This window comes from Bufo gargarizans, chromosome 10, assembly GCF_014858855.1.
Source record: "Bufo gargarizans isolate SCDJY-AF-19 chromosome 10, ASM1485885v1, whole genome shotgun sequence".
Classification (NCBI taxonomy): domain Eukaryota; kingdom Metazoa; phylum Chordata; class Amphibia; order Anura; family Bufonidae; genus Bufo; species Bufo gargarizans.
This window is the reverse complement of record NC_058089.1, coordinates 111,816,516-111,960,694: the sequence shown is the minus strand read 5'-3', so window position 1 is coordinate 111,960,694 and position 144,179 is coordinate 111,816,516. Positions and strand designations below refer to the sequence as shown.

At 45.8% G+C, this 144,179-nt stretch overlaps 2 protein-coding genes across 3 annotated transcripts; one reads left to right on the top strand and one right to left on the bottom strand.

The window, feature by feature from the left end:
• Positions 1–31,668: 31,668 nt before the first annotated feature.
• Positions 31,669–95,751, top strand: LOC122920150 (fatty acyl-CoA hydrolase precursor, medium chain-like). Of its 2 annotated transcripts, XM_044269373.1 has the most exons (14): positions 31,669–31,877; positions 38,597–38,725; positions 49,478–49,682; positions 50,081–50,219; positions 50,891–51,024; positions 55,268–55,421; positions 72,999–73,112; positions 77,233–77,328; positions 77,709–77,849; positions 78,440–78,514; positions 78,594–78,741; positions 88,610–88,759; positions 95,301–95,373; positions 95,468–95,751. In XM_044269373.1, exons 2-14 carry the CDS (start codon positions 38,665–38,667, stop codon positions 95,652–95,654), a joined length of 1,677 nt encoding a protein of 558 aa, XP_044125308.1. In that variant the 5' UTR covers positions 31,669–31,877; positions 38,597–38,664; the 3' UTR covers positions 95,655–95,751. The 2 variants fall into 2 exon arrangements, with proteins under 2 accessions (XP_044125308.1, XP_044125309.1); XM_044269374.1 differs by lacking the exons at positions 31,669–31,877; positions 49,478–49,682 and having other exon boundaries at positions 38,606–38,725.
• Positions 95,752–107,566: 11,815 nt separating this feature from the next.
• Positions 107,567–126,464, bottom strand: LOC122920098 (fatty acyl-CoA hydrolase precursor, medium chain-like). Its single transcript, XM_044269307.1, has 13 exons — positions 126,404–126,464; positions 125,393–125,597; positions 123,572–123,704; positions 123,135–123,268; positions 121,893–122,046; positions 119,188–119,301; positions 118,494–118,589; positions 117,994–118,134; positions 117,171–117,248; positions 116,928–117,075; positions 115,658–115,807; positions 107,853–107,925; positions 107,567–107,774 (listed from the first exon to the last, which is right to left on the bottom strand). The coding sequence occupies exons 1-13, from the start codon at positions 126,462–126,464 to the stop codon at positions 107,642–107,644; spliced, it is 1,620 nt and encodes a 539-aa protein (XP_044125242.1). The 3' UTR covers positions 107,567–107,641.
• Positions 126,465–144,179: the final 17,715 nt, after the last annotated feature.

Below are 144,179 nucleotides of genomic sequence, written 5' to 3'. Positions count from 1 at the left end.
TCTGGAAGGCATTGACGGCAGAGGGAATGTCTTTCATGACCAGGTCCTGGCTACTCAATACAACAAGTCTCTTGGATTCAGCATCCATATCAGCCACATTTACTGGTTCAGCAGAACTATCTTCCATCTTCTCTGCCTCGGCCGGCACTATGGCACCAGCATTTCCGGCTTAGACTTCTTGGCATCTTTCAGAGGACTCTCCTCGTCAGGTTTCTCATTTTCCTTTGATTAAGGCAACCTGTCATCTTGAGAAGCTCTTGCCTCTAACCCTTCAAGCTTAGTCCTCATTTATTCCACCTGCTGCTCGAGAGCACGCTTAGACTTCTCAAACTCATAGACGTTCTTCCCGACGTCCTCCTTTGAGCTCATGAGATCCTCCATCTCCACTCTAAGTTGCTTGTTCAGCCTCTATAATTCATCTCGAGACCCAGTTCAAGGGCCCTAGCCAGAGAGAGGGCCTTGGTCTCCTTCTCCCTAGCATCGGCTGACATAGGAGTACCCATGTTCCCTTATGGCAACCCTGTGGGAGTTCCACTCAGGTACTCTTCAATCCCTTTGTTGGTCTCTACTGTAGTTCTTTTTGTTTTTCTGGAGACTTTACTCTTCTCCTGGATATCAGTCAGTATACCGTTTAGTTCACTCATCACTTTCTGGGTCTCCTCCTTTGACTCCTCTGAAACCTTCATTTGCTCTGTGAGGACAGCTAGTCCCTTCTCTAGCGTAACTAGGGACCGTGTAGAGAGAGAGAAAGCATCCTCATGTTTGCAGCTGTACTGATATGTCAGGTCACCTTCCACTGCCTGGGTATGGGTCTCAGACACTATGCTGACTTCCCCCAACTGAACTCTCATCTTGTCAGGTACAACTGACGTCTGGTCACTACTAGTAACCACCTTAATTTCACAGGACCTTGACATGGCAGCCTCACTTTCTAAGTTGCTATCAGTCACAGCACATACCTCACATATACCACTCATGTCATTATTAATCCTGACTTCTAGAGGCACACATGAGCTAATCCCCAACCACAGCCTGCAAAGGAAAAGGGATGTCATCATCATTATATATTGTCATTATTCCTTTCAATAACTTTACACTTTCACTTTGCACCATTGTTTTCAATGTGCAGCTCCCTTACATTATCATTTAAAGGGACAGGTACAAGTTCTGCAGGAGTTTCGTCACTTTCTTCAGAAGTGTCTCCATTCCTCTACAACTCCCAGAATAAGGGGAAATCAAGGCCCAACATTACATCATGCCTCAGCGCATTTGCAACACCAAGTCCCAGTTCCCACTGGAGTCTCACACTCAGTGAGAGCCACCTGATAGTACTTACTGTCCACATGATTGTCCCGCACATAGTCCCCAGCTACCAAGCTGGCATGTACCAGGCTCACCTGGACACTGCACAGTAACACTTCTCCTGTCCTGTATACTGGGATTAATCCTCAGTGTGCAGGAGCCAGTGGACGGGTGTGGTTGTGTCTGGAGGAGCTCCTGCTAATTGCTGACAGACTTCCAGGGATTTTTCCATCTATCCCAGCCCAGGCCCTGCCTCTCTCTCCCCAGGGAGGTGGTGGGGTCCTGGGCTATGAAGCGACTCAAGACCCAGGATCCTGCTTCCCGGGGTAGGCCGGCGGGAGGTAGGGGAGGTGAGCTACCGGCCTCAGTTCCATCTTCCGCCCCGGGGGTCAGAAGATCCAGCAGGAGTCGTGGTGCAGCGGCCCCTGCAGCCCCCGGAGGTGAAGCCGTGTCCATCGCCGGCGGTTCCAGGAGGGCGGACAGTAGCCCTCCAAGAGGTACGCGGAGTGCTCCTGGGGATGGGCCGGTTCCGGTTGAGGCTGACTGGGGCAACATGAAGCCCCAGGAACTAATCGCCGTTTACAGCTCCCGGATCGCGGCCTACCTCCGGGAGTACGAGGAGGCGAATAGGACCCTCAGGATGGTGAGGGAGAAACTAAGGCTTGAGAGGGGGAAGGTGTATAAAGCAGCCAGAAAAAAACAAGCCGGAAATATCGAGAAAAGTAAAAGGCTTAAAAGAAATTGTTAAAGAGCTGCAAGAAAGAATGGGGGCCATTCTGGAAAACAGTGGCCCCTTTAAGGAGAAGCTTATGAATAACAAAAGGTTTAATGAAATGGCTGGAAGCCGTGAGCAGCAAGAAGATGACTCCTCTAGTGAGGAGGAAGAGTCGGACATGGGGGGGCAACCTGCGGAAACTGGCATCACCACAGAGCAGGTGTGCCTGCCCCCCACTAGTTCCGATGAGGAAATAGACTTCAGTGAGAGCAGCGGAGTTGGGGGGCAGCTTATGGCCGAAATACGCCACCTGGAGTCCCCCAAAATTTGTGAGGACATTTGTTTTGGTGATGAATTACCTGAAGATGAGCCGATGGGAAAGAGGAGAAAGACTAAGACATTAAAGCCAGAGGTGAGGTATGTCTATGTGACCCACCCTGCGTGCCCGGGGCCAGCTGAAAAGCCAGCTCAGGGCACGAACCCCACCATCCTCCCTGGCCCGGTCTCTGCTGTGGGAGCGGTGCGTAGGAGTGGGGAGACAGACGTGGCAAAGATGGTGCAGGACGCCGTCCCTGTTTGCGGTAACAGGGGCGGTGAGGAGAAGCAGGAGGGGCCAGACAAGAAGGCTCCCGGGGCGAGTGGCGAGGGGGGCATGGTTGGTGGTCGGGTGGCTCCGCCCGCCTCTGCCGGGGCACTGGACAAGTGCCGGATGGAGGTGCGGCGGGGCGATGTGGCTGCCACTGCCCCCCTTGCAGAGGTCGTTGCCGGGATCCCTGTCCTGGGGTCTGCGTCCTCTACCCCGGTCTGCTTCGCCGCTCCCGTGCGCCCTGCAGTCCCCCCTGTCGGTTTTGGCATGGCGGTGGGGGCCGGGGGTGGTGGGGGTGGCTGTGGGTGGAGGGGGTACGGTCGCGGGTACAGCGGTGTCCCGATCTGGAGTTGCAGGGGGAGGGTGTGAGGTGGCTGCCTCCGCCCCTCCCAAGTTGTGTGCCCAAGTCCTTGCCGGGGTTCCAGTCTCCTCTGCCCTGGTCTGCTCTGCTTCGGTCCCTTCCGCTGGTATTGTTGTGGCGGCGGGGAGTGGAGGCGCAGTGGGAGTGGTCAGGGGTGGAGGGGGTGGGGCTTCGGATATCCACAAAGGGGCTCAGAGCAGCGTGTGTGTAGGCAGAGAGGGAGGGGGCGGTCCTGGTGCGAGTGTGGTGCGCACCGCCCCTCCTTCCTGTGCTGTCCGTCAAGTGGATAAGGCCGGCGTGGCTGGGACCAGTGGTTCTACAGCCCGCCGGCCTGAAAAAAACAGGAAAGACTGTTAACAATGTGTCCAGCAAGGAAATGATGGACAAAACAAATAAAGTGACCTCTGTCCCCTCTGGCCCAGCAGTGTGTGTGGGGGGAGGGGAGAGTGCGGTAGTGGCCACTGAAAAAGTGGTCACTTGTGTGAATACGGTTTATGTTAGTGGTGTTGCCCCGGGCCCTGATGGAGGGGTGAATATTGGAGGTCGGCTGGCCACTGTACAAGTGGCCGGTGCGCCTCATGTGGCCCCTTCAGAGGGGTCTGGAGTGACACCTGCTGTAGATAGGTCTGGGGGGAGTGGGGGTGGGCCCGGTCCGGCTGCCCCTCCTGCGTCGGTTACGCCTGGCAGAAGTTATGCTGGTGTGGTCGCCGGCGCAGGGGGGGAGGGGCGGTCCCCATTGTCCTCCCCATTACCAATGTCTGGTGACGGTAACTTGCAGCGGCAACTTCTAGAGGCTCTTAGGAGAGGGGAGAATTCCATTACAGTAGGGGGGCAGCAGGTGGATCTATCCTTCTGGATAGACAGGCATGGCTTGCGTGCCTTCCGAGAGCAAGGCGGGGGCGAGACCACCTGGTCCTCACCCACAACCGGCCCTGGGTCAGCCAGACGGAATGTTGTCTGTCTGAAATGGAGAGGCAATGAAGCGTGCCCTACCAGGAAGAGGATGGCAGAGCTTCTCTTTCAGATGGGCATCAGGGCATGTGACATCTTTGCCCTGATACATCCGTATCGCACCCGGGAGTTTGATGTCAGTTTTGCCCGGCCAGAGGGTCTTGAACTTTTCTGGTCTGGGTATGAGCTGGCAAAAGACCAGCCGGACTGGCAGGGGTTTTTTGTGCAAGCGATAACCCGCCAGAATGAGGTCAAGAAAGTGACCGTTCTGACCCGTAATGAGTCACTTTCTTGTGTTGACATCTTGACCTGGTTGAGCAGGTACGGGGACGTCCAGGGTCTTCCTAGCAAGAACCTGGATGAGTTTGGCATCTGGTCGGGTGCCTGAACGTTTCAGATTAAGTTGAAACATTCAGGGGGGTCGGTTTCCCACATACCGTCATCTGCTTTCCTTGGTCGGGATAGGATCATGGTGTTCTACAGGGGGCAGCCTAAGCTGTGTTACAAGTGCGGCAGCCCTTCGCACTTCAGCGCCAGCGCGGGGGTGAAGGCCATCTAGCTGCATCTTGTGGGCAGATTAGATGCAACCTGTGTGGTGAGCTAGGGCACCCGTTCAGTCGTTGCCCTCGCTCTGTCGCCAACGTGGCTCGTGCACGCGCAGAGGCGAGCCGGGAGGCCCCCACTGCCGAGGCGAGTGCTGGCGAAGGCGACAGGGCAGTGGGGTCGATGAAGAGAAAAGAAAGCCCGTCCCAGCAGAGACGGAGGGAGAGGCGTCAAATGGAGAGGGGGCAGGTGGAACCCCCTCCTGGGGTGATGCCTGTGCCCTCCCAAGAGAATGCCTCTCCTATAGCTGAGACCCTGGGGGATATCGAGGTGAATGAGGAACTCAGGAGACTAGACCGTTCCGAGGTGACTCTGTCCTCTTGCTACGAGAGTGCAACAGAGGAGAGTGAGACAGAGTCTAAAAGAACAAGAAGGAAACGTCTGACCAAAAAAAGATCTAGCCCGACTAGAGTGCCTGTGGAAGGCAAAGCCAGCTCCCCCCTGGACCTCTCTAATCCTGACTCTCTTCCCCTGGATCTTTCCAACCGGTACCTCACCTTGGATGAGATCTCTTCTTCCGGGGAGGAGGTTGAAGGTGGGGAGCCGGAGGGGCAAGAGAAGGAGCCTCTGGAAGGGCCCGCGCCTCCCTCCGGTGAGGATGCAAGGTCCTCGGGAGGTGGGGCGGGTCCAGACGCTGGTAATGGGAATGACAAGGGTGGTGCGAAGGGGGAGGCGGTGGTGACTAATGAGATGGACACCACTGTCTCTCTCAAAAGAGATCGTGCCACCTTAGGGGGGAGCCCCAAGAGGGGTAAGAAAAAGAACAAGAAGGGGAAGGGAAGGAAGAAGGCCGTCTAACTTAATCACTCTGTATGGCGGCACTCACTCCGTTGACGCTGGCGACCATTAATGTCGCCAGTATTAAATCGGATGCGGCTAGGTTTGCAGCCTTTGATTTTCTCAGCCGGGTTGAAGCTGACATTTTATTTTTGCAAGAGACCAGGCTGCCAGATTTGGTGGCTGTGTATAAAGCAAAAAAGGAGTGGAGGCGTGGTCCATCATATTGGTCTCTTGCGGCTGAGCCGTATAGCGGAGTGGCGGTTCTTTTTACCGCACCAGTAGAAAGCCGACGAGTGATCGAGTTAGAAATGGGGAGGTGTTTGATTTTAGATGTCCTCGTGAAGGGTCAAGAGCTTCGCCTGATAAACATCTATGGTCCCCAAACCAGGTGGGATCGGAAGCGTCTCTTTATGAGGATCAAACCTTTCCTTTTTACGAGTCGGCAGGTGGTCTTTGGCGGGGACTTTAATACAGTCACAAGGTCCCAAGACCGGGGAGGCGCCAGAAACCGGCTGGCTTATGATAGCCTCAGGTCTCTGGACAGGTACCGCTTGTATCAGGGTCTGAGGAGGAAACTCGAACAACTGGTCTCGACTGGAGGTAGCCGAGAGGATATCTCCAGGGTGAAATCTTTGCTTAAGAGGTGCCAGTACAATAGGCACACATCTTTGGTTTTTGAGAGGGATTTCGGGAAGTACCGCTCGCCCGACCCTTACAGAAACTGTAAGATGTCAGTGAAAAGTAAGTTGGTGACGGGACTGGTCGATGGTACGGGATCTCTGGATAGGTACAGATCAGGGATCTTGGTAATCGTCAAGTCCTTCTACTCGTGCCTCTTGAGGAAGAAGGATCTGAATCGGGACAGGATTTCGGCTTTCCTGGCTGAAACCATCCCCGAGTCCAGAGTAGACCTCTCTCTTGGCGTTTTGATAGAAGAAATCAAAGAAGAGGAAGTCAGCCTGGCGATCGAAGGGCTTGCCCTAAAGAAGTCGCCAGGCCCGGATGGCTTAACATCCGAGTTTTATAAGACCTTTAAGGACTCGTTGGTTCCCCTCTTGACTAAGGTATTCAATGAGTGCCTTTCCTCGGGTGCTCTGCCGAAGTCAATGAGGAGGTCAGCTCTGATCCTTATATCAAAGGGTAAAGATCCGAGCCGTATTGAGAATTGGCGTCCCATAGCGCTTCTCAATACGGACAGAAAGATCCTGGCCAAGATACTGTTTAAACGGTTGGTGCAGTTTGCGCCCCGTCTCCTTTCGGAGACCCAACATTGCTCAGTTCCAGGCCGAAGCACGTTTAGTGCTGTGCTCGGTGTCCGAGAGGCAGTGGAGCAGAGTAGGGCGGGTAACTGGAAGGGGTACATGCTGGCTTTAGATCAGGCAAAGGCTTTTGATCGGGTTGACCACGAGTACCTCTGGGCAGTCCTTCTGAAATATGGCCTGCCGGGGGGGGGTTTGTCGATTGGTTAAAGATCTTGTATGCAGGGGCAGAGAGTTTCCCGCTGGTGAACGGTTGGTCTGGCAGCCCTTTTGAGGTCGGGTCTGGAGTCCGCCAGGGTTGTCCATTGAGCCCGCTCTTATACGTGTTTGCGATTGATCCTTTTATTAGGAGGATTGATCGAGGACCGTTGGCGGGAGTCAGGATGAGTCTGGAGGAGCCGGAAGCCACTCTGAGGGTGTTGGCGTATGCCGATGATGTCACTGTTTTCGTGTCCTCGGGAGGGGAGGCGGAATTCGTGATGTCGGAGGTAGAACGCTACTCGGAAGTCTCCGGGTCCGTGATTAACCGGGATAAGTGTGAGAGTCTCTGGCTGGGAGGGGGTGATCCATCTTTCGGTCTTACGGACACCCTCCCAGAGCCCCAGTCGTCAGCCAAAGTCCTAGGCGTTCAATTCGGCAATGGGGATTATCCCACCCAAAATTGGGACAGCAGGCTCACGATCGCCGCTCAGAAGGTTGACCAGTGGAAGGGTTGGTCTTTGACCAGGGAAAGCGTGAACCTGATCAAGACTTACCTTCTCCCTTTGCTTATCTATTTGGCCAGTGTATGTGTCTTGCCAGAACCTCTCTGGACTCGGGTTTACAGTCTGTTCTTTCAACTGTTATGGGGGAATAGGCTGAACCTAGTCAAGAGAGAGGTGACATACCATACGAGGAGATTAGGGGGGTTGGATATGGTCAACCCAGTGGTGTTCCTCGTGAACACCTTTGTTAAGATCAACCTGGCAAACCTCTGGAAAGAGAGGGCTCCTCCGTGGGTAGTCTCTTGCAGGGGTTGGTTTCGGCCTTTCTTCCAGGAGTGGGAGACAGGAGGGCAAGTGAAGGATTTGCGTACACCTCACGGATATCTTCCGGCTTATGTCACCCCGATTCTGAAGGTGATCCGCCGGTGGGGTTTGGGAGTGAGGGAAATCAAGCATCCATTGGCTGGCCTAGGCTAGCCAACCTCTCCTATGCGGAATGGGCTTATGGAGCATTCAAAGGTTTGGGAAGAAGGGACCCATGCACAGCTTTTGTAGTTAGCATAGTGGTCAGGTACTTCACATGGAACGCACGGTGTTTAGTTTCAACCCAGCAGAAAGTCCTCCCTGTGGAAGAAGTGTGTAGGAACATTCTAGGTGACCTGGCGAAGGTTCGCTCTCTTGAGTGCGAGAAGGTGGGTACGGATGGGGTCTCTTACCTCTGGAGAGGCTTCACCTTTGATGTGCCTTAGCTTCAGTAGCACTTTTCCTGGTGTTGGGCTGAGGCTTTCACATTAGGTTTTTGTTTTGTATTTAAGATGAGTTTTTGAAGAAAGGTTTGCAAATGACTGAACTTGGGTCTTCGGGGGGATTTTAATATTGGTTTGTATAGATTGATATGGTTGTTATAAGATGTATATATTGTATGATAGGGTAAGTGGGGTGTAGTTAGGTTGGGTGGGATGGGGTGGCCATATTTATTTATTTATTTATTTTCGTGTGGGGAGGCCTGCATCCAGCCCTGGACTATGCGGACATAGGAGGACATGAGGCGAGGGGCTGGGTGTGGGTGGTGGAGGAAGGGCTGGCCTCAAGGAGGGACAAGAGGCGGAGGTTGGCCCTGGGTGAAGGTGATGGGATAGATAGATTGGTAGGGTTAGTATAGGTTTGTTTGTTTGTTCTCATATATGTGTGTGTATAACAAAAAAAAAAACATATATATAAAAATACAAAAAATATATATATATATTTCCAAAAAAATTTTTTGTTATTTGATATTTTTAGTATGATTATTTATTGTGACAAGTTGTCATTTTTTTTTTCTGTTAGAAACAATTTGTATAAATTTGTATATAGTCGGGGTTCAGCCGGATCGGATGTTTACGTTAGGCTAGGTTTCATTTTCTCTTTTTAGTAGGTATGAATGAGATAGTATGCATGGAGCTGGGCCAGTAGGGTAAGTGTATATAGTGTATACCTTGTTTTATATCTTATTTGGAAATTTTATGGCAAAGTTTTTGTATTTTTGTATAAAATTAAAGAGTTCCTCAGTATCTGCTCTTATTCTGTATATATGGACACTGCACAGTACCACTTCTGCTGTATACTGGGTGTAATTCTCAGTATCTGCTCTTATTCTGTATATATGGACAATGCACAGTACCACTTCTCCTGTCCTGTATACTGGGTGTAATTCTCAGTATCTGCTCTTATTCTGTATATATGGACACTGCACAGTACCACTTCTCCTGTCCTGTATACTGGGTGTAATTCTCAGTATGTGCTCTTATTCTGTATATATGGACACTGCGGTCCAGCTCACCCCAAACCATCTCGATTGGGTTTAGGTCCGGTGACTGTGGAGGCCAGGTCATCTGGCGCAGCGCCCCATCACTCTCCTTCATGGTCAAATAGCCCTTACACAGCCTGGAGGTGTGTTTTGGGGTCATTGTCCTGTGGAAAAATAAATGATGGTCCAACTAAACGCAAACCGGATGGAATAGCATGTCTGTGGTAGCCATGCTGGTTCAGTATGCCTTCAATTTTGAATAAATCCCCAACAGTGTCACCAGCAAAGCACCCCCACACCGTCACACCTCCTCCTCCATGCTTCACGGTGGGAACCAGGCATGTAGAGTCCATCCGTTCTCCTTTTCTGCGTCGCACAAAGACATGGTGGTTGGAACCAAAGATCTCAAATTTGGACTCATCATACCAAAGCACAGATTTCCACTGGTCTAATGTCCATTCCTTGTGTTCTTTAGCCCAAACAAGTCTCTTCTGCTTGTTGCCTGTCCTTAGCAGTGGTTTCCTAGCAGATATTCTACCATGAAGGCTGATTCACACAGTCTCCTCTTAACAGTTGTTCTAGAGATGTGTCTGCTGCTAGAACTCTGTGTGGCATTGACCTGGTCTCTAATCTGAGCTGCTGTTAACCTGAGATTTCTGAGGCTGGTGACTCGGATGAACTTATCCGCAGCAGCAGAGGTGACTCTTGGTCTTCCTTTCCTGGGGCGGTCCGCATGTGAGCCAGTTTCTTTGTGGCGCTTGATGGTTTTTGTGACTGCACTTGGGGACACTTTCAAAGTTTTCCCAATTTTTCGGACTGACTGACAGCTGTGTATCCACCTGACTTCTCCACAACGCAACTGATGGTCCCAACCCCATTTATAAGGCAAGAAATCCCACTTATTAAACCTGACAGGGCACACCTGTGACGTGAAAACCATTTCAGGTGACTACCTCTTGAAGCTCATCAAGAGAATGCCAAGAGTGTGCAAAGCAGTAATCAAAGCAAAAGGTGGCTACTTTGAAGAACCTAGAATATGACGTATTTTCAGTTGTTTCACACTTTTTTGTTATGTATATAATTCCACATGTGTTAATTCATAGTTTTGATGCCTTCAGTGTGAATCTATAATTTTTATAGTCATGAAAATAAAGAAAACTTTTTGAATGAGACGGTGTGTCCAAACTTTTGGTCTGTACTGTATATATATATGGACACTGCACAGTACCACTTCTCCTGTCTTGTATACCGGGTGTAATCCTCAGTATCTGCTCTTATTCTGTATATTTGGACACTGCACAGTACCACTTCTGCTGTCCTCTGTAATCTTCAGTATCTGCTCTTATTCTGTACATAGACATTGTACAGTACCACAAGCTTGATTTAGGTTTCAGTAAGTTCACAAGGTTCACTTACTTTAATAAAAATAGCTGGGGTCTTGCTTTTTCCAGCAGAGCACTGGAAGATGATCTGGCAGCTGTAACTGTAACCCTCTCAGCTGGTAATGGAATCACCAACAGTCCAGAAGGATAACCGTAACAGCCTAATGCACCAGAAATATTCACAAAAATATAACTTAAAAATAAAAATAAACTCTTTGGCCAGTTCAAATGCTCAGACGTACAGTAATTGCACTAAAGAAAATGTCTGTGATACAGAGGAAAACTAAGCATTTTTGGGATGTGGTTTCTAATTTAGATTTTGCATATGACTAACGAAGACATCGTGTTAAACCCATGTAGCCCTATTTGGTGGGGGGGGGGGGGGAGTAATATCCCTCCCACAACAGACTCTGGCACTGACCTATGTGTATAATAGGACCTAGAGCCTTCGCTGAATGGAAGAGTGGGAACATAAGTTAAGTATATCAGTGCCTCCACCCAGGTTAGAGCCTCTGTATTACAGGGAGGATCTCTTCCTGGGACTTACATATGAAGTATAGTTAGCAGCCTTAACAAGGATTACTGCACTAATCTCACAGTCTGAAGAATACATATAGATACCACACAAGGTTATAACAGTAACTTTATAAGGGTAAGAATGATAATAGTACATACATGCAGTATACTGAGGACGCAGCAGTATTGCAATAACCAGAGATCCTGCAACAATCTTAAGTTATATACCCGGGTATATATACAGTCCTGATCAAAAGTTTAAGACCACTTGAAAAATGGCAAAAAATCATATTTTACATTGTTGGATCTTAACAAGGTTCCAAGTAGAGCTTCAACATGCAACAAGAAGAAATGGCAGTGAGACAAAACATTTTTTGAGCATTCAATTAATTGAAAATAACGATTAAACTGAAACAGGCTGTTTTTCAGCTGATCCGAATTTTAGGACCACATGCCTTTAACCTCTTCAGTACACCTGATGTACCAGTACGGCATGTTGTCCTGGTACTTAAAGGCACGTGTATTTCCAATCACCGCCGCCGCCGGGCGTTGATTGGAACCTGGTACTTGGCACCTTGGCTAAATGCGGCAATTCAGACCTGCGGTTTACGGCGGCGATCGAGGTGCCATCAGGTCCCCATGCGGTTGTAGGGGGGACCCGAAGGCATGGAAGGCAGCGCGATGCCTAAGGAAGGCATCGTGCTGCCTTCCGTTGACGAGCCTTTGAGATCCAGCCCCCTGGAACTCACAGACCGGAAGCTGTATGAGTAATACTCACTGTATTACTCATACAGCCAATGCATTCCAATACAGAAGTATTGGAATGCATTGTAAAGGGATTAGACCCCCAAAAGTTCAAGTCCCAAAGTGGGACAAAAAATAAAGTGAAAAAAAAAGTTTTTAAGTTTCAAGTAAAAATAAAAAATAAATCATTTTCCCCAAATAAAGTTAAAAAGAATATGTAAAAAATAGGGGGGGTGAAAGTATAAATATTAGGTATCGCCACGTCCATATCGACCGGCTCTTTAAACATATCACATGACCTAACCCCTCAGATGAACACCGTAAAAAATAAAAACTGTGCTAAATAAACCATTTTTTGTCACCTCACATCACAAAAAGTGTAATAGCAAGTGATCAAAAAGTCAATACACACCCCAAAATAGTGCCAATGAAACCGTCGTCTCATCCCGCAAAAATCATACCCTACCCAAGGTAATCGCCCAAAAACTGGAATTATGGCTCTCAGACTATGGAAACACTCAAACATGATTTTTTTTGTTTCAAAAAAGAAATCATTGTGTAAAACTTAAAAAAAAAAAAAAAAAAGTATACATATTAGGTATCGCCGCGTCCATGACAACCTGGTCTATAAAAATACCACATGATCTAACCTGTCAGATGAATGTTGTGAATAACAAAAAATATAAACGGTGCCAAAACAGCTATTTCTTGTTACCTTGGCTCACAAAAAGTGTAATATAGAGCAACCAAAAATCATATGTACCCTAAACTAGTACCAACAAAACTTCCACCCTATCTGGTAGTTTTTAAAATTGGGTCACTTTTTTGGAGTTTCTACTCTAGGGGTGCATCAGTGGGGCTTCAAATGGGACATGGTGTAAAAAAACCAAAAACAGTCCAGCAAAATTTACGACCACATATGGGGTGTTTCTGTAAACTACAGAATCAGGGCCGTAAATATTGAGTTTTGTTTGGCTGGTAACCATTGCTTTGTTACTGGAAAAAATCAATTAAAATGGAAAATTTGCCCAAAAAAGTGAAATTCTGAAATTTAATCTCAATTTGCCAATAACTCTTGTGGAACACCTGCAGGATTTCTGGATAACTCCCAATCCCAGCATCTCCTCAATTTCCTTTTTCATGTCAGTTCTTACCTGGTCCGAGACCTGATAAGACCACTGTCTGATTGGGGGATGTGTGCCTGTGTCCACGTAGTGGGTCGTGAGGTGGGTCTTCCCTGGCCTGCTGGAGAAGGTGCTAGCATATTTCGCAAGCACCTCCCAGAGCTGGCTGCTCTGAGTAGGTGAAAGACCAGCCCCGGCCTCCCTAGGGTCCTCAATTATGGGCAAAGGATTTAGCGGGGCCTGGGACACATCGCCTGTCTTGCCGACACGCTGACAGTTGTCACAAGACCGACAGTACCGCGCTACGTCTGAGCTTATACCAGGCCAGTAGACGTTATACAACAGACGGGACCTGGTACTTTTAACCCCTAGGTGACCAGCCAAAGGGATCTTGTGCGCCACACGCAGCAATTGTCCTCGGTATTGGGTAGGGACAATTATCCGCCTGTAGGCCAGATCACTTCCACCCCCACCTGGGAGTACCGCTTCCTGGTACAACCCACCATTCTCCCAGAAGATCTTGTGCGTAGCCCCCTCTGCAGGGTGGCTCTCAGCGGCACTTCTGAGTTGTACCAGGCTGGGGTCGCTCCGCAACGCCTGTTCAAAAGCGGTTCCCCAGGAGTCAGAAACTGTCCCGTGGCAAACGTGGACAGAGGTCTGGGGCCTGCAGCTGACAGGTCCGTGGGGTCAGAACAGGCCAGAGCAATGGCTCCTACCTGCTCTGACCCGAACGGCCGGACAGTTGTTGCTTTCGAAGCACTGCGGGTGACCAACAGAACAGACCCATCATTACACACGACATTTGCAATAGGTTCACCATCATTACCCACAGATACATTGCAAGTATTACCACATTCAGTGTCCTGGTTCCCTGAATCAATACATACTTTCCCAATTACCTGTGGGCCCTCTGCTGCAAATGTCTCCGAATCTCCCTCCTCCAGAGATTCCCTCCCACACAAGTCAGCCTCCCCCACCTGTACATTCCCCCAGGATACCTGACGCCCACTCAGGTGCCCTGGAAGTCCCAGAAGTCCAGAGAAGTCCTGTGTTGTACCAGGCAGCACATAGCATGCCTGCATTCTGCCCAGATCAGTTCCGAGCAGGACAATCGTGGGTATGTCGGCCTTGACACCCACCTCCCTCATTCCACTCCCGACACCCCAGTCCAAATAAACACGAGCCAGGGGTACCTTGGGGAGCGGCCCTCCAACGCCAGTGTGCGAGAGGGTTCTTCCTGGAATGAGGTCCTTTTTGTCCACCATCTCTGGACGAACTAAGGTTACCTGGGCTCTAGAGTCCAACAGTCCAGTGGTGCATCAGTTACCCACGGTAACGACTTGCATATTGTCTGCTGGGCGCTGGATCTCCTTCCCGACGAGGAAAACTCTGGGCGGCTTGCGGACAGGTGTGCTGGCTGAGTTGCTGGTGGGCCTGCCAGTTGATGATTGTGGACTTCCCTTTTGCTCTGGGCACTCACAGCTGAGGTGACCCGGCTTGTGGCACCGGTAGCAGGTCCGGATCTCCGCAAAGGCTGGCTTGGCTCCGTCAGGTCGCTGGGTAGGCCTCTGGAAGGGTCGCTGGAAGGGCCGTGAGGAGAAAACAGGGGAAGGGTTTCCTCCCAGATGTGACAAAGCATCCTTAGAGGCCTGAGTGCTGGGCATAGCGAGGAATTCATCAGCTAACTCGGCCGCCTCCCGCGCACTCTTTGGCATGTGCTCACAGACATACTTTTGCACATCAGGGGGGCAATTGGCGACAAACTGTTCCCGGACCATCAGATCAGCCAGGGACTGCTTGGTGTCCTGGGTGATGGAATCAGACCACTGTTTGAAGATGGTCTGCAATTTGCCAAGATAGTCCATAAATGTATCCTCGGGCCCTCTCCTCAGGGACTGGAATTTCAAACGGTAAGTCTCTGGGGTAAGCATGTACTTGGCTAGGATAGCATTTTTGATGGCCTTGTAACTGGCCCGCTCTGCAAAGGGTAGTCCAACAAGGGCCTCTATGGCTTTTCCCTTCAGTGCAGACATAAGGTGTCCCGCCCACTGAGGCTCTGGCACTTGGTACTGATGGCATGCGGTCTCAAAAGCATGCAGGAAGATGTCAATGTCTCCGTCTCCATCACAGGGAGTTTTGGCTTGACCACCAGGGATGGTCCTGTGGAAGCAGCAGCCCGGTCCGGCCTTAGAAGCTGTAATTGGGCCATTGCCAGTTCATGAGGTTGGTCAGCCTCACGTTCCACCCGACGCGCCTCCATCAGCCCGAAGATACAAGTCCAGGTTAGAGTGAAGTAGCTGGTCCATAACACTTGGGGGTGGCATAGAAACAGAGCTATGCTCGGCTGGAGAACTGCAAGGCTCAGCAGGATTTCTGTTTCCCAGTTCATCATCCTTTGCCTGGGAGGGGTTATCCAACTCAGTGGCATCTAAGTTTCCTCCATTCAATAACTCCTGGGCCTTCAGCATACCTCGGGTTTGAGGGCCCTGTGGTGCTCTAATTGTTGCCAAATTAAAGAAAGGAAAGAAAAACAAAGAGAGGGGTTGGGGAACACTTCCAGCTGCCATGTATGTACAAACAAAAAATGCACTGTGTCTCTTTCTTAAAAAACGGTTAGGTTTTTTCAGTGTGAGGCTAATCGCTTAACCCACACACTGATGCTCTAAGCAAGCTGCAATCCCACTTAGCTGCCACCAATTCTGTCACGATCTCTGCTTCTGATGTGTAAATTGAGCAGGCTGCAAGGAAGGGCCAACTAGCATGTGTTTAACTTTCATGGTTCCAAGGTGGGCAGGAGACGCATGGGCTGGGGTTTGTCCTTAGAAGATGTCCGAGGTGTGAGGTGATCTCAGCAGGGGGTGATTAGAGTCTGTGGTCTCCAATGGTCTACAGGAACGACCATATATGGACGTCCTGTTCCCTGATTAGACGTGGTTAATTTTTTCTAAACTGACAGTAATTTTTTTTTAATAAGATCCGGATGGGGACGTGACATCGCGTCACAGTTTCTATTATGCAAGCCTCACAAAGTGACTTCAGGCGGGAACTGGTCCCTAAAAATTGTTTTTTGAAAATTTCTGAAAAATTTCAAGATTTGCATCTAAACTTCTAAGCCTTGTAACATCCCCAAAAAATATAATATAATTCCCAAAATGATCCAAACATGAAGTAGACATATGGGGAATGTAAAGTAATAACTATTTTTCGAGGTATTACTATGTATTATAGAAGTAGAGAAATTGAAAAATTTGAATTTTTTTTTGGTAAATTTGGTATTTTTTTATAAATAAAAATACATTTTTTTAATTTCATTTTACCAGTGTCATGAAGTACAATATGTGACGAAAAAATGGCCTGGATAAGTCAAAGCGTTTTAAAGTTATCACCACTTAAAGTGACACTGGTCAGATTTGCAAAAAATGGCCTGGTCCTTAAGGTAAAATGTGTCCTAAAGGGGTTAAAAGGCCAAATCTGTGCAAAGATGTGCATTCATTGTCATTTTCTGTCAGGTAGTCACACGTTGTGATGGCAAAGGCAGAAAAACTCCCTTTTTGAACGTGGTCGGGTTGTTGAACTGCATAAGCAGGGTCTCTCATAGCGCGCCATCGCTGCTGAGGTGGGACGCAGTAAGACAGTAATTTGGAATTTCTTAAATGATCCTGAGGGTTATGGAACAAAAAAGTCAAGTGGAAGACCCAAAAAAATGTCATAAGCACTGAGCCGGAGGATCCAATTGGCTGTCCGTCAAGAGCCCCATAACCATCAGACGGCATCTGAGACTGAAGGGCTTCAAAAACAAAAAACGTCTTCAAAGACCTCGTCTCCTTGAACGCCACAGAACTGCTCTTTGGACTTTGCAAGACAGCACCAAACATGGGACATTCAAAGGTGGAAAAAAGTTTTATTCTCTGATGAGAAAAAATGTAACCTAGATGGTCCTGATGGTTTCCAACATTACTGGCATGACAGGCAGATCCCACCTAAGATGTTTTCTACGCGACAGATTGGAGGGGGCGCTATAATGGTCTGGAGTGCTTTTTCCTTCAGTGGAACAATGGAGCTTCAGGAAGTGCAGGGGTGTCAAACGGCCGCTGGCTATGTCCAGATGTTGCAGAGAGCATTTCTCATGACTGAGGGCCCTCGTCTGTGTGGTAACGACTGGGTTTTTCAACAGGACAACACTACAGTACACAATGCCCGCAGGACATAGGACTTCTTTCAGGAGAATAACATCACTCTTTTGGCCCATCCTGCGTGTTTCCCTGATCTAAATCCAATTGAGAACCTTTGGGGATGGATGGCAAGGGAAGTTTACAAAAATGGACAACAGTTCCAGACAGTAGATGGCCTTCGTGCGGCCGTCTTCACCACATGGAGAAATGTTCCCACTCACCTCATGGAAATGCTTGCATCAAGCATGCCGAAACAAATTTTTGAAGTGATAAACAATAACGGTGGAGCTACTCATTACTGAGTTCATGTTTGGAAGTGGGATTTCTGTTTTGGGGGGGTTTAGTTTTTTTTGGAGGTGTGGTCCTAAACGTTTGAGCAGCTGAAAAACAGACTGTTTCAGTTTATTCGTTGTTTTCAATAAATTGAATGCTCAAAAAATGTTTTGTCTCATTCCCATTTCTTCTTGTTGCATGTTGAAGCTCTATTTGGAACCTTGTTAAGATCCAGCCATGCTAAATATGATTTTTTGCCATTTTTCAAGTGGTCTTAAACTTTTGATCAGGACTGTGTGTATATATATATATATATATATATATATACACACAAAGAGTCCTGTGCACAATACCTTCAGACAACAGAAGAGATGATCCAGGTGCAGGGCCCCTGTGGAGGACTGTAGATCCAGGACTCTTTCAGATGACAGCCAGCCGATCAGAAGACGAGGACGATGAAAGGATTTCTTCCAAGCAGCAAACAGGGCAGCAGCAACAGTAGTAGATGCAGGCTTGACTACCCTAACACTGAGTCCTTAACTTGCCAACTAATCTACCAGTGCAACCGGGCCTCTAACTATCTAGTCTGCCATCGGAAGCCTAACCTATAATTACCTTGAAGTATATACTGATCCCTAACTACAATCACTAGCTAGATTCTGTGAATATATAAGTAACACAGAGCAAAACTACCGGCTCTGTGTGAGGGAGATAAAGAGGAGCAGGTGGCGATCTATTCTTATGCACTCCAGCCTCACGAGCTGATCTTACGGATATAGATACTCGAAGCTCTGCTTATCTATTCCTCCTAGTTATAAAGATTACACATGCCACTTGTCTTCGATTTCTGGAGACATAAGATGTCTCCTTCCTGCAGCTCTGTCCCTCATGGCTCTGACTCACTGTGTTTACAAAACAAACCTTGTACTGAATCTCTGGGGTTTCTGAAGCAAAGCAGCAGGGGCAAAGAGGCTAAATACACTACATCTCTCTCAGCAGTATTGGGGCAGTTCCCTACACTCTCCCTTTGGTGAACTCTTTACATCCCGTCAAAGACAACATAAAGTCATGATATACAGTCAACATTACCAATGAAAATATCAATATGGTTGCTTTTGCATTTACAGAGGCACAACAGATCGGTATACATGCTAACAGGAGCGAAACTTGGTAACATATTGACCAAAGTAAACAATGTACCCACTAAAGCGGGATATAAATGAGGCTGAGCAGTAAATCTGGGGTCCCCCAAACTATCATATGTCAGAATAGGCGGGGGGGGGGGGGGGTGTCTGAATCTCTCTCCTCTCCGTACTTCTCTCTGAGGTAAACTAGTATGTCGAGGCCCTAAACTAGGGTTTGTTTGCTGTGTGAAGTGATGGTGCTGGTGGCATGGGAGAGCTAGATTTCTGCTCATCTGTAAACACCGATTTAGGCACGAATTCTGGAGGATTCATGGAACTCCCTGAAGAAGAAGATATTGGTGAGCTAGGAACTTCAGGAGCCACAGTCCAATCACTCTCAATAGTATCAGAAAGGTCAGGTGGAGTATTGGCCAAGGACTGGGGAGAATTGCAGGCTGAACAATCATTGCAGATAACTGTGCCATCAATCTGAGGTATAGGCAATAAATGATTTCTATGCCAAATTCTGATCCTCCTGTCCCGTCCTTTTATCTTGTAGACTGGTATGCCAGTCAGTTGATCCACCACTGTAAATACTTCACTCCACCATCGATCGCCCAGCTTATGTTTTGCAGATGCTCCCAAATTCCGTAGCAGAACACGGTCACCAGGGATCAATTCTCGGTATCTTACCCGAAGATCAAATCTTCTTTTATTTCCTTCATTCACTTTGGCTGCATTCTCCTCAGCCAGCTGATGAGCACTCTTAAGCGTTACTTTCCAACCTTGCCACATATTGGTAATGATTTTGATGACTGATACCATCGGTGGAGACCCCCAACAAGATGTCAATAGGTAGCCTAGGCTCTCTTCCAAACATCAGAAAATATAGGTGAATATCCTGTGCTCTCGTGCCTTGTACTATTATAGGCATGCACCATAGCTTCCACTTTTCGACTCCAGGAATGCTTATCGTCAATTCGTAAAGTACCAAGCATATCAAGCAAAGTCCTGTTAAATCTTTCAGGAAGGGTATCTCCCTTCGTATCGTAAGGCGTTATCCGGCTTTTGCGGATGTTCAACAACTGAAGCAACTCTTTGATCAGGTTACTCTCAAAATCCCGGCCTTGATCAGAATGCAACCGATGTGGTAGGCCATAATGGATGAAATACTTTTCCCAAAGCACTCTTGCAACGGTAACTGCTTTTTGATCCTTAGTTAGGAAGGCTTGAGCGTATCGTGTAAAATGGTCAGTCACCACCAATACATTTCCAAATCCTCTGGAATCGTTGTCAATACAGAGGAAGTCTATGCAGACAAGATCCATAGGGCCAAAACTCTTCAGGTGTCCCATATGGGCTGCCCGAACAGGCATAGTCTTCCTCTGCAAACATCTGCAACAGCACTTACACAGGCAAGTCACAGTATCTCTCATTTTGGGCCAGTAGAATTGGTCTTGTATTAGGCTATAAGTCTTCTCAGGTCCAAAATGACCATGATAATCATGCAGACTTCGGAAAATCATTTTCTGAAAGCAACTTGGGATAACTAACTGGCGCCTTCCAGGGTGATCATGATACAACACCACATGATAAAGTAAGCCCTTGTCTATTTCAAACTTCTCCCAGTCTTGTAGACATTGACTGCACTCAGATGGTAGAGATGTCTTTAACATTTCTTTATCTTGAGAACTCACTGCTTGATAAAGAGGTCCAAGTAAAGGATCGGTCTTTTGACTCCAGATCAACTCTCAAAGGATCCTAAAGAGGCAGGGTATGCAAACATATCTGGTACAGCTTCGGGACCTCCTCCAAAAGAGTCAATAAGTTGAGTTTAAGAAAAAGGTACTCGGTCTTCAGCTACAGCAGCCATGGCACACTAAGCTCCTACTCCGGGACTTGGTACTTCTTCCCATTCATCCACTGCTTCTGGACTAGGTAAGCAGCCGTCTTGATAGAGCATCTGCCCAATGTTCGTAGGCCCTGGTTTATACTTGAGTGTGAATTGGTAGTTGGATAAAGCTGCCAACCAGCGGTGTCCTGTAGCCTCAAGTTTAGCGATTGTCAAGACGTATGTCAGTGGATTGTTATCTGTTCTTACTTTAAATGTGGCTCCATATAAGTAGTCATGTAATTTATCAACAATGGCCCACTTGAGGGCCAAAAACTCCAATTTATGCACTGGATAATTTTTCTCGCTGGGGGAAATGACTTCGACTTATGAAAGCTATGGGTTGTAACCCAGCTGGATATTCTCGGTGCAGTACGCCACCTAATCCTTCAAGGCTGGCATCTACATGTTGTAAATATGGCTTCTGTGCATCAGAATAGGCCAGAACAGGAGCTTCTGTCAATTTCTCCTTCAAAACTTAAAAGCTTCTTCACAAGCCGAAGTCCACTATTTCCAAACAGGCTTTTGGAGAAACCTTTCTTCTTTCCCGGATCTCCTGCATCACTTTTCAATAGGTCAAGGAGGGCTCAAGCAATTTTTGAATATCCTTCCACAAATCGTCGATAAAATAAACAGAACCCCAAGAAGGATTGCAATTCCGTAATATTTTGCGGTCGGGGCCAATTCACCATAGCTTTAATCTTATCAGGATCAGTAGCAACTCCTTCCGCAGAAACAATATGACCTACATAGGTGACCGAGATCTACAAAACTTGCATTTGTCAACCGACACCTTCAGTCCCTCTTCTTTTAAACGTTGAATTACTCTCATGATTCGTTCTTCATGTTCTTCCAACATCTTTCCAAACACAATAATGTCATCAAGATATACAAAACATTCCCGAGGCACTAAATCACCTAACACTCTTTCCATCAGCCTCTGGAACGTTGCTGGCACGCCTCTTATACCTTGCAGCATGTGAGTGAACTGATAGAAACCCAAGGGGCATATGAAGGCTGTCTTTTCCTGATCCTCAGATGCCATTGGGATTTGATAGTATCCAGATCTTAGGTCCAACACTGTGAACCAACAGTTCCGATTTAGAGCTCCCAAAGCTTCTTCAATTCTTGGCAGTGTATACTGATCAGGTAGGGTTCTTCGGTTCAGAGTTCTGTAATCCACACATAGGCGAATTGCTCCAGATGTTTTCCTTACCCCACAATAGGTGAGGCATAGGGACTTTTACTATCCACGATGATCCCTTGATCTTTCATTTGCTGTAGAGTTTGTCTTAACTTATCAACATCCTTTGGAGCAACTCCCTGTGGTCGATCCCGGAAGGGAGTAGAATCAGTCAATCGGAAAGTGTGTTGAGCACTCTTAGCACAACCTACATCTGCCCCATCAATGGAGAATACTTCTAATAATTCTGACAACTTCTGTGTCAATTGCTGATTCCATGCCTCTGGTAAATGTGGATCACTCAAATCAAGATTGAGATTAGGGATTGCATCTCCGATTTGAATCCTGCACACTTCTGCATATGGATTTACTCCATGCACAGGGTAGCAGCGGGCCACATTCTGGTATGGTCCAATTACGATCGGGTGCGGTGAACAATTCCTCACTGTCACACGCGTGGATAACTCCACTTTATTCCTCCAGTCCTTTTTCTCCGGGATCACCATCCAGCCATTTTGGTTAATCCGTTCGTCAGGGGTTTCCATAATAACATAACTCCCCCCTTCAAGCAAGTCGGGAGCAATGCTGGAGGCTACTCTCAGAACTCTCTCTCCGTCAGCAGGAACTTCTACGTTTCTCTCAGCCAAATGATATACTGTTCCATGTCGATAGCCAGCAGACAGGGTATCACAGAGTTCTCGGAGATCAGGAGATATATTCACCGGCCAAACTGCACGGTTCCAACTCCTCCAAGAAACTTTTGAAAAGCATTATGCACTGCGGAACAATTAGTGCCAAGAATCACAGGAGCTGCACTGGAATCACCTGTGTCAGGACAGACAAGGGCTGTAAACTTCATAGGAGCAACACTCTGATCTTCTAATTCAGGAATAGCTAAAACTATTTGTAATATTATCAAATAGGGCAGAAGTGGCATGATCATTGACGGTGACTTTGACAATAGACTTGGAGCCCACAATAGCGACTCTGGCCTTTGATCGGCCCGTCTTCCCTCTGTGTCTTCGGTTCTGAATAGGGAAGGCAACACTATGCCCATTCCCTCAATATCCTCCTGACACGGTTTGGCAGAATAGCCCATCTGACCACACCTATAACATGTTCTAGCATCCTTCCTCCACTGAGTGGCAGTGGGTGGAGCCGCAGACTGGCTGGGTTCAGGACACTCCACTGGTTTGTTCTTGTTTGAACTGGAAGGATCATCTTCTTTAGGGATGCTTTTCGCTTTCTTAGGGGTACCAAAATTAATGTCAGCTTCTTGTTTCTTCACCAACTTCATTAACTCAGGAAATGGGAGAACTTTGTCAGATAGTAGGACCTTGAGCACTTGGGCAAGAGGATGATGAGGTTGTACCCTCTTACCAACTGACTGGTTCTCATGGTATCCACTTCTGAAATAGATATGGCTGTGTGGTACACCAGACGTGAAAGGAGTAGCTGTAAACGGTTAATAAAAAGTAGAGACATGTTCTCCTTCCTTTTGACAAGTCATCCGGTAATCAGCAACCATCTGTGCAAGGTCATAGTATGGCTCAAAGTGATCAGACAGGACCTGTATATAGTCCAAGGCACTCACTCTTTTATTAGAGTGCATAGACCGATCAATTCTGCAGCAGGAGACCGCAAACTTTCACTGATACGCTGCCTCTTGCCTTCTTCAAAGCAAGACCATACCTTCAGGCATTGGAGAGTATGATCTTTCCATATTTCAAAGTTTTTCTCCCCTTATGGTACTGGAACATTACCAGAGAATACCTTTAGTTTCTTGTAGTGAGTAGCCTTCAGGCCCTGAGCTAACATTTCAGTCAGCTTGGCTAAAGTGTTAATTGCACTGTCACTAGGTGAACTGCTGATGGCTGACCAGGGTTCTTCATTTACCTGAACCAGTGGGGGAACAAGAGGTGAGTAATCCCATGTAGCAGCTAATGGGAGGTGCCCCTCTGAGCCATATCGCTTCTCCATATAAATGACTACCACTTCTTAATCTCAGCAGTGCCTCCAAATGTAGCCCTATTTGGGAAAGGGGGGGGAGTAATATCCCTCCCACAACCGACTCTGGCGCTAACCTGTGTGTATAATTGGACCTAGAGCCTTCGCTGAATGGAAGAGTGGGAACATAGGTAAAGCAGTGGCGTAGCGTGGGGGGGCCATTGCCCTGGGCGACAGACTGCAGGGGGGCGCTGGCCGTTGGGGCAAAAAATATAAAATCACTGTGTTTTTCTCCTTCTGCCTCTGCTGCACTGCGCAGCGCTGCAGAGTGAGGAGCGGTTTAGGAGCGCGCACCCTAATGAATCGCCAGGGCGTGCATGGCAGGACGGATGACACTTCACTGATAGGCTCTGCCTACCTTCCAGGCGGGAAAGACAATGCGAAGCCACAGCAAGAAGAAGAAGATGGCTGCCGCAAACAGCCACACTGCTGCTTCAGGACTAACTCCAGACACCACAGGTAGCCTGAATCAGTGACACGGACTGTGAGTGACAGTCAGTCACAGTATCACACTGTCACTCCCTGAGTGTTAGGTGTGGGGTGGGCCGGCGGTATATGAATAATGAAGGGGTAATACCGTGAAGGGCCATGAGAGCCAGGCCAAGCAGGTGGCAGTCAGGGTGCTGGTGAAGGATGACCAGAGGCACAGACAGTACTGCCTCTGGGATGCCATTTGCCCATCTCTGCTGTCCATATACCAGGCCTACCCTGGTATATGGACAGCAGAGATGGACAGATGACATCCCAGAGGCAGTACAGTCTCTGGTCATCATTTACCAGCACCCTGACTGCCACCTACTTGGCATGGCACTTCACTGCCTGCTGCTTGGTTATCAGCTTCCTCTTCATCTTGTATCTCCTGTTCTGGAACCAGATTTTGATCTGGGTCTCTGTGAGCTTCAGGGCTGCAGCCAGGTCAGCCCTCTAAGCAGGGCTGGACTGGGGATAAAAAACAGCCCTGGAAAAATTTGCATACCAGCCCCACAGCATTGCGTCATTATTTACTTGTTTATAATAGGAGAAAGCATTCATTTTAAAACACGTGTGTAAACACGAATAGGAACTTTGCCCCATGATAGCTCTTTGGTAGAACCCCCATTGTTAATATTATCACAGTGTTTTCCCAACCAGGATGCCTCCAACTGTTGCAAAACTACAACTCTCAGCATGCTCAGACAGTGTTTTACCACGCCCTTTGATCCGCCCCTTTTTTGTTGGCCACCTATTTAATGATTGCTGCATGCAACATTTTACTTGACCAGCTATTTTAGATATTCTACGGCAGTCCTGTTACAATCCCCCCTCCCCCCCATGAGCCTTTTGACCAAATAATAAAAATATTTATACAATTTCACCCATATGCTGCAAAAAAAAATAAAAAATCTGCAATGTAAAAGCTATAATAAAGATCAACTACAAACAAACATATTTCACATGAAAACTTACAATTACTTGGCTTTGCCCTTGGGTATCTCGGGCACCACTTCAACACTTTGGCCGGGGGCTCGGTGGAGCTGATGTTGTGCTTTATCCTAATGAGAAAGATTTCATAATAAGGATTTGGAGAAGCGGCAGAGGGATAGCAGAGCAGGGAGAGGCTGGTGCTGCTACTAGGGGGTCATATCATGGGGGAGTGATAAAGCCCACCATAATGCCCCCCCCCCAGTAGTAATAATTCTCCTTATAATGTGCAAAACATACCCCTTTGTAATGCCCCCAGTTGAGCTAATGTTCCAATAATGTGCCAATATAAAATACCCCTTCTCAGTGCCCCCGTAGATGACCCCATAGTGCTCCCACCCTATCCCATAGTACCCACCATAATGTGTCCCAGTATAAAATGCCCCTATACAGAGCCCACCATATAAAATACACCTTTTTAGCCTCAGTAGATGCCCCAATAGATGCCCCCAATCATGTGCCAGTAAGATGCGCCCCATAGATGCCCCCCAATCATGTGCCAGTAATAGGATCCCCCCACCATCATGTGCTAGCAGCCAGAGACCCCCCATATAATGTGCCAGTAGCCAGAGTGCCCCCCTATCATGTGCCAGTAGCCCCCCTTATTATGTGCCAGTAGTCCCCCTTACGCGCCAGTAGCCGCCCTCTTGTGCCAGTAGCCCCCCTTATGTGCCAGTAGCCCCCATATCATGTGGCAATAGCCCCCCCATGTTCAAATTGGGCACATGGCCTGAGCTTGCCCTTTACGCCTTGGAGGTGCTGGTCTGCCCTGCATCCAGTGTATTATCTGAACAAGTGTTTAGCATGGCAGGGGGCGTCATCACAGACAAGCGCAGCCGCCTGTCTACAGCCATTGTGGACAAGCTCACGTTCATTAAAATGAACCAGGCATGGATCCCTCAGGACTTGTCCGTACCTTGTGCAGAATAGACATGTATACCGGCACTAACCAGCCATTGTTATACTGCAGCGCAAGTGCTCATGTTTGTATTTTGGATATTTCACACTCTTTTGGAGTTTACCTTAATTTTACAAAATTAAATTAAAACCAAAAACCTGTGTTGGCTATCTCTTCCTCCTCCACCGCTGCTTCCACCTACTCCGCTACGTCCACCGCCTCCTCAAACTCCTACTCCATATGGAACTTTACCTCATAAATCGATTAATTTTTTTTGTACGTGTTTTATTTTATATAATTTCACTACTTTGTCATTTACTTTTTCGGGTGAAATTAACCAATTTTTGGGTCTATAGTACCACTGCTATACCTAGTAGACCAGTTCAAAAAATAAATAAATTGTCATTTACATTTTAGGGTGAAATTCACCAATTTTGGTGTGTATAATACCACTCCTATACCTAGTGGACCAGTAAAAATAAAAATTGGCAGTTACATTTTATGGTGAAATTAACAAATTTTTGGGTGTAATATACCCCTCTTCTACCTAGTTGACAGCTTAATAAATTTCAAGAATTTTTCGGTTACATTCTTGGGTTGACATTATACAATTTTAGACGTAAACAAAAACCTGCTATGCATAGGTGACTCTTATTTTAAATTAGAAAAAAATTATGTGGTCTCTCTTTCTCACGCTCCCTCTCTGGCCTGGAACCCTGATTCTCCGCCACCCGTGATCACCATGGTAGGCGCATAAAAGAACATTGAAAGTTGATAGAGCAGATATCAAACTGGATCGTTAACATCACGGGGACGTGCGACATGGTGGGGCAGTAAGTGTGCACACGCCTACACGAACTGACTGACATGGGTCAGCCCCTGCAACTTTTGGGTCTCCAAATTGGGCACATGGCCTGAGCTTTCCCCTTACCCCTTGGAGGTCCTGGCCTGCCCTGCAGCCAGTGTATTGTCTGAACGTGTGTTTAGCATGACTGGAGGGGGTTATCACAGGTTATATTTCCCAATGTTTTGAGGTGTACCCTAATTTTAAAAATAAAATTTAAAACCAAAAACCAGTGTAGGCTACCTCCTCCTCCACCGCTGCTTCCACCTACACCGCCACATCCATCACCTCCTCAACCTCCTACTCCATATGGACCTGGTCCTCCTAGATCAAGATTATTATTATTTTTTTTACGTATTTTATGTTATTTAAAGTAATTTCCCTATCCACATTTGTTTGCAGAGCCCTTGCCATGCTCTTAACCACATTGTGATGCCATTTGCAGCCCTCTAGCCCTTTCCACAACATTTTTACAGCCATTTTAGTGCTCAAAAGTTTGGGTCCCCATTGACTTCAATGGGGTTCGGGGTCAAGTTCGGGTCCCGAACTTGAACTTTTTTCGAACCCGTCAAACCCGAACATCCAGGTGTCCGCTCAACTCTACTTACAATCTTACACAGATATACAGTATTCCTCCTCCTATAACTGGTCCTGTAGCATGTGCCTGAGAATTGCTTCTGAGCAAAATGCCAGCCTGGCTTGAGTTTGTGGGAAATTTATCAGCTCTCCAATGTGAAATGTCACTTTAAGTTATGGAGTCCTTGCAATGAACAGTAGTAACACTTGTAGCCTGACACAAACAGAGACCCTAACTAACTAACTACAAGCCTGGTCTCAGTCTCTAGGCGCTAACACTGTAATGAGGTGCGTGCACGATCTTACCAACCCGTGTCTGCTTTGCATCCACTGGTGACTCTGAACAGAACAAATGTCTCTCCAACAAGCATGCGGTATCACAGTGTATGTTGCTTTGTTCCGCTGCTCTCATCAGCAGTCCTGTCACGGGGTAGAGTCGCGGGTATAATGATAGAGCGGAGGTGCACCCCCTGAGCTGCCACTCGGTCCCCTGTCCCTGCCTACTTGCACCACTCGCCCAAGGTGACGGGGCGCAACTGGGCAGCAGTCCCTGACCTGAGTAAGTGCAAGCAGAGAGATAGAGACAGCAGGGAAGCGGACAGCCAATGAGAGGTAGCAATAGAGTGGACAGAGAGGTGGAACAAGCAAGGTACCACCAAAAACGGAAGGGCGAGGCGAGTCAACTAGCCGGGGTAAGTCCAGGAGGTCACGTCAGTACAAGAGAAGAGGCAAAGACAAAATCCAAAAGCAAGTCGAGGTCAAAATCCGAGAGGTAGCGTCAAGGTTCAGGGAGCAGGTAGAAGAGGTGTCAGGAAGCAGATCAAGGGTCAAATCCAAAGTTAAGCTAAATAACAATAATAATACACAGCAAAAGGGACCAAAATCACAGGCAACCTGTAGCCAGCAGTATTTATAGTGGGGAGTGAGGGTCATGTGACGTGACCAGCTTCACATGACCTACAGACAAACAAGTCGAGCACCGAGTGATCAGCTCGGCGCTCAAGGCAGACCTAAGAGCGGGGAGCCTCCCAGCTAGCAAAAGCCGCCCTGGGAACGAGGCTGAACACAGATCCTCGCTCCTGAAGCTAAGCAGCAGGTCTGCGGCTGATGGGAGACCGAGTGCGCCTTCGGCGCCCCGTTACAATTCCTGGCAGCAATCTTCCTTTCTCTGAACAGGATCCGGGTCTTGGACACGATCAGCTTCACTTAGCTGCAGATCTGGTCACTGAGGGATGCTCTCACACTGGATGCCATCTCTGCTCACACAGCTCCTTAGTTTTACCTCTCTCTACGATGGCTGCTGTCTCCTTTCCCTTTCTCTCCAGGTCCTGTGTGTAATTCCACCTCTCTCATGAATATGGACATATACAGTCAGGTCCATAAATATTGGGATATCGCCACAATTCTAACATTTTTGGCTCTATACTCCACCACAATGGATTGGAAATGAAACAAACAAGATGTGCTTTACCCGCAGACTGTCAGCTTTAATTGGAGGGTATTTACATCCAAATCAGGCGAATGGTGCAGGAATTACAACAGTTTGCATCTGTGCCTCCCACTTGTTAAGGGACCAAAAGTAATAGGACAGAATAATAATCATAAATCAAACTTTCACTTTTTAATATTTGGTTGCAAATTTTTTGCTGTCAATTACAGCCTGAAGTCTGGAACGCATAGACATCACCAGACGCTGGGTTCCATCCCTGGTGATGCTCTGCCAGGCCTCTACTGCAACTGTCTTCAGTTCCTGCTTGTTCTTGGGGCATTTTCACTTCAGTTTTGTCTTCAGCAAGTGAAATGCTCAATCGGATTCAGGTCCGGGGATTGACTCGGCCATTGCAGAACATCCCACTTCTTTCCCTTAAAAAACTCTTTGGTTGCTTTTGCAGTATGCTTTGGGTCATTGTCCATCTGCACTGTGAAGCGCCGTCCAATGAGTTCTGAAGCATTTGGCTGAATATGAGCAGATAATATTGCCCGAAACACTTCAGAATTCATCCTGCTGCTTTTGTCAGCAGTCACATCATCAATAAATACAAGAGAACCCGTTCCATTGGCAGCCATACATGCCCACGCCATGACACTACCACCACCATGCTTCACTGATGAGGTGGTATGCTTAGTATCAGGAGCAGTTCCTTTCCTTCTCCATACTCTTCTCTTCCCATCACTCTGGTACAAGTTGGTCTTGGTCTCATCTGTCCATAGGATGTTGTTCCAGAACTGTGAAGGCTTTATTAGATGTCGTTTGGCAAACTCTAATCTGGCCTTCCTGTTTTTGAGGCTCACCAATGGTTTCCATCTTGTGGTGAACCCTCTGCATTCACTCTGGTGAAGTCTTCTCTTGATTGTTGACTTTGACACACATACACCTACCTCCTGGAAAGTTTTCTTGATGTGGCCAACTCTTGTAAAGGGTGTTTTCTTCACCAGGGAAAGAATTCTTCGGTCATCCACCACAGTTGTTTTCCGTGGTCTTCCGGGTCTTTTGGTGTTGCTGAGCTCACCGGTGTGTTACTTCTTTTTAAGAATGTTCCAAACAGTTGTATTGGCCGTGCCTAATGTTTTTGCTATCTCTCTGATGGGTTTGTTTTTTTCAGCCTAATGATGGCTTCACTGATAGTGACAGCTCTTTGGATCTCATCTTGAGAGTTGACAGCAACCGATTCAAAATGCAAATAGCACAGAACCCTGGACCTTTTATCTGCTCATTGTAATTGGGATAATGAGGGAATAACACACACCTGGCCATGAAACAGCTGAGAGGCCAATTGTCCCATTACTTTTGGACCCTTAACAAGTGGGAGGCACAGATGCAAACTGCTGTAATTCCTGCACCGTTCACCTGATTTGGATGTAAATACCCTCAAATTACAGCTGACAGTCTGCAGTTAAAGCACATCTTGTTTGTTTTATTTCAACTCCATTGTGGTGGTGTATAGAGTCAAAAATTTTAGAATTGTGTCGATGTCCCAATATTTATGGACCTGACTGTATATGCAGTCTGTGCTGTGTTAGGAAACAGCGGTATCTTGTGGCCAAACAGCAGAATGTCAGTTCAGAACATTTAATTTACTCCACACAAACAGTGTTCAAACAATGAGAGCAGTTTTCCCATCTTACATAGGTCTGGTCTGGTTTTCTTTAAACCCTGTTATGTCAGGTCTTTTTTTCTTTTTGTGCCACTTCCCAATTAGATAATTTTATAAATTATGGTTCACATTTATTAAGATCGCCATTTTAGACGCTGGTCTTAATAAACCCCTAAGTGGGCGGTGGACCCGCCGAAGTTATCAAGAGGCACAGGCCTCTACATAACTTCGTCAGATCCTTGGCAGTTCTAAATGTAAGATGGCTTCTGAGCTGAGCTGTCTTACATTTAGACCCTTTTTTTACGCCTGAAACAGACGTGGGTAAATGAGACGGGTCTGCCGGCCCTACTCTGCACACGCCTAGTTTCTTTAGACATGGCGTGAGCGGTGAGAAGTCGCGGATTGCAGCTCAACTAACCATTACATTGCAGTCTGTCTGAAATACGCCTAATATAGGCATATTTCAGCATAATAAATGACCCCCTATGTTTTTTCTTTTTGTTCTTCTTTTATTTAGGCTATTTTCACACTTGCAGCAGCAGGGTCCCCCGTCGGAACAGCCAGCTGGATCCATGCTAACGCTAGCCCACCGTTCACTATAATGGGAAAGGGCCGGAAGCAGATGGACAAAAATTACAGCACTCTGCGGCCGGACCTCCAGCCTGCCCCCATTATAGTGAATGGGGCCGGAGCGGACCTCCGGCGACACAGTGAGCTATCGTTAGCACAAATCCGGCAGACTGTTCCCCCGCCGGAACAACCTACCGGACCCTGCTGCCGCAAGTGTGAAAGTAGCCTTACTTATGCTTTTATGTGTCTATTTTTGTGTTGTTTATCCTTGTTTTACATATAATTTTTTTTTTTTATAATAAAAAAAAGGGATAATGTGACATGTACATAATTAAAACCTGGAGCATATTTTTCCCCTCGCTTGAATTCTGCTCTACCTTGGGGAACACCGTAATTGCATCTACCCTCTATCCCCCCCTTCATTCTTGAGAAGTTGTCTTGCTATTACTGGAGCAGGGCTGTGTCTTCTGAACACCTCACTTCAGCCCACCCCTGGTGCAGTTAGGATGGTGGTGGGGGTCGCAGATTGAATAGTGCTGCAGGTACGTAAATGAGTTGCAGCTTACAAATGAGGAATGATCTTCAAGGGTTAATTCACACGCTGTATATTTGTTGCTGAAACTTCCGCAACTTAAAATTGGTTCCTGTTTATTTGAATGAGGCTTGCAGAAATCCCTGTGCCTGTCACCCTATACTTATGAATGCAATAAATTTTCAGTTTCAGGAATTTCTGCAAAAAAATCCATAGCGTGTGAGTGCACCCTAGGCGGCCATCGCAGCTGCTGCATGAGTTCCTTTCTTGACCCGTGAAACAAGTTCTGTCATGACCATTGCCCTTCTGCGTGCTCCATGATTACTCTGCAGGTTGTGAGCTTTGTCCTCATTTCTTTAATTGTATGTAGGTTGTTTGAACCTCCCGCCTGGCTGTCCCCGTCTAAAGCAGAAGCATTGCCAGAAAAGGCATAAAAAGGTAAAGTTCTACAAAGTTTAGCTCCTGCTTTTTGATCTGTGTACAGTACCAATAATTCATTAGTACAGTACTGCTTTTTGATCTGTGTACAGTACCAATAATTCATTAGTACAGTACTGCTTATGGCTTCTTCTGTGATCACAGAGAGGGATAACAATCAATATTCTGAAGCAGCTCTTCTCAGCACCCAAATCCCGAGCACTGCTTGTCTTAGGAGGGAAGGGGTTAAAATTGGCATTGTGAACTTTCAGCGAATTTACTTTAAGGCACTTTGACATCTTGCAGGCAGGAATATCACTTTACTGTATTGTTACGGTGAATTCACGTACAGATGTAGCAGGGGTAACACACACTCTTAACTCAAATTTCTTAACTCATCGCGTTATCGTGAAAGAAAAGCAATTGTTTAATGCATTTAGTTTAGATAACATGTCTCATAAAGCACGTGTTAACCCTGCTACATCCGTACATGTAAGGCAATAGGAATATGAATGCGCCAGTGTCGTACAGATATATCCTTGTGTGCCTCTATGCACTTGTCCGCGCCAAGTCTGTCAATGTATTGAAATGGCCCTGATTCTAGTTCACCTGCTCAACATGGTCGAGTTAGGGAGAATTTTTCTTGCTTACCCTTCCTCTATATCTCCAAAGTTTCTGGGCTTCTGGGCTAGTGAATAGTGATGAACAAACATCAGCCAAGACGATTTGCGAATGCAAACGCGCGTTCGCGATCAAATGTTAGCAAACCACCCGTTCGCAGCGGGCCCCATTCACTTTAATGGCAGGCGAACCTGAAAAACCTTCAGGTCATATTTGCAGCCAGCAAACACTTACTATGAGTGCACAAATAGTCCCACAACATGGACGGTGACATACCAGAGGGGGGTCATTGGCAAAAATTCCCACAAAAAATATGTATTTTAATCAGGGGCCGTTTTTATGCGTCTTAAAAGGAAACTCTCAAAAATGTGCCCTGCTGGAGCCTAGAAATGTTTTATTTCCTATCGCTTTGATGTATACAAAGGTGCAGCACTCCACGTTTTTGTATCCTGCAGAGTCCATAAAAAAGAAAAACGTATACGTTAACGTAATTTTTTTTCTACCATGGAACTGTATGGTGAACGGACGCCACTGTACGGCATCAGTCTGAGGCATCTGTTAACGCAAATATTTTTGGTATGCAATAAATGGATGGCAAAAATAGAATGTGAACCCGGCCCTAGTGTCAGAATAAGCACCAGTACAGAGCGGAGCAGCGTGGCGGAGAGGGGAGGCCGCCATGTACTGAGCGTTGCCTGGTCCTGGTGGTCAGGGGTGAGGACTGTGCTTCCCAAGGATCCTTTTCTACTGGGAAATACAGGGCACAGTATAATACACTAGAGTCTATATAATATATAAGATATTAGCCCTACCCCCGAATAATACAATTAGGTGGTCATTTATTATATAGAAATACGTCTATGTTAAGCCCTCGCTAGTTTCCCAAAAGGAGTATGGCAACAGCGGAGTTTGGGCAGGGCCATAGAAACATTTATCATCATTTATGCCTGCTAGGAGTTGGAATAGATTTCAGTCGGGGCCACAGACTGATAGAGGAGGTGCAGGCCCTGTGATAAATTTAATGTCTCCTTTTCGTGGGATGGGGGGGGGTGGGATTGGGAGCAGGGCTCATCAATAGAGATGAGCAAATTTTTCAAAAATAAGATTTGCGGTGAATTACATAAAAAAACGGCTATTTCTGTGTTGCAGAGAACCTTTACAGGAGTGTAGAACACTGTGCCTTGCAGTTACACGCATAGGGAGTCTGCTGTGGTAGTGAAATAATACTGTGAGTCCGTATGACATGCAGATGACAGGCGTCGCACTTAGAATCACTGCACACTTCACTTATTTGGGTAGTCACAGGGCCAAAACTCACCAAATAACTGAAGTACCAACTCAGCCTTACAGGTCGATGTTAGCGCCAAGAAGAAGCGCACTCCTTTTACAACCTCGTCAGTTGATTCCACATAGATGTCTACAGAACCTGTTCTATTAAATGCTTATACAAGTAGAGCCCCCGGCAGAGTGGAGAGGGGGTCAGCAGTAAGTTTGTGTTGACGTCACTGATTAATTTTCCCCATTCTCTGATCCGTCAGAACAAACACCCACCAAAAACGGATCCTGTCTGTGGAGCATCTGCCTTCAGCGGTCAGCATTTGCTCAATAATCCATCAGTATTTCTAATGCCAAAAAAACTGGAGTGGATCTAAAACAGATGACACGTGAATGGAATATTTGCATGTCTTCTGTGTTTTCTACCCACTCCTGCTTTTGACTACCAAATCATAAGCCAATTCTGATGGGACCAAACAGGCCTTACAGCTGCTACACAGACAGGATCCATTGTCAGTCTAATTTTTCCTTCCTTCTGACAGATCAGAAGAAAGGTCAAATAAATGATGTCAGCCAGGCCGAAAGCCAAAATAGTGGCCCAGTCATGAAGTGGGGAGGGTGGGAACATAGTAACATAGTACATAAGGCCGAAAAAAGACATTTGTCCATCCAGTTCGGCCTGTCATCCAGCAGCATAAGAAGTCCACAGAGTGGACCGATGTCATAGTGGTGAGGTGGAAGCAGCATGAGAAGACCACAGAGTGGCACATCGACAGAGTCTGGAGGTAGCGGCAGCAGCGCCAGGAGAAGGCCACCGAGTGGCACAAGACAGAGTATGGAGTTGGCATCAGTATGAGGAGGCCAACGAGTTGCACAATGACTGAGTCTGTAGATGGCAGCAGTATAAGGAGGCCACCGAATGGCGCAATAACCGAGTCTGGAGGTTGCAGCTGTATGAGGAGGCCAACGAGTGGCACAATTATCGAGTCTGGAGTTGGCAGCAGCATGAGTAGACCACCGAGTGGCACAATGACAGAGTGTGTAGGTGGTGACAGCAGCAGCATCAGGATACCACAGAGTGGCAAGGCGACAGTGTGGAGATGGCAGTGGCAGCAGCATCAGGAGACCACAAAGTGCCCCGGTGACAGAGTAGGGCGGTGGGTGGTAATACCAGTGCCTGCTAACGAAGGTGGGTAAAAGAAAGAGCACTTGGCATCAGGCGGTGGCAGCATCAGAGTAGTAGCTGAGGCAGGTAGCCAGAAGAAACCAGTCTCTTTTGTCAAAGTGTTGGTGTGGCACCATCTAGTCTGATGCATCAGGAATTGGTGGGTGTAATTCCTGGCTGATCCATCATGACAAAGGTCAGTCTCTCTATATTTTGGGTGGGCAGGCGAGTTCTCCTTGGTGTAACTATGGTCCCCACTGCACTAAACACCCGCTCTGATGCCACACTACTGGCCGGGCAAGACAGCTTTTCCAGTGCAAACTCTGCTAGTTGTAGCCACAAATCCAGTTTGGCTGCCCAGTAGTCCAGTGGATCTTCAATGTGGGTTGGCAGGGTGCTGTCCAAGTATGCCGCCACCTGCTGGTTCAGGTCCTGCTCTAGGTATACCTGCTGCTGCTGGTGAGTAGTTTCTTCACTATGCTGGTGAAGAAAGCTACTCATCCGCAAATGTAGTCTGAGGCTGCTGCTGATGGAGCTGGTGCTGCTCCTGCCAGCCTACTCCTCCCCAGCAGTCATGGCAGTGGAACGTGAGCGCAGAGGGCCACCCCGGTCAGACCTGCGAGTGGATGGAGGATGGTGCAGATAGGCAGCGGCCAACTGACTACATAGGATGTCTCTGTAGTAGTTCAGTTTGTCTTCCCTCTCAGTTGGTGTAAAAAAAAGCCCCCATTCTGGATTGGTAGCGAAGGTCAAACCAGGTGGAGAGCCTAAAGTTATCCCTCTGCCGAATGGTGACAATTCGGCTGTCACTACGCAAGCAAGTGAGCATGCAGCGGGCCATTTGTGCAAGTGACTCGGAGGGACTCCCTGCCTCAATCTCCACTGCATACTGCCACGGTGTGTCTGGGTCTTCGGTCTCGTCTTCCTCATCTCCCTGTAGCTCCTCTGGCTGCTCCTGCTCCTCCTCTCCTGTCACCTGAGTAGAAAAAACACCTATTTCACTACACATTGCCTGTGCTCCAATGTCCTCCTCCCCCTTCTCTTCCAGTTCAGCCCCCACAGGGCTCATGTGGCTGTGAGATCTAGGCGCCATATCTCCAGTCCCCTGACCAGCCATCGTTACCAGCATCTGTTCCAGGACATGAAGCAGTAGAATGACGTTGTTCATCCCGTAGTCCTGGAGACTGACAAATAACGTGGTGTTGTCAAAGGGCCTGAGCAAACGTCAGATGTCACACATGAGCTGCCACTGGCTGACATCGAAGTTACACAGGGGAGTACACCTATCCGCTTGGATCATCAAGAAATCGTTGATGGCCTTTCCCTGTTCATATAGTCGGTCGCATATCCCATATCAGCCTATGTTGGGGGATGCCGTTCTGCCGCTGCAGCTTAAGGAGCGTGTGCTTTGCGGTGTACGAGTGGCTGAAGTGCATGCACCCTGGCCACACTTCACTTTCTGCCCACATATTCTACATATGGCCACGTTCACTTCCTGCGGCGGCTTCACAAAAACTGCCACACCACGAGTAGGTGATTTTCCACCCAACAGTCTGCAGTGACTGACTGCTACCGCCGCTGCCTCCGTGAACCCCTGCACCACTACTTCCCGGGCAGGTAGGAGGCTGCAAAGCAGGGGGTCTACATCGTGCCCGTTTGGCTCCCGACCTTCCACTGCTGCCACCCTGCTGACTACCGGCCACCCTATCAACTTGCTGGCTCACAGGCAAGCTGCCACCCTTTTCTCCTGATGATGGATCAGCTTCATTATCATCATCGAGTAGTGTCTGCACGTCACTAATGTCCTTCTCAACGGTCTCTGGGTCATGAGCCTGACCACTCGCAACACCACCTCCCACGCCACTCTCCTCATCACTACTTGCCCGTCTAGCGGAGGAAGCGGTGGATGGCTCCTCCAGATCTTGGCTGGGCAGTAGCTGCTGACTGGCCTCTATAAGCTCTTCCTCGCTGTATAGTGGAGCTAAGCCCACAGCATGCAATACTTCTGTGGGTGATGGAACTGCAAAGGACAGAGACAGGTTGAGGACAGGTGAGGGCACAGGGCCTGCTCCCAGGCCATGCCAACTAAGGGTTGTGTCTGACGAACCCACCAACTGTTGGTGTCACTTGGGATGACATAGATGACAGAGTTAAACAATCAAAAACCGTCGGGTTGCTGGTCAACACACGACCTCTACAGTCAAAGACCTCTACAGAAAAAGTATGTGAACCCTTTGGAATGATAGGGATTTCTGCACAAATTGGTCATCAAATGTGATCTGATCTTCATCTAAGTCACAACAATAGACAATCACAGTCTGCTTAACCTAATAACACACAAAGAATTAAATGTTACCATGTTTTTATTGAACACACCATGTAAACATTCACAGTGCAGGTGGAAAAAGAGCTCAGGCCTCTCGCTGCTAATCCTGCTGCCACGACCCCTTACTCTGCTGTGACCTCTGCCTGCGCCAGAAACATCTAGGCCTCTGCCACTCCTCTGTGCATGGTCTGGCACTTCTCTGCCTGACATATTTTTAGCTGAACTAAATAAATTAAACGCAAATGAAAACACCCCTAAAAGCGACGAATATATTTTTCTTGTACTGAAATAGGCCACTATATGCCTTCACCAAAAAATAATTGCAATAGTGAACTGAGAATATATTTTTGTAGTACTGAAATTCACCCCTATAAGCTTTCCCCAGGAAAACATTAAAGGATAACTGTCACACTTAGACCCTAATTTCAATTTTCACATATGTAGTTACTAATAACATGATATTCCAGAATCAGTTACTATTAGACTGACTTACCCCATATTTAATAAGATTCAGCCCTTAGCAACCAGTCTGCATAAAACTGCAATTTCACAATTCAGTTAAGATGGCCGCCACTGCCCTCCCCCTGAGGCTAATCCCGCCTGCCCTCACTAGCCAGTAACAATAGCCCCCCAAAAGTGTCAGTAACCACAGCCCCCCCCCTAAAGGGTTAATCTCCTGCAGCACAAAGGGGTCCTCTCACCACATGTTGCTTTCATTTACACACTGAGCAGATGGCAGATCTCCCTTCCCTGGTCTGCGCTGCTTCGACTCTGCCATCTCCAGCTCTGCTGAGTGAGGGAGCGTCTGCCAAGCGCAGGGACAGGGAGAAGTGCACACAGCCCAGGCACTGTTACCAGCTGCTGGGGAGGACCTGGCTTCAATCATTTACACACAGTCCCTGGCTGTCAGTAATCTGACCTTGCATGCAGCCTGCTTCTGCGTCCTCCGTCCTTCAACACATAGACGGACCTGCATAGCAACCTGATTTTAAGCCCCGTAAGAATAGGCAGTACAGGGAACAAAACTGTGGAATTAAGGGGTAATTAAATACACAGTGAAAAGTTTAAATAGGGCCACCAAGGAGATATTAATCACTACAATCCAATACTCAAAAAAATAAAAATAAATGACAGTTATACTTTAAGCATTGAAGTGCGTATAGATTTTTCTTGTTGTTACAGAAATACGCCCCTATACACTTCCACCGGGGAAAAATTAAGCAGTGAAGTGTGTATAATATACACCATGGGCATAGCTGTCTTGTCCGGCTAATAATGGCAACATTGAATGATTAGTCATTTGTACTTTGATTTGTTAAATAGTAACTAGAAATGTATAATCTGTGACTTCAGATCTCGTCCTGCATCTAACACTCTGACCTGGAAGAAGAGCGTCCACTGGTGACCACAGCGCACAGGACATGGCGATTCTGCCGCACATTCTGCTCCTCAGCCTCTTCATTCTGACACCGATCGCAACAGGTGAGAAACAGGGTGCAAGATACTAGAGATACCAGGGAGTAATAAACAACCCACGTAATAGTGCTGCACAGCGACCAACAAATCCAGGACATGCCCACCATTAATACTAGCACATAATTTGCCTTATGCTAGTCATATCATTGTATACTGGAGGCAGTATTATAGTAGTTATATTCTTGTACAGAGGAGCAGTATTATAGTAGTTACATTCTTGTACATAGGAGCAGTATTATATAGTTATATTCTTGTACAGAGGAGCAATATTATAGTAGTTATATTCTTGTACATAGGAGGCAGTATTATAGTAGTTATATTCTTGTACATAGGAGCAGTATTATAGTAGTTATATTCTTGTACATAGGAGGCAGTATTATAGTAGTTATATTGGGCCCTCCTAACTCCACCCACTACCCACCCCTGGCCTATCCCACCACCTGCCCTGGCTCCTCCCCTGCCACCCCCCACATTGTATTCCTACTGACCCAGAGAATAAAGGGCACAGGGTTTTGCCGCAAAGGGAATGCCATAGGATCAAAACCCGAAAAACGGTGGAGGAATTGTGTTTTTTTTTTTTTTGCACCCCATTAGGAATTTTTTTCCCGCTTCCCACTACATTGTAATCCATATTAAAGTACAACTTGTCCTGCAATAAATAAGCCCTCAAATGGATAGGTTAACAGAAAAATAAAAAGTTATGGCTGTACTAATCCTCAGTATTAACATACTGAGCTTGAAAATTACAGGGGGGCACAGCGGGGCGTAGGAGCGTTATTTTAAAACATCAGGCAGGGTGGCAGCATCACAGGGGGGTACCCCACAAGTGAAGGTATTTATCTCAATTAATGAAAACCCATGAAAGATCCTCTTTAACACCTTAAGGACCAGGCCTTTTTCTGCTAATATGACTAGTATCACTTTACGTGGTGATAACTTTAAAACGCTTTTACTTATCCAGGCCATTCTGAGATAGTTTTTTCGTCACATATTGTACTTCATGACACTGGTAAAATGGAATAAAAAAATAATAATTTACCAAAAATCTGCAAAAATTCACAAATTTCCAAGTTTCAATTTCTCTACTTCTATAATGCATAGTAATACCTACAAAAATAGTTATTACTTTACATTCCCCATTTGTCTACTTTATATTTATAATCATTTTGGGAATTACATTTTATTTTTTGGGGACTTTACAAGGCTTAGGAGTTTAGAAGCAAATCTTGAAATTTTTCAGACATTTTCAAAAACCCACTTTTTAAGGACCAGTTCAGGTCTGAAGTCACTTTGTGAGGCTTACATAATAGAAACCATAGTAGTTATATTCTTGCACAAATGACCCCATTCTAGAAACTACACCCCTCAAGGTATTCAAAACTGATTTTATAATAGTCATTAACCCTTTAGGTGTTCCACAAAAGTTAATGGCAAATGGGGATAAAATTTCAGAATTAAAATTTTTGGGCAAAGTTTAAATTTTTATCAATTTTTTCCAGTTACAAAGTAAAGGGTTAACAGCCAAACAAAATGCTATATTTATTGCCCTGATTCTGGAGTTTGCAGAAACACCCCATATGTGGCCGTAAACTACTGTATGGGCACACGGCAGGGCATAGACTGGTTTATTTACACTATGTCCCATTTGAAGCCCCCCTGATGCACCCCTAGAGAAGAAACTCCATAAAAGTCACCCCATTTTGGAAACTACGGGATAAGGTGGCAGTTTTGTTGGTACTATTTGAGGGTACATATGATTTTTGGTTGCTCTATATATTTTTTTTGAATTATATTTATTTATCATTTTCTTCTTCTCATTGAAACATGACATAAATGGGGATTAGCCATTACAGAAATACATATATATACCGTCATAAATTACAGGAATGTATCATAACAGTACAGATATACACCATTATAAACTACAAAGTCGTGTCATAACAGTTTGTCCCCTTCATTTTTACTTTTACAAAAAACCTCATAAAAGAGAGAGCTTCCCCCCCCCTCCCATCCCCGACCCCACCCTCACCTCCTCCCTCCCCTCCACCCTTTTTGGTTGTCTTGGGAGTATCCTAGTGGCCTTTCCTTTCAGTAACCTCTTTTCGGAACCTTGTAGTTCCCCCTTTTTACTCCTTATTTGCTCATTGGCTTCACCTGTCTGGCTTTCTCATAACTTGTCACCCTTTCACATAAATTTTTCCAGTCTACCACGTTTGGCGGGCTGTCCGCTCCCCATCCTCTGGCCAAGACTACACGTGCCAGCATCAGACCTTTTTCCCATTTTCTTTCACTTTCTCTGTCTATCCCAATTCTTCTAGTGTCTCCCAGGACTGCTATACTAATCTCAAAAGGAGCAGATTTCCTTGTCTCTCTCTCGAGGTTCTGGAAAACTTGAGACCAGTACCCCTGTACAGTTGGGCAGAACCAGATCAGATGGACAAAATCGGCCCTCTCCTCTCCACACTTCCAGCATTTTGCCTCACCTGTTTTATTCATCTTACTCATGACCCTTGGGGTGACATAGGTCCGGTGAAGGATAAAGAACTGCGTCAATCGGAAGCCACTGGAGATTGTACTCCTTTTAACATTTTTATATATATTTCTCCAGTCCAAGATTAAGGGTGCCACCTCTTGTGCCCATTTCTTTTCACTATTAAATCTAATCACCCTTCCCAGGCCCTTCTTTATCCTTTTATAAATCTGTGAAATTGAGACTTTACTCCCTATTCCCTGATAGCAAAAATCAGCAAATTCTGAGTGCTTTGTATTAAAATATTCTTTATTCTTCGTTTTGTCAAAAGCGTGTTTCAGTCTACTATATCTAAACCATGTGAGATAGTCTTTATCTATACTTAAACCCATTTCCTCTGGTGTCTTCAACTTTACTTCCACTACTATCTGGGGCACAAATCTAATGCCCTTTTTATCCCAAAACAAATAATCCTCAAACTTCAAAAATTCTTTTAAGTTAATATTTCCCCAAATGGGTGAAAACTTTAGTGAGTGATTTATTCCTAATAATTTTTTGATATTAACCCAGACTAAGTGTATCATCTTACTAATTGGGCACTGCCTCCCCTTTATTTTTAATATTCCTGCTTCCAATGTACCAATAATGTTATATTAGAGAGCTCCCAACTCCCCTTCCAAAAATCGACGCAGTCTGTCATCCTCCATCATTAACCACTGAAGCTGGGATGCAAAATAGTAGCCCCTAAAGCATGGGATGGACAGACCGCCATCTTCCTCGCCTAACCATAGGTATTTTTGTTTCAGCCTGACCCTTTTTCTCCCCCAGATAAGATCGTTTATCGCTCCTTCTAATGCATTGAAAAAGTGGTCCCCTATCCAAATTGGGCACGAGGAAATAACATACAAAATCTGTGGTAGTAGAACCATCTTTATTATTGCTATTCGGTCCGCTTGTTGGATCAACAGCTTTTGCCAAACACTTGTTTTTTTACTAACCCTTTTTAATAGAGGGTCAATGTTGAGTTCTAAATACTCCTGTATCCTCGAATTAACTTTTATTCTTAGATATTCAAACGATTCCGTAGGTTTCAAGATTTTAATGTTAATTTCCTCCGGCCCAATTTCCTGGCCCATTGGGAGCAATACCGACTTTGTCCAGTTCACCTTAAAGCCGGAGACAAGGCCAAACTGGTTAACTACCTCCATCAGATACTGTACCATTGGTACTCCTCCATCCACAAAAAACAGAATATCATCAGCGTACAGGCATATCTTATCCAGTGCACCGTTTCCCCCAAATCCTCTTATTTTTCCGTCTGCTCGGACCTTACAAGCTAGTGGCTCAACAAATATAGCGAACAGTAGTGGGGAGAGTGGGCACCCCTGACGGGTTCCCCTCTGCAGAGGTATTGACTCTGATATTACTCCATTAATCCTAACCCTAACTTTCGAGTTATTATATAAAAGCTGTACCCATTTAATAAATTTCTCCCCCAAATTAAACTCATGCATAGTCTTCCAGAGGTATGCCCACTCCACCCTGTCAAACGCTTTCTCAGCGTCCAAAGACAGGATGGAATGGGCACCCTCCCCAACTATCTGCATATTCAACAATGTCCGTCTAATATTCGTATGCCTGACGTTTGGGTACAAACCCGGTTTGGTCCGGATGTATTAATTTCTCGATAACTTTTCTTAGGCGGTTTGCAAGCAACTTAGCACATATTTTAAAGTCGGTGTTGAGGAGAGAGATGGGGCGATACGAATCCACCTTACTCTCATCCTTCCCCTTTTTGCCTATCAAACTTATTACAGCCTCGGAGAGAGAGGACGGGAGTTCGCCACTATCCATTGATTCATTTAAGACCTGTACTAACACTGGAAGAATGACATCTCCATACCTTCTATATATCTCAAAGGGTAGGCCATCCAGCCCAGGACTGGTGTTCCCCTGAATAGTTTTCAGTGTCTCTCGTAGTTCTTCAACTTCAATAGGGCCATTCAACCAGTCCCTCTCCTCTTCCGAGAGTCTGGGAATCGAAACTCCCTCCATGAAGATTCTAATTTCTTCAGGCCCCCCCTCCGAGGAGTAGAGGCCCCCATAATATTCCATAAATTCGCGCTCTATCTCTCCTTGGCTGGATACCATCCCCCCCGCTCTCCCCTCAACACTGTCAATCCTATTACACCCCCTTTGATTCTGTATAAGTGTGGACAGCAGTTTTCCCGACTTCCCAGATTCTCTAAAGTATCGTTCCCCCTCAAAAAACACTTTTTGTTGTGCCTTAATGCTCAAATAATTCCTCAGTGTACTTTTAGCCTGATCCAGCTGGCTTATCAATTCAGGGATTTTCTTAGTCATGAGTTCTGCTTCTATTTTTTTTATCCTATCTGTCAGCTTTCTCTCCTGTTCTGCAAATCCCCTTTTCAGACCCTTAATTTTACTTATCAAGATGCCGCGTAGAAATGCCTTAAAGGCATCCCAGACATACCCTGGGCCTGCTGAACCTAAATTATATTTCCAGAACTCCTCTATATTCCCCCTGATATCATCTTCCTCCTTGATTAAATTCAGCCAGTGAGGGTTCAGGCGAAACTCATGAGTTGTTCGTCTTAGGTTTGTTTTAAACCACAGACAAACAGGGGAGTGATCCGAGATACTATTCACTTCATACTTCATGCTGGAAATTTTGTATACTAATTCTGAGCTAACCAGTGCCAAATCTATCCTGGACATTATTTTATTTCCCCGACTGAAACAGGAGAACCCTGGCTTGTCATCGTAGAGGTATCTCCACACGTCTATTAAGGATAGTTCCTGCGATATTTTCCACAACACTGATTGTCGCCCTGTCATCTGTTTATCCTTTGGGATCACAGAGTATCTGTCTAACTCATCATTCATAACGTAATTTAGATCTCCCATAATTACTATGGGGCATTTAACTTTAGAATCTGCATACTCCACTAATCTATGGATAACCGTTAGGGAAAATGGGGGAGGTATATACACAAAGGCCAAAATACATACAATACCGTTCCATTGACAATGAAGGAATACATATCTACCCCTATCATCTATTTTATCGTCAATTGGACGGAAATCTACTTTATAGTGAACATATACACTAACTCCAGATGAGTATGTAGAGAAACATGAATGGTATTGATACCGGGCCCATTTCTTCTTTAACAGGTTTATTTTATCCTTTGTACTATGTGTCTCCATTAATCCTACAATAGCCGGGAGATGTTTAGAAACAATATAAAAAACCATTACCCTTTTGACTCTGTCTCCTAGGCCCCGTACATTCCATGTCATAATACTACTCATACTACTCATTCAAGTCGGTCACTTACTTTTTCTTCACCTTAGACCCTATTAGACCTCCCAAGACAACTATTCCCACCCTACTCCCTCTCCCCCCCCCCCCCCACTATCTGGTCGGCAGACCCCTTCCCACCCCCAACCCCTCCCCCATGAGCCAGTCTGGCGCCTCTCATGTTCCTATTCCTTTAACGTCCAGCCACTCCACTACCTCCTCCGGAGAGCCAAAAAACCTAACCTGTTCACGATATATTATACGTAACTTGGTAGGGTACAACAGGGAATACTGTATCTGAGCCTCCGCTAATCTCTTTTTCACTTCTTTGAACTCACGCCTCTTAATCTGGGTAGCTCTAGAGAAGTCAGGGTAAATCGCTATATTATTTCCATTGAACTCGATTGTTTGCAACATTCTTTTCGTTCGCATTATTGTATCCCTATCTTTAGCACTTTGTATTTTGGCGAGGATTGCCCTCGGGGGAGCCCCTTTTATAGGGGGTCTCCCTGGTATTCTGTGGGCTCTTTCCACTGAAAACAGGTTAGTTAGGCCCTTGTCTTTAAAGCTATCTTGCAGCCACTGTTGAATAAACCCCGTTGTATCCACACCTTCCGTTCCCTCAGGGAATCCGACTATTCTGATATTTGATCTCCTGGATACATTGGTTGCTCTATATTAGTTTTTTGTGAGGCAAGATTACCAAAAATAGAAATTCTGAAATTTCATCTCCATTTGCCATAAACTGTTTAGGAACACCTAAAAGGTTAATAAAGTTTGTAAAATCAGTTTTGAATACCTTTAGGGGTGTAGTTTCTTAGATGGGGTCACTTTTATGGAGTTTCTACTCTAGGGGTGTATCAGGGGGTCTTCAAACTGGACATGGTGCCAAAAAAGGCCATCAAAATCTGCCTTCCAGAAACCATACGGCGTTCCTTTCCTTCTGCGCCCTGCCATTTGGTCATACAGCAGTTTACGACCACATATGGGGTGTTTCTGTAAACTACAGAATCAGAGTAATAAATATGAAGTTTTGTTTGGCTGTTAACCCTTGCTTTGTTACTTGTTTTACCGTTCATCTGAGTGGTTAGGTCATGGGGTATTTTTATAGAGCAGATTCTTACGGACGCGGCGATACCTAATAGGTCAACTTTTTTCAAATTTATGTTTTACACTATATTATCCTTTTATAAACAAAACAAAGAGTCATTTTTTTTTTTAGCCAATTATTTTAGGTAGGGGCTCATTTTTTGCCGGATGAGTGGACGGTTTTAATGGCACTTTTTGGGGGGGCATATGACTTTTTGATCACTTGCTATTACACTTTTTGTGATGTAAGGTGACAAAAAAATACCTTTTTTTGCACCATTTTTATTTTATTTTTTTGACCGTGTTCATCTGAGGGGTTAGGTCATGGGGTATTTTTATAGAGCAGATTCCTGGCGATATCTAATATGTCTACTTTTTATTATTTGTTTTAGTTTTACAAAATAATATTTTAGAAAATTATTTTTTTTGTTTTAGTGTCTCAAGTCTGAGAACCATAGCTTTTTTCCGATTGTCAGTGGCTAAATGGAATTAAAATTGGGGAAGGGGATTATAAATTTTGTACTCCATGGAAGAGTGGTACTCCCTAAAGCAACCGTCAATGCAGAGGCCCGGATGATCGGGGCACATGTCACACTGAGTGGTGGTGTCCTTCCGTATCCCCCTCCTGTGACACACTCTGCACTTTTTTGGGGACCGTCCCTTCTTTCTAGTATTGGGGACCACACCTGGAAATTGTTGGCCAGGGACGATCCGGGCGCCTCCAGTTCCCGAGGTACTCCGGCCTGCTCTTTCCCGGTCAGAAAAGATCAGGGCCTTGAGGACTGACTCATAGAACTGGAGGAATTTCCTTGTGTTGTCAGCGCACAAAAGAGTTGTACAAGGCAACCTGTACCAAGTAGACCGCAACTTTTTTGTACCATGGCCGGGTTTTGCACATGGAATTATATGGCTTGAGGACTTGATCAGAGAGATCAACTCCTCCCATATACCGATTGTAGTCGACGATACAATCGGGATTGAGGACCTTTGCCGCGGTACCTCGCATAGGGATAGGGGTGATGCAGTTACTGTGAATTGTGGACAGTACAAGGATATCCCTCTTGTCCTTATATCTGACCAGCAACAGGTTTCCACTGGTAAGAGCACGGGTCTCACCCCTGTGGATATGAGCAAAATTGACTTTTAATGGCAAATATAAAATCCCTGAAAGAATAAAATGAAAAATTTAAAAATATAATTAAGAAGCTCATACATGAGCCACAAAATTATCACAAAAAATGAAAAAACTAAAATATAAACATCATGGGTATCACCGCGACTAAAAATGCCCATATTATAAAAAAAAAAAAATTCCGATACCTTGAATGGCGTAACAGAAAAAAAGAGTCAAAATGGCCGATTTGCCATTTTTTCATAGCTTTTCTTACCCCAAAAATTTAATAAAATGTGATCAAAAAGTCACACACACTCCAAAATGGTATTAATAAAAAGTACAAATTGTTCTACAAAAAAAAATTAGCCCTTAAACAGATCAGTAGTCAGAATATGGTGATGTGAAAAAAAAAAAATCTCAAAGTTTACATGTATTTTTACACTATTTAGATAAAAAAATATATACATATGAGGTAGTGTTGTAATCGTACTGACCCAGAGAATGAAGAGTATGGGTCAGTTTTGCTGTAAACAAAACGCCGCAGGAACAAAACCCTTAAAATGGGATTGTGTTTCTTTTTCCAATTTCACCCCTTTAGGAATTTTTTTACTGCTTCCACTACATTTTATGCCATAATTAAAGGTGGCATTATAAAGCACAACTTGTCTTGCAAAGAATAAGCCCTCATACAGCTATGTGACCAGAAATATAAAAAAGTTATGGCTCATGGAAAATAGGAAAATAAAATGAAAACGCAAAAACGAAAAAACCTCCAGTAGCCAAGGGGTTAATTCTTGTGGAACACCTAAAGGGTTGACAAAGTTTGTAAAATCAGTTTTGAATATCTTGAGGGGCGTACTTTCTATAATGGGGTAAGTTTTTTGGAGTTTCTACTCTAGGTGTGCATGAGGGGGTCTTCAAATGTGACATGGCAGCTTAAAATTATCCCATTAAAATCTGCTTTCCAAAAACCATATGGCGTTCCTTTCCTTCTGCGCCCTGCCGTGTGCCCGTACACCAGTTTACGACCACATATGGGATGTTTCTGTAAACTACAGAGTCAGGGTAAAAAATATTGAGTTTAGTTTGGCTCTTAACCCTTGCTTTGTAAGTAGGAAAAAAATTGATTAAAATGGAAAAGCTGCCAAAAAAGTGAAATTCTGAAATTTCATCTCCATTTTCCATTAATTCTGGTGGAACACCTAAAGGGTAGACAAAGTTTGTAAAATTCGTTTTGAATACCTTGATGGATGTAGTTCTAAAATGGGGTCATTTTGGGTGGTTTCTATTATGTAAGCCTCACAAAGTGACTTCAGACCTGAACTGGTCCTTAAAAAGTGGGTTTTGGAAATTTTCTGAAAAATGTCAAGATTTTCTTCTAAACTAGTAGGCCTTCTAACGCCCCCAAAAAATAAAATGCCATTAACAAAATAACCCAAACATAAAGTAGACATATGGGGAATGTGAAGTAATAACAATTTTTGGAGTTATTACTATCTATTATAAGGCTGGGTTCACATGGGCGCCATGTTTTGGCTCAGGATGCGTCCCGGGTGCATTGCGGCAAACCTGTGAATTGCGCGAGTAGGTACGCAATTTCAGTTAGTTTTGACTGTGATTGCGTTCCGTTGTTCAGTTTTTAACGTGCGGGTGCAATGAGTTTTGCACGCGCGTGATAAAAAACTGAATGTGATACCCAGACCCGAACTTCTTCACTGAAGTTCAGGTTTGGGTTTAAGGTTGTGTAGATGTAATTATTTTCCCTTATAACATGGTTAGAATGGAAAATAATAGCATTCTTTAATACAGAATGCATAGTAGGTCAATTCAGGGTTAAAAAATTTAAATTAACTCCTGTTCTTTCTTCAGGACCTGTCAAAGGACCTGTGGTGACGTCACTGATTTCATCACATGGTCCATCACCATGGTGATGGATCATGTGATGTATCATGTGATGAGTACAGTGATGTCACCACAGGTCCTTTGACAGGTCCTGAAGAAAGAACAGGAGACCGGCAGCTACGCAATCAATTGGAGGAGGTGAGTTAATTATTTATTTATTTTTTAAGCCTCAATTGACCTTCTACTAAGCATTTTCCAAATTCTTGTTAAAATATATATTATTTTTTTTAAATAAAATATTTTGACTCAACTTTACCTGTGTCATGAAGTACAATATGTGACGAGAAAACAATCTCAGAATGGCCTGGATAAGTAAAGGTGTTTTAAAGTTATTACCACATAAAATGACACTGGTCAGATTTGCTAAAAATGGCCTGGGCAGAAAGGTGAAAAATGGCTTGGTCCTGAAAGGGTTTAAGGTGCAGCTCGTCCCTACTGTAGAGCCAGTAACTGACAGAATAGTCGGCCCAGTTTTCCATAAACCCAAACCCTTCCTTCCTGCACCAGCTGCTAAGCCACTTATTTAACTCCCTAAGCTTCCATTGTCTCTCTGGTGACGCTCGTGGCACTGGTAGTATTTCTGAAAACACTACCTTGGAGGTCCTTGACTTGAGCTTCTCTCCTAGTCCCCTAAAATAATTTTTAAGGACCTTCCATCTCCCCCTAACTTTGTCATTGGTGCCAATGTGTACCATGGCAGCCGGGTCTTCCCCAGCCCCACCCAGTAATCTGTCAATCCGATCCGCAATATGCCGAACCCTAGCACCCGGAAGAGAACACACTGTTTGGCATTCATGGTCTCGGCGACAGGTGACCCTGTATTATAGTAGTTAATATAGAAAAATGTTTTGTTTCTAGATCAAAATGATGAAAGGCCATTAGTGACTACGAAATATGGAAAACTACGAGGCGTTACTGTGCCAGTAAAGGAAACATCAAGAGTCATTGATGTATTTTATGGAGTCCCTTTTGCAAAACCTCCAGTCGGACCTCTGAGATTTGCTAACCCAGAACCTGCTGAGCCCTGGAGCTCTGTTAGAGACGCCTCCAAGTATGCCCCCATGTGAGTCCACGTATTTGTGGTGCAGTTGAATATATACTGTATGTTCTTTGAATTCCAAGACATTTTAAGAACTTCTAATGACAAAATTCTCATGACTGTGTATACATATATTATAGTGAAGGGGGTGAAGACATTTGCACTGACAACTGCTCAGCTTTTATTTATTTTGTTACACGCTGTATATTTTCATTCCATTGTAACAATGTGGACTATTCTCAGGTCCATTATGTAAAATATCAGTTAAAATCAATTTTACTTCTAGGTTGTAATTTAAAAAGACAGGGAAAAAAACAAGGGGTGAATACTTTCACAAGTAATTGTACACCACTTTAGTGATACGTATATATTTACAAGACCAATGACACAGAGATACATTTCATTGCCTCTGTATATTTCAGGTGTTTGCAGTTTGAACTGGTTAGGATTAAATCAATAACCGGTTACCATTCCTCCCTTGTGATGCCCCCGATCTCAGAGGACTGTCTGTACATGAATGTGTACACACCAGCCGACAGACACAAGAAATCCAAATTACCTGTAAGTGCCAGGAAATCAGAGGTTAAAGAGGACCTTTGACCAGGAAAAAAGTATGTAAACCGACTATACCGACGTGTAGAGCGGCGCCCAGGGATCTCCCTGCACTTACTGTTATCCCCGGGCGCCGCACCGTTCTCCGGTTATAGCCTCCGGTATGTTCCTACTTAGGCTCCACCCGGGGGAACTTAGGCTCCACCCAGGGGAACCTGCCAGGCTATGAGCTGAGCGCTGCGATTGGCCAGCGCTACAGCATAGGAGAAAGAGACGCCGGCAGGTTCCCCCGGATGGAGCCTAAGTAGGAACATACCGGAGGCTATAACCGGAGAACGGTGCGGCGCCCGGGGATAACAGTATTTGCAGGGGGATCCCTGGGCGCCGCTCTACACGTCGGTATAGTCCGTTTACATACTTTTTTTTTGATGAAAGGTCCTCTTTAATACATTGATATTTCTTGTAATATTATAATTTTGCAATATTGGTTTTCCAGCATAACTCTTGCCATGCTTGGACAGATGCAGGTGCTTAGGACATGTTGGGAGTTGTAGTTTTGCTGAGAATTTCATCTGCACCTTATAGACTGTCACTTTTCATGAGGTTCTCACATATGAGGTAGTGGCCCTTTAAGAATTATGGTTTTCCAATAAATGTTAATCTGTTCCCCTTTTCCCTAGGTCATGTTGTATATACACGGTGGTGCGATGGTGATTGGGACAGCCAGTACATATGATGGCTCTGCACTTAGCGCCTACGAGAAGGTAGTGGTTGTGTCCATACAGTACAGGCTGGGGATCCCAGGATTCTTTAGGTAAAGCTCTATCACTGCTACATAATGTATGTTCAACATTTCTTATGAATGTACTGGTTACGTATAGGGTTAATTTACACAAAATATTCAGAAATTAAGTAAATATATTTAATGGCTAATCTTCTACTAAGTATACATCTGTATTAAACTCCAGAGCAGCATTCACAATTCTGCTGGTTGTAATTGAAAGCAGTTAACAGACATTAACCTTAACCCTTTATCTTAGATGTTATAATGCAGTGGAGAAGGGGAAGGGGGGATGTCATGTACACCATTGCCTTGTCCCCTTGCCTTCCACTCAGGCTGAAAACTGAGCATAAATACCACCTGACCACAGTCCAGGCCTCCCAAACACACTGCCACCAATTACATTTAGAGCCAATAGAAACCCCAACAGCACCCCACTTGCAAGCAAGCAGGGCCGTCTTTAACAAGGGGCAAAAGGGGCAGCTGCCCCGGGCCCAGTTGCTCATGGGGGGCCCAAGGCAGCTGTCTCTTGAGCCCTGCTAGCCACTGCCCCGGGTGTCAGGCTGTCAGCTACACAGGGGGTGCTGCCATGCCATGCCTGCCGGCACTCCAGGCAGCGTACTGTGAGAGCTGTGATTCTCTAGGGCCTTAGATGACATCATCACCATGTGACCAGTAATCTAGCAATATTACTGGTCACATGGCTATGAGATCATCAAGGTCCTTTCTACCAGGAGTGTTGCTGTAGAAGTTTGCCTTAACTGTGGAGCTTTTTTGTGTGAAGATTACATCAGAAAAAGGTGACAGGGGCTGTTATGCTAATATACTGTAAACTACTGTATAGTGTGGGGTCTGTATACTGTGGGGGGCTGTATAGTGTGGGGGCTGTATACTGTATACTGTGGGTGCTGTATATTGTGGAGTGCTATACTGCTGTACTGTATAGTGTGGGGTGCTGTATCGTGTATAGTTTGGGGTGCTGTATACGGTGAGGTGCTATACTGCTCTACTGTATACTGTGAGGTGTTGTATACTGTGGGCTGCTATACTGCTCTACTATATACTGTGGGGTACTGTATAGTGTGGGGTGCTATACTGCATACTGTGTGGTGCTATATACTATAGGGTGCTATACTGCATACTGTGGGGTGCTGGGGTGCACTGTAACGTTAGGGTGAGCCGAGCCCTGGTCTCCTTCCTGCAGAGCGGTGCCCACTTCCAGCCTGAGCCCAGAGCACTGATCCTGAGCCGTTGGAGTCTTCAGAACTGGAAGTATTTACAGTCATTCACTGGACTCTACCAGGTGTGTGGATTTTTTTTGTGTGTGTTGTGGTGGAGGGCGTGATTGCCTGCTAGGGTGTGGTAAGGCGGGATCCAGGGGGCCCAAGTAAATTTTTGCCCAGGGTCCAATCAATATTAAAGGGCTTCTGTCACCCCCCCCCCCCCCCCAAAAGTCTTTTTATTTTTTATTTTAGGCTAATTAAAATCCTTATACTGCGATTTTTCAATATATAGGGCTCTTACCCCTTTCTGTTGGCTAGTTTCTTTAAAAACTGTACTTTTATAATATGTAAATTACCTCTCTAACAGCAAGTAGGGCGGTTACTTGCTGGTAGCCGCCGCATCCTCCTTTAAAAAAAATGCCCCTCCTCCTGATTGACAGGGCCAGGGAGCGCTCTCCTCCTGCGGCTGGCCCTGTCTGCAATTCAAATCCCACGTCTGTAAATGGAACTAAGTTCTGTAAATGGAGATCTTCTGACCTTATAAACATTCATTTAAAGAGGACCTTTCACGACTTTAAAAACTAAAAACTAACTATATCTGTGGGCAGAGCGGCGCCCAGGGGTCCCCCTGCACTTACTGGGAGTCCCAGGCTATGAGCTGTGCGCTGTGATTGGCCAGCGCTGCAGCAAGGGACAACCCTAATACAAAAATTCCGCCCAGTACAACAGACGGAGCGCAGACACCGGAGCCTATACCGGGCGAACAGAGCGATGCCCAGACATACTAGTAAGTGCAGGGGGACCCCTGGACGCCGCTCTGCCCACTGATATAGTTACTTTTTAGTTTTTAAAGTAGTGAAAGGTCCTCTTTAAGCCACATTATTATCAATTTGATAAGAGTTTAGCTATAATGAGTGTTTATGAGGTCAGGAGATCAGCGATAAGGCTTCACATGAGCTGTCAGCTGAATCAACTCAGGAGGGACACTCTGCAAATAGACTGAGTTGTAACCACACGTATCACAAAAACTGCTCCCTCTCCAACGCTCAAACTGGACCTGATTATGGAAGTTATTAATCTGTAGGTTTTATCTGGAATGAGTTATGGCTTATGATAAATGAACTCACATTCCTGGTATTCAGTTGAAATGGTTACTTACCGGTTCAGGGGGCTTGGGTGCAGAGATGGGGTGCACCTCGGTTTGGCAGGTGCTAATCGGAGAACAGCAGGGCAGCTTTATTCCTGCTCCCAGTAACCCAATTCCCAGTCTAATCAGGAATCTTCAACTGGATTATCACAGGGGATGTATATTCCCCTCACTGGTTCAGACTGGGCGGCACAAAGGGTCCTCCTTGTTACAGACAATGCTACATAATGGGGGCATCACAGTATACAGAAGCACACGACTTGTACATAACATCACATGACAGATACGACATGTTACTGGATAGAGGCCGGTCTCTAGGACGCGACCAGATCCCTAATATTGCTAAAGACAACGTCACACCATTTACAAAACAATTACATAAAATCCTCCACAGATATTAGAGACTACAAGGTAAAGGTAAGTCCCAGCACAGGAGCGGTTAGTATAGTTGTAACAGATCTCCTGGCACCCCGACCGGGTACCTCCTTTGATAGATGCTCCTAGTGCTTTCCGAGGACTCCAAGCACTCCACTTGACACCGTACGCACTGCAGATCCCACGAACCGCCGCAGCTTGGTTGGGGTCTCACCGTCCACCCATGCTGGACCCAAGACCAGGCTTCAGCTTCCAGTGGGTGAACCTCTCCTACATCCAGAGAGCAGGAACCATGAACAAGCTCCTACAAGAGCTTATACTCAGGGGAGTATTGTGATATAGCAATCCCCAAGAGTGTAGTTATCCCATTCCCCAAACATGAGCCAAAACTTCATGAAGGTATAAAGCAGCCTCTTTATTTTAACACACAAGCATTTTATACACATCTTCCAACAAGGTTACCACCCACAGGGTTTTGTAAAAACAGCCAATGACCACGTACAATACACTCAGACACTCCCACACAAAATCCTCCCCTCTGCCCGTGATAGAATTACCTCACACTGGGTTGATGCAATCATCACAGGCAGGCGAATACACAATATCCTCTGTCCTGGAGACAACCGAGAAGTAATTCAATTATCTCTCAGGACAAAGGACATCGCCAATACACACAGAGAGACAATAAAACAGACCTCCCTACTCAACGTATACAATGTCCCACCCTTTTCAATACACATAGACATTTAATATCCCAAAATGGCACGAATTAGACCAGGGGTTCAAGTTAGTACAAGTCCTTTGTGAACAAAGGAGGCCTGGCTGATGAGAGGGCCCGTAATCCTGGGGCAAGAGGCTAGCAGCCAGGCCCCTCCAAAACCCAGTGGCGAGGTTGGTTTCGCCACAATAGTCTATATACAATATAATTAGCTGAATATGATGTAATTCAGCTCTGAAGAATGTAGGATTGTGACTGCATCTCTGGAGTCTAATACAGGATAAGAAATGTAATGTATGTACACAGTGACTGTACCAGCAGAATGGTGAGTGCAGCTCTGGGGTATAGTACAGGATAAGTAATGTATGTACACAGTGACTGCACCAGCAGAATAGTGAGTGCAGCTCTGGGGTATAGTACAGAATAAGTAATGTATGTACACAGTGAATTCACCATCAAAATAGTGAGTGCAGCTCTGGAGTATAATACAGCATGTAACTCAGGATCGGTACAGGATAAGTAATGTATGTACACAGTGACTGCACCAGCAGAATAGTGAGTGCAGCTCTGGAGTATAATACACAATATAACTCAGGATTAGAACAACATAAATAATGTAATGTATGTACACAGTGACTGCACCAGCAGAATAGTGAGTGCAGCTCTGGAGTATAATACAGGATGTAATTTGGGGTCAGTGCAGAATAAGTAAATTTGAGGTATATTTATTTGTGTTGTTTTCTGTAATGGTTTTCAGTGGTTGTCGGCTTCAGACTCAGTCTTTGTATAAAATGTTTTTTTTTTTCACTTCAGTACTGGAGATAAGCAATTTCCTGGTAATTACGGGTTTCGGGACCAAGTTGCTGCCCTCCAATGGGTACAGGAAAACATTGCAGATTTTGGTGGTGACCCCAAGTCCGTCACTGTATTTGGTGAATCTGCCGGTGCGATGTGCGTCTCCGCTATTGTAAGTTCTCTCTAGTGTTTGTTGTGTTTGTTATCTAGTTATATCTATATTGAGCATCGATCGCTCCTGGGAAGCTTCCCATCCTGTGTCTGACTTCATAAGAATGTAATTTACTCACCTGAATTCTCCTTCTCCTTGAGTCTGAGGTCTCACCCAGGGCATTTATTCCACTCTTGCCAAAGGACAGACAATACATAAGTGGCAAATGAAAGGTAAAACCCAACCCACACCATCACTGTGAAGTACCCCAGACCTGGGAGTACCATATATAGGTATATTGCTATATTATTGTATGTTCGGCCGAGTACCGCATGAGCTTGAGTGCCATGCTCGTGTCTCCTCCCCGCACGTTTTGCGGCTGCTAAGCAGCCAAAAAACATGCAGGTAAGTACTTCTATCACTGTAATGCCAGTTGCCATGTTGGCTACTGGCATTACAGTGATTGGCTGGCCGGAATGCGCCATCGGGTGCTATATAGCTTAGGAAGGGACAGATAGTTTCGGGAGTGTGATCGCAATATATTCGATAGCAAAATGTTTCAACGACCCAAAAGTCCTTTTAAGGACTACTGTGTGTGGTGGCAGGCTGGCAGCAATATCATTTAGCCAGCAATTTTTTTTTCCCGATACTTTACAATACTTTTTTAATAGAAGGTGTCTTATTACTACAAAGGCCTCATGCACACGACCGTTGTTTTATTTCGTGTCCGTTGTGCCGTTTTTTGTGATTTTCTGCGGACCCATTGACTTTCAATGGGTCAGTTGAAAACTCGGCTAATGCATCGTTTATCATCCGCGCCCGTGATCCGTGGTTCCAGTCCGTCAAAAAAATAGAACCTGTCCTATTATTTTCGCAGAAAACGGTTCGCAGACCCATTCAAGTCAATGGGACTGTGAAAAAACACGGAGGCACACAAGATTGTCATCCTCGTCAGCGCGTCTGCGTCAGTTTTTTTCCTATCATTTGCATGGCAAACCTGTCTTAGATTTTTTTTTTACTTTCCTTCATGTCTGGTGATCCTCCAAAAATAAAGGAAGACACACGGAAACAAAAACGGAAACGGATCACGGAACAACGGAACCCCATTTTGCGGAACGGAACACAACAACGGTCGTGTGCATGAGGCCAACGGTGTCTGCAGTGACTTGTCACATCTGTGCTGCAATAGCGTGTGTCAGGGCCAGATATTGGGAAAAAAATTAGTAAAAACAATTATATTTTTTCCATAATTTATCCAGACTTTGCCTATAAACGGTGTCTGCAGGGAATTGTCACATCAGCTTTATTCCTGCTCCCAGTAACCCAATTCCCAGTCTCATCAGGAATCTTCAATCGGATTATCACAGGGGATGTATATTCCCCTCACTGGTTCAGACTGGGCGGCACAAAGGGTCCTCCTTGTTACAGACACTGATACATAATGGGGGCATCACAGTATACAGAAGCACACGACTTGTACATAACATCACATGACAGATACGACATGTTACTGGATAGAGGCCGGTCTCTAGGACGCGACCAGATCCCTAATATTGCTAAAGACAACGTCACACCATTTACAAAACATTTACATAAAATTCTCCACAGACATTAGAGACTACAAGGTAAAGGTAAGTCCCAGCACAGGGGCGGTTAGTATAGTCTATGTACAATATAATCAGCTGAATATGATGTGATTCAGCTCTGAAGAATGCAGGATTGTGACTGCATCTCTGGAGTCTAATACAGGATAAGAAATGTAATGTATTGTATGTACGCAGTGACTGCACCAGCAGAATAGTGAGTGCAGCTCTGGAGTATAGTACAGGATAAGTAATGTATGTACACAGTGACTCCACCAGCAGAATAGTGAGTGCAGCTCTGGAGTATAATACAGGATGTAACTGAGGATCAGTACAGGATAAGTAATGTATGTACACAGTGACTCCACCAGCAGAATAGTGAGTGCAGCTCTGGAGTATAATACAGGATGTAACTGAGGATCAGTACAGGATAAGTAATGTATGTACACAGTGACTGCACCAGCAGAATAGTGAGTGCAGCTCTGGAGTATAATACAGGATGTAACTCAGGATCAGTACAGGATAAGTAATGTATGTACACAGTGACTCCACCAGCAGAATAGTGAGTGCAGCTCTGGAGTATAATACAGGAGGTAACTCAGGATCAGTACAGGATATAAACGGTGTCTGCAGTGAATTGTCACATCTGCGCTGCAATAGCGTCTGTGTGTCAGGGCCAGATATTGGGAACAATATTAGCGAAAAACAATTATATTTTTTCCATAATTTATCCACACTTTGCCTATAAACGGTGTCTGCAGTGAATTGTCACATCTGTGCTGCAATAGCGCTTGTCTGTGTCAGGGCCAGATATTGGGAAGTGGGCGTGATGCTGATGGTGCACGCAGAGGCCATGGCCCTGGGCGCGGTGAAAAACAAACATCCAAGATACCTAGCTTCATGTCCCAGTGTGCAGGGCGGCGCAGGACACCACTCTTGAAGTCAGTCCAGTGCGAGCAGGTGGTCGGTTAGATTGCAGCAGACAGTGCTTCCAGTCGGTTAAGCACCACCCTGTCTTCCACCAAGTTCGGTCTCAGTAGCCAGGAGTCTGGTCCACACAAACCTCACCCTGATCTTCCTTCCTCCCACCATTTACAGTCTGGTCAAACAAGTGATCCCACACTTGGAAATTCCAAGGACCTCTTTGCATCGCCATTAATTGATTTGGCCCTCTCGCCAAGCACGCTTGAAGAGGGACCTCAGATCTTGTGCTCCGATTCCCAACCTCTTGAGCATCCAGAGTCACAAGAACATGACGCTGGGGAACGGCAATTAGTGTTTAATGAGGTGGATGATGATGAGACAGTTGCCAATGACTCAAATGCAATTACTGTCTCGAGAGGTTGAGGAAGAGGATGACACACAGTTGTCAATCACTGAGGTTGTGATTAGGTCAACAAATCAGGAGGATGATCAGAGTGAGGAAATGGAAGAGGAGGTGCTGGACGACGAGGTCACTTACCCAACCTGGGAAGGTGGCAACAAGCCGAGCAAGGAGAGCAGTACAGAGGGGGAGGGATCTGCAGCACTGCAACAGGCTGGAAGTGGGGTGGTAAAAAGCGGACACCACTGAACAGGCCCGCAACTGTTCCATGGAGCATTCCCTTTCGTAAATCTCCATTGCCAATGGGTAGTTGTTAGTAGTATGGCGCTTTTTTGAGGAAAGTGCGGACGACAAAAGAATAGTAGTTTGCAACCTGTGCCATACCAAAATGAGCTGGGGCGTTAAAACTAGCAACCTCACCACCACCAGCATGATCCGCCACATGGCATCAAAGCACCCTAATAGGTGGGCCAGACGCCTAGGTCCACAATCTGTGTCTGCGGGTCACACCACTGCCTCCTCTTCCCCTGTGTTACGTGCTGGCCAATCCCCTGTCCAAGATGCAGGCCCAGATGCCTCCCACCCTGCACCTGGACCTTTGCAAGCACCATCAGCGACCACATTCACTTCCCTGTCCCAGCACAGTGTCCAAATGTCATTACCCCAGGCTTTTGAACGCAAGCGCAAATATCCAGCCACCCACCCACAGGCCATAGCACTAAAGCTCAGCTTTCCAAAATCCTGGCCTTGGAAATGTTGCCATTTGGGCTTGTGGACACTGAGGCCTTCCACAGCCTGATGTCGGTGGCCATCCCTAGTTACTCAGTCCCCGCCACAATTTTTCAAGGTGTGCCGTGCCAGCCTTACACCAACATGTGTCCCGTAACATCACACGTGCCCTGACCAACACAGTTACTGGAAGGGTCCAGTTAGCCACGGACACATGGACAAGTGCTTTCAGCCAGGGATGCTACATTTCCCTGACAGCACACTGGGTGAATGCTGTGGAGGCTGGGAGCGACTCATACCCTGGGATGGCACAGGTGCTACCGACGCCAAGGATTGCGGGCCCCAATTTCATCAGGGTTTCCGCCATCACCTAATTTAGTGGCTCCAACCCCCATTTCTCCTCCTCCGCCTCCTCCTCCTCCACTTCCACCTCAGAATTATCATCTTGCAGCAGCAGCAGTCAGCCATCAGTCGGTAGCTGGAAGCAGTGTAGCACTGCAGTGGGGAAGCGTCAACAGGCCGTGCTAAATCTGATCTGCCTAGGTGACAAACAGCACACCGCCGCAGAGCTGTGGCAGGGGATAATAGACCAGACTGAGCTGTGGCTCTCGCCACTCAACCTAGAACCAGGCATGGTTATGTCTGATAATGGCCTAACTTGGTGGCAGTTTTGGAGCTCGGCAAGCTCACACACATCCCATATCTAGCCCACGTCTTCAATTTAATGGTTCAGCGGTTTCTAAAAACCTACCCCAATTTGCCTGAACTACTGGTGAAGGTGCACCGCGTGAGTGCCCATTTCCGCAAGTCATCGACAGCTTCCGCCGGTCTGTCAACGCTGCAGCAGCGCTTACAATTGCCAGCTCACCGACTGTTGTGTGACGTGAGCACGCACTGGAACTCGACGTTCCACATGTTGGACAGGCTTTGTGAGCAGCAGAGGGCAGTAATGGAATACCAGCTGCAACATGGTCGTCGCCTTTCCAGTCAGCTTCCGCTCTTCACAAGCTAGGAGTGGGCATGGATGTCTGACCTCTGTGAGATTTTAAGAAACTTGAGGAATCAAAACAGATGGTGAGCGGCGATAACGCTATTATCAGCATCACCATCCCACTTCTGTGTCTACTCAAACGCTTGCTGCTCACAATTAAGGCCGATGCTTTGCATGTGGAAGAGGTGGAAATGGGGGAAGACATTACACAGGGTGATAGCCAGACCACCCTCAGTTCGTCTTCTCAGCGCAAATTGGACGACGAAGAGGAGGAGCAGGAGACGGTTGCCTCCGCTACAGAGGGTAGTACCCATGGAAGTTTAAATCCATCTGTTCAGTGTGGATGGGCAGAAGAAGAGGAAGAGGATGAGGAGATTGAGAGTCATCCTCCTGATGACGACAGCGAAGTCTTGCCAGTTGGGACTCTGGCACACATGGTTGACTTTATGTTAGGCTGCCTTTCCCGCTACCCACGCGTTTTGCACATTTTGGACAACACGATTACTAGTTGCGCACCCTTCTCGACCCCCACTACAAAGAGAACTTCTCATCTCTCATTCCTGTAGTGGAGAGGACGAGCAAAATGGTGCAATACCAGAAGGTACTTGTGGAAAAATTTCCATCTGACAACGCTGGCGGCAGAGTACGTAATTCCTTGGGCAACCGAGGAGGGGAGACGAGGGGAACAAGCAGCAGTTCAAACAGAGGCAGGGCAACACTCTTCAAAGCCTGGAACAGTTTCATTACACCTCGCCAGTACCCTCACCCTGATGCGCGGCCTACTGTGACAAGGAGGGAAACTTTTTGGAAGATAGTGAAGGAGTATGTAGCAGACCGTGTCAGCATCCTCAATGATCCCTCTGTGCCTTACAACTACTGGACAAGTGGCACTAACTGGCACTCTACACCTTGGAGGTGCTGGCCCGCCCTGCCGCCAGCGTTTTGTCAGAGCGGGTATTTATGCAACACGCCAGACCTGCAGGGTATGACGAAGTGAGGTCACAGTTATGGGCAATCGAGGGTACTCACTATATTTGCGGAACCCTGGGCAGGCGCGTGGCAGTGAAGGAGAGGTAGACACAGTTCCTCTGGGGCACGCTCTGTAGATAGGGACCAGGCCTGATGGTAGTTGAGGTGCCCTGGATGTTATAGGTATTTTGTGTGCCTGGGGCAAGGTCCCTGTGGGATTCGTGACGCCAGTGCCTTTGGACGGTGGCACGCCGGTTGGTGGTTGGAATGACGAAGGTACACAAGTATGCAGTGAACCAAACGTAAACTTTACTGGACAATCCAACTTTGTACAGCAGGTGTAGCACAGTCTCTGTATTACAGTTCCACAAAAGGGGCTTATTCACAATACGGCAGGCAATAGTCATGCAAGTTACACTGAGGGTAAATTCCACAAGCACTCAGCAGCAGGTTGTACCTTTCCCAGAATCACTGTACAATGTCCTTTCTAGAACTCCTGCTCTGGCTTTATATCTCCCAAGGCCCGGATGCCTAAAAGGGTGGCTTATATCCTTGGTTACTTCCTTCCTCAGGTATTATACTGCTTGCAATGGTTCCTAAGTTCTTCTGCCTATCAGGGGCACTTGGCTTACCCTGGGACGCCTCCTCCTTTCAGGTGGGTAACTGTAAGCTTCTCCCAGGAGGTTGGATCCTTCAACTGGGGTGTCTCTACTGAGCTGATCCTAGCCTCAGGAGCTTCAGGTGGACGAGGTGACTCCTCTAGTCCCCTGGAATACACTAACACTTCCCTGTCTGGGCCTTCCTATATGTAACTAGGGCTCTCCAGCTCCCTCTAACGTCTGGGAGGCTAAACTACACCCTGACAGGCCTGACACCCAGATAATACAGGGAAAAACATGCATATGACATTTAATGCAATGCAACACATTAACCTGTGCAGTGCCCACCTTTACCTGGTGGGACACTACATACCCCCACGCTATAACGTTGCCCGTCCTCGGCGCAACATGGAGGGTCCGCCCATCTGGAAGCGGCAACCTGAAAGATAACAGAGAACATACATATGCAATATTCACCACATTAACAATGTAACAATTATTAAATGCACTGAAAGGAGTGATGACAAGGGGGCGTCGTTCTCTTCTCTCAGGATAAAACAATGGGAACAGGGGCGCTGACCTGGCACAGCGTGTCAATAAACCAGGATAGTCCATATAAGATATAGGTAAACATAAGTCCTTGGAGGCTCAAAGAATAACATGAGTCCGTACCCAGGCTTGCAACGGTTAAACAGGGGTTTCCCGTGAGGGGCTACCTGGTCCCATAACGTAGTCCACAAACCTCACAGGACGATGCCCCCTGGTAGAACGGGTAGACCTCCTTACTGGCAGGGATTCTTCCTGCCTGGCCTCAGGAATGTCAGAGGAGCCCATTGCCTCTGGAGCTTCTTCAGGAGGCTGAGGGCTAACAGGAACAGGAGCAGGAACCAATAGATTCAACCAAGGCGTGAGGGCCCAGTGGAGCGGCTCTTTATCATGGATTAAGTTCTCCACAGCCTGCATGGGGTCCATAGGTGGAGCCGGCAACTCTTCCTCAGTAGGCTCGGGTTCCATCTCCTCCGCCGCTGGTTCTCCTTCTATACAGGGCTTGAGGCGGTTCCTGTGAACAACTTGGGGACCTTTTCCTTCCCTGGAGATCTGGTAAATGTGGGCCGCAGCATTAGGTATGGCAGTGATAAGATAGGGAATCCTTTCCCATTTGCTGTCCAACTTGCTGGTCCGGTGGTTGTTTTTCAACCATACCTTGTCTCCCAGAGCCAGGGGTCCCGCATGGGCAGTCTGGTCAAAGTCTTTCTGCTGCCTTTCTCGGACAATCTCCATCCGTTCTTGGACAATCTCCTTAGCATTAAGGAGACGCCTTTGGTGCTCCACTACCCAGTCAGTCTTGGGCAGGGGGTTGATCTCATCCGGCACTTGTACCCCTAGGGAGTGGTCCGCAGGCAATCTCCCTTGTCGGCCGAACATCAAATAGAACGGGGTATAACCGGTGGAACAGTGGATGGTGTTGTTGTAAGTGTACATAAGCTGCGGCAACAAAGTAGGCCAATCTCCCCTCGTCTCAGGGGGTACTGCTCTCAGCATTTCAATGAGAGTCTTATTCATTTTCTCACAGAGTCCGTTACCTTGCGGATGATAGGCGGTGGTCCGGACCTTCTGGCAGTTGTGTAGCAGGCACATCTCATGGAACAGCTGTGACTCAAATGCGGACCCTTGATCGGTGAGGATCCTTTCTGGGCAACCGTAGGGCAGCAGGAAATGCTTCCAGAACGCCTCCGCTGTGGTCTTTGCTGTCAGGTCTTTCACAGGCACTGCTACGACAAACTTAGTGAAGTGATCAATTATAGTCATGGCATATGTATACCCTGAGCGACTCGGCTCTAACTTTACATGATCAATGGCAACAAGTTCTAAAGGAGCCTTACTTACGATGGGATGGAGAGGCGCCCTCTGGTCATGGCGTTCAGTTCGCCCCACAGCACAGGCAGTGCATTCTCGGCACCATTTCTCGATATCTTCTCTCATCCCGATCCAATAGAATCTTCTGCGAATGGTGGCCTCAGTCTTTTGCACACCGAAGTGTCCGGACTGGTTGTGATACATATCCAGCACCAGGCTGGCATCCCGGCGTGGCAGGAGAATTTGATACACTCTATCATAGGACACTGGATCCAGACTCCTCCTGAGCAACAGGCCCTTTTGAAGGAATAGTTGATGGCGATGTCTCCACAGTCTCACTAGCTCTGGGTCTGCACTCTTCCTGCGGATCCTCTCAGGGACTTTTCCACTGGTAAGGAAGTCGAGCAGTTCACCGAGGACTCTACTTTCGGACTGGAGCTTAATCCATCTTTCTTGATCGCCTCTGGACTCAGGACCATCTGATGAGGAAGGATCAGCAGCAGGGGAAACTTCAGTACGTATATTATCCTGCTGGGTAAATTTGTTATAAAACGCTGGCATCTCCACCTCTTCCCAGGCATCTTTCAGTTCATCTGGGGCTTCTGTAGTGGGGAGTCGTGACAGAGCATCAGCGTTCTCATTGGAGCGGCCTGCCCGGTACTTCACGGTAAAATCATAGTTGGCCAGGCGGGAGGCCCACCTTTGCTCCAGTGCCCCTAATTTGGCTGTATTCAGATGTGCCAGGGGATTATTATCTGTGAAGGCAACAAACGGTGTGGCAGCGAGATAGTCCTTAAACTTTTCGGTCACAGCCCACACTAAGGCAAGAAACTCCAGCTTGAAAGAACTGTAATTCTGGTCGTTCTTTTCAGCTCCCTTCAGGGATCTGCTGGCATAGGCAATCACCCTTTCTTTGTTATCTTGCACTTGAGCCAACACGGCCCCCAGGCCTCTTTTACTGGCATCTGTGTAGAGGTGGAATGGCTTCTGATAGTCTGGGTAACCCAGAACAGGGGGTTCAGTCAACTTCTGCTTTAGGAGTTGGAAGGCAATTTCCCGCTCTTCATTCCATTCAACAGGAATAGGAGTCTTTGGGCTCTTCTTTGGATGCCCCCTCAAGAGTTCCTGGATGGGATCCGCAATTTGTGCGAAATGCGGGATGAATCGCCTATAGTACCCTGCAAAACTGAGAAAGCTTCTCACCTCTTTCACGGTCGTAGGAGTAGGCCAGTTACGGACAGCCGCAAGTTTGTCAGGGTCAGGCTGTACTCCTTCGGCACTGACAATGTGCCCGAGATATCTGACGGCTGGTTTCAGCAGGTGGCACTTGGATGGCTTGATTTTGAGGCCATATTTAGAAAGAACTTGAAACACCTCACCCAGGTGCTTTAGATGGTCCTCATACGTCTTGGAGTATATAATGACGTCATCCAGGTATAATAACACCGTCTCAAAATTCCTATGGCCTAAACAACGTTCCATCAGCCTCTGGAACGTCCCTGGAGCATTACACAGTCCAAACGGCATATAATTAAATTCAAACAGGCCCATAGGTGTAGTAAAAGCAGTCTTTTCTCGATCTTCTGGGGCCATGGGTACCTGCCAGTACCCGCTGGTTAAGTCCAAGGTGGAGAAATAGGCTGATGACCCCAGGGCAGTCAAGGACTCCTCGATGCGTGGCAATGGATATGCATCCTTGTGGGTGATTTGATTAATTTTCCTGTAATCCACGCAGAACCTTATGCCGCCATCTTTTTTTCGAACAAGTACTAGGGGCGCAGCCCAGGGACTATGGCTGTCCCGGATTATGTTAGAGTCTTTCATCTCTTTTATCATCTCTTTCACAGACTGATAGGTAGTAGGTGGTATGGGTCTGTGCCTCTCCTTAATAGGAGGGTGAGAGCCAGTGGGTATGGTATGTTTGATCACACTGACCTCTCCATAGTCTGTGGAGTGTTTGCTGAAAGCCTGGTGGTGCTCCTTCACCAGCTTCAGGACCCCCTCTATTTGCTCCTTTGGGGTGGATTCGTTCCCCACATGTAGTTCTTCCCACCAGGATGCCGTAGGGGTACTGCTGCTCTGCGCGGTCTGGAACGCCTCCGCGGCAGGCAGACGGATCACATCCTGGAAAGACACCTGTAAAAGCTGAGCAACGGGGCAATGTTTAAAGAGGGTAACGGGATGATCACCAAAGTTGATTAAACGAACAGGCACTTTACCTTGGGACACGGTCACCATGCTCTTGGCTGTCCGTACGAAAGGATGATCCTTAATAGGAATAGGTTCCACTAGGGCTTGATAGTCCTGGCCCTGGATCCCTAATACAGCACGGCACCACAGGATGATCTGGGAATTTGGAGGCAAAACCACCGGCCGGTTATCCCGGATCCGGACAGTGCAAATTTCTCCTTTCTTGTTGGCGAACCTTTGTTGAGCGCACAGCACGCTAATAGTTTTCTGAATAACTCTTCTGGAAGCAGGTGAGGCGGATGATATGGTTTGGTTCAATGCTTCAAGCACTTCGGAGTAACAATTTTTAAGAACATTAGTCCCTAAGATCACGGGGTGTCCTCCTTTACCTCCGGCTTGTACCACAATCACGCCTTGCTGTGGCAGGGTGGCTTCTCCCACCTGAAGAGTAGGTTCCCAATACCCATGCACTTTCACTGGCTTACCGTTGCTAGCGATAATATCTAGCCAGGACTCTGGTGGCTGGGTGAGGAGACTTGGATCCCAGAACTTGTCAAAGGCAGGCCGTTGAATGGTGGTGACCTGTGACCCGGTGTCCAACAGGGCTTCAAAGGGTATCCCGTTGATACATATCTTAATTTTCGGACGGGACCCGACATACTTAGGCATCCAGTTTGGATCCTTTGGACCTTCTGTTCTACCTCCCGAGGGGCGGTCCTCTGCCTCAGGGGTTAGTCGTTTAACTGCCAGCACATGGATTCGGTATGTCCATATTTCTTGCAATGTTGGCAGACAGGCTGTTTTCTACTTCTGGGCCGGTACTTCAGTCGCCCATCAGGCTCTTTTGGATACACATCTCCATATGCAGGTGGGAGCCTGGGAGGAAGGGGATCCTTATCTTCTAGTAATAACGGTCTCTCCCACTCCTCTATCTTTTTGCACACCTTCTCCAGACTTAGAGTAAGATAGTTCACTTGCTCCATTAGTGCTGCCACTACATCCGTGACTGGAGCTTGGGTGGCTTGACTGACTCCTGCAGACCCCACATTAATAGTCTTTGGCTGACAAGCCTGGGGTTCAGGGAAGGTTGCTGGCCCTGGAGCAGGGTTCTGGCCCAGTATGCTGATGGCCAATTCTTTAAAATCCAGGAATGTACAGTGAGGGTGTTGAGCTGACAACATCCGCAGCTGGCCCTTTAAATGTTCAGTACTTATGCCTGCAATGAATTGCTCTCTAAGAGTCCGGTCCTGGTCCTCAGCTTCTTTAGGATCCACTTGGACTACAGCTCTCAGCGTCTCCTGTAAGGACAGGGCAAAATCACGGAGCGACTCTCCAGGCTGCTGTTTTCTGCTGAAGAAACGCATTTTAACTTCTGACACCGTTCTGGCTTCAAACGTGGTGCCCAAACGTTCAAAGATCTGTTCCAGGCTATTTTTCTCAGAACGGGGCCATGACATTACTTCCCTGCGGGCGGCCCCTTCTAATTGAGCTAAGAGGATCTCCATTTGCTGCTCAGCATTGATGGGATAAAGCCGGAACAGAGCCAGTATTTGTTCCTTAAAGTCTTTTAACTTGTGGGCTTCCCCTGAATAACGTGGGAACCAGGGGGCCCCGAAATAGTATGGCATGGTTAGCGGCATCAGGCTTGGCGGTGCCGCGGCGGCAGGGGCCCCAGAGTCGGCTGCGGGTACTTCGGCAGGCACGACTGGGGCTGCCTGTGCGATTTCCTCAACCGCAGACATGGCGTTGCTAGGTGGGTATGGCCCTTTAAATGTAGCGGAGCGGACCGGAGCGGCTATGGCAGTAACTTAAACTTCTTTTTTTTTTTCAGACAAGTCTTTCACGACTAGCGGGGATCCCTCCGGTGCCTTGGCAGGGGTCGGGGAGCTTCCGGACAGGTAAGCGGAGAAGCCGGTAACAGTTTTTAAAGTCAGTACTCACTCCGGTGGTGCTCGCTCCAAGTCTCGCGAGATGCGCAGCTACGGGTGTCGGACGTCTTGCGTACCGCGTCAGCAGGTAGGCGCGGCCTCTCGTAGCTCCGGGACTCCGGTGGGCGGGGTTCTTCTTCCTGGTTGGCTGGGCGATGGCTCCGCCTGATTCTTTTCGCGCCAAAGTCCTCTTTTTCGCGCCAAACAGCTCCACGAGGCGCACTTGTAATCCGATCAGGTTAAATGAGCAATATGGCTGTCTATTCACTGACAGCAAGCGGTGACTCAAATCGGCAGAAAATAGTCCATACAATGCAATCTTCACACCGCAATTATTACAGTTCACTTTGGCCCAGCAATTTGCAATAAAATAATTAGGGCTTGTCACTTTAAGATAATTTTCAGCACACAGTTTCTGTAATCCGCTAATGGCGCAGGAATATTCGTATCCTGTTCGTGACGCCAATTTATGCAACACGCCAGACCTGCAGGGTATGACGAAGTGAGGTCACAGTTATGGGCAATCGAGGGTACTCACTATATTTGCGGAACCCTGGGCAGGCGCGTGGCAGTGAAGGAGAGGTAGACACAGTTCCTCTGGGGCACGCTCTGTAGATAGGGACCAGGCCTGATGGTAGTTGAGGTGCCCTGGATGTTATAGGTATTTTGTGTGCCTGGGGCAAGGTCCCTGTGGGATTCGTGACGCCAGTGCCTTTGGACGGTGGCACGCCGGTTGGTGGTTGGAATGACGAAGGTACACAAGTATGCAGTGAACCAAACGTAAACTTTACTGGACAATCCAACTTTGTACAGCAGGTGTAGCACAGTCTCTGTATTACAGTTCCACAAAAGGGGCTTATTCACAATACGGCAGGCAATAGTCATGCAAGTTACACTGAGGGTAAATTCCACAAGCACTCAGCAGCAGGTTGTACCTTTCCCAGAATCACTGTACAATGTCCTTTCTAGAACTCCTGCTCTGGCTTTATATCTCCCAAGGCCCGGATGCCTAAAAGGGTGGCTTATATCCTTGGTTACTTCCTTCCTCAGGTATTATACTGCTTGCAATGGTTCCTAAGTTCTTCTGCCTATCAGGGGCACTTGGCTTACCCTGGGACGCCTCCTCCTTTCAGGTGGGTAACTGTAAGCTTCTCCCAGGAGGTTGGATCCTTCAACTGGGGTGTCTCTACTGAGCTGATCCTAGCCTCAGGAGCTTCAGGTGGACGAGGTGACTCCTCTAGTCCCCTGGAATACACTAACACTTCCCTGTCTGGGCCTTCCTATATGTAACTAGGGCTCTCCAGCTCCCTCTAACGTCTGGGAGGCTAAACTACACCCTGACAGGCCTGACACCCAGATAATACAGGGAAAAACATGCATATGACATTTAATGCAATGCAACACATTAACCTGTGCAGTGCCCACCTTTACCTGGTGGGACACTACATTTAGTGCTGCTGGGGGCATAATAACAGATAAGCGCATCCACCTGTCAACTGAAAATGCTGACCGGTTGACTTATAAAAATGAACAAGGCCTTGATTGCCCCTGACTTCTCTTCTCCACCAGAGGAAAGCAGCTGAACATAAAGGCACTTTAAAGGGATTCTGTCACCAGGATTAACGCTATAGCGATATTTATATGTGCCCACACTGTAGTCTGCGCCCGTGCGGACTACTGGCACTGGCTTCGACAAGTTAACAGCACATGCGCCGGCTCCCTGCACACCACACTGGCACCGGAAAAGGGAGCCGGCGTATGCGCTGTTGACTTCGTCAAAGCCGGTGCCAGTAGTCTGCACGGGCGCAGACTACAGTGTCCAATGCACCTGTGCGAGACTACGGCACTGAGAAGAAATTACGACAGGGCAAGTGGAGTAAATAAATTAAGTGGTAGGCGGTGCTGGGCTCCCGAACCATTTCGGTGGTGTTTTCATCAATCTCTGACCTTTTTCCTATGAACCAGACACCTTCCCTCTTCGGAGCTGGGGGTACATGGTTTAATGCTTGGGTTCTCCCATTGACTTCCATTGTGCTCGGATGCTCAGTAGAGCACCCGAGCATCCCGAGGTGTTCGACCTGACCACCCGAACACCCTCAGGCCCTGAAAATTCATATTGTGTTTCATAAATCTTTGTTGAAAAGCTGAACCTTTAGAGGCGTCTTCCTTGTCACCAGCTCCTGTCATGGTGGACGTTAGTTTGGAATTTCAGATCGCCAATATAATTGACTCTCGAGTTCTCTGTAGATCTCTTCAGTATCTTGTTCACTGGAAGAGTTATGGACCAAAGAAAAGGATGTGGGTACCGGCATCTGACGTGAATGCCAGTCGTTTGGTAAAAGCTTTTCACAGGTCTCACCTGGATAAGGTCGATCCTGGGTGCCCGGAGGTCACCCATTCAAGGGGGGTACTGTCGCGGACGTTCCCGCGACAGGTGGCAGGAGATTGGCGAGACTGGCAACACGTAGTTTGATCTGACAGGTTTTCCTTGTGGATCAATAGGTGTCTGTGTTGTTTCTGGTATTGGCCACATCCCTTATCTCAGGTGTTGCTTATGTGATCATTTAACCTTCCTATTTATAGTTGCTTCTCCCACAATGCTGTGCGGTTTATAGCTTCAATTTCAGTTGTGGAATGCTGGTGTGTGGATCTCGGCAAAGTTCCCGGTGCTTCCATAGTCCCTTTTGAAGTTAAGTCTTTCCTTTCCCTTTTTGTATTTTGGTTGGATTCGGTGTGTTGCATTTCACTTTTGTTTGTATTAGGCCTGAAGTAGACTCCTGTTCGTCCTTCCTTTTGTAAGAACAGGTAGTCTCATCCCTGCTATTAGTACAAGGGTCCCATAGGACTAGATAGGACTCTAGGTATTCCTGCGTATGACCACACCTACATCTGGGGTTTGTTCATACTGGTAGTTAGTCAGGATTTTGGTTAGGGTTTTAATAGGAGATGTTCATATTCCTTCCCTAGTTCTCAGGCCTAATTCCCTGTTCCCCCCCTTCCTCTTATGCTCAGTGTGGTGCTTCCCTCCCACACCGAAGCGTGACAGTTATTTCATTGTGGATTTTGCTTTTTCAGCCACAGTGATGCACATCTATGCCTTTACCTCATTTTATAGGATGTGTTGACTAACAAGAAATATAGAGTCTATGCTTTGACTTTCTTCTCCTGTTTACGCAAACTTCAGATAAGGGCTGGAGATCTGTAATATTCTAACATAATCAGCCAGGGCAATAAGAACAAAAGCCCAGGAGAGGAGAGGAAAATTAGAGGAAAATTAGAAGATGTCCCTGCACTACCTTGGTACAGGGGAAAATCTTCTGCATACCATGTCAAGCCAGCATCCCTCACTGACCTCCACAAATGGTGGGTCATGTCATAAATCGGCACCAAAATTGCAAGCTATATTTTGTCTGCGTTCACGGATCCATCACGCCCATTATAGTCTGTGGGTCTGTGAAAACCATGGATGCATGCGTGTTATATCCGTGTTTCACGGCTCATTAGGACACATGGACCCCACACGGATCCATCACGGAAATCTTCACGGAGGCATCACTGACCACTTTTTCATGGATTTAAGCATGGATGTGTGAATGAGGCTTAAGGGAGAAAACACTGACATGTAGGGTTGCTGCGGGTATCGAAATTTTAATACCCGATCGATACTTTTGTCCTGGTATCGATACAATACTAGGATTTCCATCTTTTCGATACTGGGCTGCGCTGCTGCGCAGTCAAGTATCACAGAACGTGAGCGCGCTGCTGTGAGAACGCTCATTTTCCCTCAGCAGCACAGGGGAGAAGGAAGCAGTCTCCCCCTCTCCCTGTGCCGCTGCTGCCACTGCCACCATTGAGGGGAGAGGGGCGGGCGCACTGCACCGACAATGATAGCAGGGACTTTTCATGGGTCCGGACTTTAAGTAGGAGGCTACATAGAGCGGCGCCCAGGGATCTCCTTGCACTTACTATTATTTCTGTGCGCCACTCCGTTCGCCTGCTGTGCCCCCATTACCGTCTCCTGCTCCGTATGCTAATTACTACTATCGGAGCAAAGGGGAGGAGACATCAGCTTCTCTCCTGGGCGTTCCTTCTCCCTGGCTATAGCGCTGTCCAATCGCAGGGATAAGGAACGCCCAGGAGAGAAGCTGATGTCTCCGCCCCATCGCTCCGATAGTAGTAATTAGCATATGGAGCAGTAGACAGGTAACGGGGGCACAGCAGGCAAATGGAGCACCGCCCAGAATAATAGTAAGCGCAGGGAGATCCCTGGGCGCCGCTCTATGTAGCCTGCTAACTTAAAGTCCGAATCCATGAAAGGTTGTCTTTAACTTTTAATACAGGAGGCAGGTGCCGGCAGCAGAATCACATAGCCTCTGACAGGGAGCTGCGATCAGCGGCAGTTAACCCCTATTAAAGGTTAATTATCATTGGTGGTGCAGTGCGCCCACCCCCCTCAACCCCCCCCCCCCAGTATTAAAATCATTGGTGGCAGTGGCCACAGGGTCCCCTCCCCTTCTCATTGGTGGCAGTGGCAGCTTCTGATCGGAGCCCCAGCAGTGTAATCCTGGGGCTCCGATTGGTTACCATGGCAGCCAGGACACTACTGAAGCCCTGGCTGCCATGGTAACATCCCTGCTGCTGTGTGCACAAAGCACAGGGCAGCAAGGAGAGTGTGAGGTCCTATTCACCCTGATAGGGCTCTATTAGGGTGAATAGGACAAGGGACGAAAAGATCCCAGGTTCTAGCCCCTGAGGGGGAAAATAGTTATTAAATAAAAAGTAAAAAAAAAAACTTTCCCAATTTTAGATATAAAATATATAAACAATAAATAAACATGTTGCCAAGTCCAAACTATTAAAATATTTTAAAAATCTATGCTGTGAACGCCAGAACAGAAAACAAATAAATAAAAACTGCGCGATTCGCCATTTTTTAAAATGCGGAAAGCACGTGGCTTTTTTGGTGTTTTATATTTTTTTTGCGTGGCATCGAATGGTATCGAGTATGGCAGTACTTTTTTATGGTATCGAAATCGAATCAAAAATTTGGTTTTGCAACAACTCTACTGACATGATCTCTGCTCTACCAGCAGTAACCTCCCTCTGTGGCTTATATAGCGTTAGTGAGGACAGCGGTTACACTTTTCATTGCTTCTTGTGCATTAATTGCCCTTTGGCAGGAGTGGAATAAATACTCTTCTGAAAATGAAACCAAAAAGAATTTCTGTTCATAGAAATATATTAGAAAAATGCCCAAAAGACAATTCCCCATGTTTTTTCTTTGATCGGAAGTGGTCAGATTGTTCTGTCTGTGCCATAAGCAGACTACAGGTCAATGCTCAATCATTGAAGATATAATAACAGAAATAATGAATGTGCCCGATCCAAGGGTTTATGATGAGAATAATCTGAATTGTCTTTCTTCTAGCTGCTCTCTCCCTTAGCCAAAGGTCTGTTCCACCGCGCCATCGCAGAGAGCGGATCAGTAACCCTCCCAGGCTTTATAGTCAGCAACTCTGAAGAGCTTGTCCCCTCTCAGGAGGTAAGTATAGTCTATACTAGTGCCCCTTTCACACAAGCGAGTTTTCCGCGCAGGTGCAATGCGTGATGCGAACGGATTGCGCCCGCACTGAATCTGGACCCGTTCATTTCAATGGGTCTGTGTACATGAGCGTTGTTTTTCACACATCACTTGTGCGTTGTGTGAAAATCGCAGCATGTTCTATATTCTGTGTTTTTTCAACGCTGGCCCCATAGAAGTGAACGGGGCCTGCGTGAAAAGCGCTTCGCATACGCAAGAAAGTGCGGATGCGATGAGTTTTTTACTGATGGTTGCTAAGAGATGTTGTTTGTAAACATTCCGTTTTTTTATCACGCGTGTATCAAAACGCATCAAAATGCATTGCGCTCTCGTAGAAAAAACTGAACAACTGAATGCAATCACAGAGAAAACTGAAATGCAATTGCTTGCGAAATGGTGCGAATTTTCTTGAACTAATCCGGATCGTTCGTGTGAATGTGGCCTAAGGCTTGAAGATGTCTCCATGGGGATGAGCCAAAAGTTTGTATACGTGTATGGGGGAATAAAACCTTTCACTTTTTTATATAATCTGTTGGAGTGAAATGTTACATTTTATGCTTCGTTAGAAGGAACATTAGATACAGTGCCTTGAAAAACTGTTCATACCCCTTGAACTTTTCCATATTTTTTCACATTACACCCTCAAACTTAAATGTATTTTATAGGGATTTTATGTGATAGACATTATAGATATGAGAAGTGAAAAGAAGCTTTGGCTTTGAATTTTTTTTAATAAAAAAATATGGAAAGTGTGGCGCGCATTTGTATTCAGCCCCTGAGTCAATACTTTGTAGGACCACCTTTTGCTACAAGTCTTTTGGGGTCTGGCTCTACCAGCTTTGCACACCTAGAGGCTGACATTTTTGAAGGCTTGGCAAAATAGCTCACGCTCCGATTGGATGGAGAGCGTCTGTGAACCTCCGCCCCAGTCTCAAGTCTTTTGCAGCCTCTACCTGGTTTTCCTCCAGGTTTTGTCACGGCCTCGGTGTTGTGCGGTGTTGTACATACCGGTTGCCAGGGGCAACGCGTTGATGTCGACTTGTTTGTGCTTTTCTCCCTGTCATGGATGGTGTTGCAGAAAACTAGAAGACACAAATAAAGATCCGACTGACTTGATCCCAAACTAAGGAACATAAGGGTGAGCCCTATAAAAGCCCTAGAGCTCTCCCTGACTGCTCAGCCCATGCAAAGATCTTTATGATAGAAAATTGCATGCCCTCGTACCTAGACTGTGTGACACCTGAAAACCCTATATAGTGAGGGGACACGACCACTGGCTCCCTACACTTAATACGGAGGGAGTCAGGGTCACCTAGGATCAAGCCAACAGGAAAATACAAATAAAGGAACAGACTTATCTGAAGAGCCAGCAGTTGCAGCATCAAGCAGTGAGCACCATCCAGGAAGTTGTATAAACCACAAAGTGATCCAGTATGGGAGGGGATATAAAGGGATGCAATCAGTGCAACTAGATGACAGCTGAGAGAGGGAAACGAGATGACAAAACCAAACTAAAACAAAAGAACCTCAAGCAAGAGGTACTGAAGAACATCTGTCAGAGCTTCTCAGATCTCTGGCGGTGACACGCCCCTTCTTCTGGTTCCTCCCCTGTCTGGTGCTTGAAGGATTAACTTCCTGGCTGGTTGTGGCCACTAGGGTTTTATCTTCTGTGGCTCCCTGGTTGGGGTCAGTTGTACTTCAGCTGTCGTTTGTGCTAGAGCTCTGCTTCAGTCCATAGGTGTTCCATCTGCCCAGTTCTTGAGGGCCACGTAGTGGGACATCAATGTCTCCAGCGATGTCTTCCTTATTTCTCCTCCTTTTTCCCCTACCTTCCCTGTGTTGGTGTTTGGTGAGAGTTTATGTTTAAGGTGTGGTGTCTTGTCTTGATATTACATGTCTGGTCAGTTTGTGTTATATGTCCGGCATGTATTCAAGTCATACCTTGTTTCTTGCTTGATATTTCCCCTGTCTGTTGTGTCCTCCGGAAGGGGGTCTCATGGTTCCCCGGAGGGGGAACCTCAAGTCAAGTCAGTGGGCAGTTGCTGGAGTTCTGGTTCCTATGTGTGTCAGTACGTACTGAGTCTGGTATGGTGTTCGGATGTCAGTAAGTTTGCATGGTTTCCAGTTCACCTTTGTGTGGTCTTCTTTTGTGCCGTCCAGCAGCTGCGGCAGGTAAGTTACCATGCCTTCCTGGGTTCTTGGTCCAGTGGTTATCCACGCCACTGAATACTTACCTGCCATTCCACTTGGATTTTCTTTTTTTCCCGTATTTGCTGCTAGGTCGGTGGAGACTCCTTTGTTTCCGTGTTGTGGAAGAACAGGTCATCTCTCCCCTGCTCCTATGTGAGAGATTATTAGGGCGACTCAGGGTCCTAGGTTTCCTGGGTATGAGCGGTCCTACCATCCAGCTCTGCTCATACGGTGAGGAGTTAGGGCGTGGATTAGGGACGTTTCCAGGCCTAGCTGCTACCTTACTTTACCCTCACTTTAAGGAGGGGGTTTCCCCCACTCCCCACTGTGACAGGTTTGCCCTGTATTTAGCTCCATCCATCTTCCCATCAACTCTGACCAGCTTCCCTTTCCCTGCTGAAGAAAAGCATCCCTAGAGCATGATGCTACCACCACTATGTTTCACGATGTGTATTGTGCGTTCAGGGTGATGTTCAGTGTTAGTTTTTTGCCACACATAGCGTTTTGCATTTAGGCCAAAAAGCCATCTGACCATATCACCTTCTTCCACATGTTTGCTGTGTCCCCTACATGGTGTCACGGACGTTCCCATGGCAAGTACCAGTAGATCGGAGAGACTGGCAACTCGTGGGTTAAATTGACAAGTTCACTGTGGATCTTATTGTGTCTGTGTTTTGGTAAATCTTGGAGGTGCGGTTTATAGATTTTCTTTCTGCTTTCTAGAGACAGAGACTTCCATTCGTCCATCTGGGGAGGAATGGGTTGTCTCTGGTCCTAACCTCATTCCAGGGCCTTATAGGGATCATATTACACAAGACCTGCTGCTACAGTCTCTGCTATGTACTGAGTCTGACTGAGCTGTTTCAAACGGATCAGCTCAGTCAGATAAATCGACTCCTCCAGTTCAGTGAAAAGAATCGATTTAAAATAATGATTCATTCATGAACCGGACATCTCTACTTGGTAGGAGTGGACTGGTCTTGCTGCCTTTCAGAAGGGGGATTTCCTGTTGAGAATCATAGTGGAGAGGAAGCACAGGCTTGTGCTCCTGCTCCTGTTACAGGTTATCCAGAGAGATCAAAGAACTATAGACTCAAGTGAATCCTTGAGAAGATAGACAGACAGCAAAGTGAACATCGAACACACTTTCGTAAGGTGAGGGACTACGGCTAAAACACCCATCACGCAGACTACTATTAGGTCAGTGCAGAAGTAGTGGTAAACTGCAGCCAACCAACCTGCTTTCATCCTCAGTACTAGTGCCAGAAGATTGCACTTACATTCTGCTGCTATTGGATGTATTTGAAGTTCTGTTCTACGTTGTAGTTAGTAAAAAAAAAAAAACATTTTACTTCTGGCCTCATTCTTCATACTATATTTCCACTACACTGATCCCCAGGGAGCAATGGCCTGAGGGAATACACTGTGACATAACATTTCATCAGGTCAACTATAACTCCCATCCTCCGCACAGGCTCTTCCTAGACTTCCTGAACTATTATTATATACTACTACTACTAATAGATACTTCTACCAGCAGATAGATACTACAACTACTATATACTACTGAGTACTAGATACAGTGTCTTTTACTACTGGATAGATACTACAACTACCACTTTGTGGATACTACAGATACTAGTCCACCCCCCCCCCCCCCCACTCTTTCTCTGGGAATGGTATCTGATGATATTTTTTTTTTTATTCAATCTGAGATAATATTGCTTCTAATAATTGGAGGCTGAACGACCTCCACAACCTTCACGATTCCCAGTTTTGCACCTCCTGTTCCTGTCCGGCGGTTTTAGCACCTCTGGGGGAGTAAGAACCACAACCGGTCCAGAAATAAATATATACAATATCTGAATATTATATCTGTTTTCCTCTGCAGTTAGTAGCGAACATATCAGGCTGTGATCTCGCCTCCTTAGCCGACTGTCTGAAGAAGAAATCAGAAGAGGAGTTTCTCGCTATCACCAAAGCAATGGTAGGTGTTGTCATCCCACAATATTACTCCATGGGAAACTCTCAAAGAGGCATCTTCTATAATTGATACATAACATCCACCCACAGGATAAGTGATAAATGTCAGAAGGTTGGGGGCCCCATACCAAGCATTATACTCGGAGTCCTAAACCTCCCAGTCCTTCTTACTGCATCACCATGAAGAAAAGTCTGGATGAAGTGTTGGTCACACAGGTGCCCTACCACGTCATATAAAGACTGTGGGACTGATCGAGATGGCCACGTGCAGTGCTCGGCTGTCACTGACAGTCCCATAGACTTTCTTTGTCCCAGGTCTCAGTGCACATACCCACTGATGCACCTACTGCAGGTCGGTGTCTCATGTGCTGTCTGTCTCTGCAGGGCGTGACAGCTTTTCCTGGATCAGTGGACGGGGTTTTTCTACCTAAACCAGTAAAGCAGATGATGGCTAACAAGGAAGGAAACAAGGTCCCGCTTCTCATTGGAATTAATAACCAGGAGTTCGGCTGGGAACTTCCAAAGGTATGAGCAAAGCTAAAGAATGACAGCGCTCCCCTTAGGCTAGTTTTACATATGTAGTAAGAGATACAGCAGAGAACATCAACTATAATGGGGTCTAGAAGAGATCTGGAAAATTCTCGGCATTGTATTTAAAGTGGGCATTCCGGTACCGTCTGCCAAATCTGGATCCAGAGAGCTCCGGCAGGCCGTCTCGGCATAGAACCTACCGCATATGGGATACTAGCATTACAACAGCAGCCAAGGATAAATTTGGCAAAAGTTTTTCATGTCCTGAACACGTACAGTGGGGGCCCCATTCAGTTATGTCCACCTTCAGCTGTAAGTCTAGAGGGCCGTGTGGTTACCACTGAGCACATGCAGTACAGTGTATGCAGGGTGATGACCAGGTGATCGTTTGACCTGCCGTTCATTTGGGATCATATTGGATGTTTACTGCCTCAGTTAGAGGATGAGCAGCTCTGGAGCACAAAACGCTGCTCTAATAAAAAAAAAATATTGTGCAGACTAAGAAAAATGGAAAATTCATGAGCCGGAGAAGGTTTATTATTTGGGTGGAGTGATGGTAATATTCTTATTATCTTTTCATTTAGCTATTTGGTATAACAGGGATAACAGAAGGAATGACAAGGGAGACAATGATCCAGAAGGTCCAAGATGCTATATCGGTGAGATGAGCTTATGTCCTCTAAGTTCTTCGTCTTATTATCCGATTAGTTTTCATTGTGGTTAATGTCCATTTTCCAGGATCTGAGTCCTGACGTCATCCCATTCGTTGTTGACGAGTATATTGGTGACATCACTGATCCACTGAAGATTCGTGATCGCTTCTTGGACTTGTGTGGTGATCAGAAGTTTGTTATACCGGCTCTTGAGATTGCAAAATACTATCGAGGTACAGTCCATTCACATAGTAGCTGATATGTAGAAGTAGTAGGCCTTGGTCCCCTATTATGCCCAAAATACCCTATGCAAGTACAATTGCATCGTGCGCTCATGTGACTCCTCTGACCTAGTGTTGATCGAGCACCAACAGGGCCGTCTTTAATATTGATTGGACCCTGGACAAAAATGTACTTGGGCCCCCTGGATCCCGCCTTCCCACACCTTAGCAGGCAATCACGCCCTCCACCACAACACACACAAAAAAAATCCACACAGTGAATGACTGTAAATACTTCCAGTTCGGAAGACTCCAGCGGCTCAGGATCAGTGTTCTGGTAAGCTAGGCTCAGGCTGGAACTGGGCACCGCTTTGCAGGAAGGAGACCAGGGCTCGGCTCACCCTAGTGTTACAGTGCACCCCAGCACCCCACAGTATGCAGTATAGCCCCTATGGTATACAACAACCCACAGTCAGCAGTATAGCACCCTATAGTATACAGCACCACACAGTATACAGTACCACACAGTATACAGTACCCCACAGTATATAGTAGAGCAGTATCGCACCCCACAGTATACAGTACCCCACAGTATATAGTAGAGAAGTATAGCAGCCCACAGTATACAACACCTCACAGTATACAGTAGAGCAGTATAGCACCTCACCGTATATAGCACCCTAAACTTTACATGATACAGCACCCCACACTATACAGCCCCCCACACTATACGGTACAGCAGTATAGCACTCCACAATATACAGCACCCACAGTATGCAGTATACAGCCCCCCACAGTATACAGTACAGCAGTATAGCACTCCACAATATACAGCACCCACAGTATACAGTATACAGCCCCCCACAGTATACAGGCCCCCACACTATACAGCACCCCACTATACAGTAGTTTACAGTATATTAGCATAACAGCCCCTGTCACTTTGTTCTGATGTAATCTTCACACAAAAAAAGCTCCACAGTTAAGGCAAACTTCTACACCAACACTCCTGGTAGAAACTAAAGGACCTTGATTACCTCATAGCCATGTGACCAGTAATATTGCTAGGTTACTGGTCACATGGTGATGATGTCATCTAAGGTCCCAGAGAATCACAGCTCTCACAGTTCGCTGCCTGGAGTGCCGGCAGGCATGGCATGGCAGCACCCCCTGTGTAGCTGACAGCCTGACACCCAGGGAAGTGGCTAGCAGGGCTCAAGAGGCAGCTGCCCCTTTTGCCCCTTGTTAAAGACGGCCCTGAGCACCAAAGTGCTCGGGTGCTCAAGTAGAACACTTTGGAATGCTCGGGTGCTCAGCAGAGCACCCAAGCACAATGGAAGTCAATAGGAGAACCCGAGCATTAAACCAAGCACCCCCTGCTCTGAAGAGGGGAGGGTGCCTGGTTAATAGAAAAAGGTCGGAAATTGATTGAAACACCACTGAAATGGTTCGGGAACAGCATGGGGAGGATGCTTGGATGCATCTTGGACTCCCAGGTCGCTGCTGGTAATGATGTTGTCCGAGTAGTACGCCACGTTTACAGACAATAATACGCACAAAACCGAAGATAACATTTTAAAGGACAAATTGTTAGGAAACATTCTTTCCTGTATATTTATTTGTATGTAAAGTGCAAGTACTGCCAAAAAAGATAGAGGCACTCCGATACACCCTGTATATCACGTAAAGGAGGGCCTCATTCACATTGTGGTACAATTGTTCAGGTAGTGGGACTCCTACACTCATAAAGCCTATGCACTAAGTGATAGGGCTGCCAAAAATTGCAAGGAACCGGCACTCCAATACACCCTTTATTACACATAAAGGAGGGCATCATACACAGCCTTAAAAAAATATGATTGCTGGCCTGCTAGTGATACTCAAAAATATTAGGAGCAAGGGCCTGCTGATGACCCTCTAAAACATTGGGCGAGGGTCTGCTGATGATCTGACCATCTAAAAAATCAGGGGTGAGGGTCTTCTTCTGAGCTGACCATCTAAAAAATTCGGGGTGAGGGTCTGCTGCTGAGCTGACCATCTAAAACATTAGGGGTAAGGGCATGCTGCTGATCCGACTATCTAAAAAATTAGGGGCGAGGGCCTGCTGCTGAGCTGACCATCTAAAACATTAGGGGTGAGGGTCTGCTGCTGAGCTGACCCTCTAAAACATTATGGGTGAGGGCCTGCTAGTGACCCTCTAAAACATTAGGGGTGAGGGTCTGGTGCTGAGCTGACCCTCTAAAACATTAGTAGCGAGGGCAGCCTAATAAGCATGTTGCTATGATGGAGGAGGAGAAGGATGAGAAAAGGAAGATTGAACCTTTTTTTGTGGTGGAAGGGGTGCATGGGAATGCAGTGTATTTAATACACCATAAAAGCCAAATTTAAAGTGCCTTTATGTTTAGCCGCTTTCCTCTGGTGGAGTAGAGAAGTCAGGGGCAATCCAGTTCATTTTTATAAGTCAACCTGTCAGCATTTTCAGTTGACAGGTGGATGCGCTTACCAGTTATTATGCCCCCAACAGCACTAAATACCCGCTCTGACAAAACGCTGGCAGCGGTGCAGGCCAGCACCTCCAAGGTGTAGAGCGCCAGTTCGAGCCACGTGTCCAACTTGGACACCCAGAAGTTGTAAGGCACAGAGGGATCATTGAGGACGCTGACACGGTCTACTACGTACTGCTTCACCATCTTCCAAAACTTTTCTCTCCTTGTGACATTAGGCCGCGCATCAGGTTGAGCGTGCTGGCGGGGTGTCATGAAACTGTCCCAGGCCTTGGAGAGTGTTGCCTTGCCTCTATTAGAACTGCTGTGTGTTCCCCTCGTGTCCCCTCTTCGGTTTCCCAAGGAACTACGTAATCTGCTGCCAGCGTTGTCAGCTGGAAATTTTTGGAGCAATTTTTCCACAAGGACCTTCTGGTATTGCACCATTTTGCTAGTCCTCTCCACCACAGGAATGAGAAATGAGAAGTCCTCTTTGTAGTGGGGGTCGAGAAGGGTAAACAACCAGTAATCGTGTTGGCCAAAATGCGTATAACGCGTGGGTCACGGGAAAGGCAGCATAACATAAAGTCAGCCGTGTGTGACAGAGTCCCAACAGACAAGACTTCGCTGTCCTGATCAGAAGGATGACTCTCAATCTTCTCATCCTCTTCGGCCCATCCACGCTGAACAGATGGAATAAACCTGCTGTGGGTACTACCCTCTGTAGTGGTGGCAACCATCTTCTGCTCCTCGTCCTCCTCATCATCATCCAATTCGCGCTTAGAAGACGAACGGAGGGTGGTCTGGCTATCACCCTGTGTACTGTCTTCCCCCATTTCCACCTCTTGCACATGCAAAGCATCCGCCTTCATTGTGAGCAGTGAGTGTTTCAGTAGACACAGAAGTGGGATGGTCACGCAGAAAATAGCGGCATTGCCGCTCACCATCTGTGTTGATTCCTCAAAGTTGCGTAAAACCTCACAGAGGTCAGACATCCATGCCCACTGCTCGCTTGTGAAGAGCGGATGCTGACTGGAAAGGCGACAACCATGTTGCAGCTGTTATTCCACTACTGCCCTCTGCTGCTCACAAAGCCTGGCCAACATGTTGAACGTGGAGTTCCATCATGTGCTCAAGTCGTACAACAGTTGGTGAGCTGGCAATTGCAAGCGCTGCTGCAGTGTTGCCAGACAAGCGGCAGCTGTAGATGACTTTCCAAAATGGGCACACATGCAGCGTACCTTCACCAGTAGCTCAGGCAAATTGGGGTAGGCTTTGAGAAACCACTGAACCACTAAGTTGAACACGTGGGTTAGGCATGGTATGTGTGTGAGCTTGTCGAGCTCCAAAGCCGCCACCAAGTTGAGGCAATTATCGGACACAACCATGCCTGGTACTAGGCTGAGTAGCGAGAGCCACAGCTCAGTCTGGTCCCTTATCCCCTGCCACAGCTCTGCGGCAGTATGCTGTTTTTCACCTAAACATATTAATTTCAGCACGGGTGATGTTACCGGACACATGTTGGCGGGGACGGCACACCAGAAAAAATAGTGGCGGCTGGGGACTGCCTCAGTGTACAGAAGCCTAAATGACAACATTTCCAGGGCAGCAAATTGGAAAGGTGCGCATTTAGTGCTATGGCCTGTGGGTGGTTGGCTGGGTATTTGCGCTTTTGTTTAAAGGCCTGGGGTATGGACATCTGTACACTGCGCTGGGACACAGAAGTGGATGTGCTAGCTAATGGTGCTTGCGAAGGTCAAAGTGCATCTAAGACAGGGGATTGGCTAGTACGTAACACAGGGGACGAGGAGGCAGTGGTGTGACCAGCAGATACTGATTGTGGACCCAGGCGTTTGGCCCACCTATTAGGGTGCTTTGATGCCATGTGGCGGATTATGCTGGTGGTGGTGAGGTTTCTAGTGTTCGCGCCCCTGCTCATATTGGTATGGCACAGTTTGCAAATGACAATTCTTCTATCGTCTGCACTTTCTTCAAAAAAGCGCCAGACTGCGGAACACCTACCCCTTGGCAAGAGAGATTACCGCAAGGGGGTGCTCCGGGGAACAGTTGCGGGCCTGTTTGGTGTGGCCCGCTTTCTCCATTTTGACATCCCACTGCCTCTTCCAGCCTGTTGCGGTTCTGCTGATCCCTCCCCCTCTGTACTGCTGTCCTCACTCGGCTTGCCACCTTCCCAGGTTGGGTCAGTGATTTCATTGTCCACCACCTCCTCTTCCACTTCCTCACTCTGGTCATCTTCCTGACTTTTTGATCTAACAAGTACAATAACCTCACTTATTGACAACTATGTCTCATCCTCATCATCAACCTCTTGAGACACTAATTGCCGTTCCCCACCGTCATCTTCTTGTGACTGTGGATGCTCAAGAGTTTGGGCATCAGTGCACACGATCTCCTCATGTCCCTCTCCAAGCGGGCTTGGTGAAAGTCCCAAATCAAGGAATGACGATGAAAAAAGCTCCTCGGAATATCCACGTGTGAGATCACATGTTTTGCAAGACTCTCCATGGTGGGAGGAAGGAGGATCAGGGTGAGGATTCTGTTGACCAGACTCTTGGCTACTGAGACTAGACTTTGTGGAAGAGAGGGTGGTGCTTAACCGATTGGAATCATTATCTGCTGCAATCCAACCGACCACCTGGTCACACTGGTCTGACTTCGAGAGTGGTGTCCCGTGCCGCCCTGCAAACTGGAACATGAAGCTAGGTATCGTGGATGAGTGTGTTTCTTGTGCTCTGGCTGCAGGCACAGTTTCACTGCGCCCAGGGCCACGGTCCTCTGCGTGCACCATCAGCAGCACTGCCACTTTCCCGTCCCTTACTGCTCGCCTTCTGCATATTAAATGGTATATATGCTTGCAAGTATGTCACATGTACATGACGGTGGTATTGGTTATTTGCCGTCCGACCCCTAAGCCTTCCCCATTCTTTACCCTCCAATCCCCGTAACCTACCTCAACCCATATCTCATCTCTAACCTGCCCCAAAATGACACACAGACACCGGGCTTGGAATAAATCGGCCACAGCAGCCGTCTTTTATTAACATATAAACATAACATATAATAAATAACAAATCCCCCCCCCCCCCGAGGGGAGGTCCTTGAAGCCCCCAAGCCCCCATTCAAACTGCAAATACCCCACTGGGTAAACCATCTTGCCTCCAGCCGTTGCCCTCCAGCTCAGAAGCACCACTGAATGGCCCTTTTTAAATCACCACTGGGAGTCCAGCCCCAACCATGGAGCCCTCCCAGCATCCTCCTCTGTGAATCTGACCAACTTCAAGGACCTCCCCCCGCCACACCCACCGTGACACCTAAACAACCCCACCTGCCCCATTACCCCCTAAACCTCAACCCCCAAACCCCTAAATAAAAGGGGAGGGTGGGCGGGAGCTCTTTTCCAAGATCGCACAAAATGGCCCTCGTTCTCCTCTCAGCTTCCCTATTTAACCCCTTAACCACACCCCTACGCTTAAACCACCCAATCCCCCTCTTTTACCAATTCCTTCTCCCATCCACTCTAAACTCCACCTAACCTACTAACTGGGGTCTCCCGAAACCAAACCCCCGTCATGATGCCCTCCCCTAAGGTTACGCCCCTCAGTCCGGCCATAACTGTAACGCAGGGTTTGTAAGTGTATGCGCAAATAAATTAAACTGAATGTCACTGATATTTAGGATGCCCAAACGTTATACAGGAGATGTAGCTCAGGTAATGTCGCTGCTGTCACCAGCGGCTAACGTTATACAGGAGATGTAGCGCAGGTAATGTCGCTGCTGTCACCAGCAGCTAACGTTATACAGGAGATATAGCACAGGTAATGTCACTGCTGTCACCAGCAGCTAACGTTTTACAGGAGATGTAGCGCAGGTAATGTCGCTGCTCTCATCAGTGGCTAACGTTATACAGGAGATATAGCGCAGGCAATGTCAATGCTGTCACCAGCAGCTAACGTTATACAGGAGATATAGCGCAGGTAATGTCACTGCTGTCACCAGCGGCTAACGTTATACAGGAGATGTAGCGCAGGTAATGTCGCTGCTGTCACCAGCGGCTAACGTTATACAGGAGATGTAGCGCAGGTAATGTCGCTGCTGTCACCAGCAGCTAACGTTATACAGGAGATGTAGTGCAGGTAATGTCGCTGCTCTCATCAGTGGCTAACGTTATACAGGAGATGTAGCGCAGGTAATGTCGCTGCTCTCATCAGTGGCTAACGTTATACAGGAGATGTAGCGCAGGTAATGTCGCTGCTGTCACCAGCAGCTAATGTTATACAGGAGATGTAGTGCAGGTAATGTCGCTGCTCTCATCAGTGGCTAACGTTATACAGGAGATGTAGCGCAGGTAATGTCGCTGCTCTCATCAGTGGCTAACGTTATACAGGAGATGTAGCGCAGGTAATGTCGCTGCTCTCATCAGTGGCTAACGTTATACAGGAGATGTAGCGCAGGTAATGTCGCTGCTCTCATCAGTGGCTAACGTTATACAGGAGATGTAGCGCAGGTAATGTCGCTGCTCTCATCAGTGGCTAACGTTATACAGGAGATGTAGCGCAGGTAATGTCGCTGCTCTCATCAGTGGCTAACGTTATACAGGAGATGTAGCGCAGGTAATGTCGCTGCTCTCATCAGTGGCTAACGTTATACAGGAGATGTAGCGCAGGTAATGTCACTGCTGTCACCAGAGGCTAACGTTATACAGCAGAAGTAGCGCAGGTAATGTCGCTGCTCTCATCAGTGGCTAAAGTTATACAGGAGATGTAGCGCAGGTAATGTCACTGCTCTCATCAGTGGCTAACGTTATACAGGAGATGTAGCGCAGGTAATGTCGCTGCTCTCATCAGTGGCTAACGTTATACAGGAGATGTAGCGCAGGTAATGTCACTGCTGTCACCAGAGGCTAACGTTATACAGCAGAAGTAGCGCAGGTAATGTCGCTGCTGTCATCAGTGGCTAACGTTATACAGGAGATGTAGCGCAGGTAATGTCGCTGCTCTCATCAGTGGCTAACGTTATACAGGAGATGTAGCGCAGGTAATGTCACTGCTGTCATCAGTGGCTAACGTTATACAGGAGATGTAGCGCCGGTAATGTCGCGGCTCTCATCAGTGGCTAACGTTATACAGGAGATGTAGCGCAGGTAATGTCGCTGCTCTCATCAGTGGCTAACGTTATACAGGAGATGTAGCGCAGGTAATGTCACTGCTGTCACCAGCGGCTAACGTTATACAGAAGATGTAGTGCAGGTAATGTCACTGCTGTCACCAGCGGCTAACGTTATACAGACGATGTAGTGCAGGTAATGTCACTGCTGTCACCAGCGGCTAACGTTATACAAAAGATGTAGTGCAGGTAATGTCGCTGCTCTCATCAGTGGCTAACGTTATACAGGAGATGTAGCGCAGGTAATGTCGCTGCTCTCATCAGTGGCTAACGTTATACAGGAGATGTAGCGCAGGTAATGTCGCTGCTCTCATCAGTGGCTAACGTTATACAGGAGATGTAGCGCAGGTAATGTCGCTGCTCTCATCAGTGGCTAACGTTATACAGGAGATGTAGCGCAGGTAATGTCGCTGCTCTCATCAGTGGCTAACGTTATACAGGAGATGTAGCGCAGGTAATGTCGCTGCTCTCATCAGTGGCTAACGTTATACAGGAGATGTAGCGCAGGTAATGTCACTGCTGTCACCAGAGGCTAACGTTATACAGCAGAAGTAGCGCAGGTAATGTCGCTGCTCTCATCAGTGGCTAAAGTTATACAGGAGATGTAGCGCAGGTAATGTCACTGCTCTCATCAGTGGCTAACGTTATACAGGAGATGTAGCGCAGGTAATGTCGCTGCTCTCATCAGTGGCTAACGTTATACAGGAGATGTAGCGCAGGTAATGTCACTGCTGTCACCAGAGGCTAACGTTATACAGCAGAAGTAGCGCAGGCAATGTCGCTGCTGTCATCAGTGGCTAACGTTATACAGGAGATGTAGCGCAGGTAATGTCGCTGCTCTCATCAGTGGCTAACGTTATACAGGAGATGTAGCGCAGGTAATGTCACTGCTGTCATCAGTGGCTAACGTTATACAGGAGATGTAGCGCCGGTAATGTCGCGGCTCTCATCAGTGGCTAACGTTATACAGGAGATGTAGCGCAGGTAATGTTACTGCTGTCACCTGCCGCCAAACAATTGCACACAATTTAGCGCAAGTTGGGCTAATATATTTCGCAGCCAGATAAAACAATAGTCCTTAAAAGGACTGTTGGGTCTCTTACACCTTTCAACACTCAAAACTCCCTAAAAAAAGCACAATTACTCTCCCTACACTATCTGTCCCTTCTGCTGCAGCTCGCCCTGACTAAGTCTGAGCCAAACCACAAGTCATCGGGAGCTATATAGCACCCGATGACGCATTAAGGCCAGCCAATCACTGTAATGCCAGCAACCAACATGGCTACGGCATTACAGTGAGGGCCGGTACTCCCCTGCATGTTTATTGGCTGCGTAGCAGCCAACAAACGTGCGGGTAAGAGACTCGGGCATCGCTCTCAAGCACACGCAATGTTCGGCTGAACACCGCAATGTGCCGAGCATGCTTGCCTAACACTACTCTGACTATAATGTTAAAAATCTTGAAATCGATACCCATTCATCATGGTCTGATGAATCATGTTACATCATGTGGATGCCCGGGTGTGTGTGCTTTACTTACCTGGGGAAGAGATGGTGCCAGGTGCACTACAAGAACAAGGCGGCCTGGTCTGATGAATCATGTTTCATCATCTGGATGGCCGGGGGCATCTGTTACCTGAGGAAGTTCTGAAGGACATTTCAGGAATGAACTGAGGAACATGACAAGTCTGATTTAGTAAATTGTATTCCCCATAAAAGAACAATTCTGGAACTTCTTTTCTTCGCCGTCTGTGTTGTGATTTCCTCTTTATTCCCAGTAGAGATTTATGAATGAATGGGCGGCAGCTTGTCACTAGTTGGAGGCTGTGTACCTGCGCTGGCAGCACTGATTGGACGGTGTCTGACACCTCAAACGTCTAGCACCCGGGGACATGTTACAACATGCAGTTATATGTAAAGAAATTCCAGAAATGTTATTTTATGTGGAAAGCAATTTGTTAGACAGAGATGTCAGGAGAGATGACGGGTCCTTGTTCAGCCCATGTGCACAGTAATACCACTAGTCCCAGTCTCGGGGTCCTCTCAGTCCGCTCCTGTGACATTTCATGCAGTTATTGTATGCACCCCCAGAGCTGTGGCAGTGTATGGCGTTCTATATAATACATGGACGGCAATGTTCTCCGTATACATCACAGGCTGCTTGATTATCATGAAATGGACAGATAACGTGTGGTCTTCTTATGTCTCTTTAGATCTTGGGCTTCCCGTCTACTTTTATGAGTTTCAGCACCCACCATCCTTCCTGGCTCACGGAAGACCATCATTTGTGAAGTGCGATCATGGAGATGAGATCTTCTTTGTGTTTGGAGGAGCCTTCCTGAGGGACGGTGCATTTTTTGCTGGTGAGAAGTCTTTTACTGTTACCAGTTGTATCATGTGTTTGTAAAGGAAGGGGGGGCTCGGACCTTACAGTAAACATCTTTTTGGCCATGAGTGGTATGTGTGGCTCCCGGCTCTAGGATGAAGGAATCACGTGGACACATCTGTAACTTAACGCTACTTTCACACTAGCGTTTTCTGTGGATCCATCATGGATCTGCAAAAATGCTTCTATTACAATAATACAACCGCCTGCATCCGTCATGAACGGATCTGGTTGTATTATGTCTTCTATAGCCATGACGGATCCGTCATAAACTCTATTGAAAGTCAAAGGGGGACGGGTCAGTTTTCTCCGCACCCCACTGCAGACAGAGAAACTCTGCTTGCGTTGTTATTCTGTCCACGATGGGAGCGCAACCAAACAAAACGGAATGCATTTTGGTGCATTCCCTTTTCGTTTAATTCAGTTCTGTCCCCTTTGACAATGAATGGGGACAAAACTCAAGCGTTTTCTTCTGCTATTGAGATCCTATGATGGATCTCAATAGTAGAATTGAAAACGCCAGTGTGAAAGTAGCCTTAGGCAAACCTTACTTTTACATTAATTAGGTACATTGTCTCTTTAAGTGGCGAAAGGCAAATATGACACCATCAGTTTAATGTCCCCTGTCCCTTTCCACTGCTCGCTTAAAAGACAGTTGCTAGGGCTTGTCTGTCTCTGACTGAGACAGATAGACGGAGGGGCGGTCCTTCACATTGCTTTAGGCTTCAGAGTGGATTACTGAGACACGCCTCCTCAATCTAATTGGCTGGCAGGGAGCTGATGGCTACAGCAAGAGTGTATGGGAAGTGAGGGAAAACAGTTTTGGCCTCAGAGAACTGGCAGAGGAGCCATCTTGAGAAGGTCTTCATATTTTTAATGTTTAAACAGCCGTAACTAAGGAAAAAACTCAAGGAAAACAGTGGTATGTGAAGAAAATAAAGATTGCTTTATGTATAATGCTTTTTGTATAATTTTTTTTATTTTTTATAAAAATATGACAGTTACCCTTTAAAGCCATCAGGATACGTTGCGAAATATGTGCATTTTTTCCTGTGCGGAAAAACCACCGCCTATTACAGTACCAGCAAAGTGAATGAGAGTGCACAAATCTCATGTTCACTTCGCAGATTTTTTCCATGCGGAAATTGACCTGTTGAGCGGATTTCAAAATAAATGGCATGTCAATTTTTTTGTTTGTGGTTTTAGCTGCGAATTTCACCCTTTTTAATGGAAGGTTGAGATCGGTGGGAAAAAACACCTCAAATCAGCATGTAAATTGGTGCGGATCTGATATGTGTTCACACACTGATGTGCAGGGGGCCTGAGAGTAGTCTTGAGAGAATCGAGCTTCGGATCATAGATTCAAAGTTGATTCTTTCAGAAACTTCGGTTTTAATGCTGTTTCTGTACAGCATTAAACTGTATTGGCTAAACTTCTTCTTGGCGGAGGTGGCACGAGACTTTGGTGAACTACTTTGGTATTTCTAAGTGCATATTGAAAAACATTTTAAAATAGGAATCCGAAGTGGGCTTTGGTACCAAGGTACCAGCCAGTACCAAAGCCGACTTTGGATTCCTATTTTAAAATGTTTTTAAACAATAGAGAAAGTGAATACAAGGCACTAACTAATGTATTGTGATTGTCCATATTGCCTTCTTTGCTGGCTGGATTCATTTTTCCATCACATTATACACTGCTCGTATCCAGGGGTTACGACCACCAGTGCAATCCAGCAACAATGGACGTGCTTGCACACTATAAGAAAAAGCTTTGGTGTAGGCATACTCTTGCATTCCTGCCCCCCAGAGAGGCCATCATCTGTTCCAACAGTGCGAAACCACGGCCACCACTACTAGATTGTAGGGTGGTCGTAACCCCTGGAAACGAGCAGTGTATAATGTGATAGAAAAAAAAGAATCCAGCCAGCAAAGGAGGCAATATAGATAATACACAGTACATCAGTAAGTGCCTTGTATTAACTTTCTCTAGATGATAAATGCCATTTGCTGAAGTGAGACAACCCCCTTGAAGTTAAAGTGCTATCAAAATGATAATATTTATCTTGAGTGAGTGTTTATGAGCTGTCAGGAAGCCAGTGTTGGTCTCAGTATGATATTCATAAGATAACTGTTCAAATTATATACAAAATAGATGAATAAACTAGTGAATAGATGGATCCTCTTGATGTGTTCAATACTTTGCAACTATGTCTTTCATGAGACCATTCAAATATATCGTGGCAAGGTGGTATACTTTTCCCTGTTTCAACAATCCACAACCATGTCATTCGCAAGATCTTCCCATTCGCAGGACCATTATAATAGTCTCAACATACAGTTATTGGACTGCACTCACGGTTGAGATGTGCAGGGACTTCTCTGTAATGGCCCGAATGTGGGCACTTACCTCTCCCTATATTCAATGAGCGGGCGGGTGTCCGACATGTGAGTTCGGCGTCTCGTCTTTTCCACTCTATGCTCCCATTGTCGACTTCACGTGAGATTGGAAGGACGTCTCCTTGTTGTTCTCACGTAGTCTTCTGTAGTGAAAGGTATTGAATATAAATCCACTTACTTTGGATCCTTTACAGTATTTCGTTGCATGGCCATGCTTATATTTATCCAGGTCGTTTGCAAATGAGCGTATATAAAACCGGACGCGTTTCGAGGTGAATCTCTACCTCTTCCTCAGTGGTTATATTCAAATTGCACAGACCTGGTCTTTTATACTAAGGCTCTGTTGAAGCAAATGAATAACTGGATTCAAAGATTGCTAAATCAGGACCATTGCATTTTTTCTGTATTTTTGATGCATTTTCTTTGTATACATCCGTTTTTTGCATATAGTTGCTAAATAGGTTGACGATGATAATCTATAGATTTGTTTGTTGTTATGTCGTCCATTTGAGTAATATTGTCATCAAATAGGAAGATATGTCATCAATATTGTCATCAGATGAAAAGGTGTACTCCAGCCAGACCTAAAAGATAACTGATAACTTATCTTCTCACTATACATATGCTTCAACGTCTTTAAATGTCATTAAACACAAATACAAAGGTTTCGCCTTTAGAGATATAGAGGGAGCAAGATGAGAATTGGGTAGGGGCCCCATGTCAAGGGGACATCGCAGTGCTGATCAACAGCCAGACATGCCATCTCCCGTCGGCGAGGGGCACCCCCCATTATAAAAAGCCGGAAATCTCCAAATCTGCGTTCAGCCCTGCAGGTAGGAGACTCCCAAATTCATATATCCGTCTAGATTCCATTCTGGACATTTTTTAAATATGATAGCCCCCCCCTCCAGTGTCTATCCACCTTCTCCAATGCCGCAAAAGATGATTTTGTGTAATCCTTGTCGTGGAAATCTTTAAAGTGTTTAGATAATGAATGTTTATCATACCCATTCTTAATATTAGTCATATGTTCTGCTATTCTGACTTTTAATAATCTTTTTGTTCTTCCAATATACTGTTTCTGACAGGGGTACTGGATGATGTAGATGACACTGGAGGAGTTACATGATAAACAATCTTAAATTTCCCAAGAAAAGGAATTTTGTGTAGACTTAATTATGCTAGTCTTTTTTGGGACTGTTGTATTTTTACAGCCTGTACACCTACCACATCTATGAAATCCATTCATATCGGCCCATTTATGTATTTTATGTATTGATGTTTTTTTATTAGCATGTTTAACTGAGGGGGCCACTTTTAGGCCTAAATTAGGTGCCTTTGTGAAAGTGATGACTGGTGATGTAGGTATTAGAGGCCCAACACTCTTGTCTTCCAAAAGATAATGCCAATGTTGTTTTATAATATACAGATTTTATTTGAAATGTGTATTAAATGGTAAAATCAATCTTAATTCAGTTTCTTTTTGTGAATTCTCTTTTTGATCTGTCTCTGAAAATAAAGATTTCCTCTCCATTTTCCTTACTTTATCTAATGCATTATTTATAATGTTCTCAGGGTAGTTTTCATTTTTTAAAAGTTATTTAATTTTAGTAGCTTCTTCCTCGAATTTCTCGTCATTTGTACAGTTTCTTTTAATACAACGAAGATGGCAGCTGGAAAATAATATGAAGCCATTTTTTGTTGGTTTTTGCCAATATATTTGTTTCTTTTTATCATTATCTGTATATCTAAAAATTCTGTATATTCTTTATTGATATTAGATGAAAAAAACGTATTGTTATTATTAATTTCTTCCAAAAATGTTCGCAGTTCCATTTCTCCTTTTTTCAAAATAAAAATGATATCATCTATATACCGCCGCCATAGGGCCAGATCAGCCCCGAGCCTGGGTGTAATATGTCAATGTTCTCATTGGGCCAAAAATAAATTTGCGTAGTTGGGGGCGAATCTGGTCCCCATGGCGGTGCCTTGTTTCTGTAAGTAATAATCTCCCTCAAAATAAAAATAATACTGATTGAGGATATAATTTATTCCCTCCGCTATATAGTCGATCTGTGATGTGCAAAGTGATCCTTCTATTACTAATTGGCTTCTTATAGCAGATATGCCTTGATTGTGGTCTATGACAGTAAACAGGGATTGGACATCCAATGTTCCCATGATCCACTATCCACTAAAGTTTGAATAATGTGCGTTGTATCTCTTATAGAAGACTTAATATTTTTTTGCCACAGGTTGTAATAGGGTATCTTGTAAGGAAAATGGAGAGGAAATCTTTATTTTCAGAGACAGATCAAAAAGAGAATTCACAAAAAGAAACTGAATTAAGATTGATTTTACCATTTAATACACATTTCAAATAAAATCTGTATATTATAAAACAACATTGGCATTATCTTTTGGAAGACAAGAGTGTTGGGCCTCTAATACCTACATCACCAGTCATGCACTTTCACAAAGGCACCTAATTTAGGCCTAATAGAGGCCCCCTCAGTTAAACATGCTAATAAAAAAACATCAATACATAAATGGGCCGATATGAATGGATTTCATAGATGTGGTAGGTGTACAGGCTGTAAAAATACAAGACTAGCATAATTAAGTCTACACAAAATTCCTTTTCTTGGGAAATTTAAGATTGTTTATCATGTAACTCCTCCAGTGTCATCTACATCATCCAGTACCCCTGTCAGAAAAAGTATATTGGAAGAACAAAAAGATTATTAAAAGTCAGAATAGCAGAACATATGACTAATATTAAGAATGGGTATGATAAACATTCATTATCTAAACACTTTAAAGATTTCCACGACAAGGATTACACAAAATCATCTTTTGCGGCATTGGAGAAGGTGGATAGACACTGGAGGGGGCTATCATATTTAAAAAATGTCCAGAATGGAATCTAGACGGATATATGAATTTGGGAGTCTCCTACCTGCAGGGCTGAATGCAGATTTGGAGATTTTCGGCTTTTTATAATGGGGGGTGCCCCTCGCCGACGGGAGATGGCATGTCTGGCTGTTTATCTACACTGCGATGTCCCCTTGACATGGGGCCCCTACCCAATTCTCATCTTGCTCCCTCTATATCACTAAAGGCGAAACCCTTGTATTCATGGTTTATGACATTTAAAGACGTTGTAAGCATATGTATAGTGAGAAGATAAGTTATCAGTTATCTTTTAGGTCTGGCTGGAGTACACCTTTTCATCTGATGACAATATTGATGACATATCTTCCTATTTGATGACAATATTACTCAAATGGACGACATAACAACAAACAAATCTATAGATTATCATCGTCAACCTATTTAGCAACTATATGCAAAAAAACGCATATATACAAAGAAAATGCATCAAAAATGCAGAAAAAAATGCAATATTCCTGATTTTGCGATCTTTGAATCCAGTAATCCATTCCACTCATTTGCTTCAACAGAGCCTTAGTATAAAAGACCAGGTCTGTGCAATTTGAATATAACCACTGAGGAAGAGGTAGAGATTCACCTCGAAACGCGTCCGGATTTATATACGCTCATTTGCTAACGACCTGGATAAATATAAGCATGGCCATGCAACAAAAAACTGTAAAGGATCCAAAGTAAGTGGATTTATATTCAATACCTTTCACTACAGAAGACTACGTGAGAGCAGCAAGGAGACGTCCTTCCAATCTCACGTGAAGTCAACAATGGGAGCATAGAGCGGAAAAGACGAGACGCCGAACTCACATGTCGGACACCCGCCCGCTCATTGAATATAGGGAGAGGTAAGTGCCCACATTCGGGCCATTACAGAGAAGTCCCTGCACATCTCAACCGTGAGTACAGTCCAATAACTGTATGTTGAGACTATTATAATGGTCCTGCGAATGGGAAGATCTTGCGAATGACATGGTTGTGGCTTGTTAAATCAAAGGGAAAAGTATACCACCTTGCCACAATATTAAATAGAGTTTAATTAAGAGATACTTCTCCCGTGATCCCATCTGTATGAATGCCTGTCCACTCCAAACTATAGTATCAGGCTAGTATCAGGCTCGGAAGGAGTTTGAGAATTGTAGGTCAGTTAGTAATAGTGATGTCCTCTTTCTCAGCACCTGCAACCCCTGAAGAGGAAGTCCTGACCAAGAAGGTTCTAAAATACTGGACAAACTTTGCTCGGACTGGGTAAGGCCATAATCCTAAACAAGAATGACCACATATTTGCTGCTGTCACCTTATTATCTGCTCATTTCGTATAATGCCACATTGTTCACTGTAGGAAACCCAATAGTCCCGACCTCCCAACATGGCGGCAGTACGGCACAGAAGAACACTATATAGAGATGAGCCTAAATCTGAAATTGTCTTCAAAGCTGAAGGAGAGAAAGTACAAGTTCTGGACTGAGACCCTTCCAGATAAAATCCAGTCCCAGAAAGCGTCTGGAGGTGATCGCACAGAGCTGTAGATCCTGACATAGAAGCTTCCTACACATGGAACAACCAATCAGCAAGAGGAGTTACATTTCATTTGTCCAGTTCTTAATAAAGTTTACTTTTATGGAATTTTGAAGCTGTTTCTTTCACATTCTTTTGGGTGTTGTCACGGATGGTGTTGCAGATAACTAGAAGACACAAATAAAGATCTGACTTATCTGAGGAACCAGCAGTTGCAGCATCTAGCAGTGAGCACAATCCAGGAAGTTGTATAAACCGCAAAGTGATGCAGTATGGGAGGGGATTTAAAGGGAAGAAATCAGTGCAACGAGATGACAGCTGAGAGAGGGAAACGAGATGACAAAACGAAAGCAAAACAAAAGAACCTCAAGCAAGAGGTTCTGAAGAACGTCTGTCAGAGCTTCTCAGATATCTGGCGGTGACACTCATAAGGAAGACTTTCCCTAATGACTGTGTATAGGCAGTGGCAATAATGATAGTCATAGATTGTATAACGTTTATATGAATCTATGTGGACATTTTAGGACAGTATTTGTTTAGTGAGTGCAGGCTCAGGAATTGGAATATACAGTATATAGTGGTGTATACACTGGGGGGGATCCAGGCCAGCGGACCTGTTACCCCTAGCCTGGCTCATGTGTTATTGCTTTCTCAGCCTGTCTAGTTGAAACAGTAGCTTGTGCCTTGTGTATACATAGGTTGTAGACAGTGGAAACACGGCTAGTGATGGGGGTGATGCAGTGTCAGACTGTGGTTCCTTGGGCCCATCAGAGGAAGTTATTCTTGAGGCTCAACCCTTTTATCATCAATAAAGTTTTATATGTTTTAAATCAAAGAAATAGACCCTAGTTACAATTCATTGGCCCCAAAGGCAGACAAATGTTTTTTCTTCATCTGGATCTTTAGGGCCCATTATGGTAACAGAGCCTGGGCCCACTGGATGATGCTGTGGTACTCTACTGGGCCAGTCCAACCCTGGGGTGATGTCACCCTATATAGTCAGTATCATCTCCTGTCCTAGTGTGACTGAGGATGAACCTGTGTTAATTGGTCTTCTAAGGTTCTCCAAGGCAGGGTAGGAGAGGTCATTGTGCAATGAGCAGGATACGGGGCATACACACCGACGCCAAATTATGAAATTACTGGGTCAGGTGTAGATGATAGTCTATGTTTTTTAGTTGTTCGGGATGCCAATTTCAGCGTGCACAGGGTACTATCACAGGGTCCTCCCAAGATGTTATAACCCACGTCCCAGGTTAGGAATGCCAGAGTGGTGCGATTGCCTATAATGTCTCTGTATGGAGATGATAATGGTGTCAACGGTGTCTTCTACCTGGGTACAGCTGGACTCCTGGCTCACTTGCAATAAATTGAGTGTAGTGATAGTAGGAGTAATAGAGTGACTTTGCAGCAGAAATTGATGTCCAGACCTTTAGATGAAGTTCAAACTTGTCTTTATTGAAGATAACTTTCATCCAAGCAATGTACAGCTTTGGTCTTAGGTCCCAGCAGGCTTTGGCAATGGTTGGCAGGAATGAATCCTCTGCTCTATAAATCTGGAGCTTGCAGGAAAGAACGTCTGCTTTGTAGCTCTAAAACTGTGGCAGGAATCTGTCTTCCTTCTGCACTTCTTTATATCTTCTGCTTTATGGGGACTGACTAGCTGAGGAAGAATATGACTTGTCCTGGGTCTCTGGACTTTACTCACAGATATATTCTCAGGGAATGCTGTCGTCCTGGAACTCTGCAGATTGTCTGCTTGCTTGTCATCCAGCTGAGGCTGCAGGGCTCAGGCTGGAGATTTGATCAATTTCTCGACCGAGACAAGATCCTGGCTTTGTTCCCTATATTGGGGAGCGTCTAACACACACACACCCTACCCCTAGCAGGACAAAAAGGTCAGGACAATCAGATACATACTGATTTGTATGCAAAGAAAACTGACAAGAACAGTTTGTTACATTTCTCTAGCAACCATTCACCTTTTGTCAAGAAATCTTTGCCATATTCACAATTTCAGCGGGTAAAGAGGATCGTATCAGATGAACCAGTCAGACAGATTAGATTAAGTGAGATGGCTGATAAATTTTCTTCAAGAGGCTACCCTAGGCCTCTTTTAGATTGTGAATTACAGAAATGTACTAGCCCAAATATTCAAAAGTCCAGCAGGGCCGGCAAACGCCTACCTTTCATTGTGAAATACCATCCTTTCATAAATAAATTCCGTCATGTGATTAATAAGCATTGGGGGATTATGCGCACGGCCTATCCCGACATTGTTGAATTTGGTGATGTCCCTATGATCTGCTATAAGAGAACGAAAAACATTCGTGACACGATTGTAAAGGCAGACATAGGAGGCACCGCAATGCCACGTCAACTTTTTTTAACCGCTCCAAAAAAGGGAACTTTTCCCTGTCTACATTGTGTTCACTGCTCAGCGGTTATTAGAGGTGAAACTCTTTCTCATCCACATACTGGGAAAAAGTTTCCAATAAAAGTTTTTTTTACTTGCGACAGCAATTTTGTTGTTTACTTGTTAAAGTGCCCATGTGGCCTTATATACATTGGGGAAACGTCTGTCAGAATGAAGGATAGATTTAGCAATCACAAATCTACCATACGTAAGAAAAATTTACTATTGCCGGTTCCCCTTCATTTTGACAGATGTTCCCACAATGTATTTCAATTGAGATTTCAAATTATTGAGCAAGTGTTGCCAGCACGTAGAGGTGGCAATAGAGTGCTCATGCTTAAAAAACTTGAGAGTTTTTGGATACATACTTTGCAGACTCTGGAGCCTAAAGGTCTCAATCGAGAATATGATTTGAATGCATTTTTGTGAAAAATACAAATATAAAAAAAAAAAATTCTCTTTTGAAATATATATATATAAAAAAATTTTATATATATATTTGTTTCCTTTATAGTCACAGAAAAAAAAATAGAAGAAAAAAAATAGAAGAAAATAAAGACTACAGCCAGCTTCTATTTATATATGTAATTTCGTTTAAATTTCTAGGTATGCTATTTTTGTTTCTTTCAGCGGTCCCATACTGTCGGCTTCCTTGGTTTTCTTTTTTCCTTTTTATTCAATGGAGCTGAATGTCTGATTTTGTCATTAATATATAATGCCCAAAAAAAGGGGTTGCAGTTATATTTATAAAGTGTCTAACTATGTGGTAATTCTTTGCAACCATGTTATGATAATGTAATCAATCTGATATCTGATCCTGGTGCAGCAATGACAAGAATTCCTGCACACAATGATTTGTTGATGATGGTAGTCATGGTAATGTGACCTCACCACGTTTTTTGCGTCAGGTGCGGCGCACTATTTAAATTTCTAGTTTACAAACATGTATTATGCTTGACAAAGGCTCACACCAGGGCCGAAACACGTGTCGCCTATTTGTTCTCTGCTTTGATCCTTTGATGCCAGAATAAAGCAGTTTCTTCAACTGCACTCGAGTGCCGGTCTTTTCTGCGTATTAAGTGGGCTGTCTTTCCCTGACTCGAGCATCGGGACCTCTGGAACGAGGAGTGCCGTCTGTACTTCACTACCCCTAGCAGGAGGTGGGCTACACTGGAAAGAACTATTTCAGCTTAGAAATACTAAACTGTAGCTAACTCCTTACCAATCCATTGCTGCCACCTGCTGGTGAACATGGAAAACTACAACAGTAATTGTATTTAACATGGTGTATGCACATTTGTGAATGACATCATGTAAAATCATATCAGATGACAAGGTAAAGGCTCTTAGGAGATGGTAGCCGGGTAGAAGAGTGTAGTAACACAACTCTGGGGCGTTACAATTGTATTGGGGCAATTAGGGTCACTTAGCCCAGAAGTGAAGCCTTATGTCAGGTCCTGCTTACTCCGAGAGATAATCACCTGCTGCTGCACATCTAATGGGTAACCCTATGGGATTAGATTCTTCATCCACACAGTCATCTGCAATAAGTTATGACCATGAATCTAAGATCGAGATCAGTACCTCCCGTCTCCTAGCAACCCGGTCTGCACTACAATAAGTGTACCCCAGAAACACTCCCCTGAGGTAAATGGTTCCACTGTAGTGTATATGACAGATTTCCACTCCTCCTAGTAACCTGGTGTGCTCTATAATAAGTGTCCACTCTAGTTTATATTACAGGACCCCTTCCTCCTAGTGACCTGGTGTGCATTACAATGTGTCCCCCAGAAACACTCCCCTGAGGTAAATGGTCCCACCGTAGAGTCATATTACATGACCTACCTCCTTCTAGTAACCTGGTGTGTACTACAATAAGTGTCCCCTAGAAACACTTCGCTCAGGTAAATGGACCCACTCTAGTGTCATATTACAGGTTCCTCCTCATCCTAGTAACCTGGTGTCCGCTACAAGATGTGTCCCCCAGAAACAGTCGCCTGAGGTAAATGTGGGCTTGAGGTGGAGAGTGCCTTCTTTTTACGGTACACCATTACCTCCAGTGGATCTTCCATGGAAGGTACAGGCCACCCATGATGTGGAGCTTCCTACTCATCCCATGGTTGTGCTGAGCTTTTTAGGATTTGCCAATTACTATAGAAGGTTTATTAGATCCTTTTCTTCTCAGTTGCTTCCATTACAGCCTTAACTGAAAAAAAGCCTATCCGGCAGATTGGTCTCCTGAAGCCCTTAAAGGGTCTGTCCAGCCTTAAAGGGGTTTTCTCAAGACGCAGTTTTATACTTACCTGATCCCGGCGCTCCGTCCACTTCCTGGTTTCGGCAGAGGGCGGGCTCCATCTTCATTGATGTCTTCTCCCTGCCGGGCCGCGCGCTGTACTGAACGTGCACGCCGAGTCCGCGCATGCGCCCTGGTGACTTCTTCCTGGCCAGTATAGTATACTTGCCAGGAAGAAGTCACCAGGGCGCATGCGCGGACTCGGCGTGCGCATTCAGTACAGCGCGTGGCCGGCCAGGAGAAGAAAAGTAGTCCGCACACGGGCGGCCACCGCGATTCCTGAGAAGAGCGGTGGCTGTAACCAGGGGAGACGGAAGACAAAAGTCAGGTAAGTATAGGTTTATTTTTTTCTAAGGGGTGGGGATTTGTTAATGAAATATATTTAGAAAAATGATCACTGTTAAATCATTAACAGATTTAACAGTGATCATTAAGATGATAATACCCCTTTAAAGCGGACAACCTCTGGAGTCCTAATCTGTGTCTCTTAACATAAGTACACTGCTCCATCCCTGGCTAATTCTGGTCCCAAGTCAGCTTCAGCCAATCACAGGCCATCAGCTTGAATGATGCTGTAATTTTAAAGTTACATATATTTAGTTATACAGCAGAACAACTGGCTTAGGAACAATACGATCCAGGTAATAGAACCGCACAAGGGCGAGCACCTCTGGGTACTAAGCAATAGCTCTGTCCTATGGAGCACAGGCCTGGATTGACATACGGACACGCTCAAGCCTTAGTAGTATGGGCAGCACAGGCCACTTTATCACACCATTAGTGCTCATGCACACAAAGGTATTTTTTTTTCCCATGTCCATTCAGTTTTTGGGGCCTGTATGCTGAACCATTCACTTCAATGGGGCTACAGAAAAAAACCCAGAAATGACTGTGTGCATTCCATGTCCGTATATCCACATTGTCCATTCCACCAAAAAATAAAACATGTCCTAATTTTGTCCGCATTACAGACAAGGATAGGGCTGTTCTACTAGAGGAGGCCATTCCGTTCTGCAAAATGCAGAATTCACACGGCTGGTAATTGTGTTTTGCAGACAACAAAAACAGCAATGGCCGTGCGTATTAGTGTTGAGCGCGAATATTCGAATTTTGAATATTTATCGCGAATATCGCAACTTCAAGAATTCGCTAATATTTTTTATATAGTGCTATATATTAATATTTCGAATATTCGTCATTTTTTCCATCTGAAGTTACGATTCCTCCCTGCTTAAGTTGCTTGTGAAGCAACTCGAGCAGGGAGGATTCATGACTTCAGATGGGGAAAAAAAAAATTACGAATATTCTTGAAATGCGAATATATAGCACTATGTTCTATAGTGCTACAGTATATATTCGTTTTTGATTCACGCCTGTATTGATCGCCTAATATTCGCATATTATGCGATCATTTCCGTGCAGATTTTCAAGAAGAAAAAAAGGTTGAATATTCAAATATTCTACAAAATATTCACGAAATATCGCAAATTTGAATATGATCCCTGCCGCTCATCACTAGTGTACATGAGCCCCTACTGTGTTTTCTGTGTATGTGCACCATCAGACATTGAATGCATTCCCGGATACTAGGCTACAAGTTGCGCATGTGCCCTGATAGCACCTAATCTAGTGTCTGTGGAGGTTAACCAATGATACGCACATGAGTGTTGCAAGCACTGCGGTGCATGTGGTATGTCAGTAGTTTATATGCTTCCATATAGTTTATGGCCATTATCACTGATTATATTCTTGTACAGAGGAGGCAGTATTATAGTAGTTATATTCTTGTCCATAGGAGCAGTATTATAGTAGTTATATTCTTGTCCATAGGAGGCAGTATTATATAGTAGTTATATTCTTGTCCATAGGAGGCAGTATTATAGTAGTTATATTCTTGTCCATAGGAGCAGTATTATAGTAGTTATATTCTTGTACAGAGGAGGTAGTATTATAGTAGTTATATTCTTGTACATAGGAGCAGTATTATAGTAGTTATATTCTTGTACATAGGAGCAGTATTATAGTAGTTATATTCTTGTACATAGGAGCAGTATTATAGTAGTTATATTCTTGTACATAGGAGGCAGTATTATAGTAGTTATATTCTTGTCCATAGGAGCAGTATTATAGTAGTTATATTCTTGGACATAGGAGGCAGCCATATAGTAATTATATTCTTGTACATAGGGGCAGTATTATAGTAGTTATATTCTTGTACATAGGGGCAGTATTATAGTAGTTATATTCTTGTACATAGGAGGCAGTATTATAGTAGTTATATTCTTGTCCATAGGAGCAGTATTATAGTAGTTATATTCTTGGACATAGGAGGCAGCCATATAGTAATTATATTCTTGTACATAGGGGCAGTATTATAGTAGTTGTATTCTTGTACATAGGAGCAGTATTATAGTAGTTATATTCTTGTATATAGGGGCAGTATTATATAGTAGTTATATTCTTGTCCATAGGAGGCAGTATTATAGTAGTTATATTCTTGTCCATAGGAGCAGTATTATAGTAGTTATATTCTTGGACATAGGAGGCAGCCATATAGTAATTATATTCTTGTACATAGGGGCAGTATTATAGTAGTTATATTCTTGTACATAGGGGCAGTATTATAGTAGTTATATTCTTGTACATAGGGGCAGTATTATAGTAGTTATATTCTTGTACATAGGAGCAGTATTATAGTAGTTATATTCTTGTACATAGGAGGCAGTATTATAGTAGTTATATTATTGTCCATAGGAGCAGTATTATAGTAGTTATATTCTTGGACATAGGAGGCAGCCATATAGTAATTATATTCTTGTACATAGGGGCAGTATTATAGTAGTTATATTCTTGTACATAGGGGCAGTATTATAGTAGTTATATTCTTGTACATAGGAGGCAGTATTATAGTAGTTATATTCTTATACATAGGAGGCAGTATTATAGTAGTTATATTCTTGTACATAGGAGCAGTATTATAGTAGTTATATTCCTGTACATAGGAGGCAGTATTATAGTAGTTATATTCTTATACATAGGAGGCAGTATTATAGTAGTTATATTCTTGTACATAGGAGCAGTATTATAGTAGTTATATTCCTGTACATAGGAGCAGTATTATAGTAGTTATATTCTTGTACATAGGAGGCAGTATTATAGTAGTTATATTCTTATACATAGGAGGCAGTATTATAGTAGTTATATTCTTGTACATAGGAGCAGTATTATAGTAGTTATATTCCTGTACATAGGAGCAGTATTATAGTAGTTATATTCTTGTACATAGGAGGCTGTATTATAGTAGTTATATTCTTGTACATAGGAGCAGTATTATAGTAGTTATATACTTGTACATAGGAGGGGGTACTATTGTCAGGGTGGGGGGGGGGGGGCAAACTGGGCAATTGCCTCTAAGGGGCCCCCTGCTTCAGTCAGGGCAGCTGGTTAAACAGTGGGGACTCCAGTGTTCTTGAAGAGTGAGGATTTCCCTGCTCTGACTCCATATATGGATGTGCCGCTGGATTCAAAACATAACTGAATATCTAATTAGATACACAATAAGGCCATTTGACTCCACTTTTCTATGCAGGTGCATCCTGAAAAGCGTGTGTTCTGTGTATTGCTGGTGTGTACAGAGCCACAGATACAGCCTGGCCGTTCTGTTTGCTTAGATCCTGGCACAATGTGAAAGAATTCTTACAGTTCTAGGGCTGAGCCTGAGGATGTGTAGGAGGAGAGGATGGGAATCCTCCAGCTACATGATGACAGCGGCCTGGATGTAGTAATGCCTGCTGAGCTGTCGTCACAGTGTGTAGCTCAGTGAATTGATGTCCTAAGGATGTCCCCAATTATCTTGTGGGTCACCAGGAAAGACATGGTCAGAAGATGTCAGACTCCACTGCTTATCCTGGAACATTTACCCAAAGCTGCCGGCACAGGTGCCCATCAGTGATCTCATTATAGGTCATCTGTCGCCATCTAGTGGATAAAAATGAAAACTGTGCGTTTGTTTAAACCAGGTCCTCTGGAGCACATTTACAAAGACCAGTGTTTTAACGCAGGTCTTTGTGTCTCATCGTGCTGCAGGAGGATTAGGCTGGGTTCACACTTGAGCGTTGCGCAAACGCGCGTTTTACGCGCGTTTTGACGCACATTTTTATGCGCGTTTTTGTAATAGTAAACGCGCGTTTGACGCGCGTTTGTGTGATTCACTACAGTGTCCTATGGCCACAAACGCCCCAAAAGTCGCTCATGTACTTTTTGGAGCGTCGGGCGTTTTACAGCGCGATCGTACGCGCTGTAAAACGCCCAAGTGCGAACCATTCCCATAGGGAATCATTGGTTTCTCCTTGTTGAGCGTTTTACAGCGCGTAGGAACGCGCTGTAAAACGCTCAGGTGTGAACCCAGCCTAAGTCTAATTTATGACAAGGTGTGCGCCTGGCGGAAAAAGTTGTTTTTCTCCAACATGTATGCCTGTTTCCAGGTGTAGATCTTAGTAAATTTTCTGGGGCCACAGTCCCCTGATAAATGACCCCCTCTGTCTTCAAAAAATTGTCTATTGTTGAAATGTTTGTTATTATTTGTTTAAGTTTTTCGATAATTAAACTTTTTTGACCTGCCATGCAATATTTTTATTTTTCTTTAAAAAAAATTGGGGTACAGATGTCAACCCTTTCAAATGGAAGGGCGAGACCAAACCGCATGAAAAACGGACCAAAAAAATAAAAAATAAAAAACACTTCTGACAATCACAGTGTTTGAGATAAAAAAAAAAATACATTAATTAAAAAGTGACTTGCAGCAACATGGTTGGCAAGTGGTATTAGTAGCACGATGCAGGCCACAGCAGCCGTACACAACATGATGGTAGGTAGGTGGCGGCAGCAAGATGGAGCACCGGTGGCGAAACAAGGTCTATTCATCAGAAATCAGCCTGAGTTTGAGAAAATGTCGGTATTGATGCAGTAGACACATATGTAAGCTGCTTAGGCTACTCTCACACTCGCGTCTGGTGGAGATCCATCCTGGATCGGCACAGACGGATCCGTTCAGATAATACAACCGTCTGCATTCCGTTCAGAACGGATCCGTCTTGAACACCATTGAAAGTCAATGGAGGACGGATCAGTTTTCTATTGTGCCAGTGAAAATGGATCTGTCCCCATTGACTTACATTGTGTGTCAGAACAGATCCGTTTGGCTCAGTTTCGTCAGACACCAAAACGCTGCAGGCCGCCTCCAGAGCAGAATGGAGACGGAACGGAGGCAAACTGATGCATTCTGAGCAGATCCTTTTCCATTCAGAATGCATTAGAATTAAACTGATCCGTTTTGGGACGCTTGTGAGAGTCCTGAACAGATCTCACAAATGAAAAGCCAAAACCGCCAGTGTGAAAGCAGCCACCTCCTCAGCACCCAGATCTGGCTCTCAGATCCTGTCCTCACCCATCCTGCTACATTTATAAGACTGAGATATCAAGATGGGCTCCTGGGCCCCCTTCCAATGCGTTCCACCCCCACCATAGGCATGCACGGGGTCACGGCCTCCCCCCAAGGCAGCACAAACAGTGAGTGTTCTCACAAGTCACCAACAGGGAGACTCTCTTGACTATCTGCCATAGGGAATGGTGGGTTTTCTTAGGTAAAAGGAAGCAACCTTCTACAAAAGGGGCAGTGAAGACTGGGAGGACTCCACTGAAAGCCTTCTCTGGGGGTGCAAGGAGGAAGTGCTCCACAGCAGTGTCAGACTCTGAAGTCACCTCCATGTCATCCTGCTGCAACTGAGAGGAGGACATCCAACCCACTCTCTCATCCTCTTCCTCCTCAACTATAATGTTGTGTCTTTCTGAAGCCAGCAGGGACAACTGCAGCCTACTACTTCTGGCCGGATAGTTGGTGCTGCCACTACCCACATTCTGTTTCTGGGTCTTTTGTTTGGAACCCTTCCATCGCCTGGACATTTTTGGGCGTCTGAGGACAATCCATCACCCCCCCCACAAAAAAAATAAATATAATTTTGTTCTATAAAATATAGGAAAGTTTATACCAGTGTATCGGCTAGCAGAAATCAGTTTCAAGATTCAGGTCTATAGACTCGTCTGGTCCTATTTGTCCCCGGACGGTTAGGTCCTCCTTGAAAAGATTTAGTGATGTTCTCAAGGAATGGGTGGATTCCCCTGGATGACTGGATAGGGGGTCCTAGTTCATGAGATGGTTCTGATGACTTCCTCAGGTAGGTGTATCAGATGGGATTCCTTCTGTCAGCTCATGCCACGTTATTATTCCAGTTTGACCATTAACTAGTGACATCATAAACTTTAATCCCAACTATTTTGGGATACATGCCTTAATTTTACTCTACCTCTAGATGGCACTAGGGCTCTATGAAAAACATTTTGACAATTGTAACCATTTTCAAGATTTTCCTTTTTAATTTAAAAAAGGGTTAATCTTTAACTGGGATTTTAGGCAGAACTTCTAGAATAGCATGTAAACCTAAAAAGGTATATCCAGGATTAGACCTCTATTCAAGGACTTTTAGATACACAACTCCTAGACATGACTAAACACCTTTCCTATTCACTTAGAATAGGGCTAAGGGCACATTCACACGAACGTGGATTGGTTCCACATCCGAGCCGCATTTTTAAAAAGTAACTTTTTCTGCATAATCTGTGCCCTGGCGAAGAACTTTACCCCCCCTGGTCTTTTGAATTTTCCCTTCTCCTTGGATCCACTTCTGACTTTGGCTCAAAAGCTAAATGTCTTATGGAAGTAGCAAGGCCCCCAGCAGCACAGAGTGATTCAGGAGGAAAATTGTGGGAGGCAGTGACCTAATGCAGATTGTATATTCCTGCTCCCCCGCTGCTTGATTCCACCAGAGGCTCTGTTCCACATTGCTTCTGGTTCTTGGCCTGTAAACTAGCGGATGGTGTTATATGCGCCCTTCTAGCCATTCCCTGGTCACAGCAGTGACGTGCCCCAGAGCTGCACCTCACTGTTGGGTCACATGCTGCTTCAGGTCATGTCTCCGGATGTGCACTTATTTTAGGTAGACGACATTCCAGAGCAGAAGTAAAGAAGAGTAAAGCTAGAATACACCTTTAATGAGTACATTTTGCAAAATCTTTTTACACAATATGTACATTTCAGCTCAGTTCCTTACTAAGAGGTTTTTCTGATCTACAATGTGCCTCAGCCATCTCTTGAGGTCTTGTTTTTTCACACGTAGGAAGCTTCTTTGTCAGGATCTATAGCCAGTGGGATCACCCCCACCCACTGTCTCAGATCAGATCTCAGTCCATAATTTGAACCTGATCGCCTTCAGCTTTGAAGATGATTTCTGCTTTAAGTTAATCTCCAGATAGCGTTCATCTCTGCCAAACAGCGGCCATGTTGTCAGTTTGGGACTATTGGGGTTCCTGCAGTTAATAATGAGATATTAATAATGAGCAGATAATTAGGTGACAGCGCGGTCAGTCTGGTTCAGGGTTACTTACCCAGTCCGAGCAAAGTTTGCCCAATATTTCATAACAGTCTTGCTCAGGTCTTTCTCTTTAGGGGTTGCAGGACCTGAGAGAGGACAAGATCACTGTTAGTGACGGACCTACAGTCCCCACTGCAGCACAAATCCCTCATGTCCTGATCGTTTGTTACATTGTACCTGCACTGATAATCAGCCATGAATCCAAGCTGCAATGTATCTAGATATCGGATTCTACCGGTTCAGAATTCAGTGGAACCAGAATTTTTTTTTAAATCTGTTTTGTGTGAAAGCAGTAAAGAAAGCAACCAAGAAAGCAAAGAGGAAAGAAAACAAGCAAGCCAGCCTGGTACACAAATGTGTTTCTCAACAATATATATTCATTGTCTAAGTGGAACGTGAAGAGCCCATGGTGCACCGTGTATGCAGTGTTCTACGCTAGATGTTGCCCCCACTAGTACAAGAAGTTAATGTGCGCAGTACTGTATTTAGGTTAGGTTTAGGAAAGCTATCTGAGGCTGGCAGATGTAAGATGATAATTTGCATATATTTTACTAGGGTTGTTTCGGGTATCAAATTTTCGATACCCAATTGATACTTTTGTCCAGTATCGACCTCGATACCGGGATTTGACCTTTTTTCCAATACTAGGCTTCACCTATTGCGCAGTCTAGTATAAGAACATGGAGCACGCTGCTCTCAGCGTGCTCCATGTTCTCCTCAGCAGCACAGGGGAGAAGGAAGCGCACTCTCCCTCCCCCTGTGCCACTGCCACCAATGAGAGGGGCGAGCGCACTGCGCCACCAATAAAAGCAAACGTTTAATACAAATCCAGAAGCGGGTGCTGGCAGTTAACCCCTCAGGTGCCGCACCCGCCTCCTGTATTAAATGTTAATTATCATTGGTGGTGCAGTGCCCCTTCCCTCCTCCTCATTGGTGGCAGTGGCAGCTTCTGATCGGAGTCCCAGCAGTGTAATCCTGGGGCTCCGATTGGTTACCATGGCAGCCAGGACGCTACTGAAGCCCTGGCTGCCATGGTAACATCCCTGCTGCTGTGTACACAAAGCACAGGGCAGCAGGGAGAGTGTGAAGTCCTATTCACCCTGATGGAGCGCTATCAGGGTGAATAGGACAAGGGATTAAAAAAAATCCCAGGTTGTAGCCCCTAAGGGGGAGGGGGGGGGGGGGAGAATAGTAATTAAAACATTTTTTTTATAATATACCAAAATATTAAAGTATAAATCACCCACTTTCCCAATTTTACATATAAAATATATCAATAAACATTACATATCACCACGTCTGAAAAGTCGAAACCATTAAAATATTTTTTTAAATGTCATATGCGGTCCTTGTCGTCGTTCCCCCCCCAACAAAAAAAAAATAAAAAATAGGATGGGACTGTTCTATTACGGGCCGGACATTCCATAAAATGCACAAGGCTATTTTTGGAGCTTTATTTTTTTCGTGCGGTATCGAATTGTAGCGAGTATCGCAATACTATTTTTGGTCTCATGAGTCAGGAAGATTGGTGCATGCTGGAACTCAGAAGTAGACTGGGAGCCCCACATCAAATGAGAGAGAATACTACAAGTTCTGTCCATTTCACAGTAATTAAGGATCCTGTGAGGTACACGGAGATCATTGCCATCCATGTATTAGAGCCATACACTAGCATATTCAATAACTGCATAAGATGGCACTGTGCCCACAGATGTCATCAGGAGCAGACTAAGGAAATCCAAGACTGGGACTAGTGGTGTTACTGTGCATATGGGCTTAAAAGGGAACCTGACACATTGAACATGGTGTCAGAGCTGCAGACAAAATGCTATAGAGCAGAAGGAGCTGAGCAGATTGGCTTGGTTTTATGGAAAAATTTCATTATGCAGTAAGCCAGACCGACAGGGGAATTATATGTGAGGTCACGGTGTGAGCAATAGGTGGGCCGAGGTAAATACAGTTCTGGTTACTCGCGGTTATGTCGTCCCAGGGCAGGCTCGCATAAGTGAAGAGGAGAACGGCACAAGGATTCTCTGGGGCACGCTCTGGTGTAAGGGACACTGGCCAGATGGTGGGTCGAGGTGCCCTTGAGGGGCTGTATTAATGTGCCTATGGCAAGGTCCCTTGTAGTCGTGACGCCAGTACCTTTTATGGTGGTACAACCATTTACTGTAGTGTTAACTGAGAAATTGGAGACTGAGACAAGGATGGTGCAATCCAGCTTATAACTTTTACTGAACGTTGCTCCTGGTAACGGTTACATTCAAGTATAAAACAGTCTCTAGTACATCCAGATATGAAAAACCTTAGTCTTACCAGTAATTGTTTCCTTGAATCCACCATGACGGCCACAATGAGATTGACCCTTGACCTCTGTAGGGGCAGGAACACTGTTTAAGCTCCCACCACTGTTTAACAATTTACCAAGGTAGGTGAACAGAAAAATTAGATTACTTCATACCCCAAATAAACCAGGTTCTTCCCTTACTTCAAAAAAAATATATAAAAAAAAATTGTGGGGGGTGGGGGAGATTGGGTTAGTATGGGCCATCATGGTGGAGTCAAGGAAACAGAATTAACGGTGAGACTAATTACAGTTTTTCCACCTCATCCACCATGACGGCCACAATGAAGTATTAAATAACTAACCAGGGTGGGAAATCGCCTGTAGAACCTTCTGGCCCAACTGGATTTCCGTAGAATCAGGCAGACTTAGGCGATCCTTTCATCAGACACTATTTGCACTTGACCAAGTTGCGGCCCTACAGATCTGATCTAGTGGCACTCCACCTTTTTCTGCCCAGGAGGAGGCAGTTGCTCTAGTAGAATGAGCTTTAACTATCCCCAGGCAGGACTTTTTAAATGGAATAACAGCATTCAATAGTGGATCTGATCCATCTGGCTAAGGAGGGTCTAGTAAGTTTCTTACCCTTATTTCTAACAGGCTGAGTGTAAGGATTACTTTATCAGAAAGGCCCTTTCTCCTCAGTGTCTTGCTTTCAGGATCCATACCGCTAACTTGAATATCTGGGGATCTGGATGAATTAGAGGGCCCTGGACAATCAAATCCCCTTGAAGAGGTTTTAAACTGGGGAACCAACTTCTTTGTCCAGAGAGGAGTTATCAGGATTGTGAAGGTCTCTTTGGATCTTCTGAATGATCCGGGGGATAAGTGGTATTGGAGGGCACGCTGCCCAAGGCTTGTGCCTTAGATTTAGGGAACAAAAGAGATCTACTTGGGCATTTTCTTTTGAAGCAAATAAATCCATTTCTGGGAGGCCCCATCTGGAGACTGTCTTCCGGAAGATGCCTCTGTTAAGAGACCACTATTGCCTCTATTCGTCTCCTGCTGAGGTAGTCTGCCTCTATGCTTTCCGAACCTTTTAAGTTGACTGGATAGAGATAGGGAATTTTCTTCTGCCCAGGCAAAAATCTTCCTTGCCAAGATGCGGACCTCTTAAAAGCCAATCCCCTTTCCTTAGAGACATGAGGACTGAGTATAACTCTGAAGTTGGAGGACCTTCTGTTTTCTGGCCAGGTGCCCTGAAAGAAATGATCTCTGATCTTTGCACCCCAGCCTAGGGTGCTTGAGTCTGTTATCAGATCACTCCCTGGAGAAGGTTCCTTCTGAGTTTCCAATCTAGATCGGACTTCACCAGCTGAGGTATCTGGATCTTCCTGTCCCAGTCCAACTGGCTCCTATTCCATTCTTTCAGGAGCCAACTTTGAGTTATTCTCGAGTGTGCCTGGCTCCAAGGAACAGAAATTAAACAGGCCATTAGTTTCCCTAGCAGACTCATTGCTTCTCTTATGGAACATTAGTGAGCTTTTGGAAATCTTAATTTTTGGGATAAGACCTTCTGCTTTGTCCTGTGGTAGGATGGTTCTTTGAGAGTCAGAATTTAATTCTACCCCTAAAAATCTTATCCTTTTTAAAAAGGAGTGAGGGAAGACTTTGTTAGGTTTATAATCCAACCCAATTTTGAAAGGATGTTTAGGAATCTTTGGGTTGCTGCGATATTTTCTTCCTTTGATCAGGCAATAATCAGGAAGTCGTCAAGGTAGGAAATGATTAAACCTTCCTTGCGAAGGTAAGCAACCATTTCTACTACTAGTTTAGTGAATATTTTGGTAGCGGAGGAGATGCCGAATGGAAGTGCAGCATACTGGAAGTTATGTAAGGTGCCTCCTGGATCCTTTATTGTAAAATGGAGGCATTTTCACGAGAGATTGTGGATGGGAATGTGATAGTAGGCATCTTTGAGGTCTACTGAAGACATGAATACTCCTTTTGGAATGAGTGGTATTGTGGATCTGATTGATTCTATTTTGAATCTTCTGTACAGAACAGATCTGTTTAGTGGTTTTAGGTTTATAATAGTATGATAGGACTGGTCTGGCTTTTTTTTTTAACTAGGAAAAAGGTTTGAATAGAATCAGTCCCCTTTTTCGAGATCTGGAACTTTTTGAACTACACCTGAGCTCAAAAGCTCCTGAACCCCCTTCCATAACTTAAGTCTGACCTGTCCCAAGGTGAGGTGAGGAATCTAATGGGGGGGGGGGGGGGGGGAAGGAGACTGAAGAGAATTCTATCTTGTATCCCTGTGCAATAATGTTTAATGCCCAGGGATTTGTTGTGATCTGCTCCCAAGAAGATAGAAACCCCAAACAGTCTGCCCCCACCTTGGCATCATTGTTCAACGCTGCCAGACTGATGCATTCTGAGCAGATCTGCATCCACTCAGAATGCATTAGGGCTGGACGGATCTGTTCGGGGCCGCTTGTGAGAGCCTTTAAACGGAACTCACAAGCGGAGCCCCGAACGCAAATGTGAAAGTAGCCTAACCAGATATACATGGCCCTCGCAACAGATGTTGCAGCTATGTTGGCCTTAACGCTAAACAGAGGATTCCAAGGCCTTTTTTTTTAAAATAAGCCATCAGCTTTGTGGTCCATGAGATTGCCTAGTTGGGACAAGTCCTCAAATGGGAGAGCAGTTCTTTTAACCACTGGAATATCTACCTTAGAAGTCTCATTAAAGATTTTACATTCAGACTGGTTGAAACAAAGCCTGTTTCTAAATTCTTTAGAGACACCCAGCCTCTTCTCTGGGTCTAGCCACTCATCCATGATCATCTATCTAATGTTCTCATTTATGGGGGAAAAGCTGCTGTCTCCATTGAAGATATCTGTAAGGCAGCAGTTTGGTCCACCTTTTTCAAACACTATCGTTTGCAGTTAAATTCTACTTCTGATTTATCCTTTGGTTCTAAGGTTCTTTCGACTGTTATCCCACCCTAGGCATTCCTTAGTTATTCACTCTCGTGGTGCTGTCGTGGGGAAACATGAAGATTACCCTCATCGGTAATTGGATTTTCCTGAACCCACGACAGCACCCTTATTTTCTCTTCCCTTTCTTTCTGGTGTTTGGTTGGCAGATCCTCTTGTCATGGGTTCAGGAAAATCCAGTTACCGGTATGAGTAATCTTCATTTTTTCTAATTGGTGATCACAGCATGACAGGACAAAAAGCTGCGCAGAATCTGAGCTCTTGAATTTTCCTTCTCTTTGAAGGCACTTCTTGCTTCGATTTAAAAGTGCAACAGCCCAGAGTGGCATTACTACCTTTTTGCACCCCCACTATCTGTTGGGCGATTATGGTAATAAATGCATATGATGACACAGACTGCATAATGATACCAAAAACCCATAAGCGCTACGACAAGCAGCTCACCTGCTGGACCAAGAGAAACAGATCACCACCATCTAGAATGCTCACTTCAATAGTAAATGAAGGGGTACTAGTAGCTGTAATATCACAAGGTCAATTGAACATTTCCACCCAAAAATCTTATTAAATGCCACTATGAGGCTAGTCAATAAGCCCAAACAGTGGACCAAGTATATAAATTAATTATGGACCAAGTAATATATATATATATATATATATATATATATATATATATATATATATATATACACATACACACACACACACACACCTTGATAACCAGCCAAGGGGATCCGATCTCTGGACAGCTGGGAGCACACCCCAACACGTTTCGCTACCGCTTTCTCAAAACCCACACAATCTTCAGTTGGTCTATTAAAACTATTAACTGTTTTTTGTACTACAGATTTCAGTTCACTGAATCTCTAAGCTGCACTTGATCTCTAAACTCTGACCACTCAAACACTTATTGAAAATTATGATCAAACTTTTGAGCCGTCAGAGCTAGAGATGAGGTCTACAGATTGGGCCATCAATGCAGCTCTGATTCACTGAGAAGCAAGTCTGCAGATTCAGTAAAAATGAAAACTATAGAGCAAATACTCTTGAAAATGTTACAAAGCTATTAAAAATGAGTTTACATGTGGAAAACAGAATGCAATAAAAAATAAAAGTCCAGAGCCTTTATGCATGTAATGAGCACATGGCTGGGAGGCGATAATGGCAGTGCTCTGCAGGCCTCATGGTCAGTAGCAGGAAGGAGATTAAAGAGTCAGCTGGGAATTTGCTGGAAAGAAATCCTGCAAGTAACTACCTGAATAGTGGAGGTGAGTGACAATACCTCAGGGACTGGTTAATGCATCTGAAGCCAAGTATTGCAGAGGGGTTAATGCCACAATGCCACAGTAGAACAGCCACCTATGGTGTGCATCATGAAGACAGCCACGGCCTGTATAATAGCAAAGTCTGAAACGATGACCATCCAGCCTGTAAGCAACAGTGTGCGGAAGGGCATGCTGAAAGTCAGGACAGCACGTGCCATGGAGAAATTGGAACTGGTAATACTTTAGATTGTGCCAAATAGAGAAACATTGTGATAACTGGAGTTACAACCATCTTCATTGCTCACTCCGAGAGGACCATAACCCGAGTGGCAATGCCCAGGGAGCTGGTGCAGTGCAAGACAGGACAGCAAGTTTAAGCCTCTTAAAGTGGTGTTATATTCGCCTTTTGACACTTAACATTAATTGGGTACTGTCTAATTAAATTCCTGCCTTCAATAGACTAACCAATAAGCCTGTTACAACCCAAGTACAAGATTGAGGCTTCTCCCTGGCTAAGAGCAGGCGCTTTGATTGGATGCACTTGCAGCCAGAGAGAAGATAACCACACCCAGGAGAACTTCAAGTCCACGCCTAGTATAACCAAGTCCTTAGCATATGAGGCACCAAGATACAGGGACCACAGCCGACAAACAGGGGGTTCTTTAGAAATAAAAAATAGCCAAGACATCACTGGGGAACGCACTATAAAGGTAGTATAATAATTAGATTATAGATAGCCAGGTGAAAAGGTCCTCTTTAAGTTACAGAAGTGTCTGCCTAATTATTTAATCCTACAGCAGAGAGTCACAAATACCTCTCATGGTCAAAGAACTAATGTAAGGTCCTAGCCCCCCCCCCCCCCCCCCTTTACAAACAAAAAACTGCCTCTAAACTGAGGGCTGCATTAGACAATTAGGTTTTGCACAGACAAATGAATAGTTAGCAACTCGTTAGCATTCAAAAGTCCCAACATTACAAAGCGCAATGGTCACCGTAGCAATCCGTAATTTGTTATAAACTTGCCTATGATACTACACAGTCTGATCGAATGAGCGGGTGATGACTAATTACATGCTTAGAGAATTTTTATCCTAAAAGATAATCTGCGAGAAGCAGATGAGTTTACGATCACTGGGAACCAAGACACAAAGGTCACCGTTTATTATCACAAAAATTACGATTTTTAGGTTCGATTCTTGCAAGACGGCTTACAGGCTTAAGAGTCTTCACAGGACATAACAGATAACAGTATCGGACTACTCACCAGAATAGGCTACACCGTCCCTCAGGAAGGGTCCTCCAAGCACAAAGATGAGCTCGTCGCCATGATCACACTTCACATATTTTGGTCTCTGATGAGCCAGGATGGTTGGTGCGTGCTGGAACTCATAGAAGTAGACTGGGAGCCCCGCATCTAATGAGAGAGAAGACTACAAGTTCTGTCCATTTCACAGTAATTAAGGCTCCTGTGAGGTACACCGAGATCATTGCCACCCATGTATTAACGCCATACATTGGCACATTCATTAACTGCACAAGATGGCACTGTGCCCACCAACTTAAAAGTAGACAGGGACCCCCCAAGTCTAACGAGCAAAGACTGCGTTTTGTTCATTTCATAATTAAGTCGCCTGGGATACGCAGATCATTGCCGTCCATCTATTAGGCTTCTTTCACACTAGCGTTTTGGCTGTGTTTGAGATCTGTTTCAGGGCTCCTCTCGCAAGTTTTGCCATAATGCATTCTGAATGGAGAAGGATCCGCTCACAATGCCTCAGTTTGCCTCCGTTCCGTCTCCATTCCGCTCTGGAGGCGGCCTGCAGCGTTTTGGTGTCCACCTGACACAATGCAAGTCAATGGGGACGGAGCAGTTTTTTCTGGCACAATAGAAAACGGATCTGTCCCCCGCCGACTTTCAATGGTGTTCAAGACAGATCCATCATGGCTATAGAAGACCTAATACAACTGGATCAGTTCATGACTGTTGCATGCGGTTGTATTATTGTAACTGAAGAGTTTTTTGCAGATCCATGACGGACCCACAAAAAACGCTAGTGTGAAAATAGCCTAACATACAACACTATACACTGGCACAGCTCTGGAGGTGCATACAATAACTGCAGGAAGTGGCACTGTGCCCACAGATGATGTCATCAGGAGCAGACTAAGGACCCAGAGATTACCATGGTGCTTGTCCAGTTTGGAGCACTTTTGGCCAGTACTAAAAACTACATACTAGAAACGCCCTACAAGACCAGCAGTTCTTGAGATGTGAACCAGTCATCTAGACATCACAATTCAGCCCTTCACAGAGTCACTCAGATCCTTACACTTACAAGGACATTTCTTATAACCAATGTTCCTCACTTTTGATATCAATGGCTTGAATGTTATGGCCGATTGGGGTAGCGGCCTGAACATTAACAGTATGGTCAGGGGAGTCACATGAGCACACCATCCAGTTATAGATGCTACTAGACTGAGGATGATGGCGGACCAGGGCCTCCTACTGCTACAATGGGAGTGGACTGTACCTCGATGGTATTTCGCGAACTTTAGAGCCTGTACAACGAACACTGCATCTCCACACAAGTCCAGGAAGCGATCACGAATCTTCAGTGGAGCAGTGGTGTCACCAATATACTCGTCAACCATCACAGAAATTACTTCATTACTCAGGGGCTAGAAGATGAACATTAACCACAATAGAGAAGGAATTCTTTATAGAAGACAAATCATAATTGCATGGAGAATAGGAAGGACCACGCTCCTCTCACCAGCAGAGGATTATTCTTGAGCTCCTTCACTACAGTCTCCCGTGTCATTCCATTGGATATCCCAGTTATATTATATACCTAAATGGGAGAAGAAAAAAAAAAAAAAAAGTTATTCCAGACAAATTATAAAATTATTCAGGCTCATGAATATTCTAAAAATAGGGCAGTAATCAGGCAATGCCATTAATAAAATAATGGCAGGTTAAACAGTTACCTTGTCATCCACCTGCATACAGCTATACATAGACTGTACTGCACGTGCTCAGTGGTAACCATAGGGCCCTCCAGACTTACTGCTGAAGGTGGACATGACTGGGCCCCCCACTACAAGTGGGTTCAGAACATGAAAATTAATTGTAAGGAGAACACTTGGGCCCCTTGCAGACAAGCAAGTCCTGATGCGTTCAGTAAAAAATGTGCGGTTTCACAGGCAAAGTCATTCAGTTATGCCTGCGATCGCGTTCAGTTTATCATGCAATAAGATTTATTGCGTTTTGCACGCACGTGATAAAACTGAATGTTTGCAGACATCTTAGAAAAATAAATAATCGCATCTGTACTTGCTTGCGGATGCAATGTGGTTTTCACGTAGCCCCATTCACTTCTATGCGGCCAGCCTTGCATAAAAATAGCAATACAGAACATGCTGCCATTTTCAAGAAATGCAAAAGTGATGAGTGAAAAACATTGCTCATGTACACAGACCCATTGAAATTAATGGGTCTAGATTCCGTGCGGGCGCAATGCATTTGCATCACGTATTGCTCCCACGCAGAATACTTAGTCGCGTGACAGGGGCCCTACACTTTAGCTTTGCACCTACCAGTGGAAGTCTGAAGCCAAACTCCATATTATTGATTCCAATGAGAAGAGGGACCTTGTTTCCTTCCTTGTTAGCCATCATCTCCTCCGCTGGTTTAGGTAGAAAAACCCCATCCACACAGACTGGAAAGGGCATCCGGCCCTGCAAAGACATAGCATATGAGAAGGACAGAACATAGTCTTGTAATAGGTGGATGCACCCAGACCAGAGAGTCTATGGGACCGTCAGTGGAAGCTGAGCACAACACATGTCATCTCCATATAAAGTCTGTGGGACTGATGAAGCTGTAGGACACCTGCATGACCAACACTTCATCCAGGCTGTGGTGATACAGTGAAGAGGACTGGGAGGCTTAGGACTCCTGGTTTATTGATCAGTATGGGGCCCCCAGTCTTTTGACAATTAACACCCATGCCTAGGATAAGTGATATGGGTCAATTTTAGAAGCCGCCTCTAAAATTTTTTCCTATGGGGCAATACAGTGCGATGACAACACCTACCATTGTGTTGGCCATAGCAAGAAACTCCTCTTCCGATTTCTTCTTCAGACAGTCGGCTATGGAGGTGAGATCACAGCCGGATATGTTTGCAACTAACTGCAGAGGAAAACAGATATAATATTCAGATATTGCGTATCTTCATCTCAGGACTGGTTGTCGGTCTCACTCCCCTTGAGGTACTAAAACTGCCGAACAGAAAAAAGTGGGTGTAAAACTGGAATTGTGGAAGGGGGGGGGGGGGGTTCTTCTGCCAGTTATAAATCTCAGATTTAAAATGTATAATTTTGGATACCTTCCCAGAGAAGGAAGGATGGGTGGACTACCATCTAGTATCTGCAGTAATACTATCCATCTGGTATTCCTTCAAAAGACAAAGCAGCATTTCAATCCAGCAGATTATGGAAGAGGGAAACTTTTATACCCCCATACATACATGGGACCTTTTGGCTCATCCACATGGAGACATCTTCAAGCCCTAGTATTCCTTCTAGATCAGGGCTTCTCAACTCCAGTCCTCTGAACCACCTGTCATGTTTTCAGGATTTCCTTAATATTGAGCAGGTGATCTAATTAGTGTCCATGCATCAGGACTTACCACAGGTATTCATTCTGTGGGATATTCTCAAATCCTGACCGGTAGGTGGGTCCTGAGGACTGGAGTTGAGAAACCCTGTTCTAGATAGACCATTCTTACCTCCTGGTAGGGGACGAGCTCTTTAGAGTTACTGACCACGAATCCTGGCATTGTTACTGTTCCACTCTCTGCGATGGCGCGGTGGAACAGATCTTTGGCTAAGGGAGAGAGCACCTAGAAGAAAAGAACTCAGAATATCAAACCCTTGGAGCGGACATTTGTTGATTTTTTTTCCAATGATTGAGAGCATAGTTGTGTAGTCTGCTTATGGCACAGAACAATCTGACCACTTCTGATCATTGAAAAATGCTGAAAGGACAATAGTGCGTCTTTTTTCCTTCTAATCTCTATTACAGAAAATGTCTTTCCACATCTTCAGCAGATTCTTTATTCCACTCTTGCCAAACAGTAAACAAGCAGCAATGAAAAGGTAACTGCTATTGATTTAGTGACCACTAATACGCCTAACAAAGTGGTTTTTACAGCTGGCTTTAATCATTACTTGTATCCAAAAATGGTGCATTGAAAAACCAACCTGTCCTGCAAAAAATAAAATTCTAAGGGGTTAAAGCCAAACCTCTACCAAACTAACTGACCAAGCAGCAATTGTTTCCAGTTACTTTATTGGAGGTCTACAGAGGAAGGTTCCTGCTGACAGAGCAGAAGTCATGTCTGGCATCTTCTCTTACCTGATGTCAGAGGGACGGGGTGACCACTAGGAAGCCCCTTTGCTCATCTGGTGTCCATGCTTTGCTCCAGGACACCCCCCCTCCCCATTACCGTGGGAATTTTGGACCTGGGCCTCCGCACATCTGCTGGGAAGAAGGCTAGTGTCTGCATTCCCAGCACTGGCCTCAGGAAGTAGGTGCGCCTGCGCTGGACATTGGTGCCAATGACATCACCTACTATTTATAGAGTTTAGCATGGAAGATGTTCTCCAGTATCAAGGTAGCACAGGGGCATGTAGTTTTCCCCTTTCCTCCTGGGCCTTTATTCTTGTTGCCCTGGTGATTAGGTTTGTGTATTACAGATCTCCAGCCCTTCATCTGAAGTTCCCCGAGGCAGGAAAAGAAACTGAAAGCATAAACTCTGCATTTGTTACCCAGCACATCCTGTGAAATGTGGTAGATGTGCGGCACTGTGGCTGAAAGTAGAGCTTAAAGGGATTCTGTCACCTCCCCTAAGCCAAAAAACGATTTTAAAGCAGCCATGCAGCACAGCTTACCTGGATTAGGCTGTGCTCTTTTATCTTGAAATCCGTCCAGCAGTTACTGCAAAAAACGACTTTGATCGATATGTAAATGTGTCCTGAAGGTGCCCAGAGGGGCGTTTTTTTCTTCTTAGAGAGCCCAGTACCGCCCCTCTTTCAGTGCCCAGCCCGCCTTCCTTGTACTGTCTAACCGCCCCCAGCCTCCCACAGCCTCTCCTGCCTCTCCTCCCCCTCCCTCACGCCGAACGAACTCTCGCACAGGCGCAGTACCCACTGAGGGCTGCGCCTGTGCGATCAGCAGGAGACTGAGGGCAGCAGCTTCATCTTAGTCACTGGGCATGCGCCGAGCCCAGTGACGTCCGATGCTCGCTCTTCCCTCAGTCAGCAGGGAAGAGCGAGCATCGGACGTCACTGGGCTCGGCGCATGCCCAGTGACGAAGATGAAGCTGCCGCCCTCAGTCTCCTGCTGATCGCACAGGCCTCAGTGGGTACTGCGCCTGTGCGAGAGTTCGTTCGGCGTGAGGGAGGGGGAGGAGAGGGAGGGGAGGCTGTGGCAGGCTGGGGGCGGCGGTTAGACAGTACAAGGAAGGCGGGCTGGGCACTGAAAGAGGGGCGGTACTGGGCTCTCTAAGAAGAAAAAAAAAACACCCCTCTGGGCACCTTCAGGACACATTTACATATCAATCAAAGTCGTTTTTTGCAGTAACTGCTGGACGGATTTCAAGATAAAAGAGCACAGCCTAATCCAGGTAAGCTGTGCTGCATGGCTGCTTTAAAATCGTTTTTTGGCTTAGGGGAGGTGACAGAATCCCTTTAAGCAATGCATTAGCACTCTGAAAATCTACATATACACTAAATTATATCTGTAGAAGTTTTCTGCCGAAGGCTAAGTGTTAACCCCCATTTACACCAATCCTATAATGCTTTAAAAGTAGAGTCTAGATAATGTAGCCACCAAGTAAGCCTGCTCCATGGATGTCTCAGGTCTCCACCCAAAAAGGTTCTAGTAGAAGACCTTAATCTTTCTGCTAGTACATCCAGAATACCCAGTCCCCATAGCTCTGTGTGCTTTTTATTGTGTATAAAAACAGATTGGATACATATGCAAATTAATCTGAGATGAGTCAGAGCTTGAAAATATGATTCTGGTCACACAAGATAGATTCGACTTATGATCATTTGCATCCATTTTTATTTATTTTTACTTTACACAAAAGCAGAGAGCTATGGGGACTAGGTATGGCAGATGGGTTGCTAGATGGCCGCTAGCACCCCATGTCCTTAGCTCTATACCCCAAATCCAGGTTCCCTTTAAGCAGTGCCATATCCCTTCCTGATAAATCCTTGAGCTTAGTTTGCATTGTGAAAGTAGGGATTTCATTACCACTTGTGCATTTCCAGTCCTTTGGAATAGAATAAAAATACTCTGGGTGATGCTTTAGACTTGTGTAAAAAGGAGGTTTCAGGTTAGCAAGTTGAATTCTTATGAAGTCAGACACCGGCTAGAAAATTCCCCAGGGATAATAGAGAAACCACACTACACTAGAGAACTTACAAGAGCGGAGACACTGAGCGAACCAGCAGATTGGCCAATTATAGTGATAGACTTGGGGTTGCCACCAAAATTTGCGATGTTTTCCTGTACCCATCGGAGAGCAGCAACTTGGTCCAGAAGCCCATAATTACCAGGTAACTGGTCATCTCCAGTACTGAAAAAAAATAAGCAAATGTATATAAATACCGTATACTGAGACTGCCTAAAGGGTACTTTCACACTTGCGTTGTCTGATATCGGCAGGCAAACTGTATGCAAACGCATGTAATTTTTTCAGACCAGGATCCTGATTAGTCAGAAAAATGCATTGCAATACCAGATGCATTTTTCCGGTGTCCGGCAAAACAGATCCAGTATTTATTTTTTTCACATTTTTTTAAAAGGTCTGCGCGTGGGCTGAGCGGAATACCGGATCTGTCAATTTAAATGCTGGATCAGCACTAATACATCCCTAGGGAACAAAATGCCAGATACGGCATTCAGGCAAGTGTTCAGTTTTTTGGGGGCTGGAGATCTACCTCAGCTGACAAAAAAAAAAAGTGGTATTTCTTCTGTCCTGAAAAGTCAAAAATACTGAACTGAAGACATCCTAAACAGACTAGGCTACTTTCACACTAACAGCATGGCCCTTCGGCAGGCTGTTCTGTCAGATCCATCCTGCCGCTAGTGAACGCGTGCCCCCGGACTGCGGCTCTGTCCCCATTGACTATAATGGGGGCAGGGCAGAGGCACAGCGAGAGGCTGCCGGAACTCCGTCCCGATTATAGTCAATGGGGACGGAGCGGCAGTCCAGGGGCATAAGTTCACTAGCGGCAGGACGGATCCAACAGCCTGCCGAGGTCTGTGCCGCTAGTGTCAAAGTAGCCTTACTCTCCATTCAGAATGCATTAGGATAAAACTGATCAGTTCTTTTCCGGTATTGAGCCCCCAGGATGGAACTCCGTGCCGGAAAAGAAAAATGCTAGTGTGAAAGTACCCTAAAGCCTACAGTAATCTGAACCTTTACAGAAAAACCTCTCAGAATTACTTCTGTACGGATCCTGCGTTATACTCCAGAGCTGCACTCACTGTTCTGCTGGTGCAGTCACTGTGTACATACATTACTTAATATTTACGATATCCTGTATTATTCCAAAGATACAAATGGATACTTAGAATTAGAAGATTAGCAACTAAATATATTTACAAAACCACTGAGTTGGGTGTAAATTAACCCTATATGTAGAATAGATAGAGCTTTACCTGAAGAATCCTGGGATCCCCAGCCTGTACTGTATGGACACAAACACTACGTTCTCATAGGCGCTAAGTGCAGAGCCATCATATGTACTGGCCGCCCCAATCACCAGCCCACCACTGTGTATAGAGACCATGACCTAGAAAAGGGGAAGAGATCAATATTTATGGGAAATACATTCCTAAAGAGCCACTACCCCCTATGTGAGCCACAGTCTATAAGATGCCATTAACACCACTCACATCTATGGTACCTGCACCGAATGATGCTCTTTTTTGCACATTTACTAGAAATATCATGACTGAGACAATATATATTTTTTTTAAACTGTGCAAAACTACAATTTCCAACAGGTCCCGAGCAGCTGTCCTGCAGGGTCAAAATTTCCAGTTTACTATATGACAAGTACCAAAATATTACCCTCCGATTTCCTGTCACTTACAGGTAATTTGGATTCCTTGTGTCTGTCGGCGGGTGTATACACATTCAGGTACAGGCAGTCCTCCGAGATCGGCACAAGGGAGGGTGGGTAATGTGCCCTTCTAAAAGTCATATTCCGTGTTAGCTGTACACACCTGAAATATACAGAGGCAATGAAATGCATCTCCATGTAAGTCACTGGTAAATATACACATCACTATGGAGGTACAGTTTCTTGTGAAACTATTTACCCCGTTATTTTAAGTTAGGGTACTTTCACACTTGCGTTGCTTGATTCCGGCAGGCAGTTCCGTTGAACTGTATGCAAACGGATGTCATTTTTTCTGACTGATCAGACATTTTTCAGACTGATCAGGATCCTGATCAGTCAGAAAAATGCCTGATCAGTCAGAAAAATGCATTGCAATACCGGATCCGTTTTTCCGGTGTCGTCAGGCAAAACGGATCAGTTTTTTTTTTTCATTTTTAAAGGTCTGCGCATGCGCAGACCGGAAGGACGGATCCGGCATTCCGGTATTTTGAATGCCGGATCCGGCACTAATACATTCCTATGGAAAAAAAATGCCGGATCCGGCGTTCAGGCAAGTCTTCAGTTTTTTTCGCCGGAGATAAAACTGTAGCATGCTACGGTTTTCTCTTTTTCCTGATCAGTCAAAACGACTGAACTGAAGACATCCTGATGCAAACTGAACGGATTACTCTCCATTCAGAATGCATGGGGATATGCCTGATCAGTTATTTTCCGGTATAGAGCCCCTGTGACGGAACTCTATGCCGGAAAAGAAAAACGCAAGTGTGAAAGTACCCTTACAACCTGGATATAAAATAGATTTGACTTTATATTATATGTAATGGTCCATATTGTAATAGTAGGTTTTCCTTCCATTGCAACAATGTGGACTGTGTGTGAATGAATCAAAACTGAGGTCATCGGAGCATGTATTCACCCCTCTATGAATCCCCCCCCCCCCAAAAAAAAAATTGGGGTTCCGCCACATGTGCAGTATATACAGTCATGAGTGCATCCTCTGAGTTCTATGGTTTTACCCATCAGGACAAACACCGCGTTGTCCGAATTCTAAGACATTTTCAGAACTTAAGGTGTTTTTTCCCCCCAGCCTGGCCCCTTGACTTGCAATGGGGGGGGGGGGGGGGACGAGCAGGGACACCCATTATCACCCTTTTCATTTAATTAGGTAACTGAAGCATTGGCTCTGGTGTTATTAGGGGACAAAGCTACAGAGGGGATGCAAGTTAGAGACGGGAACATTGGCAATGTTTGCCTATGACAATTTACGCAAATATGAATAGGTATTAAAATATTAGGAGTTTAAGACCTTTGGCGAGCTTCCTGAATACAAGCTACAGTAAACCTAAAACTATCCTATACCAGTTCTAGAAAAAAAAAAAATTGCACAAGTTATGTATCCTTTGCAAATGCTTACCTTATTAAAAATGAGGGATGTACGCACCCCGGATCACCAGCCTTGGACCAGGGTACTAGCCTTCTGAAGAGGGACAGCTAGCTCAAGCCTTTCCTCAGCATGAAACCCTTCTGCCAGGGAGGAGACTGGAGAAGCCAGCCCCAAGCCTCGCCTGTATTGTCGGGCACCAGAAAAAAGCCAGACTGGTTTACTGCAGACCCTGACTCTGGACTTTTCCCATTGGGGTGCACCACACCTTAGCGTCCCTTCCGGAGAGCAGCAATAAGTGGTAACACCTCGGTGGTGTCCGGGGGACTCTGTGTAGCATTGGGGCCATCCCAACCCCAGCCATTGTGTATGGACATAGAAATAACAGCATCACAAGCCTATGAACTCACATGGGGGGATACTCAGAGGCGTCTCTAACAGAGCTCCAGGGTTCAGCAGGTTCTGGGTTAGCAAATCTCAAAGGTCCGACTGGAGGTTTTGCAAAAGGGACTCCATAAAACACATCCACGACTCTTGATATCTTCTTTACCGGCACCGTGACACCCCGTAGTTGTCCATATTTCATGGTCACTAATGGCCTTTCATCATTTTGACCTAGAAATAAAAACAATTTTTTCTAGCCATTTCGATACTATTACTACTGGAATTATGCAGTATAGCGCATATTCTCCTGTGGTTCTCCTTGGTGGAACATACACTGCATTGGCTAGCTGTAACATTAAAGGTTATGTACACCTATATGGAATCTTTATGTACATAGAGGACATGCTCTATTAGCTACCTGTGGATTCTCCCTTATCCGTCATCTGGGGAGCAGAGGGGCTCCTCATCTCTGCCATTATAAACACTCATAGCTTAGTTCTCATCTTACTGATAAGAATGTGGCTTACATACAGGTTTATAACCTCTTAGTAGTTTAGAGATAAGGGTTATTAGATGGCGGCACAAAGCGAAAGTACAGTGAGGAAAACAGTTAACTCTTTTGGGACAATGGCTCCCCTGCATAATGGGACAGATCCATTTTGCAGCCCATAGACTTCTATTATAACGTAATGAATGAAATGCCTCTAAAGGCATTCAGTCATAGAATTGCGTTACGGTCCGTGGTAACCATTTACCAACGGAGTGTGAACAAATTTCATAGGAGGAAATTCACTCATCTCTAGTGAATACTATAATGCTGCCTTTTATATCCAACTACTGTAATACTGCTCCTATATACAATATAACTACTATAATACTGCCCCTATGTACAATGATATGACTAGCATAAAAATTATTTTTCTAGTATTAATGGTGGCTATGTTCTAGATTTGCCAGTTGCTGTGCGGCACTATTACGTGGGTTGTGTATTACTCCCCGGCATCCTGCCCTCTAGTATCTTGCACCCCGTTTCTCACCTGTTGCAATTGCTGTCAGAATGAAGAGGCTGAAGAGCAGAATGTGCTGCAGAATCGCCATGTCCTGTGCGCTGTGGTCACCAGTGGATGCTCTTCAAGGTCAGAGTTATTAGATGCAGGAGAAGATCTGAGGTCAAAGATAATACATTTCTAGTTAATATTTAACAAATCACAGTATAATTACAGATCTTTCAATGTTGCCATTATTAGCCAGGGTAGACAGCTATGCCCATGGTGTATATTATCCCATCACATTGGCTCCTGCCCCCGTGTAGACCAAAACCTCATGCACATGGCTGTAGTTTCGATCCGCTTCTGATCAGTTTGAGGATCAGTTACAGACCTATTCTGGCGGGTGCCATAGCCAGTGGGTGTCTGCTGTTCTGGCCTTTAGATGCAGTGACCACATTTTTTCCTATTCCACCCCACTTGAAATTATTCCGCCCTTATGAACCTGAGGATCTAGGCCTCAAAGAAGAATACAGTTTATAACTCAACCTTTCAGTCCCCATGCACACAAGTGTACCCATTTTGTGGGCAGCAAACCAAGGATCCCAGCAGTGTACATCCTGCACTTTCCTGTCCTGCCCCATTGTCAAAAATGACTAGTCTTGTCCACAAAAGGCTTCAGAGTGCGGAGGCGTGTCTCTCTGGCTACAAGGGTGTATGGGAAAGGAGGGAAAGCAGTTTTGGCCTCAGAACTGGTAGAGGAGCCATCTTGAGAAGGTCCTAATATCGTTAATGTTTAAACGGTCGTAACTAAGGGAAAAAAAAAAAAAAAAAACTAGGAAAACATTGGTATGTGAAGAAACTAAAGAGTGCTTTATTCATAATGCTGCTGCAGCAGTAACATCCTAAAATAGATTTTTTGATGAAAACATGACAGTTACTAGTGTTGAGCAAGCAAGCTCGGCCAAATACCAGTTCAGCTCGAGCATCACTATGCTCGGCTCATGGCGATACTTGGCCAAGTACCGCATGTGCTCGAGCGCAATGCTCAAGTCTCCTCCCTGCACGTTTCGCAGCTGCTAAGCAGTCAATAAATGTGCAGGCAAGTACTGCCCTCACTAATGCCAGTAGCCATGTTGGCTATTGGCATTACAGCAATTGGCTGGCCGGAACTAGTCAACAGATGCTATATAGCACCCGATGACGTGTGTTCAGCTCATTCGAAGTCAGGGAGAGCTGAGCATAGGAAGGGACAGAGTGTAGGGTTTAATTGAATATTTTCTTGGTACAAACACGTTTCAGAGACCCAAAAGTCCTTGTAAGGACTATTGTGTGTGACAGCAGCAATATATGTTTGTAGCGCAACCTGCGCTAGATTGCTCAGTGTTAGGGAGAGCTGTGCATAATAAGGGACAGAGTGTAATAGGAAGATTTTATACAAAAACCTAAAAGTCCTAAAAGGATTATTGTGTGCGACAGCGGCACTATATATTTTTTGTGCATCCTGCGCTAAATACCGTGTAATAGATCGCTGCGGACAGTTAAATTATTCGCGCCAAGTCTCCTGTGCAAAGTGTACGCATCCCTAAAATAAGTGACATCCAGTGCACTTTTTCCGTAGACACTGCGAACAGTGACATTACCTGTGTGATATCTCCTGTATAAATGTTTCCTCACCACAAATACCTTGAATTCAGACCAGTGTAATCAGGTGGTTGGTTGGATTGCAGGAGATAATGCTTTCAGTCGTTTAAGCACCACCCTGTCTTCCACCAAGTCCAGTCTCAGTAGCCAGGAGTTTGGTCAACACAATTCTCACCCTGATCCTCCTTCCTCCCACCATGTACAGTCTGGCCAAACAAGTGATCCTGCACTCTGATATTCTGAGGACCTCTTTTCATCGCCATTCCTTGATTTGGCCCTCTCGCCAAGCACGCTTGAGGAGGGACATGAGATCTTGTGCCCCGATTCCCAACCTCTTGAGCATCCACAGTCAAACATGATGGTGGGGAATGGCAATTAGTGTTTAAGGAGGTGGATGATGATGAGACACAGTTGCCAATGAGTCAACCGCAATTACTGTCTCAAGTGGTTGATGAACAGGACAAGACACAGTTGGTAATCACCTAGGTTGTGGTTAGGTCAACAAATCAGGAGGATGATCAGAGGAAGGAAGTGGTGGACGATGTCACCGACCCAACCTGGGAAGGTGGAAAGCAGAGTGAGGACAGCAGTACAGAGTGGGAGGGATCTGCAGCACCGCAACATGCTGGAAGAGGCAGTGGGGTGCCAAAAGGGAGAAGGCAGGTCATACCAAACAGGCCCGCAACTGTTCCACGGAGCACCCCCTTGCAGAAATCTCCCTTGCCAAGAGGGTAGATGTTCTGCAGTATGGCGCCTTTTTTTAGGAAAGTGCGTACGACAAAATGGTTTGCAACCTGTGCCATACAAAAATGAGCCCGGGCTTGAACACTAGCAACTTCACCACCAGCATGATCCACCACATGGCATCCAAGCACCATAATAGTGGAACAAACACCTGGGTCCACAATCTGTCTGCTGGTCACACCACTGCCTCCTCTTCCCCCATGTTATGTGCTGGCCAATCCCCTGTCGAAGGCGCAGACCCGGATGCCTCCCACCTTGCACCATCAGCGACCACTTCCACTTCCGTGTCACAGCGCAGAGTCCTTACCCCAGGCCTTTGAACACAAGCGAAGATATCCAGCCACAGGCCATAGCACTAAATGCGCAACTTTCCAAATGACAGGCCCTGAAATGTTGACATTTAGGCCTCCCGCAGCCGGATGTCAGCGGCCATCCTGCGCCACGCAGTCCCCACCATTTTGTTCAAGGTGTGCCGTGCCTTCCTTACACAAACATGTGTCCCGTAACCTAACACATGCCCTGACCAGTTACTGCGAAGGTCCACTTAACCACGGACACATGGTCAAGTGCATTCAGCCAGGGACACTACATTTCCCTGGTGGGAATGTTGGAGGCCGGGAGAGAGTCATACCCTGGGATGGCACAAGTGCTACCAACGCCAAGGATTGCGGGCCCTACATAGATTTCCGTTTCTGCCAGCACCTACATTAGTGGCTCCAACCCCCACTTCTCCGCTGCCTCTGAATTATCAGTGTGCAGCACCAGTCAGTCATCAGTCGGTAGCTGGAAGCAGTGTAGCACTGCAGTGGGGAAGTGGCAACAGGCAGTTCTAAAGCTGATATAATTAGGGGACAAACAGCACACCGCAGCAGAGCTATGGCAGGGGATAAGAGACCAGACTGAGCTGTGGCTCTTGCCACTCAACCTACAACCAGGCATGGTTGTGTCTGATAATGGCCATAACTTGGCAAGCTCATACATATCCCATGCCTAGCTCACAAGTTCAACCTTGTGGTTCAGCAGTTTCTCAAAGCCTACCCCAATTTGCCCGAGCTATTAGTGAAGGTGTGCCACATTTCTGCAAGTCATCGACAGCTTCAGCCGGTCTGTCAACGCTGCAGCAGCGCTTGAACATGCCAGCTCACTGGCTGTTGTGCGACGTGAGCATGCGCTGGAACTCCACATTCCACATGTTGGCCAGGTTTTGTGAGCAGCAGTGGAATACCAGCTGCAACATGGTCACCACCTTTCCAGTCAGCTTCTGCTATTCACAAGCGAGGAGTAGGCAAGGATGTCTAACCTCTGAGGTTAAGAAACTTTGAGGAATCAACACAGATGGTGAGCGGCGATAACGCCATTATAAGCGTCACATCCCACTTCTGTGTCTACTCAAACGCTCGCTGCTCACAATAAAGGATGACGCTTTGAATGTGGTAGAGGTGGAAATGTGGTGGGGGGGGGGGGGGAACAGTACACAGGGTGGATAGCCAGACCACCCTCAGTTCGTCTTCTCAGCGCAAATTGAATGATGATTAGGAGGAGCAGGAGACAGTTGCCTCTGCTACAGAGAGTAGTACCCATGGAAGTTTAATTCCATCTGTTCAGCGTGGGTGGGCAGAAGAGGAGGAAGAGGAGATTGAGAGTGATCCTCCTGATGATAGCAAAGTCTTGCCTGTTGGTACTCTGGCACACATGGCTGACTTCATGTTAGGCTGCCTTTCCAGCGACCCGTGCATTATACGCATTTTAGACAAAACGCATTACTGGCTGTTCACCCTTCTCGACTCCTGCTACAAAGAACTTCTCATCTCATTCCTCTGGTGGAGAAAACGAGCAAAACGTGCAATACCAGAAGGTCCTTGTTAAAAATACCTCCAAAAATTTCCAGCTGACAACTCTGGTGGCAGATTCTGTAGTTTCTTGGGCAACCGAGGAGGGGAGACAAGAGGAACACACACACACACACAACAGTTCCAACAGTGGCAGGGCAACACTCGCCAAGGCCTGGGACAATTTCATGACACCCCGCCAGCACTCTCACCCTGATGCGCAGCCTACTGTTACAAGGAGGGAAAACTTTGTAAGATGGTGAAGGAGTACATAGACCGTGTCAGCATTCGCAATGATGCCTCAGTGCCTTACAACTACTGGGTGTCCAAGCTGGACATGTGGCACAAACTGGCGCTCTACGCCTTGGAGGTGCTGGCCTGCCCTGCCACCAGTGTTTTGCATGAGTGTGTATTTAATGCTGCTGGCACAGATGACAGCTTTATCATTAAATAAAAAGAAAACACATCCAAGCCATCACGCGGATGTTTACACTTTAAGTGCATAATGCCTACTGAGTGATCACCAGAAGGTGAGTGTGTATATCCTACAGGAGCAGCAAGGAGTGTTCGACTGGTTCCTGAGTTAATAAGCGAGGAAGGGCATCCTGCATCACTCGGAGCCCGAATCTGGTCAGCCAAATTTTGCACAGGATTAATGTGGGCCAGGTAAAAGGTAATGGCACAGGACCTATAGCAATCACACTTGCCGTTTTCCAGAAAGGTCAGTGTATACTAACAATCTGAATATTTAACATTAGACAAATTTACTATTCTGGCACAGGAACCTCTAAATTTGGATCATAAACCCCGCGCCAGATTTTTTTTTCACAGCCAATATTTTAACACAAAATTCTAACTTTACACCAACAATAACTTGTAGTTTTACTCCAAAAATGCATTAAAACTTGGCACATGGAGCCATATTTAGAGGATTAAAAAATATATATAACACAAAGATAGCTGACAGGAACCGAGTGATGCTCATAGAAGATAAGAGTCCAGCAATAAAGCAGACAGGAGAGGTTAACAGTACTCCTGTAGAGAGAAGTGAATGAAGTTAGACAAAAAGAAAAACTAACAGAAAGACCCTGCTCTAAATATCTATACCAGGAAGATGGCCGATGCAAAACCAACCAGAAGAGAATCCACAAAATAAACTAACAGCAAGGAAATACACTAGAGCCACAGTTCCCAGGATACACTGATACAATGCCAATAGACTAGAATATGGCATCCAAAGACGTAAAAACCCACCAGCATGCACTTTCAGGTGTGCACCAGGCACCCACCGGCAAGGATCAAACCCCAGAGCCCAGGGGGGTAGAGGTAGCAGTCACTACAAGGCCCAAAGAACCTTGTTCCGCATAAGACATTGGAATAATAGAAAGTACATGATGGTCAAGTTACACCTCTGGCTGTAGAAAGGGGTTAGGTCAAGAGTTTAGCATATGGGGTGCAGGTTCAATGTTTGCCTCAGGCAGCAGAAAGGCTATGTGCGTGCCTGGCCACAAAACAGTCGCCAGTCAATGTCACGCGTCAATTTTTATAATGGCAGTCTATGGTGTTGCACTGCAACAATCACTGAAAAATCCATCACAAATGGGTATTCTGCGACTGTAGCGACGCAGTCGTAGCATGTTACAGTGCAACACCATAGACTGCCATTAATTGTCGTTGTGTAGACCTAGCCTTACATGAGCCTTCAGTTACACCCCTGCCAATGCATTGGAGTGTATGAGAGAAGAAATCTAATGATTGCTTGTTATAGTTCTGAAAGGGATTTTTTATAGTACTATTTTTGATACATCATAGATTATACAAGCCTCATGTCTTGTGGAATACAGTACCCCGAATTAGCACATCTCACAACTTTGCCAGTTGCTGGACACAATAGCAGCCTCCCTTAACAAAAGGCTATTTAACATCACACCTCACCCTATGACAAGTCATTCAACTTATTAGCATGTAGAGTAAACCTGTTCAATGTAAAATAACCCTTTTCATGTATTGTATATAGCAGATACCAGTATTGTTTAACAAAGTTTCAACTGTATCTTGACAAACATGTTTCCCAAGGCCTGCTAAGAACTACCAGGATTGTTCCAATTGGATCTTGAGACAATATGCACCCACCCCCAAAAAGCCCTATAAGTATGTGCTGGGAAATAAAGATTTCAGATATTTAGCAACCTATGTTAAGTCTGGGCTGATAGTTATCTCCTGATCAGAGCAAATGGGATATTCGTTGTACAGGGAAATATTCACAGGTTGGAGGTCTGATGCCTCATCATATAACCATCATAAACCTGCCTGAGAAAATCCACTAACAAGTTCCTTTCCTCAAAATGTACACAAAAAAATAAAATTATATATATATATATATATATATATATATATATATATATAACCCATACTATTAACCGTTAATATTTAGTCCACACAGCAAAACAAAAGACGAGGCAAAAGTTAGTATTTTTAGTAAAACACTAAAAAATTTAAAATAAACCCATGTGTGGTATAACCATAATGACAATGAAAGTAACAGGTCAGTTTTAACATCTAGGAAACACCATAAAAACAACCACTAAAATTGTTACAGAATCCTAGACCATCTGATACTCACTGACGGCCAGAGACCTTCTCGCTGCAACTTACTAAGGACTTACCTGTAAACCCCACACAGACTTCAGTGTCCACAGACAGAAAGAACCCACTGCCCTCCTGGCTCTGTTAAATATCCACCCGCTGTGTTAGTTAATTACTTAATTAGCTGACAGGTGACGGTCTCTCAGGTGCTACTGCACACAGGAAAGGAATCTTGGATACATATACTTCCCTTCCACAACCAATCCTGTACATTTCTCCTAATATATATGGTGTAAAAGAATAAGAGCAGATGCTGAGAATTACACCCAGTATACAGTACAGGAGAAGTGGTACTGTGCAGTGTCTATATATACAGAATAGGAGCAGATACTGAGAATTACACCCAGTATACAGTACAGGAGAAGTGGTACTGTGCAGTGTCCATGTATACAGAATAAGAGCAGATACTGAGAATTACATCCAGTATACAGGACAGGAGAAGTGGTACTGTGCAGTGTATATATACAGAATAAGAGCAGATACTGAGAATTACACCCAGTATACAGGGCAGGAGAAGTGGTACTGTGCAGTGTCCATGTATACAGAATAAGAGCAGATACTGAGAATTACATCCAGTATACAGGACAGGAGAAGTGGTACTGTGCAGTGTTCATATATACAGAATAAGAGCATATACTGAGAATTACACCCAGTATACAGGAGAAGTGGTACTGTGCAGTGTCCATATATACAGAATAAGAGCAGATACTGAGAATTACACCCAGTATACAGGACAGGAGAAGTGGTACTGTGCAGTGTCCGTATATAGAGAATAAGAGCACATACTGAGAATTACACCCAGTACACAGGACAGGAGAAGTGGTACTGTGCAGTGTCCATATATACAGAATAGGAGCAGATACTGAGAATTACACCCAGTATACAGGACAGGAGAAGTAGTACTGTGCAGTGTCCATATATACAGAATAAGAGCAGATACTGAGAATTACACCCAGTACACAGGACAGGAGAAGTGGTACTGTGCAGTGTCCATATATACAGAATAAGAGCAGATACTGAGAATTACACCCAGTATACAGGACAGGAGAAGTAGTACTGTGCAGTGTCTATATATACAGAATAAGAGCAGATACTGAGAATTACATCCAGTACACAGGACAGGAGAAGTGGTACTGTGCAGTGTCCATATATACAGAATAAGAGCAGATACTGAGAATTACATCCAGTACACAGGACAGGAGAAGTAGTACTGTGCAGTGTCCATATATACAGAATAAGAGCAGATACTGAGAATTACATCCAGTATACAGGACAGGAGAAGTAGTACTGTGCAGTGTCCATATATACAGAATAAGAGCAGATACTGAGAATTACACCCAGTATACAGGAGAAGTGGTACTGTGCAGTGTCCATATATACAGAATAAGAGCAGATACTGAGAATTACACCCAGTATACAGGAGAAGTGGTACTGTGCAGTGCCCATATATACAGAATAAGAGCAGATACTGAGAATTACATCCAGTATACAGGACAGGAGAAGTAGTACTGTGCAGTGTCCATATATACAGAATAAGAGCAGATGCTGAGAATTACACCCAGTATACAGGACAAAAGAAGTAGTACTGTGCAGTGTCCATATATACAGAATAAGAGCAGATGCTGAGAATTACACCCAGTATACAGGACAGGAGAAGTAGTACTGTGCAGTGTCCATATATACAGAATAATAGCAGATACTGAGAATTACATCCAGTATACAGGACAGGAGAAGTAGTACTGTACAGTGTCCATATATACAGAATAAGAGCAGATACTGAGAATTACATCCAGTATATAGGACAGGAGAAGTGGTACTGTGCAGTGTCCATATATACAGAATAAGAGCAGATACTGAGAATTACACCCAGTACACAGGACAGGAGAAGTGGTACTGTGCAGTGTCTATATATATATACAGAATAAGAGCAGATACTGAGAATTACATCCAGTATACAGGACAGGAGAAGTGGTGGGAGGAGTTGCTGTTCCTTTCCTGTTGTATGTGAGATCCGGGAGGCTTACCAGCGCTTTGTTTGCCGGGGAAATCGCTAACCTTTCCCCAGGGGGTGGCGGTTTCTCCCGGTGTGGATCCCCGGGCCTCCGGCTGCCAGCATTCATCACCACGTGCTGGCAGCCGCGGCAGAGATGCACGAGTGGAGAGGAGGGCCTCCAGGACTGGAGACCTGGGCTTAGATACCTCGGCACTACTGGAGGTGGACGATGATGCGATTATGAAGACACCGCAGCAAGTGGCAGCAAGGTCGCAAGCAATGGAGGGCAGGAGGGGCCCCGCTACTAGGAGCGGCCGCGATCCCTGCAGTGAACCCAATGGAGTACCGGGTGAGGTCCGGAGGGGTCCCAAGAGAGCAACGAGCCTGGGTTCCTCTCTAAACAATTTGAGTCGGCACCCGAGAAAGCAGGATGCTGTGGAAATGTGAAAAAATGAAAAGTACAGTGGCTGGACAAGCTGCCGGATGGACCACGGGACGGGATACAGGGAAGGCTGTGGAGAAGGTGACGAGGCCAGAGGCTGAGGTAGGTCATTCAGCATGTGGTGTGTCTGTGTCGATGCCTCAGCCCGGTGACAAAGTTATTATAAAGAAGCCTGGTGTCGGGGTTCTTCCTGCTTAATTGGGGTATTTTGGGCCCTAAAGAGTCTTCAGAAACATTTTCCTCCGAAATAGCATATTTTCTGAACATGCATGAGGGGGTCAAGAGGGAATTAAAAATACTTAATGTGGAGTATAAAAATGTAAAAATGCTAGAGAAAATGGTGCCTAAGACAAAGAAGGCAATCCTCTCCTCCAGACTGGTGAAGTTGAAAAAAGTAATTGCGGTTTTGGAGGAGAAGAGGGCTGCCATTGAGGAAAATGGCGGCCCATTCTTGGAAAAATTCAGGAATGACCGCAGGTTTCAGTGTATGTCTGGACTATCCGATACACCTGGCCCCAGTCTGTCAGGGCAGCAGGCTGGGAGCCAGAGGAAGGTGGTACCTGGAACACAAGATTTGGAGGCGGACTCTCTGCCTTGTGGCCAGGGGGACCCCTTAGACCTGATTGCGTCTGTTTCCGGGGATGAAAATGGGTCTGGGGGAAGGCTAATGCTGGTAGTCAGGCAGCTGGAGTCCCCCGTGGGCAGACTGTATTTTGGGGATGTGGAGGTCCCTGAGGATGAGTTGGTGAAAATCAGAAAGGAGAAAAATAAAACTGTGAAAGAAAAAGTGCTTAGATTTGTGCCTTTTGAATCCGCTGCTGTGCCCAACCCGGTTCCTGTAGTGGAATCGGGTCATACAGTGTGGGAGATTGATTCTAAGATGGTGATAGGAGGTGTCCCCCCTTCTTGTAGTGGTAGGGTGGACTCAAGAAGCGCAGGGGGTAAAACCCCAAACAGTGTGGCGGACAAGGATGTGATAATTGTGGACAAGGTTCAAGGTGGTGGTGCTGAGAAAGAGGAGAAGAAAGCATTAGAAACTGATAAAACTGTCAAAATTGCGAAAAGACCATTAGAATCAGTGGAAGGTGTAAAGACTTTGGAACCTGGGGAGAGCACTATGGTCGAGTATTCCAGGACTGTGCGGGCCATGGAGGCAGTGGGGGGGTGCGGGAGGTGGGGAGTCCCCTGCGGGTTTTGCGGGGGGCTCCTCAGGGCCCGCCCCCAGTAATACTGCGCTCTCTTTAGGGAACCCGACCAGTCCAGGGGGAGTGAAAGGTGATGCAAAAACAAATATGGATGCAAATGTGGGTAATGATGTGCAGGTGGCTGTGGGGGTGAATGAGGACGTAAACGAGGTTATAAATGAGGATACAAATGAATTGGTGAATGGGATTGTGGATGAGGAAGAAATTGAGATGGTGGATGAGAAAGCTTTGATTGAGGAGTATATTGCGGATACGGAAGTGGATGAAGAGGAGGAAGTTATGCGGAAGGAAGCAATGAGGAAGGATGTGAGAGAGAGGATGGCAAAAACAAAGACGTATGCGGGTGTTGTTTCGGGTGACTCTTTGCCCAAGGTTTCGGGCGGGGGTGACTTGCAACGGCGCCTCCTGGAGGCCCTAAAAAAAGGACCGGGGACTTCCAGGGAGGGTCGGTTGACCTGGCTTTTTGGACAGAAAGGCATGGTTTTAGGGCCTTCCGAGAACAAAGGAGGGGTGAGATCGTATGGACTCACCCCACATCGGGGAGGGACCGTAGGAATGTGGCCCGTCTCTATTGGAGGAGTAAGGAAGCAGCAGTTCCTTCTAGGAAGACTGTTGTGGAACTTCTTCTGGGGGCGGGGTTTGTCGCAAATGACATCTTTGCGCTCATACATCCCTACGGCACCACTATGTTTGACGTCAGCTTTGTTAGGCCAGAGGGTTTGGAGCTCTTCTGGTCTAAATATGAGCTGATGAAGAACACCCCGGGGTGGCGGGGTTTTGCCGTCGAGGCCATCACCCGCCAATCGACTGTGAAGAGAGTGACCGTTTTGACCTGTAATGAATCACTGTCTAGTGTAGACATCATGACTTGGCTTAGTCGATATGGTAGGGTGGGGCAGTTCCCTGCCAAGGTGCTCGATGTGCATGGCATCTGGTCAGGTGCCTGGACCTTCAGCGTGGAGCTGTTTGATCGGGGCAATTCTGTTGCTCATATTCCCTCCTCTGCCTTCATAGGATTGGATAGGATTATGGTGTTCTATAGGGGCCAGCCAAAGGTCTGTCACAAGTGCGGCAGTCCCACCCACTTCAGCGCACAATGCGATGTTCGCATGTGTGCGAAGTGTGGGGACACTGGTCATCTTGCTGCATCTTGTAGGCGGATCCGGTGCAACCTCTGTGGGGACCTAGGTCACCCGTTTAGTCGCTGTCCGCTTGCCTTCGCCAACAGGGTTCAGGGCCAGGCTCAAGATCAGGCAGGCACTAGCCGCGAGGCTGGGTCTGTGGTTGGAGAGGAGCCTGCTGCCGGGACTGAGTTGGTGAGGGGACGAGCGCTGGAACTACTAGCGCTGGAAGAAGCAGGCAGGATCCGAAGAAGCAAAGGCCATCCAAGATCAGGCGGCTAGAACAACGCCGCAAGGATAGGGAACAGGTGGCAGCTGACCCTTCGGCTGGTCTGGCTGAGGATCCCGGTTGTAGTGACCCGGGGTACAGTGACGATGGGGAACCAGAGGCCCAACCTGTGGAGGCTAACCCATCCACCAACCCTGTCTCCTCGTACGGCGAAAGCTTGGACGAGGGTGGCAGAGCGTGGTTGGAGGGTAGGAGGAACAAGCGGAGTAAGAAGAAGAAGAAAGGAGAGGGTCGTAAGCCCTCTCTGGAGTGGGACCCATCTGTCCCACTCATCCTTGACCAGAGGCCTAAGGAAGGATCAACTGGGTCCCCTCTGGTGGAAGTCTCTAATCGGTACCAGGCCCTTGACGAGGATCCCCCAACTGCTTTAGCTGGGGGGGAGGAGGGTGTGGTGCCAGAAGGCGCGGGGGCCTCCTCGCAGGTTGCCGGGCCCTGTCCTTCAGGGGGTAAATTACCTTCTGAGGGGGGGGGGCAAGCCTGGAACCTTGGGCAAAAAGGATGGTATGGATGTCTCTGTATGTTTGAAAAGACAGGAGTGTGATGGTTCAGATGAAAATGCTGATGGTGGTGGGATGGGGAAAAAGAAGGCTATCTAACTCAATCATCAATGATGGCGGAACTCACCCCGTTGACACTGGCAAGCATTAACGTTGCCAGTATTAAATCTGACGCAGCCTCTTTCCTGGTCTTTGATTTTTTCAGCCGTATTGAAGCTGATATTTTGTTTTTGCAAGAGACCTGGTTAACGAGTACGACTCTGCTGGCGAAAGCCAAGCGAGAATGGCGGCCAGGTCCGTCTTTCTGGTCTCTTGCGGCCGAGCCACATAGCGGGGTGGCGGTACTTTTTAAGACCGCCGAAAGAGTGGAATGCAGGAGGATAATCGAGTTAGAAATGGGAAGGTGCCTGATTTTAGATGTCCTCATGGGGAGACAAGAATTGAGACTAATAAACATCTACGGCCCACAGAGTAAGTGGGACTGCAAGTGTCTCCTCATGAGGATTAAGCCTTTTCTTTTTACCAGCCGGCAAGTGATCTTTGAAGGGGACTTCAACAATGTGACGAGGTCCTGTGATAAGGGAGGCTCCAAAGGTGGGCTGGATTCTGATAGCGTTGTGTTGTCTAGGATAGTTGAGGATACTCGTCTGGTGGACGCCCATTTACGGCATAAGCCAGACCACGTAGATTTCACCTTTCATCAGGGAGATCGTAGGTCTAGAATAGATAGATTTTATTTAAAGGAGGAGGCTGTCTTCTCGGCTTTAGAAGCCGTGGAAGTGGAATTCTCCGACCACTGTTTGATTATTTTCTCTTTGAATGTTGCAGAGGAATGTGGAAGCTGAATTTGTCTCTCCTGGAAGAAGTGACAATAAGACAGTCCTTTGTGGATTTCCTTCAGAGCCAGGAACCCTTGGTGGACCTCTGCAACAGTAAGTCGGAGTGGTGGGAGATATTCAAAAAAAGGACGGCAAGGTTTTTCCGCGAGCTTTCTAACCTCTGTCTGTACCAGGAACTGAGGAAGAAACTTGAAAGGCTGGTTTCGACGGGGGGTAGCCGTGAGGATATCTCTCGTGTGAAATCTTTGCTCAAGAGGTGTCAGTACGATAGATACGCCTCTTTGGTTGCTGAAAGGGATTTCGGGAAGTACCGCTCACCCGACCCCTTTGGAAACTGTAAGATGGCAGTAAAAAGTAAATTAGTGGTAGGCCTGGTTGACAGTACGGGTTCCCTGAATAGGTCCAAATCAGGGATCCTGGAGGTCGTCAGGTCTTTCTACTCTCGCCTCTTGGGTAGGAAAGAACTAAATCGGGACAGTTTTTCAGCTTTCTTGGCTGAAGCTATTCCCAAGGCAGGAATAGACCCCTCTCTTGATGTTTTGGCAGAACCTATCAGGCAAGAGGAAGTGGGACTGGCCATTGATGGGCTTAGCCCCAAGAAATCGCCAGGTCCGAATGGCTTAACATCCGAGTGGTACAAGGCTTTCAAGGAACAATTAGTTCCTCTCTTGGCCGAGGTGTTTAACGAGTGTCTTTCCTCGGGCACTCTGCCAAAGTCAATGGGTAAGTCAGCCCTGATTATTCTGTCAAAGGGTAAAGATCCATCCCGCATTGAGAACTGGAGACCCATATCGCTTCTCAATGTGGACAGGAAGATTCTGGCAAAAATACTTTTCTGCAGATTGGTGAAGTTTGCACCGAGACTTCTTTCTGAGGCTCAGCACTGTTCTGTTCCCGGTCGGAGCGCTTTTAGCGCCGTTCTCGGTGTCCGAGAAGCCGTGGAGCGGGGCAGGGCGGGCCTTGCGAAAGGGTTTCTGTTATCTTTGGACCAGGCGAAGGCTTTTGACCGGGTGAACCATGAGTACCTGTGGTCCGTTCTCTTGTGTTATGGTCTACCCGGGAGGTTTTTAGACTGGTTAAAAACTTTGTACAAAGGGGCGGAGAGTTTCCCGTTGATTAACGGTTGGTCGGATCGACCTTTTGAGGTGGCTTCTGGTGTCTGCCAGGGATGTCCTTTAAGCCCTTTGCTGTATGTGTTTGCGATTGATCCCTTCATTAGAAGGGTAGATCGTGGATCATTGGTGGGGGTGGGGATGGAATTGGCGGTGCGGGGGCCATCTCTGAAGGTGGTGGCGTACGCCGATGATGTCTCCATTCTTGCCTCTTCGAAAGAGGAGGTGAGCTGGGTGATGTCGGAGGTGGACCGCTACTCAGAGGTTTCTGGGTCTCAGATCAACCGGGACAAATGTGAGACTCTCTGGCTGGGGGAATGGGATCCTATCTTCGATCTCCAGGGCACTCTTCCAGAACCCCAGAAGTCTGTAAAGATCTTAGGCATCAATTTTGGCCAGGATTGAGATTATCATCAGCAAAATTGGGAGAGTAGACTAAAAGATGTCGCCCAAAAGGTGGACCGTTGGAAGGGATGGTCTTTATCCCTCAGGGAAAGGGTTCACCTGTGCAAAGCCTACCTGATTCCCGTGCTTTTGTATTTAAGCAGTGTTTGTGTTTTGCCAGGGTCTCTCTGGGGTACGGTCTACAGCCTCTTTTTCCAGATGTTGTGGGGAAACAGGCTGAACCTAATCAGGAGAGAGGTTACTTACCGCACAAGGAGACTAGGTGGGTTGGATATGGTCAACCCGGTGGTATTCTTAACAAATACCTTTTTGAAAATTAATATTGCAAACCTCTGGAAAGAGAGGGCTCCTTTGTGGGTAATTTCCTGTAGGGAGTGGTTTCGGCCTTTCTTCCAGGAATGGGAGACAGGAGGGCGAGTGAAAGACCTACATGCGTCACATGGATCTCCCGGCTTATGTTGCCCCGGTTCTGAGAATCCTGAGACGGTGGGGTCTGGGTAAGGGAGAGGTGGAGACCATGTTGAGGTTTTCCCTTGACAGGAAGGTTCTATCTTACCTTTTTCGGGCCCCACTGGCCTTGAGGGACTGCCCAAGTCAGGATCTGGAGGGTGGGCTGTCTTTGTTGAATTCAGAAAGAATCCCTAAGAAAGTTTGGGATGTGACTTGGCGCTGCTTCCACAGTAAGCTATATGTAAGGGACAATGTGAAGTGTAGAAACTCTGAGGAAAGGGGTTGTCCCTGGGAGGAGTGTGGTAACCTGCTGGAAACCATGGACCACTTCTTACTTCATTGTCTCTTTAATATAGAGGTATACAAAAGGGTGGGAGCTTCCATCGGTTGGCCTAAGCTGGCCGCCCTGTCCTATGCGGAGTGGGCCTATGGGGCTTTCAAAGACCTTGGTGGGAGGGACCGTCGCACTTTATTCGTAGTTAGTGCAGTGGTTAGGCACCACATCTGGTGTGCACGGTGTCTAGTGTCAACAAAGAGTCACAAAATCCTCCCGGTGGAGACGGTATATAGGAACATCATGGGTGACCTGGTGAAGGTACGCTCTCTTGAGTACGAAAGGTGGGGGGACCCCAAGGCCTCTCGTCTGTGGAGGGGCTTTTTGTTTTGGGGTTTCTTAGCTGAGTAGTACTCTTTTCCTGGTGGTGGGCTAATATAGCACACTTATAGGTTTTTGTTGTGTTTTGTAATAATGTAAGTATGGAAAGGCTTACGGGTACCGAACCATAGCTGGTTTAGGTGTAATACGGTGTCTATATTGTATTTATAGTGAATTTATAGTGTATTATATAGGTATGTTTTGTATTATGTTAGTATTGTGATACTATATTATTATATTAGTATTATATTAGTATTGTTAAGTTTATAGTGGGGTTTAGTTAGGTTGGGAGGGGGGCTGGGAGGGAGGAGGGAGTGTATATATTTTTTTTCTTTTCTATTATATGTTATATACACTCACCTAAAGAATTATTAGGAACACCTGTTCTATTTCTCATTAATGCGATTATCTAGTCAACCAATCACATGGCAGTTTCTTCAATGCATGTAGGGTTGTGGTCCTGGTCAAGACAATTTCCTGAACTCCAAACTGAATGTCAGAATGGGAAAGAAAGGTGATTTAAGCAATTTTGAGCGTGGCATGGTTGTTGGTGCCAGACGGGCCGGTCTGAGTATTTCACAATCTGCTCAGTTACTGGGATTTTCACGCACAACCATTTCTAGGGTTTACAAAGAATGGTGTGAAAAGGGAAAAACATCCAGTATGCGGCAGTCCTGTGGGCAAAAATGCCTTGTTGACGCTAGAGGTCAGAGCAGAATGGGCCGACTGATTCAAGCTGATAGAAGAGAAACGTTGACTGAAATAACCACTCGTTACTACCGAGGTATGCAGCAAAGCATTTGTGAAGCCACAACATGCACAACCTTGAGGCGGATGGGCTACAACAGCAGAAGACCCCACCGGGTACCACTCATCTCCACTACAAATAGGAAAAAGAGGCTACAATTTGCACGAGCTCACCAAAATTGGACTGTTGAAGACTGGAAAAATGTTGCCTGGTCTGATGAGTCTCGATTTCTGTTGAGACATTCAAATGGTAGAGTCCGAATTTGACGTAAACAGAATGAGAACATGTATCCATCATGCCTTGTTACCACTGTGCCGGCTGGTGGTGGTGGTGTAATGGTGTGCGGGATGTTTTCTGGGCACACTTTAGGCCCCTTAGTGCCAATTGGCCATCGTTTTAAATGCCACGGGCTACCTGAGCATTGTTTCTGACCATGTCCATCCCTTCATGACCACCATGTACCCATCCTCTGATGGCTACTTCCAGCAGCATAATGCACCATGTCACAAAGCTCAAATCATTTCAAATTGGTTTCTTGAACATGACAATGAGTTCACTGTACTAAAATGGCCCCCACAGTCACCAGATCTCAACCCAATAGAGCATCTTTGGGATGTGGTGGAACGGGAGCTTCGTGCCCTGGATGTGCATCCTTCAAATCTCCATCAACTGCAAGATGCTATCTTATCAATATGGGCCAATATTTCTAAAGAATGCTATCAGCACCTTGTTGAATCAATGCCACGTAGAATTAAAGCAGTTCTGAAGGCATAAGGGGGTCCAACACCGTATTAGTATTTTCTGCGTCACACAAAGACGTGGTGGTTGGAACCAAAGATCTCAAATTTGGACTCATCAGACCAAAGCACAGATTTCCACTGGTCTAATGTCCATTCCTTGTGTTCTTTAGCCCAAACAAGTCTCTTCTGCTTGTTGCCTGTCCTTAGCAGTGGTTTCCTAGCAGATATTCTACCATGAAGGCCTGATTCACACAGTCTCCTCTTAACAGTTGTTCTAGAGATGTGTCTGCTGCTAGAACTCTGTGTGGCATTGACCTGGTCTCTAATCTGAGCTGCTGTTAACCTGCGATTTCTGAGGCTGGTGACTCGGATGAACTTATCCTCCGCAGCAGAGGTGACTCTTGGTCTTCCTTTCCTGGGGCGGTCCGCATGTGAGCCAGTTTCTTTGTAGCGCTTGATGGTTTTTGT

What these genes read in the sequence shown, in the direction of transcription:
- LOC122920150 (XM_044269373.1), top strand. Translation starts at nt 38,665, where the DNA reads ATGGCGATTCTGCCGCACATTCTGCTCCTCAGCCTCTTCATTCTGACA. An exon ending in TCTGACACCGATCGCAACAG is followed by an intron (nt 38,726 to 49,477) that starts GTGAGAAACAGG and finishes TTTTGTTTCTAG; the next exon opens with ATCAAAATGATGAAAGGCCA. An exon ending in GCCTCCAAGTATGCCCCCAT is followed by an intron (nt 49,683 to 50,080) that starts GTGAGTCCACGT and finishes TGTATATTTCAG; the next exon opens with GTGTTTGCAGTTTGAACTGG.
- LOC122920098 (XM_044269307.1), bottom strand. Translation starts at nt 126,464, where the DNA reads ATGGCGATTCTGCAGCACATTCTGCTCTTCAGCCTCTTCATTCTGACA. An exon ending in TCTGACAGCAATTGCAACAG is followed by an intron (nt 125,598 to 126,403) that starts GTGAGAAACGGG and finishes TTTTATTTCTAG; the next exon opens with GTCAAAATGATGAAAGGCCA. An exon ending in GCCTCTGAGTATCCCCCCAT is followed by an intron (nt 123,705 to 125,392) that starts GTGAGTTCATAG and finishes TGTATATTTCAG; the next exon opens with GTGTGTACAGCTAACACGGA.